Raw genomic sequence first — 144,179 nt, 5'->3', positions numbered from 1 at the left:
CAAAAGATGAAAGCTAAATATTTTTAGTCTTATGTGTTTCATCCATTACTCTTTGGAATTGATATTGAAGTGAACCTACTAGACATTTTGGTTTGTTCTTTTATGCCTGAATCACATTATATTCCTCTACATACTTGACATGCTTGCATTCATCTTTTGATTTTTGCATAACTAATGATTGTTCCTTTTCATCAAATAATTGTTTCTTATATACTTTTTTGACATGTTTTTTAATTGTATCTAATTTCAATTACAATTTTACATTCTTTTCAAGTTTCCATGAACAAATTGTGCACTTGCACTCAACTAGAGCTTTGTCTGCATCTGGATTTGGCATTAAAATTATGAACGTGTACTTTGATACCCAATTCAACTGAAATGACCTTGTTAAGTCCCACTTACAACCCATCTTTGATTTTTTTTTCTTTCCACTCCTTCGTGCATTTCTAGCAATATCTGTGGGATTTTGAGCAACATGGTCACTGATACTCATAGTTGCACTAGCATCTACAACTTTATCATTAATAACATCTTTGGTATTTACACCAGCATCTATAGAATTCTCAAAAACACTAGCATCTATGGCTTTGTCAACAACATCTCTATAATTTACACCAAAATATGTGGTATTCTCAGCAATGACATCACTATCATTATAAGCAATTTTGGCTTTAGGTTTTCCATTTATCCTCCCATTCTATGCATTACCAATAGCAGCATTGTTGACCTTTTCTGTTGTAGCAGCATCACCATTTATGCCAACACCACTAGAACTGACATCAACAATATCAGTATCAATGGCATTGTCAAAAGAAGAAACTTCACCAATGGAGTGTATTGTTTTAGTCTGGCTACATTAGGTTCTAATCGAAATAGTCTATATGATAGAGGCATATTTTAAAACAGGTGTTGAGCAACACATTGTAGGTTTCTCTTCATGGCCCTAGAAGTATGACTGTAATTTTTCTCCCTTTGGATGGCTTTTTCATTTAGAGGGGACTCTCAGGAATCTAGGCACTCTCAAGGGTCTTGTTACTAGACTTTTTTTACTAAAACAAACTACAAACAAGAATATGATGCATATAAAATAAGAAACATATAAAAAAATTGCAAACAAGAATATGATACCTACAAAATAAAGAAACATATAAAATGAGAGAAGATCATGGATGAATATTTTTTATAACAATGCATGACAATATACAAAAATATCAGAGTAAAATGGAATAATAAACTAAGTGATCAAAGGTATCAAATCAAAATGATTTTGTCCTATCAGCTGAAATGGAAAACAATAATAAAACTCAATGATTTGATATTTGATGTTCTATCTAGATGTGTGTGGGCACATGGCAAAAATTTGCTAATTCGTTGCATAAAAAATTGTTAGAATATAAATTTCTTTGTCGCAAGTGACATAAATACAAATTTTCAGCAACCATGAGGCCTGACATAAAACATGGAAACCATTCACACACTCGCAATGTGATATACCTAAACTATCTTGAGCTTGCATGGTAGTGACAAGGCAATGGTTTGACTGATAACCATCTACTCATTGGCTAGTGGCTTATGCATATTAATAAAAAAAAAACTCATGACCTATTAATAACTATAAATAATAACTCAAATGAATTACATAGTTAAAAGGACAAAATACCTTTACAAAGCACTCGCGAGATCGCTAGACAAATGACTCAACATTTTTTTGACTTGTGATCTTGCACCCAGACATAAAATAATGCTCGCTAACTTGCAAGCTTGAGAAACAAACATTAAATATACACCTTGGATTCAATCAAGAATTCCTTTTGACATCATTTCAAAAATGGAAAATAATAAAAATCATTTGTAATCTATTGTCAATAGACATGGTCACCTACCATAAAGTTTTCACATTTAAAGGGTTTTTCAATGACTCAATGCCTAAAGATTTCCTTGATGACTTCTATCTAGAGACTCTCAAAGTAAACTGAACATGGACTAAACTTGTAAAATCTCTAACAAATAAAATTAGAAAGAAATGACTAAGAATATCCTTTGTCACTTACCCTTAGGTTTTCACAGTGACGGATCTATCAGCCAAGATGTTATCTAAAAAACTACAACAATTTGTGTCAATAGCCTTTGTAAGTAAAAGAAAACACTACAAACCTAACAATAAATAAAAATCCAAAACACACACTAACATCAATCTTATATTATTTCTATATCTCACTTGCTTTTAAGCTTTTACAGTAATGCCCCTCAATAGATTTGAACAAGTTGTAACTACAAAATTGGTGAATTGCAATACATCACCTTAGTTATTATATATATATATATATATATATATATATATATATATATATATATATATATATATATATATATATATATATATATATATATATATATATATTTATATATTTGGCAAATTGAGCATCATTCCACAATTGGGAGATTGAAATTTGGTGAATAGGATGGGACAAGGGTGATGGTGTGTCTGTTTTGAAATAGAAATAACATTCAATAGTGGTGGGAAGTGATTTTCATCTTGTGGCCATGATCTAAAAAACAAAGAAATTGAATGTTCTTCTTGGATGTGCCAAAAAGAAGTGTGTTGCTATTGACGAATGTAATTTGTGTCACATAGTGATTTCTTGCATTCATCCAAAAAATATGGGACAAATTACTCCTTATAGAAATAAAAACTAATGTTGAGCTATTAGAAAAACAAAAGGTGAGGTGATCATTTCCAATTAAAAAGTGGCAAAAAAATGATGAAAAATGTCAAAAAAAAATATTTACAGGATGAACCAACAATACCACCTAATATAACTATTTGCCAATTTATTGATCTAGCCAATATCCATGATTCGCAAATTGACAAAAAGTTGCCACTAAAAATATTGTTGTTGCCCATGTATGGTTGAAGGGCATTTTGGTTGTAATGGAAATGAGAATGTAGATTATATGTAGGCGTGTAGTCTACAAAATATGTTGGTTTTTCAATCATTTGTTCATTGTAATTGAAAGTCATTATGTAAATGGAATAATTAATAGGATGTTTCAGGGAAGATTATTTACAATGGGAGTGGTTTATTAGTTCAGTTGGTCTCTTGGTGCCAACCCTTGGGCTGTTATGTAACTATCTTTTTTAATTAATAAAATTAAATATTATTATCAATAAAAAAGAAATATTTAGCATACGATGGAAAATTAAATATTATTATCAATAAAAAAGAAATATTTAGCATATGATGAGAAATGACATAGATAATAAATATTAATATATAATAAAAAATTATTTTTTGTTGAAATGTAAGCATTTAATTTTATTAGTAAGTTAACAAACTTACGCTCAATTTTATTGCAAAAATTAATTTAAAATAAGTCTAAATTGATTTGTGTTAAATTCTAGGAAATTCATTTTATTAGCTAAACTAATAAACTCTGACTTCATTGTAAGAAGGAAAATGTATACAAACATTAATCCAAAATTGTTGCATCCAAAGAAGAAGAGGAAAACGGCTCTGTGTACGTGAATTCCCTGGGAGGGAAATATTTTGATGAATTTAAGAAATTGACACAAAGAACATGGATGGATTGACAACCTCACAATGAAAGCGCCTATGAAAGGATAAAAAATAATACAAGATGGATAACAGTCTAAAACAAGAAGAAGCTCAGAAGGTTTAAACAAAAAGGACACAACCATACTCAGGTAAATCACCATCACACACAAATATTTTGGCCTTCGAACAGAGATTCTTGGAGAAATAAGGATTTTAGGGTAAAATAAAAAACCCTCTGGCCAAACCAATTTTTGACCTCCACAAAAACCCTAGCAATATGAAAGTTGAAAGAACAAGAGCACCCTGTCAATATTCCTGCAACAACCACAAACCCCTGACCCTTGTTAATTTCTCAAACTAGTAGGATCCTCCTAGGCCTAATCACCAGCACCAGTATTCCCATTAAACCTAGCCCTATTACTTCAAATCAACATGTTACATCACTAAATAGGAATGTTTCATTAAACAAAAGCCATATTTTGACGTTTAACCACAACCCAAGAAAATAGTGGAATCATCAAAACGCAATCATCATCAACAATTGTTATAGTGAAAATCGTTGGTCGGAATGCTAAAAAAATTGGAGTTTATGTCTGTTGGAATGGAGTAGAGGCCAGAAATGCAAAATTAGCTAATTGGTTATATGACTTCTGTGGGGATCATTTAAGTATGCTCTCCCTCTCAAATAATTTAATTTATCTACACTAGAAAAGAATAGCAATTAAAAATAGTCTCTTGTCTGATTCTCTATATTTTTTCAAAGGTCATATAATGAATTTCTTTAAATGAATGCCTAGTTATGATGAAAGTGTTGAGATTAAAGATAGAGTAATTGAGAGGGGAGGTGAATCAGTTACTAACAAAAATTAATCCACAAATCCCTTAGATGTCTTAAAGATCTAGTTACTGCTGATACTCTGTAAAAAAATGTTGTAACTTGGTAAATTAAACTATTACTTATCTTAAAGCATTCATGCATGTAACTGAAAACAAAAATGAACACAAGAGACACCAAATTTAACATGAAAACCCAATATGGGAAAAACCACCAAGTAACTAGTCACCAATTTTTCACTCTTCTGAAGTGAGCCCTATTAGGAGCCAACCCTATTAAAATTTACAATACACACTGTTAGGTGTGACCCTATTAGAGGATTTAATCACCCTATTAGGAGTGGCCTTGCTAGAGGTCTTTAAAACAATTCAACTGAACTAACACCTTGTTAGAGGATTTACAAAATGGCTTTTAAACCAACTCTGTTAAGAGATTTGAAATCACTACTACAATGGTTAGAAAGAAACAATGAATTGACCTGAATAAGATGCAACTAAATTTGCTAGCTACAGGTCTCTGTTCAGCATCATTAGATCTTCCTTGATCAAATATAGCTTTTCTGCTCCTCAATGATCTCTAATCATCTTTCAAATTTTCTTCCACAATAATTAGTCCTCATATCACATTAATTCCACACACACTTCCACTCCCACTTAGAATTCGCAACTTGACCTCTTAATTATACCATTCAGATTGTCAAGTTAGCCCATTTACATGTTACATTTACCAATAAACCATACATCAGTTGGCTACAAATATTACTCTAAAAAAATAAACATTATTTCATAAAACAGTGAAATCCTTTACTGGCCAACCCTGCTCAGTAAATACTTCTTCTAGAAATTTTCTAAGTTAACCTTCTTGACTCAGCTAACATTGCAATATCCTTAAAATCCTTTGGCTACCGAGTTTACTCGGTAAGAACTATTTTTGCCACATTTCTTTTGATGACCGAGTGAGCTCGGTAAGAATGGTTTTTGCCACATTTCCTTTTATGACCAAGTGAGCTCGGTAAGAACTGTTTCTGCTACATTTCCTTTGATGATCGAGTGAGCTTGATAAGAACTATTTACTCGGTAGATACTGCAAGTTTTCTTTACTAACATTCTAGGTTCGGTAGATTCTGTCCTTTTGCCTCGCTAACCATCTGAGCTTGGTAGACTCTGTACTTTTCTTTGTTGACCTTCTGAGCTCGGTAGACTCTATCCTTTGTCTTGCTGACCTTCTAAGCTTGGTAGACACTATCCTTTTCCTTGCTGACCTTCTCAGCTTGGTAGACTCTATCTGATGATTGATATGACATTTGTGTGACATCAAAGACAACACACAATTGAACAATTGTATCCAACAATCTCCCTCTTTGGCATTGATGGCAACACGACATGTCATAGCAGAATGAAATTTGAAAACAAGTCTTTTACTGATAGAATACTTCACTTTCTTCTTCAAATACAGCAAACTCCCTCTTTCATAATAATCTCTCCCTTTTACACAAACTCTTATTATTTTGCAAATTTCAGAAAGATATGACAGTATACTCTCCCTCTTTGACAACACACAAAGATAACTCAAAAAAAGTAAATAGCATTGTACTTGATGTATTGATTCATATGCAATGTCTTCATTGGTTTGCTGCATCAACTGATAGATCTTCAATTCTGTTCCTGTTGATGCATCACTAGAACTAGATTGTAGTGAGCTTCAAATAGGGGAATGACCCCTAACTTACCTCTTAGATACAAGAATGCATCCTTAGGTAAAGGATTTGTGAATATGTCAGCAATTTGTTCCTTTGTATGGACATATTCCAATCTTATTTCCTTTTCTTGCACCAATTCTCTAACAAAGTGATACTTTATGGCAATATGCTTGGTTTTTGAATGCATTACTGGATTCTTGGAGATGTTAATTGCACTTGTGTTATCACAAAACATAACAAAAAGTTCTTTGATTTCTTGCTTCATACCTTCCAATAATTGTTTGAACCACACAATGTTTGAGCAGTTTACTACTGCTGCAATATATTCAGCCTCTATTGTGGATTGAGATGTACACTTCTACTTTTTGCTTGTCCAAGAAACCAACCTTTTTCCAAGAAAGAAAGCTCCTCCACTTGTGCTCTTTCTATCATCAATATTTCCTTCCCAATCTGCATCAGTGAACACCTTTAAATTCATATTTCCTCCAAGTTTATACCATAATCCATAATCTTCAGTTCCTTTTAAGTATCTCATGATCTTTTTGATTGTCATCATGTGATTTTCTTTGGTTTTATTGAGAATCTTGCTACAATTTCTACTACAAGGGCAATGTTTGGTCTTGTGTGCACTATATATTGCAACTTTCCAATCATAGATCTATACAATGTCTGATCCACTTCCTTTGATTCATCATCATTCGTCAGTTTTAATCCAGTACACATAGGAGTCTCAACTGGTTTGCAGTCTTCCATACCAAAAAAATTTAGTATCTCCTTGATGTATTTAGATTGAGTGATGTAGATTCCATTCTTACTCTGTTGAATTTGAAGACTAACAAAGAATTTGATTTCACCAAAAATTGACATTTCAAATTCCTTGTTCATTTGTTCTAAAAATTCTTTGCAAAGATCATCATTTCCTGTGAAAAAAGTATCATCTATAAATATTTCTGCCAAAACAATCTTATTATCTTGTCCTTCTTTTATGTACAAACTATTGTTGTCATTTGTTCTTTGAAAACCAATCTGAATAATGTAGTTATGCAATCTTTCATACCATGCTCTAGGGGCTTGTTTCAAACCATATAATGCTTTATGCAATTTGCAAACCATGTCCTTCTTATCTGGATCAACAAAACCTTTAGGTTGTTCAATGTAAACCTCTTCATCCAATATGCCATTGAGAAATGTTGACTTGACATCCATCTGATAAACTTTGAATCCTTTGAATGCAACATATGCAAGTAAGGTTCTGACACCTTCCAATCTTGCAACAGGAGCAAAAGTCTCTCCATAGTCTATACCTTCTTCTTGAGAGTATCATTTGCATATCAGTCTAACTTTGTTCCTTGATACCTTACCATCTTCATTTAGTTTGTTTTTGAATACCCACTTTGTTCCAATCACATTTTTTTCTTTGGTTCTTGGTACAAGAGTCCATGTTTTGTTTTTCTCTATTTGTTCTATCTCTTCATTTATAGCTTCAATCCAAATTTCATTGTCTAGTGCATTTTTGACATTTCTAGGTTCAAAATCAGCAAGTAAACAAGTACCTTTCAACTTACTTCTTGTCATTGTTCCTTCTGATTTATCTCCAATGATTTGATTTAGTGCATGGTTCTTTCTTACATACTTGGCTAACACAAGCTCCTTGCCTTTTGAATGACTTGCATTGTTATCCTTTTGTGTCTCAACTTCTAGTTCTGATTCAGGTTGTTCGGGCTCAATAGATGCTAACTCAGTAGCTTCTATTTGCAACTCGAGTTCTTGCAGTTCGGTAGGTACTAACTTGGTTTGAACTTCTTGTGACTCGATTAATGAAGACTCTGGAGTTGAGGATTCCTGATTAATGGTATACTTGGCATTGTATCAGGTTCCATGTAAACAAATCTTATGTAGTCTTCAGGTTCCTTTTTTCTTTCTTATTATGTTATTTCTGCCAACTCATCAACTTTCACATGTGCACTTTCTATGACTTAGTGAGTAGATAAGTTCAAACATCTATATGCTTTGCTTTTGCAAGAGTATCCCAAAAATATTCCTTCATCACTTTTTACATCAAATTTACCTTTTCTAGATTCTTTCAAAATGTAACATCTGCTTCCAAATACTTTTAGATAACTTACATTGGGTTTGTAGCCATACCACAACTCATAGGGTGTTTTGAATTAGTCTTTTTTTAGCTGTACTCGATTCAAGGTATGAACTGCAGTGCTAATAGCTTCCTTCTAGTATTTGATAGCAATGTCTTTCTCAATTATTAAAGTTCTTGCACAATCCATGATAGATATGTTCCTTCTTTCTTCTATTTCATTTTGTTTAGAAGTTCCAAGTGTTGAAACCTATCTTTTGATTCCCCTTTCAATGCAAAAGTTATTGAACTCATGTGAAATGAATTCACCACCTCTATTAGACCTTAAGCATTTCAGTCTTTTGCCTATTTCCTTTTCTAATCTGGCCAAATACCATTTGAACTTTTCAAATGCTTCTGATTTCTCTCTTAGGTACATGAAAATCATCATTCTTGAATAATCATCAACAAATAGAATGAAGAATTTTTCACCAGTATAACTTTCAATGCCAATAGGTCCACACAAATTAGTATGCACAATTTTTAGAACTTCTTCAGTCTGATAGTTCTTGCTTTTAAAACTAGTATTTCCCATTTTACCAACTTGACAATTCTTTCATAGACCAACCTCAGGTTTCTTTATGTTAGGAATACCTCTTACTTTCCTAAATTTATTGATCTTTATCAAGTTGTCAAAGTTTACATGACATAACCTCGTATGCCATAACTAACTTTCTTCAATTTGAGCAATGAAACATGAACATTCACCAAGTTCAAGATAAAATAAGTTACCTTTTGTTTGAGTGCCTGAGCCAATTAGCTTTCCTTTGCCATCCAACAATCTTGCTTGTCCATGCATAAATTCTACTTCAAATCCATTATTGAGTAGTTGTGCCACACTCAACAAATTATGCTTTAGTCCTTCTACCCAATATGCATTATCACATACAAGTTCCTTGGTTAGTGAGATTCTTAATTTTTCTCTTATACAACAAGGTTCATTGTTACCAAATCTTACACTGCCACCATCATAGTCTTCAAAATATTCAAACTTAGTTTTATTACCAGTCATGTGATGAGAACAACCACTATCTATTATCCATGTATCATTTCTGCTCATATGAGAAATGAGTGTCATTTCTTCATCATTATCAGACTCATATTTTACAGCAATATAGAAAATTTCATCTTCTTCTTCATCATTAGAATCGTTAGAATCTTTAGCCATGAAACATTTTTTCTTACCTTTATCCTTGAATGATTTGAAGTCTTTCTTCCCATTGTACCTGGGACCTTTCTTTTCATCCTTGTTTTGCTTATTTGGGTACCTAGCAGCAATATGTCCAATTTCTTCACAAGAAAAGCAGATTAGAGGAACCTTACCTTTGTATTTCCCTTTGCCTCTTGAATATTTTCTTGCTAGTAGAGCTTCAACCACCTCAAGATCACTATTTGAACTTTTTTCTAATTCTTCATCACTGTCTGATTGTGGATTCTTCATCTTTTTCCCTTTTTCTTTGAGTGAAAGCTTGGCTTCAAATGTTGATTCAATGTTCTTGGAAGCTGGAACATAATTGTCATAGTTGTCTAGCTCAAATGCAGTTAATCTTCCAACTATGGCCTCTAAATTTATTTTACGATTTTCCTCACATCTTCTTTCTTGAATTGCAGAGACTCTGATTGCATAAATGGGAAGTAGAGTTCAAAGAACTTTACTTATAACTATCTCATCATTGATATCTCCTCCAGATGCTTTGATTGCACTAATACATGCTTTAACTCTTTCAACATACTTTGCAATGTTTTCATCCTCTCTTATCCTCATTTGATCAAATTGTCCTCTCAAACTTTCTGCTTTGGCTCTTCTCACATTATCATCTCCTCCATAGATCTCTTTCAACTTGTTCCACATTTCAAAGGCAGTTTTGCAATCCTTGATGTCATCAAATTCTTCATAACTCAGAGAAGATGTTATATCTATCATCATGTTGTTGTGAGTCTTCTTTTCAGCAATATCATTGACAAATAATGTACCAGAAGGTTCTTCATATTTTTCATCGAGGTACTTTAGCCCTGTATCACCAATAGAAGCTAGATGAAGCCTTATCAATCCTTGCCATGCTGAGAAGTTGTCCCTATTAAGTCTTGGAATTTCCCTTTTGTAAGACATCCTAATCTTTAGCTTAGATCCTTGAAATCTTTTCTTGTAAGCACCAAAAGCTCTAATACCAATTGTTGGGATTAAAGATAGAGTAACTGAGAGGGGGGGTGAATCAGTTACTAACAAAAATTAATCCACAAATCCCTTAGATGTCTTAAAGATCTAGTTACTACTGATACTCGGTAAAAAAATATTTTAACTCAGTAAATTAAACTATTATTTATCTTCAAGCATTCATGCATGTAACTAAAAACAAAAAATGAACACAAGAGACACCAGATTTAACGTGGAAACCCAATATGAGAAAAACCACCAAGTAACTAGTCACCAATTTTTCACTCTTCTGAAGTGAGCCCTATTAGGAGCCAACCCTGTTAAAGGTTACAATACACACTATTAGGTGTGACCCTGTTAGAGGATTTAATCACCCTATTAGGAGTGGCCTTGCTAGAGGTCTTTAGAACAATTCAACTAAACTATCACCTTGTTAGAGGATTTACAAAATGGTTGTTAAACCAACTATGTTAAGAGATTTGAAAGCACTGCTACAATGGTTAAAAAGCAACAATGAATTAACCTAAACAAGATGCAACTAAATTTGTTGGCTATAGGTCTCTATTCAGCATCATTAGATCCTCCTTGATCAAATATAGCTTTGTTGCTCCTCAATGATCTCTAATCATCTTTCAAATTTGTTTCCACAATAATCAATCCTCATATCACATTAATTCCACACACACTTCCACTCCCACTTAGAATTCACAACTTGACCTCTTAATTATACCATTCAGATTGTCAAGTCAACCCATTTACATGTTACATTTACCAATAAACCATACATCAATCAGCTACAAATATTACTCTAAACAAATAAATATTATTTCATAAAATAATGAAATCCTTTACTGGCCGACCCTGCTCGGTAAATACTACTTCCAAAAATTTCCTAAGTTAACTTTCTTGACTCGGTTGACATTGCAATATCCTTAAAATCCTTTGGCTGCCGAGTTTACTCTGTAAGAACTGTTTCTGCCACATTTCGTTTGATGACCAAGTGAGCTCGGTAAGAACTGTTTCGGTCACATTTCCTTTGATGACCAAGTGAACTCGGTAAGAACTATTTTTGCCACTTTTCCTTTGATGATCGAGTGAGCTCGATAAGAATTGTTTACTCGGTAGATACTGCAAGTTTTCTTTACTAACCTTCTGGGTTCGATATATTCTGCCCTTTTGCCTCGCTGACCATCTGAGCTCGATAGACTTTCTCCTTTTCCATGCTAACCTTCTAAGCTCAGTAGACTCTATCCTTTGCCTTGTTGACCTTCTGAGCTTGGTAGACATTGTCCTTTGCCTTGCTGACTTTCTAAAATTGGTAGACTCTATCTGATGACTAATATGACATTTTTGTGACATCAAAGACAACACACAATTGAACAATTGTATCCAACAAAAAGGTTAATTAAATATTTGTTAATTCCAACTTGGATAGAGCTTCATGAAACCCCAGTGGAACTCATGAGATTCCATATTGTCCATAAGATAGGCTCAATCATAGGTAAATTCATAGGAATAGAAGCTAACTATAAATCCTCAAATAGAATAAAAATCATAATCAACGTAATACCTAATCAATTAGAATTGAGAAGATTAAAATAATAAATAACTAATCAATTTATAACCTAAAATATCATAAATGTGAAAAAAAAATAGAGAACATTCTTATGGAACATCACAATGCATGTTAGTGAACAAAACTTTAGATCTAGGTAGCATATTCCCAATATTAAGAATATGGAAGGAAAATAGGGTAGAAGATCAAATAAAGGTAGTATCTTAGTTATATAAGACCACCAAGTTAAAATTTGAAATAAGCACCATCCACTCGCAAATAGAAGCCACAAATTATGAGATTTAGGAAGCAGAGATCATAGAATCGGAAGAGAATAGAAATGGAAATCTAAGTGGCAGCCCTTTACACTACTCAAAATCCAAGGAGAAAACACAAAACATAGAAAAAGAAGTTCTCTTCATCAAGGAAGTTGAAAAGAAAACACTTAGACCGCAGGAGTGCACACAATGTAGAGAGAAAATTTCATATAAAAAAGAGCTAAAGGAGAATATCACAAGAATCAAACAATTAACTTGTGAACAAATGTTACTAGAAAGTGATGTAGAAGATCAATTGTAGTTATGGGAAGAGGCACACAATGGACATCAAATCTTGAAGAAATGAGAAGCAAATACTCCAAATTCAAACTCAAAAGTAAAAGATGAAGCAAAAAACACAAAAGAAACTAGCAATATAGAATCATCATTAAACTCAGCAATAGGTATCTCACCAACTCAAAATTTAGTAAAGAAATGGAAAGAACCAATTAAGAAGATATGCAATAAGGCTAAAAAAAAAGACAGTTTACAAATAGACAATAAAGTATATGATTCACAAATGAAAAATCAAAAAAGTAAGGAAGAAACAAGTCTGCCTAGGAAAGGTAACGACATTGCAAAAAAAAATAAAAAATCTTGTAGTAGATATAGCAAATAACTTGTCAAATATGGAGAAAAGTTTCTCCCCCTCTGCAATTTTAGGAAAAATGAAGTTTATACCAATAAGGAAAAAGGGGAAGGAGAATAAAAGAAAATCATACAAATTTTGGCAAGCACCTCTAAATGGTAAAGATCCATTCACCAGCAATGACATTGGACAAGAGGAGGTGATAAACCAAAATCACTTTCCCCTTGAAGTTGATAAATTCATGAATGAAATTTGGAAAGTAAATAATGAAAAACCAGAAAGGAGCAGAAACCATGGACAAAGGAGTAACATCAACAAATAATTTTTGGGAAATTTTTGAAGTTTTAGACTTAATGGAAAAAAACTAGGTCCCAAGCAAAGAGAATGGTATTAAACATCTTGAAACAACAAGTCCACTACCTGGGATGGAAAACACAGATATCAATTCACGCATACTACAAGAGATAAGACAAGAGCGGGATGATCTAAAGGATGATATTGTAGCAAAAAAAGCATAGAGAGTGAATGAATATGTCACTAAACTAGGACTCCATCAAAATCTCCAAGGTATTGAAGCCCCAAAATGTGGGAAACAACAAGAAATAAAAAGGGGTAGGAGATCACTTTCTGAGTTAAGAGAAGCTACTAGAAAAGTAGTCGATCAAAAAATATTCAAGATATCCTTAAAGCTAGAAGGGGAAGGTCTTTCCTAATGAGAAATGAGGCTAACTGCATGGAATGTTAAGGGTTTGAATTCCCCTTACAAGAAGCACTTTCTCAAGTGCAACTTGACCCTTACTAAGTCAGAACTCATATTGATTCAGGAAACTAAACTAAATAGATTTGAAAGCAATAATCTATGTAGAAAATTAGGATTCTGGAAGATTGGTATAATTGAATTTGAAGGGGCATCTAGTGGCATTGGTATAATCTAGGACCCAAGGAAAATAAATTTTGGAAAATTAGCATCAAACAACAATTGGATAGGGGGAAGAATTAGATGCTTCATATCTAACATCCAATTTATTTTAATTAATGTATATGGAGTTGTAATGATAGTAGATAATAAAACATTATGGAGAGATTTAATTACATTTATGGCTTCCCACTAGGTAGAAATTTTTTGGATTGATGGAGACTTCAATGCTATCCTAGAATTGGAGGAGACAAGTGGAGGGTCACAAACAGTAACCCAAATGATGATAGATTTCAAAGATTGGTTCCTTCAAGACAACTTAATCGGTATTCCACCCACAAATGGTTTATATATGTGGTTCAATAGAATGAAGGATTTTTGTCAAATTGCAAAAAGGTTAGACATATTTATCTTTAAAGGAGATTTAAAAACTTTCGACTATTTGGTTTAGTCATCTATACTACCTAATGCAGGCTCAGATCATTTTCTGGTTAGCCTAGCAATAGTCGAGAAACTTAAGCCACCTAGGAATCCCTTTAAATGTGAAAAGATGTGGTTCCAAGATAAAAACTTTATAGGAAATATAAAATAGTGGTGGCAAGAAGGCTCCTTTGAAGGATCAAGAATGTTATGCTTCATATCTAAGCTCAAACTACTTAAAGAAAACATATTAATATAGAAATGAATCATTTCAATAACATGTTCAAAGAAAAACTAGAAATAGAAGAAGATTTGAAAAAAAAAATTAATGAAGAAGTAACAAGATTAGGAATGGATAACAATAGATATGAAAGATAAAAAGGAATTACTATCAAAGAAAGAAACCTTCTTAGCAAAAGAAGAAATATTCTAGAGATAAAAATCACATAAAACATGACTTTCAAAGGGTGATCGTGACATTAAGTTTTTCCACATCGACACTCTTAACAATAGAAACATAAATAGAATAGCAAAAATCAAGAATAGTGATGAAATCATGGTAGAAAGATCGACTCAAATAGCATAAGTTTTTCTAAGCTATTATAGAGATATTCTTAACAATTATAAATTCTCAGATTTAACAAAACAAAATGATATGCTAAGGATATTACCCAAGCTAATAAAAAATGAAGCCAACAAATTCTTAAACAAACCATTTACGATAGAAGAAATAAAAGAAACCCTTTTTAGTATGAACCCAAACAAATCCATGGGTTTGAATGGGTTCTAGGATTTTTCCTTCCAAAAATGCTTGGGACATACTTGACCTAGATTTATGGAAGGCCTTAGAAGCAACCAGAAACTTTGGTTCACTATTAGTAGAAATAAACCACACCTTCCTAGCCCTTATCCCCAAAAAAGTTAATCAAGAAGACCCTGGTAGCTTCCCTCCAATAGCATTATGTAATATCATATATAAAATATTAATGAAAGTGCTAGAAAATAGGCTAAAAAGGTTTCTTCCAAAATTAATCTTAGAAGAACAAATAGGCTTTGTACCTAACTAGTCGATACTAGATGGTATTATTATCATATAGGAATTAATTCACTCAACCCAAACCAAAAAAGAGTCATTATGCTAATGAAACTTGAAAAAAAGCATATGATAAGGTGGACAAGAGATTTTTATGTCAATATTTAGAAGCATTTGGTTTCTCCCACCAATGGCTAAAGCTCATTTTTAGCTACATATCAACACTAAAAATATATCTCCTCATAAATGGAACATTTAAATATTTCTTCAAAATAACCAGAGGCATTCGATAAGGAGATCCACTCTCCCCTTTCTTATTCATCATCATGGCGGAATCCTTCAGTGGAGAAATAAAAAGGGCCGAAGTAGACAATAAAATTAAAGGGGCATTAGTAACAAAGGAGGTTTCCAACATAACCCACCAACAATTTGCAGACAATACCATCCTCCCAGTAAAAGGCTCCCTGGAAAAAGCACATAATTACAAATAGATTATCAACACTTATATGAAATCCTCAGGACAAAAGGTCAACATGAGTTGGAAATCTTCTTTCTCAACATGAAACTAGAAACAGAGAGAAATATATGTCAATTGATGGGATACAGGAAAGGCACGTTTTCGTGAAAACCCTTTGGTATTCAACTAGATAAAGGTATTAGAGATAACAAAATATGGAACCCAATCATAGAAAAAATGGAAAACAAAATTGGAAGTTGGAAAAGTAAATATTTAACCAAAGCAGGTAGGGTCACCAAGATATAATCAGTATTATCAGCTATACCGACATACCAATTCTTATCTTCCCTTACCTAAAGGAGTCATGCATAGGATAGATAGGAAACTCAAGGACTTCTTTTGGAAAGGAAAGTAGGAAAAGGAAAATCTTGCACGAATAAAATGGAACAACATCTATAGAGAAAGACAAGTCAACAATGAGGAGTGACATGACAAATTAATATGGAGGGGCTTCTAAAAGTGGAGACTTAACGTCAAAAGAGGTTATGAATTAATCATAATCTAATAACATTGGGATCAAATTGACATTCCCCTAGCACTATGTTGGGGTTCAGTTTGCTTACCAAAGCTGGTATCTTTTTATGGGCAGCAAAGGATTCTCATGGGAGACAAATTTACCAAAACTAGCTTTGAAGGCCCGTCAAGATGCCTCGTTTGTAAAAAAAGCTCTAAGACAACATATCACTTGTTGTTCCAATGTGACTTTTCCAAGGCGTGTTGGCAATGACTATGCCAAAAACTAAGCTGGTATACAACACTCTCAAACAATCTCTCAAACCATCTGAAGAGTTGGCTAAAGAATGAGTTGCCAAAGATATATAATGAATTTTGGAAAATTCCACCCTCCATCCTAGTATGGTAAATTTGGAAAGAAAGAAATAGAAGAATCTTCAAAAATAAAGAGATGTCAAGCCACTTTCTTCTAAACAAAATAGAAGAAAGTATTACTAAAGTTGTCAATAGAAAACTTAGAATCATAGCAAAAGAAGAAGGAACCTTCTTAGACTGGGATGCAAAGATGAAGAAAAAATGGACCAACCTTATTAACCATCCCTTACTATATCCTAAGGCTAATAAACAGGCTAGAGAAAAATGTAAATAGGAATCCCCACCTTTTAAATGGTCAAAATTAAACTTCGACAAGGCATCCTAGGATAATCTTGGCTCAGTGGGACTAGGTTGCTTCATCACTTCGAATCTGAGATCCTGGCTGGATAAAAGAGATAAATTCCTAAGTTCAATCTCAAACAATTTATCGAAAATGGAATCCCTTATAGAAGGCTTGAAACTTATCTTAGATTGAGGTGTTGGGAAATTGATTATAAAAGGTGATTCTCAGATATTTTTGAACGCTCTCAAGAAAAGAAACAATCCTAATTGGAGAGTCAACTCCAAATTAGAAAATGCTTTATTCTTGATATTTTTGAATGCTCTCAGAAAAAGAAACAATCCTAATTGGAGAGTCAACTCCAAACTAGAAAATGCTTTATTCTTAGTCGATAAATTCAAAAGACCATAATACAACATATCTATCAAGAAGGAAACAAAGAAGTCGATAGGCTAGAAAACCTAGGAGTTGATGGGGAAGAGTTTACCCTAAATAATATTCAGTTTAGGATCTTCCTATTTAAAAGACTGATCATCAAGGAACTTGACTTAGTTCTTGAAAATATTGATGGAAATCACTATATTCCCAAGACGAGAAATCACAGGGTCACAGACACAGCACTATTGGTCTACCCAATCTTAAAGATAAAAAATAATTGGAAATTTGCAAAATGGAGGGAGGAAATCACACAGGACTAGATTTTCCCTCTGGTGGCTAGAAAAAACCACATTTCTATGGAATGGAGAGGTATGGGGTGTTGCTTGGAAGAGGACGATCTCCACTAGTTTTATAATTTTAAAATTGTTGTATTTTTGGTTTGATATTCTCAACTTCGTTAGGTGCCCCTGTTCTTATTCTGTAAGATGTCTTGGCAAGGTCACTAGTATCGTCTATCTACACTAGGGTTTGAATCCACATTGGTTTTGGGTAGTCTTCTAAGGATGGGTTTGTCCCAATGACTAGTTGTTCTCATTAGGTCCATCTTTTGGTTTCGTTGCTCGACATTATAGGATTAGTTCTTCTTCTTATAGGTCCCTATACAGATTGCCTTCTCTATGTGGCCATTTTTTTCCATTTTAGTAATGCAAATACTAAAATACTAATGTGAATAGATAAAAATACAGTTATACTTAAATTGGTATCATATTGGCTCTGTCTTAATTTTTCAATATTTGCATTGTTTCTTCTCAAAAAATTATGTCTCAATTTTATTTCCTCTGACTATACTATTATGTGCGATCAGTGGATACCCCAAATCTCACTTGGTCTATCAATGTTATAAAGTATTAACAATAAAAGCATATATAGTAATTGGCATATACAACAAATGTATACACAACTAATGACATGTATCAACAGAGAATGGCATATAAATTGTGGACATAATGTTACTAAAAATAGATTACTACATTAGGTTCAGGATTAAGGGTGACAGTCAAATTTCTTTCCTATTTCATTAAAGATCCAATAGAATCACCAACAAACCCTTTCAAAATTGCATACAAATAGTCTCAATATAGACCTGTTTAAAATATATTAACTTCACGCAGCATTGTAAAATAATGAGGGAAACAAGCCACTTTGTTTCACATTAATATCTGAATGTATGATACAAGAAACATAAAATAATTATTATTTAATAAATTCATCAAATAGCAAGGCTAGAAGTTTGAACTAAATTTTAAACACAGGTAGGGTTTAGAACTAATTAATCAATATGAAATTATGGTAAGTTTAGTCATCCATGGAAATGATGAAACATAATAGGAGGTACAACTGGTTATAGATTAATTTAATCTCTAACTTAATTTATCGTCTTAAAAAATGGGTTTGACAAATCTTTAAGTTTAAAATTAACATATTAAACATACAAACATATTTAACAAACACACACACACACACACATATCTTAGCATAGAATGAAAGGAAAGATCGAGAGATGAGATTTTTTTAAATTACTTTTGTGTTAACCTTAATATGAGTTGAAAACTGCTCTTAAAGATACAACAAAATATGAAGGCCCAGAGGATGGATCATCATCTAAGTTCAATCTCTAGTCACAAAATAAGGGTTGGAAAATCTAGATACCCAAGGCATCTTAAAACTAATCTACGGAAGGGGCCTCCAATGAAAAAGGAGGATAGCTACCCAAATTCCCAATATGTTAAGGGATATTAGCTAAAGGTTCAATTATTCAATTATCAGGTCTCATTTGAGAGGTATAACCCTCATTATATTTTATAAACTGGGGTATGCCCCTTTTAACTAATGTAATAATATAGGACTTTGGTCCTGGGAAAGACTAGAGATTTTCTTCTCTGTTCTTTCCTACCAATGTTTGTTTGATGGAGATTTTGTATTTTATATCATATATATATATATATATATATATATATATATATATATATATATATATATATATATATATATATATATATAATAGGGACTTGACCTTTTACCAATCAAAAAGCAATTATTGTATCCACTTTAAGGATGGATCATTATAAACAATTATTCTATTTACCCTAATTTTTTTATTATGAAATAAAGAAAGACAAAAAAATGTAACCATTTTACACAAACAAATATGAAAATCATTAAACTAATACAAAGAAGTTGCATCTAAACTTCTACAACCCTCTCGAAGCTTTTAGTTATAATACTACAAAAATGGTGAAACCTCATTTGCTTCTTCACAACACTATATGACAAGGAGACAATTATTTATCCTCTTCATTTAATAAATATTAGATTCTAATCATTTTACTCTCCTTTTCTCTTAGAAAACTGTAAAAAAAAAGATCTAAAAGTGATTTTCTTCGATTTCTTACTTTATTGTTGTAAGACTATCCTTTTGTCTTTCAAGAAAAATATCTTACTCTATTCTTGGAGGTGTGCCAATTCCATCCATCAAAAACATCTAACTTTTAACTATCATTTTCTCTTTACCTAACTTTTTACTATCCTTTTGTCTTTGAAAAAGATTTTAAGTGTGGTTTTTCTTTAGTTCATTACTTTATATTTGGAGATAACTCAGTAAATTTTCTTTAGTTGATTACTTTATATTTGGAAGATAAGTCAATTGCATCCATCAAAACAACTAGATGTTACTATCATTTTATCTTTATCTAGTTTTTTTTTGTAGTCCATTTGTCTTTAAACAAGCTTAAAGAAAAAGATCTAACAATGATTTTTCTTAAGTATCTTATTCTATTATTGAAAGATGAGTCATTCTCATAGTCTCCCATCATCATGGTGGTGTTGTTATAACATTTCATGTGGATTTTCTCCCATTCCTTTCCGATTCTTGGCTCAAGAATAATCATCTAACTAAAAAACAAGGTTTCGACCATTATTTGTCCATTTTCATTGATTTTCATTCATTCCTACCTAAAGTTTAACCATCATATATTGACCCTACAATGAATTGCCCCATGCCATTTTGAGGTCTCTATGTTAAGTAGCCAAAATGATTTACTTTGCTCTCATATTTTTCTAAATATGTGCCCCACTTCTAATCATTTCCACCACATGTATTGTATGATGTTACATTGCTTTTGAATACTTTCAATTAAAATAGACATTTCGTTCTAAATTTTCTCAACAAATCCCTAAGCCCAATAGCATTGACAAGTGAATTTTAACTAAAATAACATTGAAAATATCATTGTATCTCAAAAAAATGGCATTAAAATCATCATTGGCTCTTCACTACTCTTCTTCTCCTAGGTATCAGATACAAAACATGTTTAAAAGACAAGGCCTAAAATGTAAATGTTGCCTTTCAACCATTTCCTATTTTTCCTACATTTTATCATTATCTCCTTTGCATTCAATCCTACTTGACATAGTTGTCTATTTTTTAACTCGGTACTAATAAAAATTAGTGATTTAGATTAAAATTTTATTTTTCTTGTGACTTTTTTATATGTATTCAATTGTGTAATTTTTTAGTCAAACTTATTTAACTCTTGTTTAATGAGTAATGGTTCACAAGAATTTAGAGTTCATGGATATGAATGGAACTAGAATAGTTAAAATTCATTGTATCTAGGCGATGCTCACAACGGTGAAGAAATGAGCCTTCTTAGGAGGTCACCCATCCTATTACTACTCCAACTCAAATACACTTAACCATAAAGATTCATCCAAGTTTTAACTCCCTTATCTTACTAACTCATTTGTAAAGCCTTCAACAACTAATGTGTCTTCTAAACCATTCATTATAAATCCTATTTAGCTCATCAATGGGTACAAGTAGGATACATTTTGCACAATTACAAAAATTATGATATTACTATTGTTATCAAAATTCTTTTTCTTTTTTTAGATAAACTCATTAACTTGCTGCCTGACCTAAGGGTACAAATCAAGTGTATTTCACTTTGGCATTTCATCCAAGGTAAATCCCATTTAACTTACTACTTGATTCCCAAAACCTTTAGACAAGTGATAATGCTTTGTAAACCATTCAGTGTAGAGCTCATTTAGCTCATCAATTGATGATTGGTAGATATTTTAGTGATTTCAGAGGAAAATAAGCATAATTCCAAAGAAATCAACCAATGAAAATAAATCATGTTGTAGCATACATATATAAGGTCATTGTAAAATAATTTTTTATCCAAAAAATTGTTATAATGATTTAGAGTAACTGAGAGGGGGTTGAATCAATTATCCTCAGGTCCAGATGTACCAATTCAACTTTTAAATACTTCAAACAAGTTAAACAAACTCATACACCCACTTGGTCTCTATAGCATATCATCAACAAATTAACATTTCATGTAATATCACAACTCTCTGTCACTATATGTGTCAACTTCTAGTAAATAAAATATTGTAAAATCTAGCATGCAAAGCATTAATGTCCACAAATGATAATAACACTTTGACACTAGCATTTAACGTGGAAACCCAATTTGATCAAAACTACCAAGTAACATGCTACCTATTCTTCACTCTTCTAAAATGAGCTCGGTTAAGAGTCAACCTTGTTAAAGGTTACACAACACATTTTTAAATGTGACCCTGTTAAAGGATTTAAACACCCTATTAGGAGTGGCCTTGTTAGAGTACTTTAGAACATTCCATTAGAATGTCACTTTGATTAAAGGATTTACAAAATGATTGTTAGGTCAACCTTGATTAAAGGATTTTAGATTTATACAATGCTTAGAATGTAACATCAGGTTTGATATGTAAAGTACAACTCACTTTGAAAATTCAGATCTCCATTTGCTCATCTGCTGGTTCATTGATTGGCTTGTATTCACATTTCCATCTCCAATTTATTTGACACCTCCTCAAGAAGTTACACTTCACAAAATATTCACACTTCACCTTTGTTGTTCACCTTTTTATAGCTTCTCCTTAAGATCGCCAATTAGCCATGAACCAAACTTAAAATTTATTACTTGTGTCTCATTAAATAGGTAATTTCAATCTTTTTCTATTTAAACATCACCATTGATCGTAGGGTTAGGTTGGATTCATTGAATCCTTCCATCTTCTTGTTCTCCTTCTAGAAACTTCCAGATGATCAAATCATTTTCTTTGATCACATAACAAAATCTCCTTGTGCATTAAATCTGCCAACTCATCAATCCTTATCTTCCATACACTTTGACTAATTCAAAATTCCAACCATGTCAGTGTAAAATTAAATCTTTCTCAAAGTGTAACTTGTGTTGTCACTCAGCAATCACTATGTTCTTCAACTTGGTTGTCACTGTGTAACTCAAGACACACTATAGTTTCTCACTCTACATCAACATGCTTGCTCGGCCATAACTATGCTCAGCTGCAACTACACTTCTTCATATATTTTCTCAGCAATAAGTAACTACTCGGCTTGAACCATTTTTCTCGGCTTCTACTAAGTTCCTTAATCTTTTTCTTTAGTTCCTTCATTAACCTAGCAATACAAATACTCAGTCAAGCTTATTCTTTTGACTTGTTTCAACTCTTAGCTTCATCCAACTATCTTCTTTATTTTATGTATTTATTGAACAACAGATTATCTTGTCAATGACTAATTGATCAAGTGCCCATTGTATTTCTGTGATACATAACACATCTCAACTCAACCTTTCACTACGTCAACTTATAATCTATTCTTTTCAAATCCTCTTCATCAATCAAATGATATAGCACTCTAAATTATTAGTAAATGTCTCTCCAGTAGGTTTGACACTTTGTCTTACCAATAGGTTTGATATCAATGACAAAATAGAAATTGCTTCAATTGTAGTTTCCAACAATCTCCCTATTTGGCATTGATGGCAACACCACTCAAACTTAACTAGTTACCATACAATCCAAAAACTTCATCATTGTACTATTTTCTCCCTCTTTCTTAATTTCATTATGATTCTCATTCAATCAAGCTAAGTATGCTCCCTCTATCAATTTAGTACATACTCTTCTTACTACAAAATGATCAGGCATTATTTCTCTTTATATCCATCCTTCTATGGTAACATAATCATACTCTCCCTTTTTGATAAGATCATACATTCTCTCCCTCTTTGAAATCAATGTAAAAGACATAGACTTTTGTGTATGATTAATATATATATGTCATCCCAACATCAACTCCTTGTAACTACATCTACTCATAGTTCAATGTCTTCCATTTCATTTTCATAGCTTTAGGAAGCTCCTAAAGTGTGACCTCCTACATAAATATTCATGATATTTTGATTCTTACAAATTGATGCAATGCAACATCTAGATGCTCAGTTTGCTTTAGGTAGTGGGATGAACCTTAACTTCTCTTAGATAAAAACATCCTTAGGTAGTGTCTTAGTGAATATGTCAGCCAACTATTCATTTGTCTTTACATATCCCAAGCTCACTTCTTTCTCTTGTACCAGTTATCTCAAATAATGATACTTGATCTCAATATTCTTAGTCTTTGTATGCATCACAGGGTTCTTTAATATGTTTATAGCATGTGTGTTATCATGATAAATCACAACATGTTCAATGATTTATTCCTTCATACCTTTCAATAATTACTTGATCCATACAATGTTTGAATAATTCAATGTTGCAACAACATATTTAGCTTTTGTTGTAGAATGTGAAATATAGTTTTGCTTCTTACTTGTCCATGAAATCAATCTTCTACCCAAAAAGAAAGATCCTCCACTTGTACTCTTTATATCATCAACATTTCTTTCCCAATCAGTGTTTGCGTAAACTTATAGTTCAAATTTGTCACTTCTTTTGTACCAAAGACCATGGTCTTTTGTTCCTTTCAGGTATCTCAGTATTCTCTTTACCACCATCATATAATTTTCTTTATGATTAGTTGAGAATCTAGAAACAATTCAAATAGCTAATACAATGTTAGGTATGTTATGTACAACATATTGTAGTTTCTCAATCATAGACATGTACAATGTTTGATTCACCTAAGAAAAATCATCATTCTTTGACAATTTGTGTCCAGTCACTATTGGTTTTCCAACTAGTCTTGAGTCTTCCATACCAAAGATCTTCAAGATTTCTTTTATATACTTCATTTGTGTGATGAAAATATCTTTTTTCATTGGATAAACTTGCAAACCAACAAAGAATTCAATTTCTCCAAACATTGACATTTCAAACTCCTTTTTCATTTGATCAGCAATTGACTTGCTCAATGAATTCTTTACTCCAAATATGATTTTATCAACAAAAATTTCAGCTAGCAAAATCTTATTTTCAGCTTCACTTTGTAGATACAAATTTATATCGTCATTAGTTTTAACAAAACCAATCTTTACCAAATAATTTTGTAACCTTTCATACCATGCTCTAGGGGCTTGCTTCAATCCATATAAAGCTTTGTGTAACTTACATACCATATTCCTTTTTTTTGGATGAACAAATCCTTCATATTGTTCAATGTAGACTTCTTCCTCCAGAATTCCATTAAAAACTGTAGATTGTATATCCACTTACTACACTTTGAATCCTTTGTAAGAATAATATGCACGAAAATTCATCACTCCTAACCTTGCAATTGGGGAAAAATTTTCTCCATAGTCAACCCCTTCCTCTTGTGCATATCCTGTACAAACCAGTCTTGTCTTATTCCTTGTGACGTCACCTTTTTCATTCACCTTTTTTCTGAATACCAACTTATTAGAAATCACATTTTTATCTTTAGGTCTGGGTACCAATGTCCGTGTTTTTTTCTTCTCAATCTACTCAATTTCTTCATGCATACTCTTGATCTAATCTTCATTCTACAATGCATCTTTGACAAATTTAGCTTCAAATTCATATAATAAACATGTGTCATTCTTCAGTCTTCTTATCATAACTCTTGAATCTTTTGTCTTTAATGATTTATTCTAGTGCATGATGTCTTCTCACATACTTTTCCAATTAATGTTCATATTTGGGTTCCTCTTATTGGTTATTCATTGGATTCTACATGTTCAATCTCTTCTATTATCTTTGACTGCAACTTGGTTTCCTTTATCTATTGTTCAAATAAGGTGCTAGGTCCACCTTCATAGCTATAGACAAAATTCTATAATCTTCATATTTTTCTTGCATTCTTCTTCATTTTTCTCGACAAACTCATCAAATCTAACATTTGCACTTTTCACAATTTTGTTAGTGCTAGAATTCAAACACATATAAAATGTGTTCTTAGTAGAATAACCTAGAAATATGTCTTCATCACTCTTAGCATCAAGTTTATCTTTTCTTGCATCTTTCAATATATAAAATTTTCTTTCAAAGACTTTTAAAAAATTCACATTTCATGCATATCCATACCAAAGTTCAAAAGGTGTTTTGTTTGTTCCTTTCTTCACTTGAACTTGGTTTAGAGTATAGACTGTAGTACTTACAACCTATCTCCAATATTTCTATGAAACATCCTTCTTCATCATCAATGTTCTTGTGCAATCCATAATTGATCTATTCCTTCTCGTTGGTATACCATTCTATGGTGGTGTCCTTGGTGCACTCAATTTCCTCTTGATTCTTTTTTATTGCATAATATGTTGAACTCTTCTTAAATGAATTCACGACCTCTGTCTGATCTCAAACATTTCATAACCTTACCTATTTCTTTCTCAACTCTAGCAAGATACCACTTAAACATTTGAAATGTGTCAGATTTTTCCTTACAAAACATCACAGTCATCATTCTTGAAAAATTATCAACGAACATAATAAAGTATTTATCACCATAACAGCTGTGTATTCCATTAGGACCACATAAGTCAGTATGAACAAACTCTAAAATATAAACTAGACTTTGTCATTTTACCCATTTGACATTGTTTGTACATCACTTTATTAGGTTTTCTTAGTCTTTGTAACCCTCTAACTCTTTTCATTTTACTAATTATTACTAAGTTATCAAAGTTCACATGACATAGCCTCTTATGCCATAACTAAACATCTTCACATTGTGAAAATATACAAGTATCTTCATATAGGTCTAGATAGAATTAGTTACCTCTTATTTTCTCTCCACTTCCAACTAGCTCACCAATAGCATCATAGATCTTTGCCTTCTTGTTCTAGAAGTCAACTCTATAACCTGGGTTTAGCAATTGTGCTACAAGTTATACTTCAAACTATCAACCCAATATGCATTGTCACACTTGATCTTTTTATTTAGTTTAATTTATCATTTACCTTTCACATAACATGATGACATTACCAAACTTAACACTACTTCCATTATAATTCTCTAGCTTATCAAACTTACTTGTATCACTAGTCATATAATGTGAGCAATCACTATCAATTATTCATCTATCATTTTTTCTCACATCTAAGAATAATGCAATTTTCTCATCTTCATTAGAATCATCTTTCATTGCAACATAAACAATAATTACTGTCAGAACCATCTTCTTTAGCAATATAGCAAGATTTCTTACCTTTGTCTCTTTTGTCTATGTTGCTTCTATCATCTTTTCTTCCTTTATACTGGAAATCTTTCCTTTCATCTTTGCCATCTTTGTGAGGAAATCTAGCTACAATAAGATGAACTTTGTTACATGCAAAACATATAATAGGAAGTTTACCTTTGTGTTTTTCTTTTTCTAGAGGAAGTCTTCTTGACAACAATACTTCAAGTTCATCAAGGTCATCATCAGATCCACTATCATCTGCTATATACTTTCTTTTCTTCTTTTCAATAGATTCATAAAGGGTTAGTTGAGCTTTGAATGCAGATTCAACACTAGCAGGGGAGTAATTATCAAAATTTGATAATTCAAATGCAATAAGTTTACCAATCAAACTATCCAAGGTCATATCATTACCAGGTATACATCTCATTTCTTGAATAGCAGATACTCTGATTCCATAGATAGAAAGTAAAGTCCTCAATACCTTACTTATCACAGTCTCATCTGTTATATGTCCTTCATATCCTTTAATAGCATTTACCACTTCTTTGATTTAGCTACAATAGTGTGTAATATTCTCACCTTCCTGCATTCTCATGTCATCAAACTTTTCTCTCAAGATTTTTTTCTTAGATCTTAACACATTCTTGTGACACAAGGAAGGACGAGGAAAACTAGGGCCAATGGCACACCTAGCTCTGTAAACCACCTTGCAGAGTTAACACAATGGAAGTAAATACAAAGAACAACAACCAAAGGAGGAGGAAGAGTGAAATACTTTTATTGATTCATCAGAATATCTTCATACATGCCTAGCTATAAGGCCTTATGGGTTATGGTCAAATACAAATACATTCACATTCAAAGATCCAACAACAAATTCCCACTTTCCAATTATGCTCTACAATCCTCTTCAAAACTGCCTAAAAACTACTTAGCTCTAAGCCTAAACACTCTATTTATACTAGCCAAAATGGCTTATAGATCATTCTAAAACATGGAGAAGCCACAAGTTAGCTCTCAGCAAATATTAAATAAAAATAAACCAAAATTAAATACACAAGTCGGCCTACATCTATAATTAATTGTCCTAAAATTGATGTCTGAGAAAAATCACGATCTCCTAGCTCTGATTGAGTTAGAACTCGTGCTTTGAACTATAGGTAGATATCTAGGTCCTTTACAATCCTTTAAGTGTGCAAGATCTAATTCATTAAGGAAAAGTGCACATCCATTTTGATTACTTTGTCCTATCCTCAACTTCACTTCCTTATGTAAAGACTCCATATAATCAGCAAATTCTTCTCTTGTAGCACTTCTATTTTCTTCACCAGCAATATCTCTCAAATCTAATACCTCTCTAGGCTTCATTCCAATAACAATCTCAAAAGGTGTCTTTCCTATATTCCTATTCACAGAATTATTATATGAAAATTCAACTTGTGCCATTACCATCTCCCAATTACTTGGCTTATTCTGATGCAGGAGCATCCAGTGGTGTAAGGGCAATCCTATATCACCCAAAAATATGCTTAGAGATAGTTTCTGTTTAATGTGTTTTTATTTCTAGATACTCATTTAGGTCAAATAAAGGTTCCAACTCTCATAGTTCCACTATTAGTTTTTTGGGTTAGAGTTTTTAAAGACCTTGGGATACGTGTAAATGAAGAAAATGGGCTATTTTGTAATAGAGTCAAAATTATGATGATTTAGTGGGTGTAATTTGGAGGGATAATTATACTTGTAATTTAAAGCACTCCAGAAAAGGAATCAAGTCAAAAGACTTTACAGTTAGAAAGTTATTGCAGTTTTAAGTTTCCTAGAGACCTCCTAAGAGCATTTCAAAGTCAAGTTTGATGCACTAAATGGCCTTGTATGGGCCCAAAAAATGGGGGACAAGCAAATCTGGTCCATAAGGTTGTAAAGTGCTTCAAGAGCTTTCCAAAAATGTAAATGGTTCGTCAATCGAAGTCTTGGTCAAAAGTTATGCCTTCTGGAAGTTGGACTACCATTTCTGGATTCTTCTAATTTTACAACGACTTCTAAGATGACTTCTAGAACCTTCTATTTTGGTGGTGGATGCCACCTAACATATTCTAGAATGTATTCCTAACCCTCAATGAATTGGGGTCTATTTCAGAACATTTCTAGCATTGTAAAAGCAGTTCTTAGTGGAGTTAGAGAGAAGGTACTATGTGGAGGATTTATTTCTCCAGAATCATACTATTGTAAGCCCATAGGGCATTTTTCATTGATAATAATATTTCTCTTTTCCTGTGTGTTCATTCTAGTCTTTGGTTGTGTTTCCATCAAGTGGTATGAGAGTCTAGTTTTCCTGAGTGTGTAGAAAGAGCGCCGACTATGAGGTAGTTTGCACCAGGACTATGTGGTTGTGGGTTTTAGACAAGAAGATGCCTCCACAAAGGGAATGTGGTGGAAGGGCCAGAGTTGTTACTCCTGAGGTTAGAGCCCTCCAGAGACAAGTTCAAGCATTGCAGGAGGAGATCTATCGAGGACTAAATTTTGCCACAGGCAACGAAAGTGAGGAAGAAAATGAAGAAGAAGAAAATATTGGACAGGAAGGGGCAGGTGAAGAGGATGTCCTAAATCAGGCAGAGGAGAGGCTTTTTAGGGCCATTTCTAAGCTTGGAAAAAGACCCAAAATTGATGTGGGTATATTTTCGGGAACCCTGAACCTGGATGAGTTGATCAATTGGATCATTGAACTAGAGGAGTATTTTGAGTATGAGGATATCAAGGACCTAGAGAGGGTTAAGTTTGCGAAGGCTAAAATGAAAGACCATGTCAAAATTTGGTGGCAAGAGAATCAGCTAGAAAGGAATAGAAGAGGAAAGGAGAAAATCACAAGGTGGGATCGCATGGTGGACAAACTAAAGAAGTAGTTCATTCTTATTGATTGCGAGCTTGATTTGTTCAAGAAAATGCAAGGGTTAAAGTAAGCAGGAAAATCTGTCCAGGAATATACAGAGGAATTTTATCAACTTCTTATTAGGGTAGGGCACTCAGAAGCTAATAAGGAGAAGGTTGCATGTTACCTCAGTGGGTTACGACCTAGCATTCAAGAGGAGTTAAGTCTAGATAGAATGACTAGCATTGAAGAAGCATACCATTTTTTCCTGCAAGTTGAAGAGAAGCTAAACAAAAGGTTTAACAAAAGGCAAAGAGGGCGTGGTTAAGGAGGAAGGGGCAGTGGTAGATCACTTGGAGGCTGAAAAGAGACCCAGAAGAAAAATGAAGATGTGGGTACTAGCAGGAACCAAAGGAACGAGGGTTTCAACTGCTCCCATGATCAAAACTTTGAAGATCAGGGAGGAAGAGGCAGAGGACATGGACAAGGTTTAGGAAGAGGAGGCTTCTATGGTACCTATTTTCATTGCAATGAAGAAGGTCATCATGCATTTGAATGCCCTCAACGACAAAGACAAATAAGAGAGTTGATGGTCAAGCAAGGGTTGCTCAAGTGGATGAAGATGCACAGTCATCACATTCTGAGGATGTAGAAAGAGGAGAGGTTCTCATAAATGAAAGGGTCTTACTAAGCGGTGAGACTCAACATGGTCAAAGGAGGATTTTTTTTTGTACCAGGTGCAAGAGCGAGGATAAGTGTTGTGATGTAAGTGTTGATGGTGGCAGCACTGACAACTTGATGTCTGAGGAGATGGTCTCTAAGCTAAAGCTCAAGAGGGAGAAACACCCCTAACCCTATTGGATTGCTTGGGTGAAGGATGATCATAAGGTCTTGGTCAGTGAACAGTGTTTGGTGAAGTTCAAGATTGGAAGTTACCATGATGAAGTTCTCTATGACATTATTCTAATGGATGTCTTCCATTTATTGTTGGGAAGACCATGGCAATTTGATAGACATGGTGTACGTGATGGTCATGCAAATACATACTCTCTAACAAAGGATGGAGTTTTCCACAAACTGAATCCCTTGATAAAGGAAGGTGAAAAGGTATGCAACAATGCTAGGATATGTCTTGTTGATGGAAGAAATTTTTTGGATGGTATGAAACATTAGCATATGTGTTATGCTTTGATTCCTAGAAGAGATAAGGAAGGTAGTAGTGAAATTCCACCTAAAGTTTCAGGCCTATTAAGTGATTATGGAGATGTCATCTCTAATAATGTTCCAGAAGGGTTGCCACTAGTAAGGAAAATTAGTCATTAGATAGATTTAATCCCTGGAGCTAGTTTTCCTAATAAGACTACACATAGGATGACTCCTACTGAAACTGAGGAGCTAAATAGAAAAGTTCAAGAGCTATTGAGGAAAGATTTGATTCGAGAGAAACTGAGTCCATGTGCAGTACCTGCAGTACTGGCACCAAAGAAGGATGGAGAGTGGAGAATGTGCATAGACTCTCGTGCTATAAATAGAATAACCATCAAGTATCAATTTCCTTTGCCAAGAATGGATGATCTTATGGACTGCTTGAGTGGAGCTCAGTACTTCACAAAGATACATCTCAAGAGTGGCTATCACCAGATACAGTTATGAGAGGGAGATGAGTGGAAGACCGCATTCAAGACCAAAGAGGGTCTATATGAGTGGTTAGTCATGCCCTTTGGACTGACCAACGTGCCAAGCACCTTCATGCAGCTTATAAATGAGGTACTAAATAAATTCTTAGGAGAATTTTTTACTATCTATTTGGATGATATTTTAATTTTCAGTAAGACTTTGGATGAACATTTATTGCACATTTGTAGTGTCCTTGAAAGGTTGAGAGAAAAGAAAATGTTGATTAATTTGAAGAAATGTAGCTTTGTAAAAAAGAGTTAGTCTACTTGGGGTTTGTTGTATCATTTGAAGGTCTCAAAATGGATCCAAAGAAGGTAAAGGCCATCTTGGAATGGCCTAATCCAAGGTTTTCTACTGAGGTGATATCATTTCATGGTTTGGTTAGTTTTTACAGGAAGTTCATTAATAATTTCAGTGGCATATGTGCACCCTTGACTGAAACAATAAGAGGGGATAGGAAAGAGTTCAAGTGGACTATAGCAGCTACAAGGAGTTTTGAACTATTGAAGAAGAAGGTGATAGAATAACCTTTGCTGGCACTTCCTAATTTTAGTAAAGTGTTCCAAGTAGATTTTGATGCTAATGCTAGTGCTATTAGGGTTGTATTGAGCCAAGAAGGTAAGCCTATTGCATATTTTAGTGAAAAATTGAATGATGCAAAGAAGAAGTATTATGTTTATGATCAAGAGTTCTATGCAATCATTTAGGCCTTAAAGAAATGGAGGCATTATTTATTGCCAAAGAAATTTATCTTGTATACTGATCACCAGGCATTGCAGTACCTAAATAGCCAAGGTAAATTGAACCAGAGACATATGAAGTGGGTAGAGTTCATGCAGAGCTATACATTCATGTTGAAACATAGAAGTGGAAGGTCTAATAGGGTTGCAAATGCATTGAGTAGGAGACAATTGTTTCTTACAGTAATGCAGGTTGAAGTGGTTGGGTTTGATGAACTCAAGAATCTATACCCAGAGGATCCTAATTTTGTTGAAGTGTGGAAGGCTTGTAAAGAACTTGTTACTATAGACAGAACCAGGTGGCTAGATTATTTGATTCAGGATGGTATGCTATTCAAGGGCAGTCAATTATGCATTCTAAGGAGTTCCATGAGGGAAAACTTGATCAAAGAGAAACACAGTGGGGGAATGGCAAGACACTTTGGTTGAGATAAGATCATTTTCATTCTTAGAGAACATTATTTTTGGCCTCAAATGTCACAAGATGTGAAGAAATTTGTGCAAAGTTGTCAAGTATGTCAAGCAGCCAAAGGATTTAGTCACAATGCTAGACTTTATCAACCATTGCCTATTCCATCAAAGCCTTCGGAGGACATAAGTATGGATTGTTGAGGACACAAAGGAGTAATGACTCAGTATTTGTGGTGGTTGGTAGGTTCTCCAAGATGGCACATTTCATCCCATGCCACAAGAGTCATGATGTTATCCATATTGTAGATTTTTTTTTCAGAGAGGTGGTGAGACTACATGGTCTCCCAAAGAGTATTGTTTCTGACAGAGATACTAAATTTATGGGGTATTTCTAGAGCAATTTATGGAAGAAGTCGCAGACAAAATTGAGGTTCAGTTCTACACATCATCTACAGTTTGATGGACAGACATAAGTGGTAAATAGAAGTCTGGGCAATTTGTTGAGGTGTTAAGTGGGAGATAAGCCCAAGGGATGTGATTTGATTCTATCACAAGTAGAATTTTCTTACAATAATCATGTAAATAGAAGTAATAGTAGATCACCATTCCAAATTGTGTATGGAAGTAGCCCAAAGATTGCACCAGAATTACAAAAAATGGAGCAAGGGGAGAGGATAAGTGTCGAGGCAAAAGAATTTTCTGAACATATCAAGAGCCTACATGAGGAGGTCCATGCACACATCACCAAGATGAGTCAACAGTATAAAGCCAAGGAAGATCAAAGGAGGAGACATAAGGACTTCCAATTAGGGGATCTGGTTATGGTACACTTACGAAAGGAACGATTTCTAGTGGGTACTTACAACAAGCTGAAGATGAAGAAATTTGGCCGTTGTAAAATTTTGAAAAAACATGACTCGGGAAATGCATATGAGGTGGAGTTACCTAATGGGATTCACATTTCTCCTATCTTCAACATTACAGACTTAACATAATATCATGATGATGGTGCAGATGAGGGGTTGATGTTGGAGCCATGTCCAATTCCTACTTCTAAGAAGGAGGAGATAAAAGAGATTTTGGATAGTCATGTGGAGAAGAGTACCAAAAATAGGCAGTATGAAGAGTACCTAGTGAAGTGGAAAGGATTATCAATAGAGGACTCAACTTGGATATCAGCAGCGGAGGTTGCCCATTTGGGCTTTTGTCTACCATAAAGTGACAGGGCCACTTTTCAATCTACCCTGGGTGTCTGATGCAAGAGCATCTAGTGGTGTAAGGGCAATCCTGTATCACCCAAAAATATGCTTAGAGATTGTTTCTATTTAATGTGTTTTTATTTATGGATACCCATTTGGGTCAAATAAAGGTTCCAACTCTCATTGTTCCACTATTAGTTTTCTAGGTTAGAGTTTTTAAGCACCTTGGGGTGTAAATGTAGAAAATAATTTTTTTTGTAATAGAGTCAAAATTATGATGAGTTAGCGGGTGTAAATTAGAGGGATGATTATACTTGTAATTTAAAGCACTCCAGAAAAAGAATCAGGTCAAAAGACTTTATGGTTAGAAAGTTATTGCAATTTTAAGTTTCTTGGAGACCTAAGAGCGCTTCAAAGTCAAGTTTGAGGCACTAAATGGTCTCATATGGGGCCAAAAATGGGGGACAAGAAAAGCTGGTCCATAGGGTTGTAGAGCACTTTGAGAGCTTTCTGGAAATGTAAACAGTTCATCAATCGGAGTCCCATTTCAAAAGTTGTCTTTCGAAAGTTGGACTACCATTTCTGGATTCTTCTAATTTTACACCGACTTCTAATGTGACTTCTGGAACCTTCTATTTTGGTGGTGGATGCCACATAGTATATTCTAGAATGTATTCCTAACCCTCAATGTATTGGGGTCTATTTAAGAACATTTCTAGCATTATAAAGGCAGTTCTTAGTGGAGTTAGAGAGAAGGTACTGTGTGGAAGATTTCTCTCTACAAAATCATACTATTGTAAGCCCATAGGGCATTTTTCATTGATAATAATATTTTCCTTTTCCTGTGTCTTCATTCTAGTCTTTGGTTGTGTTTCTATCATATTCCCAACTAAACATTTTAACAAATTACCCAAGCTTCTATTCACAACTATTGTCTGTCCATCTATTTGTGGATGGAATGTAGAACTAAACTTCAATTCAGTACCCATCTTCTTCCACAAAGTCTTCCAAAATTAACCAACAAACTTTCTGTCTCTATCAGAAATAATACTTCTTTGTAATCCATGCAATCTCACAATCTCTTTGAAGAAAAGTTCAACAACATGCTCAGCATCTGATGTCTTCTTACATGGTATAAAATGAGTCATCTTAGAAAATCTGTCCACCACAACAAATATGGAATCATACCCTTTCATTGTCTCAGGTAATCCAAGAACAAAATCCATACTAATGTCACTCCATGGTTTCTCAAGAACAATAATAGGTGTATACAAACTAGTATTTTGACTCACACATTTTGCAACTTGACAAACTCCACAACTCTTTACAAATTTATGAACATCCTTATACATTTGTGGCCAACAATACTTCTCTTTCAGCAAACACAATGTCTTATCAATTCCAAAATGTTCAGCTAAACCACCACTATGTTTTTCCTTAATCAGATTCAACCTCATAGAACTTCTAAGAATACACAATTGAATACCTTTGAACAACATACCTTCTTGAATGAAATACTCATCATACTTATGTGATTGGTTAGATTTGGTGCTCTGCACTCTCTCCACACCTCAGAAAAATCAGGATCAACATCATACAACTCTTTCATTTCATCAAAACCAAGAACTTCAACCTTCATTTCAGTCAACAAAGAACGTCTTCTACTCAATGCATCAGCAACTCTATTAGTAACTCCACTCTTATGCTTAATTACAAATGTAAAATTCTACAAATACTCAACCCACTTCATATGTCTTTGATTCAATTTATATTGACTCCCCAAGTATTATACAACTTTATGATCAGTATACAACACAAACTCCTTAGGAATCAAATAATGTCTCCACTTCTTCAATGCTTGAGTAATAGCATAAAACTCTTGATCATACACAAAATACTTTCTTTTAGCATCATTCAACTTTTCATTAAAGAAAGCAACAAGCTTACCTTCTTGACTTAATATAGCTCCTATTGCATTACCACTTGCATCACATTCAACTTAAAAAAATTTATTGAAATTAGGCAAAGCCAATACAAGTAATTCAACAACCTTTTGTTTCAAAGTCTCAAAAATCTTATCAGCTCCATGTGTCCACTTGAATTCCTTTTTATCCCCTTTTATTGTCTCAATCATAGCATTATAAACAGAACTTAAATTCTTTATAAACTTTCTATAAAAACTAGCCAAACCATGAAATGATCTTACCTCACCCACATTCACAGGTGTAGGCCATTTCAATATTGCTTTAACCTTCTCAGGATCCATCTTCAATCCATCAACTAAAATAACAAATCCCAAATACATAATCTCCTCTTGCATAAAAGAACACTTTTTCAGATTAATCAGCAACTTTTCCTCTTTTAACCTTTGCAATACTTGTCTAATATGCTCAAGATGTGCTTCCTTAGTCTTACTAAATATCAAAATCTCATCCAAATAAACAATCACAATACCCAAGAATCTTTTTTAGAACTTCATTCATCAACCTCATGAAAGTATTAGGTGCATTAATCAAACCAAAAGCATAACCAACTATTCATACAAACCATCTTTTGTCTTGAAAGTAGTCTTCCATTCATCACCTTCTTTGATTCTGATATAATGATAGCCACTCTTCAAATCAATCTTGGTAAAGTACTATGCTCTACTCAAGCAATCCATTATGTCATCCATTCTCAACATAGGAAACCTATATTTTATTGTGATTTTTTTAATAGCTCCGGAATCAATACACATTCTCCATTCTCCATTCTTTTTAAGTGCTAATACAATAGGTACAGCACATAGACTCAAACTTTTTCTGATCAAACCTTTCTGCAACAACTCATGCACTTGTCTATTAAGTTCTTCATTTTCTGTAAGTGTCAATCTATATGGTGCTTTGTTTAACAAACTAGCTCCAGAAATCATATCCATACAAAGACTTATACTTCTTACTAGAGGTAAACCATTAGGAATATCATCAACAACAATATCTTTATATTCATTCAGCAATTTAGCAATTTCTGTTGTCATACCAACTTTTGTTGCTTGGTCATTACTACCAACACTCGGTCCTCTATGAACTATAGCAAAACAAACTTGATTCTTCCTTACTTCCTTTTCAAATTGCTTTCCATTAGCCATGCAAACTTTTATTGTAGTACAATTAACCTCATCTAGACTTTCAATCAAAGACAACAATGTTTGTTTCTTCCCATTAACCCAAAGAGTATATTGATTCAATATTTCATCATGTACAGCATATCTATCATATTTCCAAGATCTACCCAATAAAATATGACAACAATCCATGGGCATAATATCACACAACACTTCATCAAAGTAATATCCAATTTTGAACTTCACAAGGCATTGTTCACTTACCAATATCTTATGCTCATCTTTGATCCATGAAACATGATAGGGTTTGGGATGTTTCAACCTCTGCAGCTACAACTTTGTAACCATCTCTTCTGATGCCAAATTTGTAAAACTTCCACTATCAATGATCACTTTGTAACATTTTTCATCCATCTTACATCTGGTCTTGAAAAGACTTCTTCTAAGGACAGGTTCCTCATCGCTTTCCTTATTACATAAGGTTCTTCTCACAATCAAATTTTCTCCAGCTTCAGGTCCACTTGGTGAACCCTCATCATCTCCTTGAACCACAGCATTTTTGTTACCTTGCCCACTTTCAAAGGATCTACATTCAAAAGATCTATGCCCTTCTTTACCACATCTGAAACAATTACCATGGAAACCACCTCTAGGGTAAGAATTACCTCTTCCTCAGTAAGATCCAGTACCTCCTCGATATGAACTACCACCTTTCCACTCGGTCTTGTCTTTTTCATCATTCTTCCATTCAAATTTTTCATTATCTTGCATAGAACTGTCAGATCTACCACCTTCACCATATGCTCTACCTCTACCTCTCTAGAATCTACCACCTCAACCTCTTTGTCTTTGTTCATGCTTCTTTGCTAAGATCTCAACTTTCAAGGCATATTGATATGCTTCTTCAACACTTTCCAACTTCAAAAAACTTATTTCATCTTGAATTCCATATGTCAATCCATTTATGTACCTTGCAATTTTCTCAACATCATCATCCACATGTCCAGATCTGATGTCCAATCTATAGAATTCCTCGGTATACTCTTTCACAGTCATGTCCTTTTGTTTCAAATTTTGCATCTTTCTCAATAGGCTAACTTGGTAATCAGCAAGAAGGAATTTGTTCTTTACCTTGTTCACCATCTTTGACCAAGTTCTGATCTTCTCCTTTTCTCTCCTTTTTCTATCAGTTTGTAAATGCTCCCACCACAATGAAACATGACCTTTTAGCCTAGTAACTCCAATCTTCACCTACTTATTATCAAGAGTGTTTTCATACTAAAAAAATTTCTCTATATCTGAGATCCAATCTAACACAGCATTGGTATCCAATTTTCCATCATAAGGAACAACTTCTACAATAGGCTTTGAACTTGCCCTAGACAACACTCGCAACAATCTTTCCTCATCTTGATCTTCTTCAAGTTCTGGATTATGGTTTGGTGTTGTTGCTTCATCATCACTTACATCATCAAGATGTGCTCCTCTCCTCTAGGCTGTCTCCACAACATCTAATCTAGCTACAATTTGTCTCAACTGATCGAATATAGCATTATCAACATTTCCTCTACCACGAACCATCTTTACAAATTAGGTTCCTGCAAGATCGTAACCCTCTGGAAGTTATAGGTCAAATCCACAAACCTACAATCCTACAACCAAATCCGAATCAGGGTTCTACACGATCCACTCTCCACAAGGATGAAACTCAAGTACTGATACCACCTAATGCAAGGAAGGACAGAGAAAACTAGGGCCAATGGCACACCCAACTCTCTGAACCACCTTGCAAAGTTAACACAACAGAAGAAAACACAAAGAACAACAACCAAAGGAGGAAGAAGAGTGAAATGCTTTTATTGATTCATCAAAATATCTTCATACATGCCCACTTGTAAGGCCTTCTAGGTTATAGCCAAATAAAAATATATTCACATTCAAAGATCCAACAACAAATTCGCACTTTCCAGTTTTGCTATGCAATCCTCTTCAAAACTGCCTAAAAACTACTTAGCTCTAAGCCTAAACACTCTATTTATACTAGCCAAAATGGCTTATAGATCATTCTAGAACATGGAAAAGCCACAAGTCAACTCTTAGCAAATATTAAATGAAAATAAATCAAAATTAAATACACAAGTTGGCCTGAATCAGCAATTAACTATCCTAAAATCGATGTTCAAGAAAAATTGCGATATCTCCTAGCTTTGATTGAGTTAAAACTCGTGCTTTGAATAGTGGGTAGATATCTAGGTCCTCTACAACCCCTTAAGTGTGCAAGGTCTGATTCATTAAGGAAAAGTATACATCAATTTTGAAAGTTAAGCACAGGAAACTGTCGCACAGAACTACCAGAAATCGATGTTCCAAAATAATTGTCATATCTCCCAGACTATAAGGAGTTAGGACTCGTGCTCTGGAACATAGATAGTAAGTTCTCTGGAACATAGATAGTAAGTACTCTAGGCCCTCTTCAATCCTTGAAGTGCATAGCCCTTCATTCATTATGGAAAATTAGTTACACGGTCTGCAACAAGCACCTAGAAACTAGAAAATACAACTTTAGCAAAACCTAGTTTCAGCAGCAAGATAAAAACTAAAAACATGCAGGATAGAAGTGCAACCCAAGATGCTCCTACATTAACTTGTCTCCACCATGGATTTTTTCCAACTTGTCTCACATTTTCTTAGCAGTAGTGCATGCCTTCATATCATCAAATACTACATAGTTGAGGGTTGTTGAAAGTTCAATCATCATTTGGTTGTGCTCTTGCTTCTCTTTCATTTGTTTAATTGTCATAGATCTAGGCACCTCAATGTAGTCATTGTCTAGGTAGTAAGATGTGGAGTCTCCAATTCTGGATAAGTGCAATCTCATCAATCTTTGTCATACTAGAAGTTCTCCTTGTTCAACTTAGGTAGCTCTCGCTTATACATCTTGATCCTTGAGTTGAGTCCTTTCAAACTTTCCTAACAAGCACCAATGCTCTGATACCAATTGTTATAATGATTTAAAATAACTGAGAGGGGAAGTGAATCAGTTATCCTTAGATCTAGACGTACCAATTCAACTTTTAAATACTTCGAACAACTTAAACAAACTTGGATACCCACTTGATATCTATAGCATATCATCAACAAATTAAAATTTCATGTAATATCACAACTCTTTGTCACTATATGTGTTGACTACCAGTAAATAAACTATTGTAAAATATAGCATGCAAAATAATATCGACACATGACAATAACACTTTGACACCAGAATTTGATGTGGAAATCTAATTTGGAAAAACAATCAAGTAACATGCTACCAACTTTTCACTATTCTAAAGTGAGCTCAGTCAAGAGTCAACCCTATTAAAGGTTATACAACACACTGTTAAATGTGACTGTTAAATGATTTAATCGCCCTATTAAGAGTGATCTTGTTAGAGGACTTTACAACATTCCATTAGAATGTCACCTTGATTCAAGGATTTACAAAATGATTGTTAGGTCAACCTTGATTAAAAGATTTTGGATTGATACAATGATTAGAATGTAATACTAGGTTTGATCTATAAAGTACAACTCACTTTGCAAATCCAAATCTTCATTTGCTCATCTAGTGGTTCATTGACTAACATGCATTCATATCACTATCTCTTATCTGCTTGGCACCTTCTCAAGCAATCATATTCCCACCTCTGTTGTTCACCTTTTCACAGCTTCTCCTTAAGATTGCCAATTAACCATGAACCAATCTTAAAAGTCATTTCTTATGCCTCCTTATACAGGTAATTTCAATCTTTTGCTGCTTATATATAACATCACCATTGATCTTAGGGTTAGGTTAGATTCACTGAATACTTCAATCTTCTTGTTCTCCATCTTCTAGAAACTTCTGATCAAATCCTTGCCTTTGATCTCATAACAAACACACCTTGTGCATTAAATATGTCAACTCATCAATCTTTATCTTCCATGCACTTTGACTAATTCAAAACTCCAACTATGTTGACCTAAAATTAAATCTTTTTGAAACTATAACTTTTTTGGTCCTTCGGCAATCATTTTTTGCTTCAGCTTGGTCGTCGTTGTGTAACTCAACACAAACTATACTCTCTCACTCGACATCAACATGTTCACTCGGCCATTACCATACTCAATCGCAACTACACTTCTTCATACCTTTGCTTGGCAATAACTAATTGCTCGACTTGAACTATTTTTCTTGACTTCCACTAAGTTCCTTAATCTTTTGCTTCAGTTCCTTCATTGACCAGGCAATACAGATACTCGATCAAGCTTATGATTTTGACTTGTTTCAATTCTTAGCTTCATCCAATGGTCTTCTTTACTTTATATATTGATTGAACAACGCAGTATCTTGTCAATAACTAATTGATCAAGTTGTTACATTCCAACTTTTGACCTAATTTAAAATATAGCTATTGTGGTTCACATGAAGTCAGTTGACAGTTAAATTTGTTTTAATTCTGCGAAATGGTAAGATGGTTAGTCATCATAATTTCATGTGAAGATAACATGGTAGTTGATTATTTATCATGAATTCATGGAATTGAATAGGCGGTTAGCCGTTATGATTATTTATGATTATATATGATTTAACTACAAAGAATTTCCTTGTAGGAAGCACGTCGAAGGGGTGGAAGCATTGTTAGAAAAGATTAAGCACAGGAGCATCATCATCATTGGGCAAATGGGTTCAGGACCTAGCGACTTGAACATCAGGGTATAATCGATGGAACTGCATGAGCTATTAAATAAACAATTTAAAATATAAAATAAATTAATTAAAATATAATACATACCTTAAAAGTTTGATTGATCTTTCTCAATATTATTTTAATATATACCTATGTACATACACAGAGATAAATATAAAGTGACACCATAATATTATCTTCTTCATAATGTAATAATGCCACCTCACAAATAAATCTGTATACGTAGATAAATATAAAGAATAATAATTTCGATTTTAAACCTTCAAACTTTCTTCCAGCCTTTATTCTTTCTTTTTTCCTTATTTGAAACCGACTGAACACTTGGCATTTTATATTGACAAATATTCTTAAGTTATGGAAGCCAAAGAGTCTCCTTAGACCTTTTTATATCTTGAGTCAGGTGAGACAAGAACACAAGAACTCTCATTCCCAATTTCTTTTAAAACCATAACCGTTCCTTGCTTATGACGGCTCCCTTCTTAATTGATACTTGCTACACATATATCATATACCTGCAAGACTATTGAACTCTTTTCCCATTCATAAACAACACCATTTTAATACTCTACCATATAAGTTTTGTTCATACGGAGGATTAAGTATTTTTATTTCATGGCACCCAACTTATATTTTTCATGGCACCCATCTTCTATTTCTCTGGCACCCGATTTCCATTCGCAAGCACCTGACTTCTTCATTACTGACCATGTTTATCATGGCAACGGATAGCTTTGTAATTAATAATCTTTGCATTGTCTTTTTCAACCACGATTTCCAATTATTCAAAAGATCTGCAGAAATCATGAGCACTCTTATGTTGTGACTGCGCTTGATATTTTGCAAGTAAAGGTGTGGCAAGAAGTTGAGTGTCCAACAAGACATCATTTCTAAACTAATCCAGGTTATGTGGAATACTCAAATCCAATATTTCAATTCAATTTTCTTGAATCAAATGGTGCAATGACATCGAATTACATAACAGTAAACTACAATATTTATCATGATAATATCTTTTTTGATATTACAGAATTGATCCACTTCAAAGTAGATTTGATCATGGCAAGTGAAAGCCAAGTAACCATAATATGAATCCATGAATCATTATGCCAATGGAGATAGAGTTAAACAATAATTTCTACAATCTTTAAGAATATTTTTCTCAAATCACAGATTGTGATAAGTTGGAATATATGTAGATATCAATCATGAATTAGTTGAGAATCAACAACTAGATTCAATTGCTCTGAGATCCGAGCACCTAGGATTCACCAACTATATAGCCATGGAAAAGGTGAAGAGGTAAGTTGAATTCTGCAATGATATAGAAATAAAAGTCAAATATGATACATTAAAATTGGAATAATATCATTTAATAGCTCATGCATGATTCATGTTTATTGTATTCTTCTACTATCAAGTTAAGTGATGTGATTAGATACCAGGATGCTCAATGGATGACAAGATGTTCCATATCTATTCCAGGTAGGGAGAGTCTTTCTTGTTAGAAATTGTGTGGGGATAAGTTATGGTCTGAGGTTGAGTGGTTAAGCCCCTGACAATATTTCACCTCTCCACAAGTTGTTAGACGTGCAACAAACAAAAATAAGCTATGCATTCAAACATTTGTTAGAAACAGGTGTTTTTACTTTTGTGAGGCATATTCAAGCAGAAGGTAAGATTAATTGAATTGTATCATCGTTATAGTTATTTCTTTAAAAGAAAGCAACTCTTAATATCAATGTAATTGGCAACTAGTTAGATCAATTGATTATCTAACTAAACGTGAAATATATTTATTTGCAAGAGATAGATTTATCTTATGGATTATTATTTTAGTCTTTCATTTATAAGAATAATGATTATGAGCATATCTTCTAATCTTATGTTATTGCCACAGTTAAGCAGTCGAAAGGAAAGCAATGATATAGTGGTATCTAAAGCCCTAATTGAAATAATGGCATATGAAACCCTAATTGATATAGTGGTATCTAATGCCCTAAATGATCCAATAGTAACTGATGTCCTAATTGATACAGTGGTATCTGATGCCCTAAATGATCCAATGGTAATTGATGCCCTAATTGATACAGTGGTATCTAATGCCCTAATTGATACAGTGGTATTTAACAGTAATCGTCATTTGATTTTGATATAATAGTATTTGATGGTAATCATCAATTTATCCTAAGTGATATTTGTGGACTAATCTGGGTGATTGCAGAAGCATCCTTACAATGATTTCTTGGTTCAAATTCCATGGTATGTAGATTTTATTTTCCATAGTAAATTTATTGATGGTGTTTTCAGATGTTAGTCATGAGTTTTCAATTTAAGTAACTGTAATTGTGAATCTCGTTCACATAAACATAACTGCTTTAACTGTCTTCTTATGAAATTTAAATAGTAATTGTATTTCTTTGAATACGTTAGTTGTTAATTAAGACCCAAATAAAGTGGTTGTTACACAAGTGCCCATTGTATTTCCAAGATATTTAATAAATCTCAACTCAACTTTTCACTTGGTCATCTCATAATCTCTTCTTTTCAAATCATCTTCATCAATCAAATGATATGACACTCTACACTGTTAATAAATGTCTCTCCAATAGGTTTGACATTGTCTTACCAATAGGTTTCACATCAATGGAAAAATAACAATTGCTCCACTTGTAGTTTCCAACAAAAACAAGAACATTTGTACCTCATTTAGGAAATGAGGTAATCTGCAACTAAGGAATGTAAACTGCAACGGAGGGATGATTGACTTTAAGATTGTATCCTTTAGTTTGCTAGGATTATGTCTCCATCCTAAACTGTATCTTATGCTCAAGTATTTTGTAGTTGATACAAAATCCTTTTCAAATGTTTTGTTTTGAATGAATCCAATTTATTATTCAGATTTGATATTTATTATGGGTTTCTTCACAAATCCCTAGTGTGTTTGCCAAGTTCAAGCCACGATGTCATCCCAAATAAAGATAGAAGGCGAATGATTGGGCATTCACACTTACACTAAAACTTAGGATCGAAGTAGCCGCACAAGATTAACGAGATCAATTTGAAGACAACATTATGTGCCTTCAATAGGCAGACAGGCAGATCCCAGGTACGCCTTTTCCCTTTTTCTTGCATCTGATTTTGCACCTGTTCAGGCTTCCTTTGTTTCTTCTCCTGGCATTGGTAAATTTACAATAGTAAAACACCATTAAAAACATATAAACAAGGCACCAGTGGGAATGATATGGTCTTCATGGACAGAACAAATGGGGAAATCACAAATACATCTGCAGAGAGGATACTTGTAAAAGTATCATTAACTGATCAACCTAAGATAAGAGAGGAACAGTCAGAACTTGATGGGTCCACCTTACATAACACAGGATCTGATAGTAACAGGGTGGCAAAGAATCAGATAGTCAGGGCACCCGTAACAGCAAAACAGCAAACTAGTCTGGAAGAAGCTACGAAACACGACATCTCTAGCAATAGTGGCTTGGTCCTGACATACGGGGATAGTTTAATGCACAGCAGCATCATCAAGTGGAATCAAGGGAGCTTCCTCGTTATTCCAGAACCCTCAGCCGGACACACGAGTTCATTCAATCTTGGAGGGACAAATGGTAATTTATCCACAAACACTTTGAGCTTATCACAAGCCAGCGGACCACTCACATGAGGCAACTACATCTATGTGAATGCCAAACAATATAAAAGAATAATTAGGCGGAGAAAGATATGAAAGTTTAAAAATGCAAAAAGAGGGAAGTTAGCAGCTTTACTTCCGAAACCGATTCCACAAACCCCAGACAGCACAAGGGAGGGAGAACAAAGTCTGAGGCCGACTGAAATCTCTAAAACAATTAAGCAGTTTGATAATATCAGAGATATTAACGGTAAAAGGAAGCCAGATAATTCTCAGGTGGTAGACACAGTGGAGGATGGGCTACCGAATAATTACAGCCCCACAAGGACACCTATGACGTGGTATCTAGACATTTTTGTGAATGATTTAGTAGCTATGAAGGAAAGGGTGTGGGCACTTGAAGAGAGGAGCCAAATAGAAAGTATCACAATGAAAAGAGTTACTGGAGATAACTGGAAGCTAGCAGCGGAGGTCAAGTCACTTAGAGAACAAATTTAAAAATTGCAATTTAATATGGAAAAAGGAGAGTATGAATTAATATTGTTAAAGAAAGAAGTAGGGGAAAAGAGGACAGCAGCAAGTACTACGGGAGAAGGAGAGGCTACAGAAGCAGACAAAAACTCACAAATGAAAAATATACAAGATGCCGTGGCCAATATGAAAATAAAAGAGAATCAACTCAGAGAACAGATTGAAGAAGTTAGATCATGGGCCAACATAGTAAAGGGGTCAGCAAACACTCCTATTGACAACATAAAAAAACAAGTTCGAAGACAGATTAGAGAGGAAAAAGAAAGAAATGAGAAAGCAACAAATATCGTTGTCAAAGGGCTACGAGACTATGGAGAACAGGAGAAAACAACGGATTTAGTTAAAGACTTCTTTAAAGACCAATTAGACTGGCATGGAACAACCATACAAGCTCAAAGAATCGGAAAATGGATTAGAGGAGGCAAAGATAGACATGTTAGAGTGACAATGAAGAATATAGTAGATAAAAATAACATTTTCAGCAAGAGGAAGTTTCTTAGAGGCACACACATATATGTTGATGATGACCTCACCGTAACTCAGCAAGAAGAAAGGAGGAATGAATGGGAAAAAGTGAAAATAGCAAGAGGAAAAGGCAAGTGGGCGTGGCTACAAGATGGCAAAGCCCAAATCAGCGACAAAATCACACGCAATAAATAGGAACTCGGGCCGACCCAGGAACATTTAACTATAGTTAGCTGGAACTGTAGAGGTTATCCTTGGAGAAGAGGACCTGGGTTAGGGCCGTTAGCTAAAGATAATGACATCATTATGCTTACCGAGACTCATGAACATGATGGATGTAGAGTTTCAAATTTTGAAGGGTATAAGAAGGTATCACTGTGGAATGAAAAGATAGATAATGGTAAGGGGCATGGAGGCATCACCGTTCTAATAAAAGAAACTTGGAGCAGATTTGTAAACTTAGAGAAAGAAGATGTAAACAAGCAGTATATTTGGATAAAAATAACAGAGAATCAGATTTCTACAAGGGTGGCTATATGTTACTTCGCTCCAAAAAGCTCAAAAATATATAAAAAACATAGATTGGATCGAGAAGATCCATTCGTTGCGCTAAAAAAAGACATAGCAACCTTTAGCTCTTTAGGGGAAATAATATTAATAGGGGATTTTAATGCTAGAACAACAAACAACCAAACTCTCAATCTTAAGGAGAGTTACAATGAAAGCAGAGATCCAGTTTGGCTCAAAGAAGAAGGGACACAAAAATGGGAAAGATCTTCACAGGATAGCATGGGAAAGATTAATCATTTTGGTGTTGAATTACTAGGGTTATGCTGCCTATACAACATGGTTATATGCAATGGTATGGAAAAGTGACCTAAATCAGGAGGCATCACATGCAAAAGACACAATGGACAAAGTGTTGTTGATTATGTTATATGCTCGCAAGACTATGTCGCAAAGATAATTAACTTTGAGATAGAAGATTGCCCCATAGAGTTAAAATCTGATCATAACCCCATCTTGATAAGGGTGACTACTCACTTTAAAGATCAACATATTGTTCCAAAACTTTTACAGAAGAGGAAGATGATTCCGACTGACAAAGTTTTAATGACACAAGAAAACCATGATACTTTTCAAGACTCTCTTTTGCGGCTGTCTAGGGTTCCAGGAAACCATCTAGAGTCTGAAAAATAGCATTTCATGGACAAGGATAATCTTGTTCTTACTATCATTAAAGCATTGGAGGAGTGTAAAAGATCTAGGGCCACAAAAGAAGCCAAGAACACTTTTCTGACCAATCCTTGGTTTGATGAGAAGTGCAAAATGGCAAAAAGGAATTGGAAAAAGAACATGAACAAAGAAAGTAGAAAAGAATATGATCAACTGATTAAAAAGAAGAAAGAAGAGTATGTGAACAAGAGAAAAATAGAGTTGATTAATCTTGGTAAAAACAACCCCAGAAAATTTTGGAAAGAGCTTCAGCAGAGAAAAACTCAGATAGTGAATAACATAACAGGAACCAAATAGCTAGAATATGCCAAGACTCTCTACGAATGTGATCTAAGAGAGCATAGTACCATGGAAACAGAGACTACAGGGGAGTTATTCAGTGAAAATGATATTATTCAAGGCATTAGGAGGTTAGCTGCTGGTAAAGCGCAAGATATAGATGGGCTACAAGCGGAATACTTAAAATGGGGTGCTGAAATCCTCACACCACACATCACTAAGATTTTCAACAGTGTCAATAGAGAAGGTTTCCCTGTAAAATGAACTACAAGTGTGGTGATCCCACTCCACAAAAGTGGAGATATAAACAATCCTTCTAATTACTGAACCATCATGATCAATCCACTATTTGGCAAGTTATTTGGTAGTTTGGTAGAACAAAATATCAACAACTGGGCTGAAACAGAAGGCAAACGTGCAAAAGGGCAAGCAGGCTTTAGACCGAAACACTCTACTATAGATCACGGCATCACTCTCAGGCATTTGATGGAAAAAGTTTGGGACACTTCGGTGAACGAGGCTTTTTGTTGTTTCGTGGACTTTAAAAAAGCTTTCGACACAGTGCCACGTAATAAACTATGGGATAGAATGGTAGAGTTGAATGTCCTTAAAGAACTTAGGTCAGCGGTTTACAGATTATATGAGCAGGTCAAAGCTAAAATCAGAATGACAAAAGGGATATCAGAAGATTTTGACAGCAACATCGAGGTTAAGCAAGGGTGTCCGCTTTCTCCAACACTATTCGGGCTCTATATTGACAAGTTAGAAGAGTGGATAAACAAGACCAATGGTGAGGGGGTGCAGCTGGCCCACTTCGTAATAAGATTGCTCTTATATGCAGATGATCTCATAATTCTTGCTAGAACAGCTAAAGGTTTGAAAGAGCACTTGAAAGCACTAAATTTTTTTTGTCATGATGTAGGAATGCAAGTTAACACTAGCAAAACCAAAATTATGATCTTCTCACTAAAGAAGAATAGGGGCATACAAGACAAGTTTCTGTTTGAAAATAGCCCCCTTGAGATTGTGGAAGAGTACAAATACTTGGGCATCGATTTTCATAACAAACTCAACTGGGATACTTGTAGATCTAAAAGGATCCAAGGGGGCTGGAAGGCGTTATACTCTTTACAAAACAAGTGCAGGAACGCAGAATTATGGGATTGGACGACCATGAAAACTCTGTTTGGTTTGCTGGTCACTCCGGTTATTCTATACGGATGTGAAGTGTGGGGCGGGAGTATGTCCAAACAGAAATGGCGGCAAGTAGAAAGAATTCAAAAACACTTTATCACATGCAATCTTAAAGTCAAGACCACAGTTCCGTATGAAATCTTTTTGGCGGAGGTGGGTTCCTTTCCATTAGAAGCCGTCTCATTGATCCGAATGCTAAGCTATTTAAAGAAAACCCAAAGTCTAGAAACACATCGTTGGCCCAAGTTGGTAATAGAGGAAAAACTTGTGAGGCGGAAAAGCACATGGATGAAAAAAATGACAAATGGATGCAAAAATGGGATATCAACATCCAAGCTTGCACGGATAACATTAAAGAAATAAAAAAATTTGTCAATGAAAAATTTCGCAATATTCTGTGGACAAGACACATAGGGAGGAAAAAATCTTATTACATTAAAGAATTTAATCCCACTTCTAGTCATGATGAAAAGGCCTATATAAGTGCACCTATTAATTGGAAAGCAAAAATGTTGATGGCACAAATTAGAACTAGTTCACATCAGCTGCGATGTGACACTGGTAGATGGCAAGTTCCAAAGGAAGAGTGGGCAGACAGAACATGTTTATTCTGCAATATGGGAACAGTGGAGACAGAGCAACACTTTGTCATGGAATGCTTGGCTTACAACGACATCAGATCTGATTATACAAAAATTCTGCAGAACAAGGACTTCAACTATTTATTTGAGGAAGATCAAGTGAAGAGAACAGCGGATTTGATTATCAAAATTCAGAGAAGAAGAGACAAGTTAACCAAAACTTTGCAACTGACTAGTTTGGCTCTTGACTCGGGAGGGCGATTGCATGGGTCCCATAGACTACTTTAGTCTCGTGGACGTCATTAAAATCTATCATATCATATCATATCATATCAATGGCAGTGGGCAAAGAAGATATGTGGATTCGTTACATGAAAACTACCAAAAGGTATAATAATGTAGCAAAATACAATCCTATTAAACATAAATAGTAAATAAGTTCACAAAAACAAAAAACCAAAAATTGATATTAAGACAACAGTCATATCACTAACAGAAGAGACCGTTCATTGCAAGAAAAAGAATCGGGATAGCCTTGGTGGATGTGATAAGTTGCATTAATCTAAAATGTTAAAGAGAAACCAAACATTAATAAATACTAACAAAGCTAGGGGGTTCTCAAATAGTCGAGACAATTTCTCACTTATAATTACATCCACGTCTTTGTAATTGTGCCAAGATCTTGTACTTGAGGAACATTTTTTTTTCATATTTGACTTATTAAAACTTATATATTTGTGGCAAGCATATAAGAAAAATTACAATTGCAATGCCGTTGTTTAGATATAAATAACATTAGACAATGAGCAGAAACTAACACAACTTTCTAATAAGCATTCTTAAAGTGTTGTGAGCTATTAGGCCAAGACCACTCTGCTCGGTTTTAATCTGCATAGTTTATAAGATCAATACTGGCATGCCTGATCATTGACTCCAGATGATGGACTCTCTTGACAGCTATAAACATTTAACAAACATCAACGAGTGAGCTGAAACTTGTGCTTCTAAGATGTTCCCATAACAGATTTTGATTATATTGCCAGTGCAGAAGACCTCTGATCGAAACATACTACTGTGTGTAAGAAATGTAAATAGAGACCTTAACCGCACATCAAAAGAAGAGAAACCTGTCGTATAGGACCTCTGTAGTCTTTATGATAAGCAGCATTACTACAGCCTCCACTGAACACAAAATTAGCTTCCCCATTGTGAGATCTGGTAACAAATATTGTTTCAAATATTTAGTTCAAAACAGCTATGTTCAGTAAAGAAAGATTGGATAACCTATATTCTTAACATTGATTATGATCTCACAGATACTGTACCACAGAGGGTCCAAACACACAAGTTTGTGAGTCTATGATTCCAAGTTGCCAACATCGTTGCAATAAGTAGAGGTTTATATCAGGAAACACAAAGAAGATACCTAAAATGTTAGGCACATAATGGGAACAGTATTTTTCTTTAGAGTTATTTATTCAATCTCAACTATTTCCATGCTTAGTTCCCCACAATATTTACAGTAAAGAGTATTTCCAATCTTAATAGGCTATTTACCAATTTACACAATACAATAAGATTTTCAATCAAGACATTTTGAGAAATTAATCCGGTGTACTCTTAACAAATTAAAATCTTATGAATCCTCATCACCATCATGCTCTGTGCAATAGGTGATTGATTCACAAGACATGCTCGTTGCCGCGAGGACATGCCATAGAAAAATTTAATTTGTGCACATTCAATCACTGAATTGAACAGGATGTGCCATAGAAATTTAATCTTTGAAGAGGATTGTATGGATCATACTGAAACATAGATTGCTATCCCATTGCATGATCTACGTCCACCACAAATGTAAGAAGCTTTGACAAGATCTTTGACCTGTATCAAATAAGAAAGTTTAGTAAACAGCTATTTCTGAAGTGTTAGTTCCTTGCACCTATCAATTCCCACTTTATGGTGTAAACAGTATGGAGAATTACAATATTTGTACAAAATCCTCCGAACAAAGAACTTCCATTGACACAAGCATGTAATGTTAAACATTAAACTCCTACATCATATTTATTCTTTCTTCATTTATTTTTCAAGGAGAATCAATTTAATAAATGCCTTGGACTGAATTAGAGGCAGAAGTTCTGTATTTCATTTGGGCTACTGTGTAATTACCTAGAAAAATTATTTTAGAGTTAATAAATTTCTGGCTTAGATATTTGAGTTATTAACCCGAGAATAGCCAAAATATCAGAATTTACCCTTTTGCCTTTACACAACAATGTGAAACCCTAATCTAAATAATCAGTTTCTCCTTTGCTATAACTTATCTTTGAATTCATTAATACCCTAATCAACTTAGTTTACAATTGTGTAAAATAAGATGCAGAGAATCCACCGTATAAATCACCCAGTTATAATTAACCCAGAATGGTCGTTTCCATAGTTGGAAAACTCGCGAAGGCCTGAAAAATAAAGTCCGAGAAAACTCGGCCAATTTTCGGCAAAAACTCGGGAACTGAAATTTTGCTTATATTTAATCAGAAAAACATTTTTTTTGCAAAATTCAATGTTAAGATGCATCCAATGAGTCAATAAATGAGAAAACAAAAGAACCAAGCTTACTCTAGATATATTTAAAGACGAAGTGGGTACAAAATCACGTTCTCTTGAGGAAAACTGATGGCTGGAAGCATAATAGCAAATAATTTATGTAAAACTAGAAGTAAATACACCATGCTAATTACATCTTCCCCTTCCCAGATCTAGTAATAACTAAGGGAGAGATAGAACTATAGGATCTAGTCCTAGAAGTCTGCACTGGGCATGATTGTGCCTCCTCACTCAGGATGTCTGACTAGGTCTATGGCTCGTCCTCCATCTTGGATGTAGCTCTGCCTCTATAGCTTCTCCTGGCACTAGCAATGACTACTCATCCAACTCAATGCCATCCAATGTGAAATCCGCTTCAAGTCTGCCTTAAATCAGCTTCAAATCAATACAAATCAGTTTGCAAGTGTTTGGAAGACTATCTTTCCCCTAACAGAAAAATACAAGTGAAGAAATGAGAAATGTAATTAGCTTGGGTCATTTTTTGCCTTTAGTTCTGTCACAAAATTACTGACCGAGTTTCTAACAAAAACTTGTGGCAAGTACTCTCAGTTTTTACCAAAAATTTGGCAAATTTTGGGCGCCAGTAAAAGTTGTAAAAACTCACCAGGCCAAAAAACTCGGCCAGTTTTTTAACAAAAACTTGCAGCAAGTACTTAGTGAGTTTTTGCCAAAAATTCAGCAAGTTTTGGCCGCCAGTAAAAGTTGTAAAAACTCGGTCAGTTTTCACAACTCAGAGAGTACTCTGCCAGTACTACATCTATGGTCCTTTTAATTTACACCTACATACAAATCACCTAGATTGTCGAACAGGTCCACAGTGATGGCCTTTACTTGCAAAGCCTTTTCGACTTCTTTTAATGTTTGAAATACATTGAACATGCTGTCGTAACAACAGGAACAACTGTTGGAACTGCCATAACAACAAACTGGAAAGCACAGTTCCAAATCCTGAACACAATCTGCCTAGTCTTAACCAAAATGGTTCTAGCATACCCAACAACCATTGCTATAGAAAAACAACCATTGCCTGTAAATACAATGCTTAGTGCCCTGTATCAAATAAACCTTCACCTATTACAACCCGCTACTACAGCAGCAATCTATATGGAAATATAATGCACTAAACCAACACAAAATGGGTTGCAAACAAATTACAGAGCTCTGCAATAACAGCAGAAATATCATGCACAGTACCCTCAAAAGAAGCGGCAAATACAGCAGTCACAAAGCATATACTTTCCTACTTAATCCATTGGCAAACAGCAGACTGGGGAAGTCAATGCAACTACAATTCACATTGCTCGGAGCCTCCAATGAAATCATGTGATTGGCAAATTGTACATTCTACAGCTTCTCAAACCAAAAGGGTTTCCATCTCTGGCTTCTATGAAACTGAATGTTTTTGTACTCAAAAATTATTATTGAAACACGATGCACAGAATGATGATTAGTAGGCTTTCAGATTGATGAATAGTCAATAATGCTACTGATGAACAGTTAATAATGCTACCAGAACAAGGGCTAATGAGATATCCTGCCAAAAAATCCAAATCTATGCATGGAATGCAAGTAGCCATAGATACAACTACCACATTAATGGTGGCCAAGAAGCAAGTGACAACTTGTGGTGTTCCAACAAACAGGTCCCCTTTTCCTGCTTCCATTTGAATTGGTTTGGTTTGTCGACATGCTTATAATCACATGTGAATATAGACCCTTGAAAGCTAATCCTTGTTTCTAGGTAGAAAAATACCTTCTAGTGTGGTTCTTTAATCTTAAAACTCACTTTGCACCCAGTCATGAAAGGGTAGATAAGAAGAACAACTCTTTGACAAGGAAAGGAAAAGCAGGCATCCAAGAAAGGGATGCCAGGAATGGGAAGTCCGATACTCAACAGCCTACAGTCTTAGAAACTTTTCAGGAGCTTGGAAAATTTCTAGCCTAATAGGCACACAGGGAAGTGGAAGAATAGTTCTTACATCTGCACTCTTTGAACATGGTCGACACGTTGGTGATGGGCTTTTGGTCCATAAACATAAAGCTATTGAAAAGGGGACATTACTTGCTGACATCACAAAAGTCCACTGTGGCAACCACAACTTTTGTTGCCTGCCCTTTTCTGTCCTGTTAACTATAATTTAACTTCACAATAGTAAGAATTCACTCACATCTCAGGAGTAGGACAGTGATCTTGATGGACTGGGCTCAGAGCACATGAATTGTAATTATAAATGTTAACAGTTGTGTATACATCGGCAGCTTTGGGCCTTTAAGAGATCAATAAAGAGATATAGGAGGGGCAAATTATAGGATAGGGACAGACAAAGAATGAAATGAAAGAGCAAAGCAGAAATGAGTAGAAGAAAATCTGTCTTGGTAAGAGAGCAGTGGAGATTGCAAAGAGAAATCCTGCAAAGGCCAGATACTTTGAATAAGCATTTCAAAAGCATGGAATCAAAATATACATTCAATTACTCTAACTCTAGATTGAAATAGTTAGAATGCCACAGTTAAGAAGTATTCCTTTTATAAGATGATTACTTTCCATTAATCAAGACTAAACCCATAAAATTTTGTAATTTATATACATTTTCAATTGTGATCACAACATGCAATATAAGGTCTGCAACCATACAGGATTCAATTTCACAAACAATGAACATTTTCCTCCTTTTGGTTGGAACCTTCATAATTTATGCTGGAAAACATAGCACCATGCTATACTTAGCGACTGCCATAGGAACTTACTAGTACCTTTGTGCTTCAGTCTACAAAGTTTCAGCAACAACTGAAACTAAAACATAGCACATAAAGTTAGCGAGTCTCTAATACATTTAAGAACATTAATAAGCCACGTATTCTTAACCTTCCATGACCAGCCATGTTCGAAGGTCCAAATTTTCATTTTAAAATTTAAATCTTCTCTCGTTCCACAGGGTAAACTTAAGTTTCTTTCTCCAGATCCCCAAGTCCAACCTCCTCCTAGAGATCAATGTTCACATTCTAAAAATCCTTCTTGGAGGATCAATACTAATAACAAAATAACTTCCCTAGAAAAATATGATGCCTGTTCCCCACCTACAAGCCTCTTTCTAGAGACTAATCTGCACAATCCTAAAATCCTTTGAGGAACAATAATAATAACAAAACAACTTCCATGGAAAAGATTGCTGGTAAAAAACTACATAAATTTTGTATCATTTAATTTTGATAACTGGATAAAATCAACCATCTAATACTTTGTTTTACCCCTACTGTCTATTATTCTCAAAAGTAATGCCCTAGATTCTTTACTCTCTAACTGAAATATGCTGATTTTTTAACACTTCAGGTTTTATTCAACACCAAGAGCTTCTAAAACATTGAGAAATGATAATGGCAGAAACGACGAAGCTAACAAACTGCCATTTCATGAGGAGAAAAATTGCAGGGGGGAGTACAGTTGAAGCAATGTCGAAATGGAGATCAAGTCTACAGAGCTCGGCAAGTGAAGCATCACATTTTACTTTTGAGCAATTGATGGGATGAGGCAGATGCTGAAATCCAATGGACAAAATCAGGGTTAGAGCAGTCAAGGAGATGTAGTGACTAAAGCAACCATGGAAAAGACTGGGAAACCTGACAATGCCAAGCAAGATCCCATTACGGCATAAGCAACCAAATAGGAATTACCAGATGCAGAGATCAGAGTAATGGAGAAATGACAGAGATTGATTTGGTTCTTCTCACCAAAAATCCACTTGGGCACAAAATCAAATGGGGAACCCCTATCCTTCCAATCCCAAATAAAATCAAGGGTCTGATTGGTGGAAGGCAACTCATTTCAATCAAGAGGGACCATTTGAGCAAGGGTATGGACAGTTTTGGCAAGAACAAGAAAGCAGGCCAGACACTTCCAAAAATTGGTGATCAAAGAGACCAATCAAATTGGAGGCCAATAAAGGGAAATTGAACAAGCATGCAATGGAAGGGCAAGGATAAACTTTATCCTGAAGGAGATTCTCAGCCAATGAACAATTCTCAAGGTACGTTCTGAGGCCCTGCTGTCTTTCAGGATAAAAATAAATGGAATGCTTGGTAGCCAGATTAAAAGAAGTAGGGATGTTCATCAGATGGGGGGAGATTGATAGGCTTTTGGCAAACTAAGGATCTGGTGTGATAAAAATTGAGGAAAGAATGTCATCCTTAGGTCTCTCCAGAACGGATATTTCAAAGTTAAATTTCCATCCAATCGGGGCAGCAGATGGATTGTAAATCATGGTCCCTATCTCATGGATGGAACTTGGATCGTAAGAATGGAGTCCAAATTTTGATCCATGTAAGAAGGAGACTGAAGTTGAGTCTGTATGGCTATGCTTATATAATCTACCCTGAGTACTGAAATGAGGGCATACTAGCAGAGATCGCACAGAAACTAAGTCCATTCATTTAGCTGGATAAAAAATTGGAAGCTGGAAGCTTTGGCACTTGCATTAGGATATGCCAAAATCTGATGCCATATCCAACCCTGCTACAAGAAATTGAAATTAGCACCCAATGTGGTATATGGAGACAGAAGATGGAGAGGGAAGATCAGATGACCCTATGCCGTAAGGGCCCGTTTGGCTGCAAGAATTGTCAAATGGGGTATTCCTCTATGATAGAATAAGCTCTCTTCTAGTATTTGTGTATTTTTAAAATAATTTCTGGAATATCATTTGGACTTGTTTGGTTGACCTAAAAGAGGAGTTGATATATGTATATTCTATGTTTGGTTCCAACAATTGAAGTAGGAATTGGAATAAGTTATGTTTTAAAATTTTAATAATTAAATTATTATGTTTTGTTTTGTAATATTTTAAACAAACAATATTTTTATTTATAAAAAACTTGTTTCTTTTTTTTTTCTTTTTTTTAAAGTCAAATTATTTTAATTAGACTTTATTTTATTTTTTAAATTGACTTTATAAGTGAAAAATATATCACAACCTTTGAAATTCATCAAAATTCAAATGACATATTATATTGTATATTATAAATTTAATTCTAAATTAAATCAAATTATTTTAATAAGATCAAAACTAAAATCATTTTATTTTTAAATATATTAAAGAAAATAAAAATAACAAATAAGTCAAGATCATTAATATGATATTTAAATGATCTTTCAACATAGTTTTAATAAACATAAGATTTATTTGTAAAGATAATTTTATGAAAGTTTAAAAAAGATATCAAATCTGATATTAGTCTTTTTTGTCATTTAAAAAAACAAATATAAAACGTTAAAATGTTGACCTAGTTTATATCTTATTATGGATGAAGAAAATGGTCCAATAATGCATTTGAGTGGCAAAATACAACCAAACGCCAAAGTCACAGACCCGACAACCCATCAAATCGGGTTTATTAAAAACTGGAATAAGAATAAGCTATTCTTATTCCATCTTTTTTCAGGAATTCCATTATGCTCATTTTGGGGTCAAATTAGGATAGGCGAATTCTAATTCCAATTTTGTATTTTGCAAACAAATGTCAAATTGGCGAATGCAAAGTATTTAAATTTTCCTATTTCTGCCCGATTCTTGCAACCAAACGGGGCCTTAGTGGAAATATAAAGGTCATGGACAACTGGAATGCTGATCAGCATTCAAGATGAACAATCCACTTCGTAGAGCAAAATGTAGAAAGGAGAAGAAGGCAAACTATCCATTGGGGAGCCCTCCAAGCAGTTTGAGCATCCTCCAGAATCATTAATCAATGATAAGAATTGCATAGAGCAAGCAAAAAGCCAAATGGATGGCCAAGCGATCATTGATGCACAGAAAATAATTTGAGATCCTCCAATGGAAAGCTGCACTCAGAACCTCTTATTGGGGCAATATCAAATGACCCCCTAGCTAGAGGAATGCAGAGATGTGCAAGCCACCAATGCTAAAGAGGATAAGATCAGGGAAGTTGGAAAAACCACAAGCATTAATGAGAAGGTTTAGCATATTTCAGACCCTCCCGTGGAGAACTGTGAACAGGTTCCCTTACTGGGACAAGACAATATAACCCCTTAGCAGGAGGAAAGCAGTGATATCCAAATCATCAATTATACAAAGAATAAGAATAAGGAAGAGGGAGAAACTACAGTAGTAAATGGGGAGATGGTTGAATCTATGGAGATGCAGAATACAGAAAGCCTTGCAGAAGAGGAAGACTATCCTTCACAATGCACCCTTGAGGATGAAGCAAACCAAGAATATGTCAATGAACTCGATGATGATTCAAAAACGGAGTAGATGTTAGTTTTGAGGAAGAGGGAGTGTGTTTGGCAGAAAGGGGCATTGACCAAATCAAGTCTAGTTTGATACAACCAAACATCAAAGCAAAAGGAAAGAGAGGAGCAAAGTCTACCAAGGTGAAAATGGAAATTGCTGCAAAGGAAAAGGTACAGAGAAAACTAAGTCTTAGATGAAGTGCCAAAAAGAACAAAGCAAGGTAGATTTCCGTTCGTTGAAATCGACAAAGTGGAGTAAGGATGAGAGTTTGAAAAGAACGAAACTTGGAGGCAATGGTGTATTTGTTGAGTCAAGAGGTGCGGCTGGAGGGTTGGGAGTCATATGGAACCCTTTTAACTATTTCATGCACTCTGGAGGAGGAAAATCAAAATTGGATGACTGTCAGATATAGTGCAAAATAATGCCAGCTTCTCCCTAATTAATGTATATGGACCGATCTCCACCGCTGACAAAAGGAATGTATGGCACCAAATCGCTAACAAACTGAGTAAATGGGATTGATCATCAGACCAAAGGACTTCCCTGTTGGCAATCCAATTAAATTCAAGAACATGTGGCTTTGTGACCCAGGCCTTTATGATTTGGTCTAAGTTATCGGTTCGGGCTTAGTTCCAAGTTTGAAGTTTGAGAACCAGTTCACAAGTTCGTCAAAATTTTGGAAAGGGGTTTGGGTTTGTTTGGGTTCGTTAGTACAAAACATATAAAAATTATTTTAAAAATATGTATATATACATATTTATGAAGTATAAGTTAAAATAAGAATGTAGCATAGTAGCATAAATACATTTAAATAACAAAAACACCATACACTATTAATCATAGTGATCTTACCATCATATAGTCATAGTGCTCATACCATCATATAGTTCAACATCAAAGATACAAAACATTAAAAATAAATTGTAGCATCGAGTTTAAGTGTTTCACATTCATTGTTCAACTAATGGAATAAAACTCTATTAATATTCTAAGTTCTTCAATCTTTATCTTCTTCATTTTCTTCTTCTCTGGCATTAGTTGACTCAGCAATAGAGCTAAGGCCAATGGGATCAGCAGCAACAACAATGTTGTTGACATCAAATTCTTTAAAAAATGACAATGAGGCCACGAAATATAACAATGAGAGGCCATCAAAAGCATTTCGTAACAACCTTTTAGGGTTGTGGATGCCAACAACTTAATGAATTTTGCAAAAAAAAACACTTATTTGCCATCCACGGGGCCCAGAAAGCATGTGGTTCGAACTTGGTTCAATTTTTTTGGCCTGGTTCACCCAGGTTCAAACTTGGTTCAAACCAGATCAAACCAGCAAGTATAAAATGGAACCCTAGTTGAACCAAGTTCGAACCGGACCCGAACTTCGAACCAGTTCGAACTTCTGCAGGTCTGGGGGGGTGGGGGAGGTACCCGTGCAACTTAGGCTTTGATCAAATTTTGGTGGAGCAAAATCAATCTTCGAAGCCATTCCAAGATTTTTCAATTACCGAAAAGGCTAATCAACCATATCAAGCACAAACTCGAGATTTGGAATAAGGAGCACTTCAAAGACATATTCCAAGAAAGATTGAAGTGAAGAAAGAATTGGACGCCCTAAATGAATCAGCAATTGACAAGGGGATGAGTGTGGATGATTATGAAGTAGAAAAGAGCTTAAAGCAAGAGTTGGCTAAGCTAACAACAAGGGAAGAATGCTACAAGTGGCAAAAATTGAGAGAGATTTGGCTTAAAGAAGGCAATATTATTTCATAGAACAGAAAAGACCAATAGAAACAAAAAAAAGTACAATGGAGATTAAAAAAGGAGATGGGACCATGATGCAATCTCTTGAAGTCAATCAAGAGGTGGTCAACTATTTTAGAGAAATTTTGAATAGGGAAACACAAGACTATGGTAGAGAAAGGACCAACATCATAGACAGTATCCCTGCATTAATCTTAGAGGAAGACAATGAAATGTTCGACAAAGAAATTACTGAGGAAGTCAAAAAAGCCACATTTCAACTAAATCCAGATGAGGGCTCAAGGCCGGATGGCTTCCCAGCCAAATCCCTTCCAACACTTTGGGCATATTGCTAGGGCTGATCTGATCAAGGCTATTGAAGAATCAAAAAGGAAAACTACTATGCTTGGGGAACTAAACCGCACTTTCTTAGCCTTGATACCTAAAAAAGGAAACCCAATCCATGAGTGACTTCAGACCAATTGCTCTTTGCAACACTATGTATAAAACAACTCCCAAAATCATTCCTAATAGTTTAAAAGAAGTTCTTAAGAGTATAATATAAGAGGAACAAAGTGGATTCTCACATAGTCATTGTAGAGGGAATCATTATTGCACATGAGGCAATTCACTCTACAAGGACATCAAGATCAACATGTATGATTACAAAACAAGATATCCTAAAGGCATATCATCTAGTTGACAGGAATTCAGTCACGAATGTATCAACTGGATAGGAAGCTGTTACACGCCAAAGTTTTAGTTCTACTGAATGAAGCCACACAAGGTTTTTATATTTTTTTCTTATGACAAGAGGTGTAAGGCAGGGTGATCCTTTGTCACCTTTACACTTTCCAATCATGGCTAAGGTGCTAGGTAGAAGCATTCACCTTCTCAATGTGGAAGGTGGATAGAGTGGACTCTAGTTACTCATCAACAATTTTCTAATGACACCATGTTGTTCAAGATGGTTAGCAGGTCCAAAGAGAGGACAATCTACTCCTTACTAGATAGGTCATAGATGGAAAAATCGCCCAATACTCGACAAGTTTTAAACACTAGCCAAGTTTTTCAGCTCTGCGAGTTTTTTTTCCACTTGAATCGCCAAAACAAAAACTCGGCCGGAAAAATTTAATCGCCGATTACTTGGTGAGTTTTTATAAAAAACTCGCAGTTTTCCTAGCCCGTGGCCTGTGACGGCTTAAAAGGGCAAAAAGTCATTTTTTCCTTATTCTTTGTTGCATTTGTGTTCTTTAGAGCCTTGAGGTGTGGAGAGAAGAAGGTTTGGAGGCATTCTTAGCTGATTGCAAGTGATTCAAGGCGAATTTGAGTGGATTTTAAAAGATTCTAACCGGTTTTACAAGACAAATTTTTTTCCAAGTATGTTCATTTTATCATAGTTTGAAAACTTTTTATAGTTTTAACAAATGTTCTATTGTTTTTGTTGTTGTTTGCAAAATGATTTCAAATCATTTAAAAGCATTTTAGCTCTATGTTTGAATCATTTGAAAGCCATTCAGCTCTATGTTTCACAATTTTTTTTGAGTAATATGTAAGATTTTCTAAAAACAAACCCTAGTTGTTCTAACTTTGTTTATTCATTTTTCTATAAATTTATGTGTAGGGCAGCGGTCAAGCATTAAAAAAAATGACAAACCCGCAAGAAGAGTGGCCACAAACACCATGCCCATCTGGATATATAAGCACTTGGCCTAAAAATGCAAAAAATAAGGCATGGCGGTATGCCTATGAAGCTCCAAATAATGTTGGAAAGGTGATGCATTCCATGTGAGAGACTTATTTTTGGAGGCATAAACCGCTTCAAATACCACCTTGCAGGCATAAAGAAACATGATTCAAATCCTTGTCTCGAGGTAAGTGAATAAGGAAAAAGATTCATCAATGCCCTACTTGCAGTTGCTAAAGAGGAAAAATTGAATAGGGAGAGGGCGAAATTAGCTATGAGGGAAGCCATAGCTGAATCTCAAGGAGCTCCTTTTGATATGCAAGAAGAAGAAGAAGCACTTGAGAACATACCAGGATCTCTTCATGGTCCACAGATCCACAAACAAAATGTCTCTTTTGCCGGTTCCACTTCTTCTGCAAGTCCTAGTTCTTCATCACCATCCACATCAAGGATAGGGAGTTATTTTGTGCCCAGGAACACAGCTGGATCACAGCCATCATTAGAGGGCACTAGATGGTCAAGGAGGTGCATGAGCAAACTGATATTGCAGTAGCTGATTTTTGGTTTTTCAACAATATCTCAATGAATGCGGCTGATAGTGTCCCTATTGGGTCAATATGGTGAATGCAATTTCAATATCGGGCAAAGGGTACAAGCAGCCTAATCGCAAAGATATGAGTGGAAGGTTAGTAACTTAGTATTTTACTATTTAGTAATTGTAAATAATTGTGATTCACTTCAGTTCATTGTTATATTTTAAATCTTAATTGTTATTTCCTATTTTTTACTAACACTTTGTTACACAAATTTTGTAGGTTGCTTGACAATGCGGTTGGTAGGGCAAGAGTATTGATAGAAGACCAAAAGAAATAGTGGAAGAAATATGGCTGCACCATTTTATCTGATGGGTGGACAAATGGAAGAAGTAGAACCATTATTAATTTTTTGGTTACTTGCAAAAATGATGTGGTCTTTTGAAAATTTGTTGACGCCTCCAACAAAGTGAAAAATGCACACACATTGGCTTTAATGTTGGAGAATGTTGTCATGGAGGTGGGAGTAGAGAATGTGGTGCAAATAATCACAGATAATGTAGCAACATATGTGGCAGCAGGTAAATTTAATTTTTTATGTTCAATATGAATCATGAATGTAATGCTATAGTATTATTCAATTTAGATTTGATGTAAATAATAACACTAAATATAGAAAGTTTGTAACTAATTATTGATTTTTTACTAATCTTTTAGGTAGAATCCTCCAAGAGAGGCATCCCACACTTTTTTGGTCAACTTGTGCAGCACATGTCGTTGACCTTCTTTTGGAGGACATAGGAAAACTTGATTGGGTGAATCTGGTTGTGGAAGACGCTAGGCGAGTCACCAAATATATCTATAATCACCCATGGGTTCTCAGTTTGATGAGAAAGACCACTAAAGGCAAAGATTTGGTGAGACTTGCTATGACAAGGTTTGCAACGATGTTCTTGACATTACAAAGTATTCTCAACCACATATTGGCTCTGAAACAAATGTTTGTGTGTACTGATTGGGTTCCTTCATCTTACTCAAAGAAGCCCGAAGGAGAGGCTGTGGCACGGATAATCTTTAATGATAGTTTTTTTGGAAAGGCTAAGGAGATTGTGGAGGTAACTTCAAGAATTAGAACATTATATTGTTAGTTGATTCAAGTTTCATTATTAATTCATAACTTACTATGTTATTAACTAATTTGTATTTTTCAAATTTCAAATGTAGATGTCTATGCCCCTAGTTAGACTCTTGTAGATATGTGATGGGTAGCAATCCCCAATGGGAGGTCTTTATGAGGCCATGGATATGGCTAAAGAGGCTATTAGAAATTACTATCATGGGGACAAACTCAAATTTGAGCCCATTTGGGAAATAATTGATAGGAGGTGGAACAATATGCTCCACTAACCCATTCATGCAGCAGGCTACTTCCTCAACCCCATATTCAGGTATTATGATTGTCCTTGAAGTTGAGATTTTACTAAGACTTTATTTTACTTTACTTTTTAAGTTGTGTAGTAAGATTTGATATCATTTTCTATTTATTTTAGGGCTGATGATTCCTACTCAAATCCTAATGGAGAGGTCATGGAAGGTCTCTCTAAATGCATTGAGAGAATGATATCCAATGAAGCGGAGAGAGATCTTATCGTGACTGAACAACAAGTCTATGTGGAATCGAGGGGTAATTTGTTCTCTTCTATGCTACCAAAGAGAGCAAGATCTACTCAAGCACCAGGTAAAGCGTCAAACTTTAAAACTTTTGCAAATTGATAAGTTGTGTTTTTTATTATTTTTTCATTACCTTATAACTTTTTATATCTTGTTTTGTAGATTGTTGGTGGGCAAGTTGGGGTGGCAATACCCCCAATTTAAATAATTTTGCTCTCAGAGTCCTACGTCAACCTTGTAGCTCATCCCATTGTGAGTGCAATTGGAGCTTATGAGTCCATCCACACAAAGAAAAGAAACATAATGACTCAAAAACAACTTAATGACCTTGTTTATGTGCACTATAATCTTAAGTTGCACACAAAAAAGGCACAGAGTTCCACTTGATCTAGAGGAGATAGATCCTTATTTTGATTAGACAGCACAGGAGTCAGGTCCATTGTTTACACCAAATGAGATTGCTGATTTGGAGAGGCAGGCCATGGAGGGGGATGTTGGAACTGATTTTCATTTCACAATGGATGACATTGAGGACGAGGATGAGGACGATGATGATTCAGGCTCAGAGGATGAGGCATTACCAATGCCACATATAGGAGGAGATACATCCACTTCCAGGACACTGAGCCAGTCAGTAGGGATGTCGAGCAAGGAGGCACAACCACAGAGTTCACAATCACGCAGCTCATGGCCTATCCCAATGCGGGTCACTTCTTCGGGGACTAGACCCCTCGCTTTCCTGCTAGTGCAACTAGAAAGAGGAAGATGTGATTGTATTGATGTATTTAGACTTTTAGTATTTACTTCTAGTTTGACAGATTGAAACTATTTACTATTTTGCTTCCTACCATGAGCATTCCGCATGAGAATGCAATTTTGTATGCACTATGCATTTATATATATCTAAACTCTGCTTGTTTTGTTTTGTATTCTCTTTAATTAACTTATTAGATGCATCTTCTCATTAAATTTTGCAAAATAAATGTATTTTTAATTAAATTCCAGCGGTTTTTTTAGGTTCCCGAGTTTTTTTTTTAAATCACCGAGTTTTTCCCAATTAAACTTTTGGGGGGCTTGGCGAGTTTTGCCTTTGGCGAGTTTTCCAACTATGAGATAGGTCTTGCAAGGCTCAATACAAATTGATACCCAAGTGATCACAGATACATAGAAAACTATCGACCCTCTGCTGGAAAGTTGCGCCCAAAACCTCTTATTGGGACAAGATCAAATAACCCTCTAGCTAGAGGGATGCAGAGATGTGCAAGCCACGAATGCTAAAGAGGATAAGATCAGGGAAGTTGGAGTATCCACAAAGGGTAAATGAGGAGAAGATTGAGCAAGTTTTAGACCACCACCACCCCCCCATAGAGAGCTCAGAAGTTTTCTTCCTAACATCTAGCCAGGCCTATAAATTGAGATACTGGGAAACTTGGATTTAAAATTGGCTAGCTTTCCAAATTGATTTTTGGGAATGTGTTTATTTAGGGGAGTTTATAAGAAGAGTTATTGGGAAAATCTCATCAATAGATGTAAAAACAAATGGAAGCTTGTAAGGGGAAATGGCTTACTTCAATGGTGAAGACTCTGTTAATATTGATGAGGTCAAGATTACTGAGATTACACTTCTACAACAATGATTTCTTACAAAAGTCAATCATAGAGTCCATTACACATTAGTGAAATACATAAGCAGTTAGTCATTTGTTGACTTCTCCAATGCGTGTCAAAATTCTTTCGAAATCCATTCACTTCGATCATTGCAGTAATCAAGAATAACCAAAGATCATCCAACCACATCATCATGACTACTAGGAATCACAAACATCAACTACAACCAATCAAATCACGACTGCTCATCGATCTGGTATGACCTGTTCATACTTGCTCAAACATTATATTGTTCTTCACTCATCAATCCTTAATAATAAAAACATACATGTGCCAGTAGGCCAATCCTTGACCGATCATGGAATATCATAGAAAATCGAGTCAAGATACACATACTACGCCAACATCACTCAAGTCAACAAGGATTTGATCATCCAATCAAATCATTCACTGGCTATCGTTGTGTGTTGTTCAATTTGCTTCTAGTCTGTCATGTTGTACTTAAATCAATCATAACTCAATCCAACTATCCCATAAATGTCATGTCCCCTCTCTAGTCTGACTAGCAGAGTCATGAGACTTGGCCTATTATTGGAGTCTCGTAGGCTAGCAATGGTGGATAGAGACTCATACTAGATAGTCAATGACCAAAGTTGGTTCTTCAGTCAATTGAGAATCAATCGGGGAAATTCCTTAATTTTAGGGATTTTCCTAGAATTTGGTTGTGGCAGGGATCAGATTTGAGACTCCTCGGGACCAGTATACGGTTTCAATTATAGGGTATATTCCCTAGTTTCTAGGAGCATCCCTAATTTTAGGGATGGACTTTATAGTTGAATAAAAGTTTTAATATTTCCTAAGTTTGCATTTAAATATATTAAAATAAAGCTATTTATATAGCTAATTGGAGTAATAAGGGGATTTTGGCTTCATCTAGTCAAGCAGGCCTACGTGCTATAGCTCATTGGAAATGTCTTGAATTATTATAACTTATTTTCATCATCCGAAGACCTTCGGACACCTAGAGTTATGTTATTTGAGGAAAGGGTTTTTTTTCCTATACATAAAAGCCTTTTAATTGAGAAGATGTCATTTTATAATAAAGGGAAAGGCATATTCTCCCTTTAGGGTTCAATTGGCTTTGAGAGGGAGATAAAAGGAGATGTTGGCTCATTCTTTCATTATCTTTTACATCTTCATTTTTGGTATTTGTGATTTTTCTCTGAGGAGAGATTCTAGATTGAGACGCAAACCCCAATAGATGGTTTCAGCATCATTCTATAGTATTGTTTCAGCAGTTGACAAAGATTGTTAAGTTCAACATTTGAGGGTGCTTGTGCATTGCACATTGAGGGTCTTGTTTGGCACATTGGGAGCTTCTTGCCGCCTTGGCATGACTATAGCAGCCGTACGACTGACTTTCAGCTAGCACATGATTTGTTGGTTGGCTTACGTCAACCATCTCTACCCTTTTGGTACGTGGCTGGTCCATTCTTGCAGCTAGCGTTTTCATTCCTTGTTTCTAAACACCTTTTCTTGCATGCTGATTACATATCTTGCCTGGTACGATTTGTAGCTATTTTGGTTGACTGAATATTATATTATTTGCTGCTGTTGTTAATTATTGTTTTACTTATATCTGGAAAATACAAAAAGAAAACAATCTTTCTGCAACTTCTATCTAATTCTCTAAGACCACAAGGAAAGCACAAGAAAATCTAATATTTTAATTAAAATTTACAGAAGTTTAGTGAAAGGGTCCTTTGGGATCTTTCAGTGGTATTAGAGCTTGAATCCTGCCAGCTTGTAGGATTTCAATGAAATTATCACAATAGGTTACAGAAAAGGATCTGATAATTCATTTCAGCATTTGGCATCTATTTTTATCTATCTTCTATGCATCCTAGTGGAGAAATACACAAGTTATTACAAGCGTAGGAGAAACCAGTGGCAAGCAGAGGTCGCCAGAAACGCAGAGACACTAGATATGGGTGAGGCACAGGGTGTTGCTAGTGACGGCATGCCTACAGAGGCAGAGGAGAGAGAGTTCATGAGAACTCTGATTATTTCACAACCCACGATAGTCCAGACACTAGATAGATTACAGAATACCCTGGGGTGGATGGAATTGGATAGGCGTGGAGGTAGACAGGAAAGACAAGGAGCAAGTTGGTTTCCATTGCGGGAAGCCAGTGCAATCATCGAGCCCATGTCTCAGCAGAGAGCTCCCCCCATTCCCATAGGCAGGAACGTCCCTGTATTCACTCTAGATAAATCATTGTTGCCTCAATTTGGGCAAGATGAGCAATCGGCACAAGTGGAGCCACCTAAGGTTGGATTCTAGGATTCAATCATGGCAGCTACAGTTGAGTGGAAAGCCCTACCCCAGAGGTTACGGATGTTAGTGCAGGGATAACACCAGGTTCAAAGGAGATAGGGGCTACAGACCATAGCCGAACAACATTCTCATTAGAGCCACTGGGAAGATCACACTGGCTACCTATGATGGCATGAGTGATACGAGTGCACGAGCTTGGGTGCACAAGTTGGATATCTATTTATCATTGGGACCTATGCCTGAGAAAGAGGCTATACAGTTTGCAGTTTTGCATTTAGATGGGGTTGCCTATGATTGGTGGCACCATGGATTGGTCACCTAAGATCATGCCATGGTTCACTCCTATGCTGAATTCACTGAGCAGCTCATTGCTAGGTTTGATCATAAAGACATAGAGCTTTACTACCTAGAGTTGGCACATATTAGGCAAACAGGGAACGTGGAGTCTTTTGTGAATGAGTTCTAGCGTATTACAGTCATGGTTTCGAACATGTCTCATAGTCGTTGTGTGATGTTGTTCATAGAGGGTTTGCAGGATAGGCTGAAGGGACTGGTACAAGCATTCAAGCCAACCACCCTCAAGGAGGCCATTAATGTTACATTTAGATAGGACACCCCTCCTATTCCTTATCAGGCAAATAAGAAACCTTTTAGGGATTCTCCGACTCCCCAAAAGGCCAACACTTCCCAGGGCAAAAGGGGACCACACAGGATGGACCAAGAGACGAGGAATGAGCTAAGGAGGAAGAAACTATGCTTCTCCTCTAAAGAGCCATGGGAGCTTGGACATCATTGCCTCGATAAAGGCAAGGTTCATTTGATAGAGGTGACATCTAAGATAGGCGATGAGGAGATACCTAATACTGATACTGATACTGAGGATAGTCTGGAGGACGTTGAGCAGGAACACCCCCAGTTAGAGCTAGACATTCCGGAGCCTTTGGCATCAACTAAAGTGACTATGGCTACTCTCTCCAATTATCTCAAATTTCATGCCTTTTGTTTGAAAGGTACATCGAGAAGCCAGTGGGTTATGAGCTTAGTAGACACAAGTGCCATGCACAACTTTATTGACTAGAAGCTAGTTAACAGGCACGGGTTCTTGTCCAAGGAGTTTGTTGGTTTTGGAATGAAGGTTGCAGATGGTGCCATTTTGAGTTGTAATCGGAGGATTCCTCAACTTAACATCCAGATGGGGGACTATACTCAGACAGGTGATTTTTATGTGCTACCACTGGAAGTGGTTACAGGGTATTGGGTGATACATCATTGACCACCACCGCATGCAGATGGAGTTTCTTTCTAGAAGGAAGAAGACTATCTTGAGGGCAGCTTCAGACGGTGCTCCTAAGGAAGTAACTTCTCGCAGGATGGGGACTATCATTCGTCATGATGACATACTTTGGGCTACCCCTTGTTTTGCGAATTCCAGAATACCTACTCCTCAGGATGGCAAGGCCTTTCATGTAGACATTCAGTCATTGATGGACCAGCATGGTCGTATCTTTGGTAACGTACCTTCTGGTGTACCTCCTGAAAGAGGTTTCGAGCATGGAATAGAGATGGAGGATGGAGCTAAGCCCGTGATTACTACCCCATATCATCATCCTAGAGCATACAAAGATGAGATTAAGAGGACCATCATGGGATTCATTCACCCTAACTCTAGCCCTTTTGTTTCTTTTGTGGTGCTTGTTAAGAAGGATGGGACTTTGCGGATGTGTATTGATTATAAAGCCTTGAACAAAAAGACAATCAAGAATAGATACCCCATTCCACACATTGATGAGTTATTAGATGAGCTATATGGAGCTATCTACTTCTCGAAGATTGATCTTCATTCAAGCTATCATCTGATTCGTGTGGGATGAGGACGTGCAGAAGACTGCTTTCTGTTGTCACTATGGGCACTATGAGTTTCTAGTGATACTTTTGGCCTCACTAATGCACCTGCCACCTTCCAATCTTGTATGAACCACATCTTCAACAAGCAGTTAAGGAAATCGGTTCTAGTATTTTTTGATGACATATTGATTTACAGCGAGACATGGGAGGATCTTAAACACATTGAGGAGGTGCTTAGCATCATGGAGAGTCAATCTCCATTGGCTAAGTTGTCCAAATGTGAATTTGGACTCAGAGAGATTTTATACTTGGGTCACGTGATCAATGTAGAGGGAGTGAAAGTGCATGAGGAGAAGATTCAAGTGATTCGCAATTGGCCCTCCCAGGAACATTATCGAGTTGCGTGGGTTCTTTGGTTTATGTGCCTATTATAAGAGGTTCATGAGGGGATTCTCTCAGTTAGCAGCACCTTTAATAGATCTCACGAAAAAGGGAGCCTTCAAATGCACAGAAACGGCACAAGGAGTCTTTGAGAGACTCAAGGAGGTTATGAGCACTTGTCCAGTTTTGGCACTCCCTAATTTCTCTCCGCCATTTGTACTTGAGTGTGATGCTTCAGGTGAAGACATAGGAGGACTATATTTATGATGTGGTGGACAAATTGACTAAGTAGGCCCACTTCTTTCCTATTGCAGCGAACTTCACAGCTTCATAGGTAGCCAAGTTGTTTTTCAGAGAAATGTTTAGACTCCATGGTCTCCCCAAGACCATATTGAGTGACAAGGATAGCAAGTTCATGAGTTCCTTTTGGCAAGAACTTTTCAAGCTAGCAAGCACGAAGTTGACCCCAGCACTAGCTATCAACCTCAAATGGATGGACAGATTGAGGTAGTTAATAAGTGGGCGGAGAGGTATCTGCGCAGCTATGTGTCAGGGCAGCAGAAGGCATGGGTGGGTTGGCTGTATTTGGGCTAATATTGTTATAATACTACGCACCAAATGTCCATTGACATGCCTCCCTTCAGAGCTCTTTATGGCTATGAGGCATTATCTTTTGTTAATTTGGCTTTCACTGACAGTAGAGTTCCCTTGGCACAAGATTGGTTGTAGAAGAACCAAGATATCATGAGATCTCTTGTGGAGAATTTACAGCATACTCAGAATCAACAGAAGATGTACACTGATTGGCACACGACGGAGAGAGCATTTGAGGTGGGTGACATAATTTTCCTTCGTCTACAGCCTTACAGACAGAACACCCTTAAACAGAGAGGAGCTGAAAAAGTCAAGCCTTATTTTTATGGACCTTACAAAGTACTCAGGCAAGTTGGAGAGGTGGCCTATGAGATCGAGTTACCACCTGCTAGTAGGGTTCATAATGTGTTCCACGTGTCATGCTGGAAGAAGGCACTCGAGCAACATATTACAGCATCACGCGATTTACCTCCTTTGGATGAAGAGGGTAAATTGACTTTGGTCCTTGAGGAGATTCTAAAGGTCAGGGAGAGACGATTGAGGAGTAGGGTGATTCGGGAGTACTTGGTGAGTTGGAGAGGTCTACTCATAGAGGATGCCACATAGGAGGGTGAGTCCATTTTGCAGCATCCAGCATGGCAATTGCTTGTGGGCAAGCATCTACAAAAGGAGAGGACTGTCATGTCCCCTCTCTAGTTTGACTAGCAAAGTCATGAGAGTTTGTCTATTATTGGAGTCTCGTAGGCTAGCAGTGGTGGATAGAGACTCATATTGGATACTCAGTGACCAAAGTTGTTTCTACAGTCAATTTGAGAGCTAGTCGAGATAGCTTCTTAATTTTAGGGATTTTCCTAAAATTTAGAAGGTTGTGGCAGTGATCAAATTTGAGGCTCCTCGGGACTAGTATACAGTTTCAGTTTCAAAGTGACAAGGTATATTCTCTAGTTTCTAGGAGCATCCCTAGTTTATAGGGATGGGACTGCCAGTTGGCCCACATTGCCTAACATCAGTCACACGGAGGTGACAAAACCCATTCACTGATTATTTGGTTGGTTTGGCTTTCCAGTTGAATAAAAGGAAATATTATTTCCTAAGTTTGTGTTAAATAAATTAAAATAAAGATATTTATATAGCTAATTGGAGTAATACGGGGATTTTGGCTTTATCTGGTCAGGCAAGCCTATGTGTTATAGCTTGTTGGAAAGTTCTTGAATTATTATAACTTATTTTCATCATCCGGAGACGTTCGGGCACCTAGAGTTATGTTATTTGAGGAAAGGGGTGTTTTTCCTATACATAAAGGCCTTTTAATTGAGAAGATGTCATTTTATAATAAAGGGAAAGGCATATTCTCCTTTTAGGGTTCGATTGGCTTTGAGAGGGAGATAAAAGGAGATGTTGGTTCATTCTTTCATTATCTTTTACATCTTCATTTTTGGTATTTGCGATTTTTCTCTGAGGAGCGATTCTAGAGGACCGGGATGCAAACCCTAGAGCCTAGCTATTGGGACGCAAACCCCAATAGAAGGTTTCAGCAGCATTCTACAGTATTGTTTCAGTAGTTGACAAAGATTGTTAAGTTCAGCGTTTGGGGGTGCTTGTGCATTGCACATTGAGGGTCTTGTCTGGTAAGTTGGGAGCTTCTTGCTGCCCTGGCGTGACTATAGCAGTCGTACGGCTGCCTTTCAGCTGGCATGTGATTTGTTGGTTGGCTTACATCAACCATCTCTACCCTTTTGGTGCGTGGCTGGTCCATTCTTCCAGCTGGCATCTTCATTCCTTGTTTGTAAACACCTTTGCTGGCATACTGAGTACATATCTTCCTTGGTACGATTTGTAGCTATTCTGGTTGACTGAATATTATATTACTTCTTCTTGTTGTTAATTATTGTTTTACTTATATCTAGAAAAAAAATTTAAAAAGAAACAATCTTTCTACAACTTCTGTCTAATTCTCTAAAGACCACAAAGAAAGCACAAGAAAATCTATTATTTTAATTAAAGTTTACAGAAGTTCAGTAAAAGGATCCTTTGGGATCTTTCAATAAAATGTGCAATCATACAGAACACCACTATAGACATCCTTATATCAAACTATATCACACAAACAAATCCATATTGTAAATAGACGACAACATTTTATACTACCAAGCAGTATGTCAAGAACACAATCAACAAGCAAATAATAAGTTGACATCAATGACAACACAATAATTGATCACCCTATCATCAACACTATACCAAACCTTAGTCATCATCACTGCATCAGTTATGCCAACAATCTCACGCTTTGGCATTGATGGCAACACCAAAATAACTGATAGCATCTTTGATCTGAACTACTCTCCCTTAACCGGTACATCCTTGTTCTCTCTCTTATCATTTAATGATTCTCTCCCCCTAGAGTAATGCTTGTCTACTTATTCTCTCCCCTTTGATAACAATGTCAAACGTGTTGCAAAAACATTATTTTTTCTATAAACATCTCTTCTAGAATTCCCCCCCAAGGAGTAGTCCCCGTAACATCAACCCAATTAGTAAGATATGCATTAAGCTCATTAGATCGATGCCATCAACAACGTCTCAGTAATAATCAAGTAGGGGAATGATCCATAACCTACCTCACATATACTCAAAGGTATCCTTAGATGATGGCTTTGTGAAGATATTTGCAAGTTGCTCCTTGGTTGGTATGCATTCCAAATTTACCTCCTCGTGCACTTACTCTCTCAAGAAATGATACTTGATTGAGAATGTTTGGTCTTTGAATGCATAACAGGATTTTTAGAAATATTTATTGCATTAGTATTGTCACACTAAATAGTTATCGGTTTAGTTAACCGTTTCCTTAATACCTTCCATGATTTGCTTCATCCAAGCAATCTATATGCAATTGTTGTCACTGCCACATATTTTGCTTCTGTTGTAGATTGTGATATGTGATTTTGCTTCCTGCTTGTCCAAGAAACCAATCTTTCACCAAGAAAGCACCTCCACTTGTGCTCTTTTTGTCATCAACATTTCTTGGCCAATTTGCATCAATAAACACTCTCAAAGAGAAATCATCATTTTGAGCATACCATAAACCATAATTTGCAGCCCCTTTTAGATATCTCACTATCCTTTTCACCGCTACCATATGAGACTCTTTGGGATTAGACTGAAATCTTACAACTATCCCAACTGTTTGTCCAATATCCGGTCTACTGTGTACTACATAATGCAACTTACCATCATTAATGTGTAAAGAGTCACATCTACTGCATTTGACTCATCATTCTTAGACAACTTATATCCTATTACCAACTAGTTTTGAATCCTCCATTCCAAAGTTCTTCAATATCTCCTTGCAGTACTTTGACTGACTCATAAAGATACCATCTCTTAACTGTGAAATCTACAACTCCACAAAGAATTTGATCTCTCCTATCATGGACATCTCAAACTCTTTCTTCATTTCCTCTGCAAAAGCTAAACTCGTACTATTATTGCCTCCAAAAATGATATCATCTACAAACACTTCAGCATTGAATACCTTTTCTCTACTTTCACGTAGATAGTACTATCCTCACTTGTTCTAATGAAATCGATTTTATTTATGTAAGAATGTAACCTTTCACACCACATTCTAGGTGCTTGCTTCAAACCATTTAGAGCTATATGAAGTTTACATACCATGTCCTTGTTTTTAGTCAATGCAAAACCATCATGTTGTTTTGTGTAGACTTCTTCCTCAACTATTCCATTTTAAAAAGTTGACTTGAAATCCATTTGATTAACCTTGAATCTCTTATAAGTTGCATAACTAGGATTCTTGCCCCTTCAAGTCTTGCAACAGGTGCAAAAGTCTCTCCATAATCTAGTCCTTCCTTGTAATGTCCCCATTTTTAGCAGGGTCCTGCAATTGGCTAGGTCAGTTCACCATCGCAACCCCCGTGAGCTAACAATAGGATTTGAGGGTCTTAGTTGTGTGGTTATAGGTTTTCCAACAGCCTATGGTGTGTTTTGGCTTCATTTGAGAGACTTAATATTTATAGTAAGTCAATCTATTGGTTCCAATGAGCTCAGTTAAGTCAGAGGAGTTGGAGGATGCTCTCAGTTTTTATTTCGGGCTTCCAGTTTAGGCTCCAAGAATCTTGGAGGGAGCATCTATTTATAGTAAGTCACCCTGTCGGGTTCATTCATCGTCTTTCATCATCAAGATTGGTGTTATCAGATTTCGATTTTAATGCTTCTTCAGTTGTTTTCGCAAGACAGGTGAATTATTATTATCATTATTATTCATCTAAATACATTGAGGTGGGTTTTTTTTTTTGTGTTGTTAGTTGGTCACCTCAGTATCATAGCTCGTTGGAACCGGGACGAAACATTTTAAATCATGGGAACAAGAAACAGTGGCCTTACGTGTCAGAATTTGAAGTTATGGTGGAAAAGGTCATTTTCAGAGCCAAAAGCAATTAATAAATTAGTTTATAATGGCACTTTATTATGTTTTAATATTGTGTGTGGGAAGCTTCTCAAATGAAGTTCATTTGGTAAACTTTGTGTCATTTGGAGATTATAAATATGAGCCCATTTGATGGGTAAAGCATATGATTATTGTTTATCTCTTGCTTTTGCTACCTTTGTGGCTTTTCTGAGTTTCTAATTTTGTGCCCTTGCTAAAGTATAAGGATTTCTGAATTTTTGAGAAGATCTAAGATTCGAATTCGAGGTTGTGATAGGCAATTGTGCTGAAGTATACAATTGTCTGATTCTCCTACTATATTTACTGTGCCTTGGAGACCGAATTTCTGAAGGTAATCATTGAGAAGTTATTCAATGTTCAGGATTGTGAATTTAATTGCTAGAGGCCACGATTTCTATGCTACAGGCTGCCAATTCAATGTTTGAGGCAGCAACACCATTATTATAGATGCCAGGTGGTAAACTTCGATTCCAATTTGCATTAGGAGACTGGGCGGCATAATTACAGGATTTGCGATTTACAATTCTGATAATTGGTAACAAATTATGAGTTGTGCGAGTATTGGAAGAGGGCTGCGTCTATTCATTTATGATCTGCGATTTATATTTGGGCCTGTGGTTTCATTGTAGAGACCACTGTATTCCATTAAGGGCTTGTGTTTTGGGTGTACTGGGCTGCGTTCAGCAATAAGACAGCCAACTGGCATTATCCAACAGTCACTTCCAGTCATTGGATGTATTTGGGCATTATTTCTTAGAGCACTACTATCAAGAAGTGGCTTACAGCGCCAATATTGGATGCAATAAATTATATCAAGTTCCAATTTGGTATTTTATAAAATCAGTAGCATTTCATATATATTTCAGTGAATTGTTGTTCAAATTAATCTGAAAAAACAGTAGCTGAAGGGTCATTGTTATTATCTTAATCAATTTGAAATTAGAATGACAAAGTTGTTACTGTTATATTGTTGCTGCAATTCTCCATTCTCTTCATAACAAAATTTCAAAGAACATTAAAAAAATATTTGTTTTTTCAATCACACTGTTGGAGAGTTCTTTGCCAACTGTTTGACAAAATGTCAAACTTTTGATTTGATAAGGAAATAAATGTGTTAAAACTAATTGTTGAACTATAACCAGCTGAGGGTTATTACATTCCTCTTGTATATAACCTTTGCATACTAACCTTGCCTTGTTGCAAACCACTTCTTTGTTGAATTTGTTCCTAAAGACCCACTTAGTACCAATCACATTCTTGTTTGTCAGTCTGGGAACAAGCGTCCAAGTGTCAATCTTCTGTGTCAATCTTGTCAATTTGATCCAATTCTTCTTTCATGGCTTTTATCCAATCATCATTCTTCAATGTCTCTTTCAATGTTTTAGGTTCAAGCTTTAAAATCAAATAGGTATTCTCTCTAATCTTCCTTGTTTATACTCGTGGATTCTTATCACCAATAATCTGATCAATAGACTGGTTTAACTTCACATACCTTGGTATCAATGTCTCAGAGCTTGATTCATTTTGTTATTGTCCTTTTTGCTCATCTTGTGGCACAACTGGTTGTACAACCAATTCTAAAGATTCCACTTTATTGCTTAGTTCAATTGTCACATGCTCCTATGGTTGAACATAGATGATTTCGTACACATTATCAATCTCCTTGCATCATACATCAGATTTTTCAGGATAACATCAACTTTCATATTGGCACTTTCAATCATCTTATTGGTCCTTTTATTAAAATACTTACATGCCTTAATTTTAGTAGAATAATCCAAGAAGATGCCTTCAGCACTTTTTGCATCAAGCGTTCCAGTAAAATCATCTCTTGATATAGCATCTACTTCCAACAGTTTTGAAATAATTGACATTAGGTCTACATCCATACCATAGTTCATAAGGTCTCTTACCGGTTTCCTTCTTTACTTGTACCCGGTTCAGTGCGTAAACTGCAGTACATATTGCTTCTCTCCAATAAGATCTAGGAACATCTCCTTGAATCATCATGAAACTACTCATCCTAATACATTTGATTATGCAGATCTAACTTACTGCACACTTACTTGGGGGAATTCATGTATGAAGCTCTCCCTAAACATATGATGGCTTAGTTAGATGATGAATTCTTTACACCAGGGGGTGATGCAAATGCTTCTGAGTTTTTCTCTTCCTTCTTCACCCAAGTCTACTTCATTTGATTCCTTGTTTCTTCAACTGTTTCTATTTGCTTTCCTTTTTTGTCACTATTCTAATTTACCAGTTGCTTGCCATTGTTCCTTGACAGACATAATTAGCAAGGTGTCCAACCTTATGACAAAGAAAACATGCAATTCTGATGGTACTCCAAGGTCCAACATTTCCCCCATTTGTCCTTAATCTACAATTGATTGTCATATGTCCGTAGTTGTGACAATGTGAACAAGTAACATTCCATCTATTTTCATTTTGATATGGACTCGTCCAGTTAATAGGTGCTCTAGGGTTGTTCAATTTGCTCCTGCACCAATTAGCTCTATAACCAAACTTGTTGCAATTGTAACAATGACTATAAAACATGTTTGGCATATGTAAAGTTTCGTTCCCTACGGCTTCACTGGAAACAATCTTTCTCTGACAGATACTGAAAATGGCACTCAAGTTTCGTTCCCTACGGCTTCACTGGAAACAATCTTTCTCTGACAGATACTGAAAATGGCACTCAAGTGAAGCTACTATGGGGGCAGTACGGTATTACTGGAGCAGTACAGCTAGGTGGGGATGTTGTATGGACACCAATTGAGGAGGTACGAACAAGGAAGAGGCCATATGGTATAGACCGTACAATGGGAGGATGTACAGCAGATGGTTGTACAGTATCAGGCCGTACAGTGAGAGCATGAGCAGCGAATGATGGTCATACGGTATGCAAGCATACAGTGAGTCTGTACAGTGTCAGGCAATAGGCACACAAGATGGTCGTACGGTGGCTAGAGCAGTCTATACAGTAGGTGGAACAGGAAGATTGTCGTAAGGTGGAGACAAGGAGATGGTCGTACGGTAGGCCAAGATGGTTGTACGGAGTGGTGATGGGCAAGTGTATGGTGATGGATGGTGTGTGGACAAAAAGGCAATGTTGAGTCCTGTAACCCAAACACTTAGAGATCTGAATTTATATCCCCAACCAAGAATAAAGATCAAACACATATAATCCTGAAGATCTTTCACTTCCGAAATGGCGAACAACAGAGAATCCCAACTGAAATTCGCAGTACAAAAAAATAATTCAAATTGCATACCTACGACTACCTACAAGTCATGCTTAAATACCCGTCAAGGAAAACTTTCCAAAGGTGTACAAAGATAGCTAACAGCTACACAAAAACTATGAAAACAAAACAAAAATGGGGCCGAGATATATTAAATCAATTGGCCCATTAACAATAGTTTGATTAATAATTTATTTTATAACAGGAACATCACAGTCCTCCCATCCCAAATTTTGCTTATCCTCAAGCAAATGCAATATCGGATGCTATCGAATGTGCTCGCCCTCCCACGTTGCATCGTCCAACAGCAAGTGTTTCCAACATACCAAATATTCCTTCACCATGCGGTTCCGCAGGGTCTTCTCACATACTTCGATGATCTTGGCCAGTTCCAATATAAGTTTTCCTTCTTCATTGAGTGGTGGAAGGTCTGCACCTACCATGACATTATGTCCTACAACTTTCTTAAGACAAGAAACATGAAAAACGTTATGAATACGACTCCCCTCTGGAAGTTCCAACTCATAGGCAACTTCACTGATGCGGCAAACTACCCAATAAGGGTCATAAAATCGTGGCTTTAGTTTTTCTTTCCCCTTTTCCTTCAATGAGGATTGCTAGTATGGTTGAAGTCTATGATAGACCAAGTCTCCCACTTCAAAACTTCTCTCAATTCAGTGTTTGTCGGTGTACATGTTTTCTTGATTCTGTGCCCATTGTAAGTTTTCTTTTAAGCATCTCAGGATGTCATGTTCCTCCTGAAGCCAATCTCTCGCCCTTGGTGCACAACTGTCACCCAAAATTGTGTCGATGAAGGAAAGGGATTCGTTCCCGTATAGTGCTTTGAAAGGTGTCATCGCGATGGACATGTGGTAAGTGGTATTGAAGCAATATTCCCCTAGGTGCATCCATTTGACCCACACCCATTGTTGTGCCAAAACGTAGTTCTAAAGGCAGCCTTCAAGCCACTTGTTTACAATCTCTGTTTGTCCGTCTGTCTGAGGGTGATAACTGGTACTAGGCGTCAATTTTGTTCCTGCCAGCCGAAATAGTTCTATCCAAAATATACTAATGAATCGCTCATCCCGATCACTGACAATGTTTCAAGGTAACCCGTGCAGACGAAAGACTTCTCTAAATAACAAATCGGCTACCTATGCGGCCTAATAATTTGAGGGAATGGTGAAGAAATGTGCGTACTTCGTCAATCTGTCAACCACCACGAAGATACAATCCTTTCCGTTCAACTTGGAAAGTCCAGTAATGAAATCCATCAAGATACTTTCCCACTTCTGTTCTGGAATTGTCAAAGGTTGTAGTAACCCAGCGGGAAGAGTATCTTCAAATTTGTTCTGCTGGCAGACCGCACACTCTCTTACATACTGCAATACGTCTCCTTTAAGAACTTTTCATGAAAACCTCTCCCTAAGACGTCTGTAAGTTTTGAGGCAGCCCGGGTGTCCTACCAAGAGTGAGTCGTGTACCTCCTTCAAGATTTGTTGCTTCAATTTGGACTCCGACACTAAATATATTTGATTCTTATAGTAAATGATGTCATCCAACACTTTGTACCAATCATCCTGAGTGTTGCCATCCATTAGCTCACAGGTAAATGTGTTTTTGGAATATTCTACCAACATATGTGCTTTCCAGTCCGTTGAAATCGAGGTCAATAACCAAATGGCGAGTTTCCTGGACAAAGCATCTACAACCACATTGTTCTTTCCTTTCACATATTCAATGTCAAAATCAAAAGCCTGAAACTTGCTTACCCATTTTTGTTGCCTCTTGTTCAAGTGTCGTTGCTCCAAAAAAATCTCAAACTATTGTGATCCATACGAACGACAAACTTGGCACCCACCAGATACTGTCCAAACTTGGTTAAAGCATGATGGCCAACATCTCTTTGTCATAAATGGAATATAAGCATTTTGTTTGCGTAAGCTTCCTGCTCTTATAGGCTATAGGGTGTCTATCTTGAATCAATATCACGCCAATGCCTTGTCTAGATGCGTCGTACTCTAGAATGAACGGTCAAGTGAAATCAGGTAATGCAAGTATGGGACAAATGCTCATTGCTTTTTTTAGCTTATCAAAAGTGAGTTGTGCCATTTCATTCCACTGGAAGGAACCCTTCCTTGTCAAATCTGTTAAGGGTACACTAAGCTAAGAAAATCCTTTAACGAACCTCCTGTAATAACTGCACAGTCCGAAAAATCATCGCAATTCCGTGAGTGATTTTGGGAGAGGCCAATCAAGGATAGCTTGAATCTTCTCCTGATGAACTTGAACTCCATATTTATTGACAACATGCCCCAGGTACAATATTTTCTATCATACCAAATTCACAATTGGATTGCTTGGTGAACAAGGACTAATGCTTAGGACTTCATCTAGATGCTTCAGGTGCTCTTCCCATGTCCTACCATAAATAAGAATATCATCAAAAAATACCACTAAGTACTTACGCAATTGTTTGTTGAAGATGTGATTCATGCATGATTGGAATGTAGCAGGTGCATTCGTCAATCTGAACAGCATGACCAAGAACTCGTAATGCCTGTAGTGACAACGAAAAGCTGTCTTTTCCGCATCTTCTTCCCTCATGCGGATCTGATGATATCTAGAACGGAGATCTATTTTCGAAAAATAGACTGCACCATGTACTTCATCCAGCAACTCATCTATCCTTGGAATGGGGTATCTATTTTTTATTTTTTTTTTGTTCAACGCACAATAGTCCACACAAATGCGCATCGTCTCATCCTTTTTGACCAATGCCACTAATGACATGAAAGGGCTAAAACTAGGGTGGATCCATCCTTTCTCTAGCAGTTCCTAAATCATATTTTCAATCTCATCTTTGAATTTCTCAAGATGGCGGTAGGGAGTGGTTATGACAGGCTTAGCTCCTGCTTCCAACTCGATAGTATGTTCAAACCCTCGATGAGGAGGTATGCCAGGAGGAATATCTATAAAAACTTTATCATGATCACTTGATATATTCTTGAGATCAACATCCTGGGAAGGTGTCTGTTGCCCTTTTATAGGTTTTGTCGAGACAAAACAGTGTGCAACCCAAGCAATATCATCACGCCAAAAAATTGCCTCCATCCGATGTGCAAAAACTTCCTTTGGACCCTCATTTGCCATTCCGCAAAGAACCTCCTTTGCATCGACAACAAAAGTGAAATCCATCCGTTTGAAGCTCTGAGTGTACTCATCAAGTGTATCCATCTACTCTATGCCCAGAATAACCTCCATATCATCGGGGTCCACTATGAAGAAATTCTCGATCACTATGTGATTCGCCATTGTGATACTTAGCTAAGGAACAAGGTGTGTGTAGGGCAAAAGAGTCCCTCTGGCAACCTTGACCTAGAATCTCACGTGCATCTCTGTAGGTAGGCCCCTTCGTTTCACTAGAGATGAGTTTATGAAGTCTAGCGTGGCTCCGCTATCGAGCATCACCATAACCCTTTGTCCTTGGAGGATTCCCCGTACACGAAACACCGTACACCTCGAGCTACTGGCTAGGGCAATGTTTCCTCCACGCTGTACCTATGCTTCAATTCTTTCTGTACGGTTCAAACTAACCATTTTGGTGTCCTCGTGAGGTTAGTTGTCTTCGAAGGGCATATCTTCTTGTTCGTCCTCATCATCGGACATGACCTCAATGTAGTGGATTTTTCCTTTCCCCAGGCATCTATGCCCAGGTTCCCATGGTCCCTTGCAGTTGAAACATAGTTTCTTCCTTTGAAGCTTCTATCAGGTAGCTTTGTCCAACGACAGCTTTCTCGACGGAGGTTTATTATCTTTGTCCCTTGGAAACACCGACTATTTGGAATGTGAGTAACTTTGTGAAAATGACACCGATGATGATGCCATACTCCATGCCTTCTTCATGGCCTCCGATAGGGTGGCAGGATTGAACCCCTTTACCCAACCTTTTAGTGGTTCTGTCAGTCCATCCATGAAGAGCACTATCCGTCTTCTTTCAAAAATGTTCGTGACCAAAACAGAGAGTTTTGAAATTCCACAATGTACTAGTCAACCAATCCAGTTTGCCTCAGTTGTGCCAAATCTTTGAAATTGAGTTTACCGTCAAATCAATCTATCAATCTCTCAGTGAATTCCACAGGTATTTATTTGATCATGCCCCAGTGTGATGGTGTCGTGATGCCATCATGCACAACTCCCTCCAAGTGTAATGCCACAAATTTAATTGCTTCTTCTTTTGGCATTGGATTAAGCTAGAAGTATCGGCCTTCATTACCCACGCTTGCGCAGATATGGATCCAGATCCATCAAATGGAGACAAATTTACTTCACTCAACTTCCTTCTAAGATCATTGTAAAAATATCCTCGGTTTCCGCCTCCCAAATATCTCATCCTCAGATCTGCTTAATCTTTGTACAATATATCTTCCTCCAAATTCCCATTCCTCCAATTTTCTCTCAGTTGTTCTTGCATTTCTTCAAAGGTCTATTGCTTCCCTCCGTGTGGTGCCTCCATTCGTTGGGGAAAAGACAACATGGAAGGTCGAGAGCGTGTTGGATGAGGGTTTTCTATACTCGACACCAAGTCCACATTATGACCATTTTGTTCACCAGATATTTTATTGTCTGCTAACTTCTTGAGTGTTTCTTCCATGAGACACTAAGGATCATTGATCTGTGCTTGATTCCTCGCAAGTTCTCTCAATAGTGCCACGAGTTTGTTAGCCGACTGGATGGTTCCGGCGGTATCTTGTATTCTGTAGCCGACGGTCCGGCGGTGTTTCTGTAGCCGACGGTCCGGCGATGTTCTGTAGCCGATGGTCCGGCGGTGTTTCTGTAGCCGACGGTCCGGCGGTAAATAGTTTGTAACGGATAAAATAATTGTGGCCGACGGACCCCTTCGGGAAGGTTCGGCAGTAGTATTTATATCCCGTCTGGGATCATTGTAAATCATCATTCACTTACTATTGCAAATATTATGCTACTATTCTGTTGTTATTTTCTGTATGCGTTCATTTACTTTACCTGTACGGTAAACATTTGGCGCCGTTGCCTTATGAATCTGGAAGGTGGGAGGAATGAAGATTAATGCCAAATCAGCTTAACAAGGATCGAAATAAGGTGAAGGGAAAAGATGGAATCCGTATTGCGCAAGAGAATTTAATTCTAGCACAGCAAGCCGAACGCCGACGAAGATTTCAGAGGATTGTCGACGGAAACCGAAGTGCGGAGGAATTGTTGGAGGAGACTCGACAACGGGTGGAATTGGTGGAAGAAGCACGGGAGGAGTTCTTGAATTTGTGTTCGCCGAGGGAAGAAAATTCAGACGGGAGAGCATCAACTCGCACGGCTCGCGGTGCCGACGGAGCACGAGCGTGGAGTGACCTCTTCGTCCAGGATAGATTTCCGCGGGAAACAATTTCGGAGGATCCTTCGTCTTCACCAAGGTTTGCAGCTGTCGACACCTCCGGTGTGGGAGACCAGTCTGTCCGTGTGAGAGTTCAGACTGACGGTTTGGGAGTGCCAACTGACGGTTTGGGAGTGCCAACTGCCGGTGTGGGAGTGTCGACTGCCGGTGTGGGAGTGCCGACCTCCAGAATTATGGCGGGACCCAAAGAAAAATTACCAAAATTTGAAGGCGATGGTACAGCTGACCCCCTCCGACATTGTAAGACATGTGAGACGATCTGGCGGGCAAATGGAATCACAGATGCCAACGAATGGGCCAGGCAATTTCCGGCAACCCTACGGGGTGTCGCGATTGATTGGTTTTCGGATATGGATCCGCAGAAGCTGGATACATGGGATAACATTAAAAAGGAGTTCTTGGCGGAATTTAAACTCTTGCGGGATGATAATGAAATCGTCACAGAAATTTTCAATACCAAGCAAGGGAAGCACGAAACGGTCCGCGTCTATGCCAGGAGATTAAAAGACTTAGTAAACAAAATGGAAAGCAAGCCAGCGGACGGATTGCAGAAAAGGTGGTTTGTGGACGGCCTACGCTCGAAACTACGGAGGAAAATGAAAATTGTGCCACCGTCATCATATGCCGATGCTTACAACAGAGCCCTCGACCTTGAAAGTGCACAGAAGACAAAGAAGAAGAAAACCAGCTCCTCTGACTCTGATGATGATGAATCCGCTCAGGATGATAGCAGCGATGATGAAGGTAGTAACAAAAAGGTTCGTGCCTTACAGAAAGATATGGTTCGAATGATGAAGGAGTTTAAAAATATGCAGAAGGAGCCAAAAAGTAGTGAACTGTGGTGCACGAAATGTAAGACCGACGGTCATACTAAGGGATCGTGCCCGAAGAACCAATTCTGTGACATCTGTCAGATCATGGGCCATTCGACAAAGGACTGTCCTTTTAACATGAAGACAAGAGGATCTCCGCAGGTGCTTCTTACGCAGCAGGCTTCCTCGTCGGGCAATAACAGAAATGCAAACATTGATGGTGCCACATCCGGAGGGTATAGGAATAATAGCAGAGGGCAAAATAACAATGCAAATAATAACAATAATAATGGAGGCCGAAGTCGAACCCAATATGATGCAAACGGACGGCCGATCATTCAATGTCGAGCGTGTAATTTGTGGGGTCATTTTGCACGAGATTGTACATCGGCAAACACACCGAAATTATTATGTAGATGGTGTGGACCCGGCAATCACGAAGATTCTAAGTGTCCAAAGGCTGGAGTAAACTTGATCACTGTTGGCACGGATATAGAGGAGGTTCTGGCAATTACACAGAGGCAAACAGAGGAAAAGAAAAAAGTGGGGGAAGCGCAGGCGGAAATTGCAAAGGCATCGTCGGCGGGGACATCTCAGTTGAAGGATATTACCGGCACCTTGGCAAGGAACCTTGCAGAACAAAACATTGTACGACAGATCCTACAAACGGAGATACCGGTCAAGATAAGTGACCTCCTTCTCACAATGCCCCAGTTACGGACGGCCATTCTGAATCATACACCGTTTTCGAAAGCAACGGACGACACAGGAAGGGACAGTAGGGAAGCGACGGCAACAGACCCAATGCTGTTGGCACTCACCTCCGGACGGCATCCAGCGGTCGTCGAGATGGGGATTTTGGGAAATGTTTTGACAGAGACAATTGTTGACGGAGGGTCCGGCATGAATGTCTTACCGGAGGATACTTGGAAGAAGTTGGGAAAACCGACGTGGCCACCTGCATTTCAGTTGCTCACGGCAGACCAACATGGAATCAAACCGTTGGGAATTCTGAAAGCGCAATCGGTAACAATTGGTACGCAACCATTTTTATTGGATTTTGTAGTAATTCCATTAAAAAGAAAAGGCTATGATGCTATTCTGGGACGGGATTGGTTGGTGCAAGCAAAAGTAAAACATGATTGGAAACGCAATACCCTATCAATGGAGCGCGGAGGCAAAAGATTCATAATTGACCTGCACACGCAAATGGTTGGCGAGGAGGCAGCATTGTCAGATTCTGACAGTGAAGGCGAGAGTGATGATGAAGGAAAAAGGAGAATGGAACCGGATGAAGAAGGAGTATTGAGACTTGACGGAGGATCGAATGACGACGACCTGGACTCAGTGAATGGCCTTTACCACTGGCAGATAGAAGACTACGAACTCTTTCCGAGTTGCAATATGCTAAGGGTTGACGAAGATGAGAAAAAGGAGGAAAATGAATGTCCGCAGGAATGCAAGGAAGTGGAAGAAGGAAAAGCTACTATGGCTGAAGCTGAGGGGAAGAACACACAGTTTGAACACAAAAAAATGAAAGATTCCACTGTCCGGTACATGGTGAATAGACCGCGCAGAAAGAAAAGGTCACACTGCAGCATAAAATTAGTGGAAGGGCACCGACAGCAAAGAAATAATCTAGTTGCGCGACGACCGCAGGCACCGTGGGCGACGGGGGTGACACAGAACAAACGTAAGCCGTACGACGGTCAGAATGAAATCAAAGTGGAAAAGTTTAAGGGCAGATGGGGTGGACCATATCAGATTTGGAAGGTCGGCGACAATGAAGCAATCAAACTGGCGACCTGGGACGAACAGGAGATGGCTCAGTCAGTTAACGAATCCAAGTTAAAACCATATCGTGCAAGGAAGTTCTCGCCGTCATTGCATCCTCCCTCGTCGTCAGTACAACACTCTTTGGCGGCGGCGGCGTCCAAAGGTGCCCCAGGTACCCCTGTTATTTGAAAAAAAATAAAATAAAATAAAATAAAATAAAAAATTTGCCCGCGGGCAGAGTCTGTCCGCGGGTGAAAACAGCCCCGCGGGCAGTCTGTGCGCGGGTAAGAAGAAGCCCCGCGGGCAGAGTCTGTCCGCGGGTAAGAAGAAGCCCGCGGGCAGAGTCTGTCCGCGGGTGGAAAAAAATCCTCGCGGGCAAAGTCTGTCCGCGGGTAAGAAAAAGTCCCGTGGACAGAAAACAAACAAATCCTGTGCACTTGAACCTCCGAATCAGTAGCCGCGGAGTTTAAACTTTTTTTTTCTTTTCCTTTCGTTGTTGATGATTTTTATGCAGTCCGCGGGTGATTGTCCTGTCCGCAAAAGCAGTCCGCGGAAGCAGTCTGCGGGGTTGAAAAAAAACTCTCCGCGGGTGATTGTCCTGTCCGCGGGGTTGTAAAACAAAAGCTCATTGCGTGTTTTGTAACCTTCCTCCAGTATATCTGCCATGGATGGAACAGAATTCGCTGCCAGCTAACTTCGCAGGGAAGACATTTGAATAGCGCAGGGGAAAGACTCCGACTGGCCTTCTAGTGTTTGATTATTTTCATTGCTGAAAGACTTATTGAGCTTCTCATTGCCGGAATGTTTCAACCAAAGATTGTTGGAGTGAGGAGAGATTGTTGAGTTTGTGTAGAAGATGGGTCTGAGGGGTTTTTCTATCAGTCGTGGGATTCTGACCAGTTGAGAAGAGTTGAAGTTGCTGCAAGCATGGACTTTCTGTGTACCAGAGGCAGTGGGAGCAGGTGTTGGCTGTGAGGCTGTCTTGGTGGAGGCGTAGAGAGCTCGGGAGGAGCTGATCATCCGGTTGGAGGCAGTGCAGCGACACTTGGCTTAGGGTACCGAGGAATTGAAAACAGAGAAAGCAGCACAGGTGGCTATCAAGGTCAGCTTGAGGAGACAGTATTGTGTTAGCAGAGGCTACAGATGTAACGGGATGAATGTGGAAGTGATATGACAGAAGCAGATTTCTCTTGTTGTAGTCACTCTATTAATGTATTTTGTTGTTAATTTGTCTCAGATATTTTGTCAGTCGTCAGGAGACGACTTTTCTTTTTGGGGGGGATGGTGTTAGCCGACTGGATGGTTCCGGCGGTATCTTGTATTCTGTAGCCGACGGTCCGGCGGTGTTTCTGTAGCCGACGGTCCGGCAGTAAATAGTTTGTAACGGATAAAATAATTGTGGCCGACGGACCCCTTCGGGAAGGTTCGGCAGTAGTATTTATATCCCGTCTGGGATCATTGTAAATCATCATTCACTTACTATTGCGAATATTATGCTACTATTCTGCTGTTATTTTCTGTATGCGTTCATTTACTTTACCTGTACGGTAAACAGAGTTCAGCAACTTTGGGTTCCAGTTCCGCAAACATTCTATCAACCGAATGGGTTCTTCTTTTCCGGCTATACACACTCATTTACTATCCACAGGCTGGCAGGATCAAAGCTCTGATACCATTGTAAAATTTCGTTCCTTACAGCTTCACTGGAAACAATCTTTCTCTAACAAATATTGAAAATGGCACTCAAGTGAAGCTACTGTGGGGGCAATATGATATTATTAGAGCAATACAGCTAGGTGGGGATGTTGTACGGACACCAATTGAGGAGGTATGGACAAGGAAGAGGTCATACGGTACAGGCCGTATGATGGGAGGATGTGCAGCAGATGGTCATACGGTATCAAGTCGTACGATGAGAGCATGAGTAGCAGATGATGGTCATACAATATGCAAGCATACAGTGAGTATATGGTATCAGGCACTAGGCACACAAAGTGGTCGTACAGTCAGTGGAGTGGGTCGTACAATGGCTAGTGCAGTTCATACAGTAGGTGTTGCAAGAAGATTATCGTATGGTGTAGACAAGGAGATGGTCGTACGGTAGGCCCAAATGGCCGTACGGAGTGGTGATGGGCAAGTGTATGGTGATGGATGGTGTGCGGACAAAAAGGAAATGCTAAGTCCTATAACCCAAACGCTTAGAGATCTGAATTTCTAAATCCAAACAAGAATGAAGATCGAACACATATAATCCTTCAATTAATATTTGCCAAAAGATGGTGCTCCGATTTGTCAAATCCGAGCGAAGTAATGAAGGCGATGGAATAGAGTGAGGGTTGAATCTAACCGAAACCAGAATAGCCAAGTAAAGAAGATCTTTCACTTCCGAAATAGCGAACAACAGAGAATCCCAACTGGAATTCACAGTACAAAGAAATAATCCAAATTGCATACCTATGACTACCTACAAAACGTGCTTAAATCCCTGTCAAGAGAAATTTTTCGAGGGTGTACAAAGATAGCTTATGGCTTCACAAAAACTACAGAAACAAAACAAAAATGGGTTCAAGATAGATTAAATCAATCAGCCCATTAACAATAGTGTGATTAATAATTGATTTTATAACGATAACATCACAGATTATTCCTGCAGACTCTAGCAGTATGGTCTGAATCATGACATATTGAATATGTAGGGGTAATAAGTCCAAACTTGCATTCTCTTACAACATGTCCAACCTTATCGCAATTATAGCAGACAAGTTTGTAAACTTTCTAACCAGGACTTGAATTGTTCACCTTAGGTGGAGATTTGTTTTCTTCCTTTGACTTCTGAGATCCAGATGATTCTTCACCTTCATGACTGTTATACCCAAGACCATGAGCCTCGCCATGTCTTCTTTGGTTCCTTAGTTGTGATAAAGCCTTGATTTCACAAAAAAATTGTGGCCTTCCATTTGACCACCTTGTTCTAATCTTCTTACTATTTCTATATTTATAGAAGTATTGTAACATTGGAAAGCTATGTATTATTGCCTCTGATTGATTATGTTGCATATAAAGAAGTTTGTGACCGCATTACACATGAATCAGGAGATCATTTGAAAGTAAACAGAAGTAGAGTACATTGATCATTCAATACAGAAACACTGATTTTTTCCAGACTTCTGAAATTTGGAAATCATTCTACCGTGCAAGGTTATATGCTAAAACATGCTATATCTTGATCAAATTGATAAAACAAAGTCACAGCCATGATGGATATACTCAACAGTGACAACAGAACTTTCATATGGCTCAAGACTTTGCCTTGCTGCTGCCGTCAATTTCACATAGTGCCTGCCTTCAGTTCTCTATCACGACTTCCACCAACTCATATGCCTCCATTACAGTTAACGCTATGTCGAAAGAAATGCAAGAATAGTCAGTTATCCTGGTCTTTTCATATTCTCGTGCTAGTGCTGACTCTCAAGTAGTGCATATTTTGGATATTCAATTTTGGTCTTTTGTGTACTCATTTTGCCTTGAACAGAGACGCAAATATGAATTTTGATGTTAAGTATATAGCATCGGGAGAAGTGTTATATATATATATGACTCTCTTATATACTCACACACAGATATATATATATATGATTAAGTCTATATTAGGGAAGTCATTCATGTTTGTTTATACACTAATATATATATTTATATATATATATATATATATATATATATATATATATAAAGTCTATATTAGGGAAGTCATTCGTGTTTGTTTATACACTAATATATATATATATATATATATATATATATATATATATTAAAAGTATTATGTCATAAGCAAAAGATAATCAATCTATGAATCGGTTAGATTATAATATGGTTAAGACTTGTTACATACCCATGTAGGGTCATGACCCTACATGGCCATGGGCCACATAGAGTCATGCCCCTATGGGGGCATGTACTCCTCTTCCTATTTATGGCAAGTCCGCCGATGAGCAAAGACACCAATAAAAGCGGCAGTGATCTGAGCAATCATCAGCAGTAACATAAGTGTTCATCAATGGTCAAACACAATGTCAGTCATTGTATCGATTCATTACTACAGTATATACTAACTCGGTCTGATAACTCTATCAGTCATTAAAGATACCATATTCAGTCTGTTAATATTATTGACTATTATATCAGACTTTCAGTCTGCAATTTAATATAATAGATGCTCTGATATTATCTATCAGATTGAAACAGAAAAAGTAATCAGTCTCTCTATCAGAGGTCCTTTACATGTACATGGTATTAGAGCCATCCTGAATCCTGATAGAGAAAACTTGATATCAGAATTATTAATATCAGATTTTAAATATCTTCAATTCAAAATGGTGAATCACATGAGGCTAGAGACCAGACTTGAAGGAGCATCAAATTTTTCATCATGGAAAATTCGAGTTATGATTTTACTTCGAGAGATGCAATTAGAAGAATATATAGAGTCAAATAAACCAATACTAGAAAATGATCCCAATAAAACAACATGGAAGAGGCACAACAACAAAGCCATAAAGATTATTGTAGGTTCAGTGAAGGATCACATTCTCCCCTCTATATCTAGTCTTAAAACAGCTTTTCAGAAGTTTTCTTCAATTAAGAATACTAGCAGATTGCTAACATTGAAGCAAGATCTTCTATATATCAAAATGAACAATGGAAAATCAATTATATCATATTTCTTAAGAATTTCTGAATCGAAAGATCAACTTGCGACTATTGGAAGTCACGTAGATGACATAGAACTTAGCATTATAGCCTTAAAAGGACTACCACTATCTTGGGAAACTTTTATTCATGGTCTAAGCTCTCGACCTGATCTTCCTAAATTTGAACTACTCACAAATGAATGCACTCAAGAAGAGTCAAGATTAGTTTCCAAAGGAATCAGCTTAAATCACAAAGGAGACATTCAAGCTCTTCAGACTAACACCAACAATAAAGAAAAGAAAGGTAAATTCAAACAAAATAGAAAGGAATTCAACAAATCATACAAGAAACAAGATTGGTCAAAAGTGTTTCAAATGTGACAAATTTGGTCACACTCATAACTTCTGTCCACAATGAAAGAAAATTCAAGCGGCTGTAGCAGAAATCAAAGAGGAAAAAGATGAAAAAGAAAAAAACTACGCTTTTATCGAGCACTCTCAAGTGAATTAAACTCCAACAAAAATACTTGGATTATAGACAATGGAGCATCATGTCATATCACAGGCTTTAGAGATAAATATGAAAGCTTCGAAGGATACTCCTCTGAAGAAGTAACCATTGGAGACAACTCTACACACCCGGTTAAAGGTATTGGATCATGTTCAATTCAACTAAATTCAAATATTAATCTCCAACTTGAGAATGTTTTATTTGTACTTGATATAAAAAGAAATTTGGTCTATATCTCTGGTCTTGTTGATCAAGGGTATCATATCACCTTCCAAGAAGATAAAGTTAACCTTCCAAGAAGATAAAGTTCTATCTTGGCCAAAGAATTCAAATATCAAGAAAGCTATATCCATTGGATTTAGAGATGGAAGTTTATATAAACTTTGTAACCAGCAAAATTTAGCTCTAAATCATGAAAAATCAAATACAAATGAAATATGGCATAGAAGACTAGGTCACCTTCATTTCCGTGCTTTATCATCGATAGGAAAAATTGTAACAAGGTTACCTAGCCTCAAACCTGATCATTTAAGCATTTGCAAAGGATGTGCCCGAGGTAAAAACTAGAAAAAAACCTTTTCCCAAAAGTGTACACAAATCAAATTCTGTACTTGAACTTATTCATACTGATCTATGTGGTCCTATATTTGTACCTTGCCTAAATGGATGTCTCTATTATGTGATCTTTACAGATGACTATTCTAGGAGAACTTGGATCTACTTCCTTAAACAAAAGAAATCAATTGAAGTGTTATCTAAATTCAAAGAATTCAAAGCCCTAGTTGAGAATCAGTCTAGTCAAAAAATCAAAACCTTAAGATCAGATAATGGAGGTGAAAACATCTCAAAAATCTTTAAAGATTGTTGCATTACTGTTGGGATTAAATGGGAGTTTTATGTACCATATAATCCTCAACAAAATGGAGTCGCTGAATGAAAAAGTAGATCAATTATTGAATCAGCCATAGCTATGATGCATAACCAAAATCTTCATCTCTTTTTGGGCTAAAGCTTCTAATACTGCAATTTATATTCAAAATAGATGTCCTCACTCAATATTGGAAAATACAACTCCTGAAGAAGTATTTACAAGCATCAAACCAAACTTAACTCACCTAAGAATATTTGAGTGTCATGTTTATATTCATATTCCTAAAGAAAAGAGAACAAAATTAGAACCATCTGGAAAGAAGGGTATATTCATCAAATACAGTGAAACAACCAAAGGTTACAAGATCTATGTCATTGGTCAAAGGACCATCGAAGTCAGTAGAGATGTAAAATTTGAAGAAGACATTGCCTTTAATCTTTCAAAGAACATTGATGAATCACATGTAGAACCTATTACTGAACTAGATGAGGATCTTTCAATAGAGAATGAGAGGAAGAATGACACTCAACACATTACACCTATTATTCCAAATTCAAAGAGCACTGAAAATTCTAACAACAAAAAGAGGCCACTTTGGGCTAGAAAAATGATAGAAGAAAATCACATAGAACCATAAGTAGTCAGAGAAAGCAAAAGAACAAGAAATCAATCATGCTATGTAGCGTTACTCTCTAAACTCATCAAAACAAAACCTTCAAATGTTGAAGAAGCATTATCAAGCAAATCTTGGAAAGATGCAATGATTGAAGAATAGCATTCAATACTAAAAAATAATGTATGGGATGTTGTACCCAGACCGAAGAAGAAATCAATTGTCTCTTCTAAAATCAAGCATGCCACTAACGGCAACATTGAAAAATACAAAGCCAGATTTGTAGCTCACGGATTCTTGATTGAAAAATACACTGTTGATATTTTGACTAAGTTTGGAATGATGGATTGTAAACCAGTTACTACTCCTATGGAAGCTAACTTACATAAACTGAAGAATGACGGGTTCAAATCTGAACCTACTGATCCTACTTACTATAGGCAGATCATCGGGTCACAAATGTACTTGGTGAACACTCGTCTTGATATATGTTACGCAACTAATACATTAAGTCAATTCATGTGTGAACCAAAGAAGATACATCAAATGGCAACTAAGCATATCTAAGAGGTATAGTTGGTATGGGACTCAAATATGATCAAGTTGAAATCAATCTTCATGGATATTCTGATTTTGATTGGGTAGGCAGCTCTATGGAATGTAAGATTACTACAGGATATTGTTTTAGCCTTGGATCTGCTATGATTTCTTAGTTCAGCAAAAAACAATCTTCAGTTGCATTAAGCTCCACCGAAGCAGAATATATAGCCTCCTCCATGGGAGCCAAAGAAGTTGTATGGTTGTGGAAGTTGCTAGTTGGGTTGTTTAAGAAATATTTGAAACCCACTATCATTCACTACGATAATCAAAGTTGTATCAAGCTTTCAGCAAATCCAGTTTTTCACAATCAATCTAAGCATAATGAGATACCTTATCATTACATTAGGGATATGGTAGATCAAGATGTTATCAAACTAGAGTACATAAGTACTAATGAGCAAACAGTAGATGTTCTTACCAAACCTCTTGCCAAGGTTAAATTGGAATATTTCAGAGGAAAACTTGGTATGGTCAAATTGTAATTTTGAATATTGAATTTGAGTTTCAATTTTATATTTGTGTTTATGCTTCTAATTGAATAGTTGCATCAAATATGTAATGAAAGATGACGATCTTTCATAGACATATATATTCAAAAGGTAATCTTTGTAAGGTGACAATCATACAAATGATAGGCTTGTTATCATAACAATTTATGTTATTGTTCCAGATATGCCAAAAAGTCCTTGATAACAAAAGTATTATGATCGCTATAGTTGTTCCAGAATGCCAAAGATCATAATACATGTTATGATAGTGTTCATAACATTGTGATTATAGTTACTTGACAAGTCACTATTTTAGAGTGTTAAAGTCAAATAATTTGTTGTTTTTGATAACTTGTTAAAAGTTCATGAGATCTGATTGATATTTCACTTCTCCCTTGCTAAGAGGGAGTGTTAAGTATATAGCATCAGGAGAAGTGTTAGTTTTATATATATATATATATATATATATATATATATATATATATATATATATATATATATATATATATATATGAATCTCTCTTATATACTCACAAACACACAAATATATATTTATGACTCTCTCTTATATACTCACACAAATATATATATATATATATATATATGATTAAGTCTATATATTAGAGAAGTCATTCATGTTTGTTTATACACTAATATATATATATATATATATAAAGTATTATGTCATAAGCAAAAGATAATCGATCTATGAATCGGTTAGATTATAATATGGTTAAGACTTGTTACATACCCACGTAGGGTCATGACCCTACATGGCCATTGGCCACGTAGAGTCATGCCCCTACGGGGGCATGTACTCCTCTCCCTATTTATGCCAAGTCCACCGACGAGCAAAGACACCAATAAAAGCGGCAGTGATCTGAGCAATCATCGGCAGTAACATAAGTGTTCATCAGTGGTCAAACACAACTTGAGTCATTGTAGCAATTCATTACTACAGTATATACTAACTCGGTCTGATAACAATATCAGTCATTAAAACATATCATATTCAGTCTGTTATTATTATTGACTATTATATCAGACTTTCAGTCTGCAACTTAATATAATAGATACTCTGATATTATCTATCAGATTGAAAGAGAAAAAGTAATTAGAGTCTCTATCAGAGATCCTTTACATTTACAATTGAAGGGTCAAGAGAGAGATTCAGGCACGAGTGAAAGCAAGATGTATCCAAAATGTCCAATCAAAGAGTCCAAAAAGACACGCACAAATAAGACATTGAAACAGTGACCATCGTACAGATGAATGAGTCGAGACAATAGACATCCACATTAACAGTGAGTCAGCTACTCCAGGTTGTTTGTGTGATGGAGTCAAAGGTGGCAAAATACAAAAATTGCAACCCATCGAATGTCAACAAATCATCCCTATATTATGTCGTCGGGAGCTAGAGACCGAGTAATTCATAATAAACAAGACCATACTGTCATCATGGTTGCAGGGAGAACCGATGGTGTGATTAAGTGAGAGTAAATGTTTTAAGAGATACAAATCGCAGATAGATAAGAGTATTGGTAATAAAACATCAAGAAGCAACACTTGATGACACCTCCAATTATCAAAAATTTTGCTTACAGATGAGTCATCAGCATAAGGAAATATGAGCCGATGAAGATAACAATAAAACCAATGCCATGTAGAAATGAAGCCTTTGAGAACCTGTGACGGGAGTTGGTTATGGAGATGAAGTGGTATGTCGTCAATGTTCATTGAATGATAATTTCTCGAAGGTTTGGGTAGAGACAAAACCAAAAGACACGTGATTCCAGCAATTTAACATTAAAAGCTATGATTATGAAATTTATCCAGCGTTTGAATCAAAGGAGTCTCGTGAATTAATATTATCGTAACATAATATTCAAAAGGCTGCAATCATTTGAATATTAAACAAAGGGAGTGATTCCAAATAAAATATTTGTCTTCATTAGTTAAGAAGAGTAATAGCCTATTCTTAAGAGTTGTGACTATTGGTAAAAGGGTTTTGATTTTTGAAAAGGTACTGCAAAATATAAACAAGAAGATCTATTCATTTGCAACAGGAGAACAAGACATATTCGAAGAAAAGTATTCATATTCATTTGAAAGGAATAAGGAACTGAAAGATGACTTTGTAATATAAATTTATTTATTATATTATAATGATGAATAAAAGCCCTTTTTGCTTTTTGTTTATTTAAAAGGCATGGAAATTTTAACTGCAGTTGTTTCATCCTATATAATCATCTTTAAATTCCATAAGCAATTTAAATGTCAGATAAGTGGACTGGGTCATTTATGGCAATTTTAAACTCAATCATCCTAGATATAGTGAAATATCAAATTGTTTCCATATCTAGTTCAATTTGTCTCCCTACCATAGGAGTTAAAGTTCATTCTGGACTAGTTTAAAATTGCGTATATATATTTGATCTATCGCATGTTGATTATTAAATTGTTGACAGCATAAGTGCGTAGAACTTTATAAAGTTGTATGTCAAAATGTTCATTGTAGTTGACTTTGTTGGCTCGAAGAAGCAAAGGCACTAGTCCTTTGAATCATTGAAGTATTATTATTGGATTTATATTTGAAGTCCAAAGATCTATATCTTCATTCTTACAATCATCAAATCCATTATTGACATATATTATACAAAACATTCAACATTCAATTTCATTTTGATCGAGTTTGAAGACCTTGCAACAGAAGAACTCGCAAAGCTTAAATTCGCTATAGAAAAACTTTGGATCAACTGATCACGTTTGGAGTGAAGGGTTACCCGCCTAGGTGTAGCAAAGGCTAAAGCATAGGGGAATCAAGGTGATTATTGTTCATTGGCCAGAATTAATTGTGGAAACCTATTGGAGAATTGGCAAGCTCTAGGCTTTTCAATCTGTGGTTTTGGGAACCAAAAGTTGTTCATCTAATTCAGCAGAACTCTCATTGATTCTCTCTAGTAATTTATTTGCAGCCTCCAGTTCTCCTTGTAGTCTTTCATTTTCCTTTGCCAAATTTTTGTTGCTCATCATTACAAGATTGAGTAGACTTCTAACTTCCACAAGATACTCATTATTTTGATGAAGATGTTCATAATGGGTTCCAATCTCTTGCTTGTCTTTGAAAAGTTCATCTACCTTTACTTGTAAGGTTTCCTCAGCCATCTTCAGTAGCTTTTCTTCCTTCCATCTCTTCACCAATCTTGATAGATAATGCTTCCACTTCTTTTTGAATGTTCTTCTTGTCCTTTTGCAGTCGTTCATTCTCTTTAAACAAGACTTCTCGGGCTTCAACATCATCAAATTCAATGTTCTATAAGCTTCCAGTTGATCACATAATTCTTTCCTCTTCTCCTTGGAATGCATAATATGTTCTTTCAGTCCTTTGATCATTTCATTTGCCTCTATAAGTTGGTCTTCAAGACTTCACATATCTAACAGTCTCCATGTTTCCTTCAAGGATCCTTCCCAAGTTCTTAGGCTTTCTGAAGGGAATGGCTTTGATACCAATTGTTAGTATTAATGAGGTCGAGATTACTGGGGAGGGTAGTAATCTATCAAATCTATAGATTAAAACCAATCTTCACACTTAATTGATATCATTCACGATGAGCATAAACTTGCAAATGAAAGCATCAACAAGAAAACAGCTTAAACAACCATTCACAATAATATCGTAGGGAATAAGGGAAAACCCACAATGGGAGTTGGTACCCACAAATATCCACTTTTTTGAAATGTGTCATGTTAAAGACTTAACCCTATTAGGAGCTTACAACAATGTCTAATCAAGAGAAGACTCTGTTAGGAACCACCGGTTAAGGTACTTACCTTAGCCCCATTAGAAGCTTTGATCTATTTGGATCAACCCTGCAAAGGGATTTAAACCCAAGTTAATGAGTCACCTTGTTAAAGGATTTACAAGAAAGATCTGTTAGATTCTACCCAACTATGGGATTTGCTTGTAAAAATTATTAGGGATCAACAAGTACAATGATATGTGAATAGCATCACTCCTTTGCTTGATTAGATCCAATTTAGCTCAATAATACACTAGTAAACAATCACTTCTACAAATGGACTCGATTGCAACCCTATCACCTATGATCTACACTTTATGATTTTATCCTACATCCCTATTTATATATTTCATTACAAAATAGGGAATAACCACCTTAACTCGTGATTTACAATCGTACTCGCTCATTCAACAAACCATAAAATGTATTACACTTCTAGAACAATTGATGTCATACAAAAGTCGGATATAGATTCCATTGCACATTGATCAAATACATCTTTCTAACCTCTCCAATGCAAGCCAAAAACCTTCAAAATTTCGTTCACCTCGATCATTGTAGTATTCAAGAATCGCCGAAAATCATCCAACCATGTCATCATGACAACTAGGAATCACGAACATCCACTGCAACCAATCAAATCACAATTGCTCATCAATGAGGCATCACTTGTTAATACTTGCTCAAACATTGTGTTGTTCTTCACTCATCGATCTTTAGTGACCAAAACATACATGTTGCAGAAGGCCAAACCCTTCAACGACCATAGAATATCATAGAAAGTCAAGTCAAGACACACACTATGACCACATCACTTGAGTCAACAAGGATTTGATCGCCCAATCAAATCATTCACTAGCTATCACTATATGTTCATTCTTCTTCCAGTTTGTCATTTTGTACTTAAAATCAATCATAACTCAATCCAAGTGTCTCATAAACATGTGCAATCATATAGAACATCACTACAAACATCTTGGTGCCAAACTCTATGACCACACAAACAAATTCATGTTGTAAACAGATTGCAATATCAAATACTACTAAACAGTATATAAAGACAAGAACACAGTCAACAAGCAAATAACCAAGTTGACATCAATGACAACACAATATTGATCTTCCTGTCATCAAACTCGTACCAAACCTTAGTCGTCGTCACTACATGAGTTATGCCAACAGATTCTAATGTTTAAAGCGGTGTCATCTGCCATCCCAGTCTTGCATGCAAATCCCCAAGGTAGTTGAAGATATCCTAAATCAGATTAGAATACATTTCTTATACAGTAGGAGGAACACCAAAAGAGGCCTCTCATCTCATCGGATTAGATATGCAAGCCACAAGAGGCTGGAGGGACCGAAATCAAACAACTAAGCATGATGAATCTAGCTATGGGGGCAAAGATTGTATAGAACTTATATATCAAAGGAGAACAAAAATGGGTGCAAATACACAAATGAGCCCATTTATATTCTCCATTTATATTCTCACCTCATAGGAGGTTCAGCTCTATGGAAATACAATCTTGATTGCAGAAAAATAATTACAAAACGCATCACTTTGGAACTCAAAAACAATAATAGCACATCTTTCTAGAATGGCTCATGGGAAGCGCGTGAACAACCTACAACTATCCCAGCCAAAATGAAATAAGACTAGTAGGTCATGTATATTTGGGGATACGAAGTTAGTAATTGCGGGGAACACATTATGAAAATGGAAGCACTTGTTGGAAGTGGCATTAATCAATGGTTAACATTAAATGCTCCTCAAGATCATAAAATTGCCCTACACTAGATTTTAAACAATACGTGTTTTTGTCCTTCATGCGAGGTAGATATCATTCAATGGAGTGTTATTGGGAAATAATAATAAATGTTGTTAATGTTGGCAATGTAACTGAAGGGTAGACAATTACAAGTTACGAAGGTTCACATCGCATCCCCTCAGATCTATATATGTACTTCACTTGGATGGAAAAATATATCATATAATTAGAGTTGTTATTGTGATGACATATTGTTGTCATACATTGTACACAGTTGATGAATTAATACAAAAGCATTGGGTGTTCTCTACATATCATGTTCTTTCACATTTTATATTGTTATTATATAAATTAAGCCTGTTACCCCATGGAGGCAAACATTTGGCATTGTTGTCGATACAAACTCGTGAAGTGACAAAGTGTTGATGGAAGAGGAAATATAATGGGCCAGCCAATAGATGACGGTGTGAGTAGTAGTCGGGACCAAGAGTATGGATACCAATAGCTTTTTGTAAAGGAACAAACATTGACCTCAGACTTTGTAGCATTGTTGTTGGGGTCGATCTAAACCTAGGGAAGCCACACGAGAAGAGGTGAAAAAAAGTGTTGTGTGGAGTGCCCTCAAAGTGAGTCTTGTTGTGGACCGATTAATGTGTCATCTCCCTCAAGTATTGGCACAAACTTTTCTTGCTCTCCAAAACCATTGTGAAGAGGTCAATCGTGAAAACATATAGCAACAAATTCTCCAAGCTCATGAAGAGAACAAACACCAACCAAACAATCGTAAGGAAGAAGAGGAATGGGATGAAACTAGATGGAGGCAACACAATAATTAATGCCCAACCTCTTGAACACAGATAGAAATAGAACACATAGGCAATTGTCAGGCCATTCAGAGAGCCTTAATACTCCAAAAACAGGCAGAATGTAGGAGAAAGTTGAGGAGACTCGCCAAAGGACTGCTAGAAGGGTTGGCAAAAGAGAATCAAACTGCTATTGCAATGGGTGAAGAAGTTGAAAAAGAACAATATAATAGAGAGGAATACCACCAAAAATACTACAGGGAGGAAAATTGTCAAGAGTATAGTATAGGGAGGAATACCACCAAGAGTGCGGTAGGGAGGACTACTGCCAGAAGTGCAATAGGGAGGAATACCACCAAGAAGGGAACAATGATGATAGAAGAGACCACGAATCGGTTAGGGAACTTAACCCTTAAACTGCATTTAGAGGCAAGGGAAGCTCGAAGGAACAAAGAGGAAGACACCAAGGACAGGAATATTGAAGACACTGATGCAACCAAGAGTGTTGGACGGACATTGAGGCGGTAGTCAGCACAACTCATCACACTCAAAACCACCCAAGGGGACTCAACCATCCAGAGCTAACAAAAATATAACCATGGTGTCACAAAAGCATAAGCTACCAAAATTCACAGGTGATGGGAAGGAGGATCTTGTTAGACACTATCATGCTTGTGAGAGAATTTGATCGACGAAAGGAATAACCGACAAGGATGAATGGGCCCAATAGTTCCCAATAACCCTAAGCGTACTCGTCATTAATTGGTACTCCAATATGGACAAAGGCAAAGATAAATACCTGGGATAATTTGAGAAAAGAATTTCAAAATGAATTTCACTTGCTTTGAGACGAAAATGAAATAGTAGAAGAAATCTATAGTATGTAGCAAGGAAAGAAGTAAACGGTGAAGGTGCATAACCGGAGGCTCAAAGAACTACTGGGGAAGATGGACAACTAGCCAGCGAGGGTCTAAGGAAGAAATGGTTTGTTGAAGGACTGAAGCATTCCTTGAGGAAAAAGATGAAAATAGTAACCCCCATGTCATACTCTGACACCTATGACAGGGACATGCACCTGGAGAGACAAGAAAAAGCCTCCAAGAAGAAGTGGGACAAGTCGTCTTCTGATAGCAACGACTCTTCCAAGGAGAGCAACAGCAACGAGGAGTCAAGTAAGAAGGTACAAGCCCTCCAAAGAAGTATGGAGCAAATGAGGAAGGAGTTTAAGGCGATTAAGGGGGGTTCAAGAAGGACTGACAAAGGAGAGTTGTAGCACATCAATCGCAAGGAGAAGGGGCGCAGAAAGGGGTCTTGTCCGAAAACCGCATTTTCCGACATTTGCCAAGTTATGGGTGATTCCAACAAGGAATGTCCATATAATATGAAAATGAGGATCATGCCTATTTGTTTGTCCACTCCTCTCAAACAATCTCCATGACACTATACTACTCTCAATGTAGATCTAGTGCCAAGATTCAATCAACAGAGAGTGTCTGTCACCATGACAACACCATGTGTGGGTATGCCACAGGAAGTTGCACCACCAATGGAGTCGTCAATGGAATTGGCAATAGGACCTCCAGCAACAAATGAGGTGGTAGAGGCTAGAGCAGAGTCCATGGTCGAGGAGTTCTCCAGTGTTAAGATGTCTATGGGAGAGGTGATGGAGTCACAAATGGAGATAGTTGGGACAGGGCCTAAGAGTGTACAGGCTTAGAGAGTAGAGCATGAGAAGTAGAGCATGAGGGAGTAGAGTTGATTGATGAGTCATCACGAGGGACACCAATATTGGAGAGTAGTGCCATGTTGGAGGCTAAGACAACAGTAGTGAATTCCTGGCTCAGCAAGTATAAGATGTCATTGATGGCACCAAGTAAGATGACTCTTACCTCCACACACTGAGTGTTACCTACTCACGAGATAGTGGATCTGGATGGGGAGAACTCACTTGTAAGGCAATTAGAGTTAGAGTTGGAGCAAGAGCATTAACCTGTCATAGAGATAGAGTTAGAATAGTAGCATTCACTAGAGAGAGACACCTCGCCCATTGGACAATTAATAGGAATTCTTGAGCACAACCATATACAGGAACCTCTGAGGGAGATTTGTGGTAGTGACTTCAAGCAGTATTGGAGGAGATGGTCGCAAGAGCAAGGAGGGTCATGGGCTCTTCTCAGTCACAAGTTTAGGAGGGAGTTGTCCAGGAGTTGGAATGCTTATTGGCCTTTGTATGCGGAGGTTGTGCTCAGGCATTTGCAATGTGTTATGAGTCTCACGGATGGCCGACTACAGAGAGGGATCTCTAAAAGAGGGTGGAGGAGAGTCAAGTGGATGCTCTAATATGTGAGATTGAACAAGCTTTCCGAGAAGGTTACTATACTCTTTGGTAGATGGAGCACATTTCCTCTACACATGAGGCCAAACAGGTGGCACTTGTGTCGTCTTGGAAGGAGTTGGCTACCCAATTAGAAGCGGTTGGCTCACCTCAAGATGGATATGGTTCGTGAACAGGAGGCATGAACAGCAGAGAGGATGGCCATGAAGACTCAACTGGAGGTAGGATAGACTAAGGGCGATGCATTAATAGCTCAGTTAAAGGATGCCAGCACCAAGAAGGATATGCTCGAGCCTTGTCTAGCTATCTCTATGGAGACCATGTATGTAAAAGAAAAGAAGCTCTTAGAGGCATCCATGATGTTAAAGCACACCATGGAGCAGAAGATAGTGGTCGGTCAGGATTTGCAACTGTGGACACAGCAGGTGTATAAGTTGTGGGGCTCGCCTATCGCCATTCCTACATTGTTAGGGAGGCATATTTTACCTCCTTCGTCTTGTTTTTCTTATCTTGTCTTGTATAGTTGAGGGTTGACATGATTCTCATTTTGTTGCCCATCATTGGAGACTTCTTTTTGTTACTCCTAGGTACATTCATGTTGTCATTAGTGTCAAACATTTAGTTGATGAGAGCAGGAGGTTTTGGTTGGTGAACACTTTTACCAAGCCATAATATATTGCCCAAGCTAAGATAATGCAGAAGTGAAAGTATGGAACAATTCTATACACACCGAGCACAGACGTCACCGAGCAATCCAAGCTTAACCAAGTCAGAAGGATACCGAGTGACAGCATAACCACCAAGCATGAACAGAGTACACACTGAGTTATGCAGGAAGCACATAAATGTTTGAAATAGCATAGATGTGTAATAATTCTACCGAGTGGGAAACTATGTTTACACATATTGAGGAAAGGATTTGGTAAGATTCATTGGTAAATGTAATTTGATTGTTTACGATTCCAAGGCAGAATGGAGACCAATGAAATCATAGAAAGGAAAAGAATGAAACATGAAGAGTTAAGGATAATTCTAGATCGTTGATTTCGATCTATGACATATTCTGGATGATTCCTAAACCCTAATTAGGTAAAGGATTGAAAGAGTCAAAAGATACCTATTTAAGGACCTACAAGGAACAATTTAATGTTGCTGCTACTGCTGATGTTGTTGATGAAGTTGTTGCTGCTATTGTGAAGCTATGAGAGGGATGCACTAGAGGATTGAGAAGGTAGTTCTACTGCAGATCAGAGTTTCAAGCAGCATAAGAAAGGATTTGATACAACAGTCACTGGAGGTGATAAATCATTGAATAGAAAAGAGATCTGAAAAGCAAAGTAAGTTGCAAATACATAGATCAATCTCACTGCTATTTTCTTATTATTGTAGCAGTTAAATCTTCTAACAAGGTGGACTTAACAGTCTGGTTGTAAATCTCTTGACAGAGTACATACATTGTAATTGTGTTGTAAAATCCTTGAGAAAGGTAGATCTTTACAGATTCGATTGTATTACGCCTAACTGAGTAAGTCACTAGAAGTGACAAACATTATAGCCTTGACAAGGCAACATCTTAATGTAGTAATGAAGAATTTGTGGGTACCATCCTCATTGCAGTTTTCCCTACAACCAAGGGTTTCTGCGACACCAAATCATTGTGTCATGTGTCATGGAGTTATGCTTTATGTTTACGTGCATATGTTGAAGTACAGTACTTACATTTACTTTCATTTTAGTATTGAACTAATGTATGTGCATGTTTACGAAGTCGATAAAATTACAAAGGGCTAGTCAGATTTGAAAGGGTATAAAAGTTTCAGAGGATACTAATACACTCCCCCCCCCTAAGCATCCTACCTTTCCTAAATATTCCAACAACTGGTATAAGAGCTAGTTCTCTTGTTAAGGGGTTTTACCACCTTAGAGCAAAGATCCCAGATATGGAAAGGTATAGGCTTGACAAGACTATAAAGAATCAAAAGTTGGAAATGAAGTTGGCCCAAAATCAAATCAATGAGATCAAAGAAAAACTTAAGCAATCACTGAATAGAATGAAGGAAATTGCTCAACAAATGAATGAAACAACATATCAGGAGAAGTGATTGAGGAACTATCTGATGGAAACATGTCTAACTGATCTGTTGTTGTCATAGCAGATTTGATGGAGAAAAACCATAACCTTGCCAAACAGATGAAATCACTGAAGAGAGAGCAAGAAGTCCAATCTACAAGGATGTGTGACATACTAGAACAAAAGGGACAAGCTCAGGATGAGAAAAGAATGACTGAAGATGATAAGAGACAGATCACTACAAGATTGGATGCTAAGGATGACGAAATCATGAAGTTGACTCAGAACCGCTATGATATGGTAAACCAGCTACTCAATGCAAACTATGAGATTGGCAGAAAGATGGAGGAAATTGTTGAGCTAAGAACTAAAACTGAAAAGTTGAACAATGAACTGACATCAGAGAAAGACATCAATGAAAGACTCAAAAGATCGGAGGAAAGTATAAGAAAACTAGATGACCAATTAAGAGGAAAGAGGCGATCGAGAGATCCTTCAGGATTAGGCTATACCAGCATTCTACTACCAAGCATTAATGAAAAGTTAAAGAGTGAACTAACATCAAAGACAGACATCAATGAAAGACTCAAAAGATCAAAGGAAAGTATAAGAAAACTAGATGAACAATTAAGAGGACAAAGGCGACTGAGAGATACTTTAGGATTAGGCTATACTGAGCAAGGAGAATCATCTAAGCAAGTTGAACAAAGAAATGTCTATACAAATCCCAAGCCAAAGAAGCCTAAATGCTACCATTGTGGCAAACCTAGACACACAGCTAATGTTTACAGGAGCAAAACTGGTAAGATCAATGTTATTCCTAAATTTGATGGTTATTGTTACAACTGCAACAAGTATGGTCATCAAGCATAAGAATGCAGGTCCAAGTTAATTCAATCTCCTAGGCAATATGAATTCAATGGGTAGTGTTATATATGTAATAAGTTTGGACAAGACACAAAATTGCAGATCTCAAAAGAAGTCTAATTTGGTACCTCACAAGCAAGGTAATACTATTAACTAAGATTACAACGCAAACATTACCTGCACTGCATGTGGAAGGTATAGTCACATTGCTGCTAACTGTATGAGACTTCATTTTGGAGGAAGACCTCGCAATTGGAGGAATACTAGAATGGCATGTCATCATTGTCATAAGGTTGGTCATTTAAGCAAAGATTGTAGGTACCAAGCATCAGCACCTAAGGATGAAGATACCAAAGGAAAGGGTAAAGTTAATGTTGATGAGATTCGTAATCATATGGTAAAGACTTGGAAAAAGAAGACAAAAGAAAGTGGATCATCAAATGCTATAGTTAATGGCACCTCATCCAATGGATCAAGTGAAACCTCTACTACCAACTGAATCATGCATAGAGGTATGGAACTGCATTAGTATTGTCATATCTTAAATTAGTTCCTTAAATTAATGAAATGAAGTCCATATCAGCGATTGGACAACTCATATGATGTTAGAAATTACTACAGTCAGTGAATCACACCAAACAAAGCAATCAGTGGAAGTGAGTGTTAACCGAACAAGTGAAGTGAACATTATGTTTACTATGTTAACCAAGATGGTAATGGAAAGTGTAGCTTAACCAAATATCCCATGGCAACCAAGTAAAGATTGAGAAAGTATGTTAACTGAGGTCGTGGTATGGAACAGTTAGCCTTGACTAACATTAAAGGCAATTTTATTGTATATTGGGGATTGTACTATTCATTTGTTCACCCTATGCTTACAATTTTGCAAAGCTATTTGAGCAAATCTAAGCAATTTGTGTGAAGTGTTGAAATTTGGAGCTTGAGATTGTGGACTTGATCGAGGATTTCTGTAAAGAGGTGAATTTGGTGTAAAGGAAGAACAAACCAAACAAGTTTAAAGGTATTCACCGAAACCCTAGTTTTTGAAATGGTGTCAAGTTCTGCACCAGTGAAATAAAGCAAGGTTAGTAAGGTTAAGTTGATTTGAAACAAAGATTGTGAAGAGCCCAAATACCACTTACATCTTGAGGTTGCTACACAAATTGACAAGACTAGAGCACTATCATCAATTCCCCCAAGGATTTTATTAGTCTGTAATGTTTGTGTGTTCTACCATTGCAAAATTGGTGAGGTAAGTGATTATGAGTTGCAAGACTTACAAGCAATTGTATGTTGATGGACATTTGAAGGACAAACACAAGCACTTCGAAATGAAAGGGAACAAACATGTTTTGCATTTCCCTATATTTTTCAAAGCAGAATGGATACACATTGTTTTAAGCAGGGTTCATAACATGAGAATGTGGCTGGACAAGCCAGTAAAAATCACTAGAGATGTTATTCACATGGTGACTGGATATTCCATCGCTGAAAAAGTCAAAAACAATAAGGGTTGTGTCAAAGAAAGAAATTGAAGATAACACTAAAGCATAATGGAATGGAAGAGGTTTGAAAGTCTCTGCAATCACTAATCTGGAGACGAGATTTGGCACATACATTGTTGCTTACAAGATTTATATATCCAGCAAGCCAAACAATGCACCATGTGGAGCCGTGGATTTAGCATACAAGATTGTTAAGAAAAGATTCAAGCTTGACCTCACTGAGCTGCAACTGAAGCAATTGTCAGAAAACATGAAGACTATCCGAGTTGCATAGAATTTGGTTCATTGTTGGTATGTACATTTTTCTATATAGAAAACTATTTCCCCACAATTGGTAACATAAATTGGGATGTGAAAAGACAAGTTATTTACCAGATAAATGAATATATTAAGAGATTAGGAGATAACTTTGAAAGTGTAATGTCTACTTATTTCAATGAATTTAAAGAAAGAATGCATGAGAGTACAGGATTCCACCTCATTGGTTGAAAATATCATGATGATATATGTTTTCTTGTTGACATTGATACTACATTGTGCAAGCTGTAGAGCCAAGGGTTGCTTGGCTAGAACCTATGCAATATGATGTTAACATTGATCAAGCTACAGAGGCAATTGAGGCAGTATTGAAGGAACCAGTACGCCGAGTAGCCAAACCTTTTGGCACCTACAAACATCGAAACAAAGAATAAAGCTTGATATTACAACCCCCAAGATAGAGAGGAAACCAAAGAATATGATTGATACTCTGGAGCGTGCACTCGGTGAAAGGAAAGAGAAGCAAGTACTAATGATTATCGAGGGCAAAGGCGAGGACGTTGAGGAAGAAGTGGATAAAGGAATAGCACCTGTTGTGGCAGAACCCTTGGAGAAGAAGGGAACAAAAAGACAACTTGCTATACCTCAAAGTCCCAAAGCTACAAGGTCTGGGGCCAAAGCTGCAACAGAGGTTACACCACCTTTGAAGAAAGGAGTTGTTAGAGTTATTTAACCTGCACAATTACAAGTCAAGACTTATCAGAAAAGGAAGGATGTTCCTGCATCCTCAAGCCAACCAACTCGAAAGGAGAAGAAAGTTGATTATTAAAGAAGAGGATAGAGAGAAGACTGAATCTAATGATGTTTGTCATTATAGAAATGTTGTAAATAAGAGACCTAAAATTGTTGATGAAATGGTAGATTCTCTAAGGGAACATGGAGGTTTGTCTACTTTTCAATACGTTAAGTATCATACAATGAATGAGGAAGTCAAGCAAAAGATTGTAGATGCTTCGATTGATATGATTGAAAATTCAAGAATACACCTATTGAGATTGGGAACATGATCCCACAAGAGTTCTACAGAAAGATTGATGACAAATGGCAATATGCCTTGAATACTGAAGAACAAATGAGAGAGAGCCCTAGCAAATGTAATGCCAGAACTGCATCTTACAGAAATTCGTGAAGCAATGGAGAGATACAAGCAAAGATTTGTACCTAAATAGAGGGCATTGAAGATCTTAACTGGTAAATTGAGAAATGTTGACATTGATGGGCAAAGGATATGGAAACAGATTTACAAGATCAAAGACCCTGAGGAAATCACACAAGTAGCAGATACCAAGTCAGATCAGCATATTGAACTAAATAATCAATAAGATGACTTTGCTCAAAATTTAGCAGATGAAGTACACAATATGGTCAAAGATATTACTGACAGAGAAGATAATGTTACCATAGAAGATGTTACTAAAGAGGACCCAGGAGATCAAGTGAAGAATGATGAAGATGTTATGGCTGACACCGAGCCTAATACAGGTCAAACACTAACCGATTCAGCACATGCACATATTTTGGGCTACACACCTATCATTGTACAAATCAAGGAATACAAGAAGCCTGAAACACAGAATGAGTCTCAAAGTGTAGATGCTAATCTTTTCATTACAATCATTCCAGCTGATACAAATGCAAAGCAAATCAAGCAACAGGCTCAAACAACTCGAGGGAGAGATACAAATACCGAACAGCAGTCTGAAAATGTTGATGATGGAAACACACAAACAGGAGGAGATACAACAGAGAATAAAGCAGATGATTCTACTACTGGCAACAGGCCATAGGCCCTGGGACCTCCTGGTGAGGGAATGAAAGCGCAAGGACAGACTGCTCAACCCAAGCAAAGTTCACTAAGTGAACAAAACAAGGATGCATTGAAACAATCAGAAGTAAAGCCTCATGTGCCACAGATACAATCAGTTCCACAGACAACAATTGATCAAGGAAAGAGGGAGGAAGAGAAAAAGCAAGAGAATGAGCCTAGCAAGACAAACCAGGAGCAGAAGGCTCCTTTGCGAGTACCAACACAGTTAGTTCTAAAGGTAAGAAGCAAAAGAACAAAAAGACAACAACAGTTAGTTCCAACCAGTTGCTCTTGATGACGTAATTATCATACTAAAAATTGGAACCCAAACACATTAGATCCATATGCTCTAGCTGAATATAGTGAATTATGTAGTTAGAAAGCAAAGAAAGATCGATTAAAGAAGAAGCACGAGCAGAAACAAGATCTATATGATATCTAGGACATCTTACTAGATGTTGTTCATGATGCTATTCTTGATGAGAAGACCCCCATACAGGAAAAACTTGTGCAGATAGTTGAAAAGTTGAATGAGCCTGATGTGGATGCACAGGCAAAGTTGATGGAAAGATCTGAAAAGAAATTTGAAAATAAAGTGTTCATAAAATTTGCACAAACAATTGCCTTGCAGCAAGTGGAACTGTCCACTTTGGTCACCATATTGGAAACTATTGTTCAAAATGTTATTTCATTATTTAAGAAACTATGTGATATTCCCCAACTTACATAGGACATCAAAGGTAAGTTGTATAAAATTGGAGAAGACATCAAGTCATGTGCAGATAGGTTAAACACTGACCTAGGATCTTATATGGTTCCTTATTCAAAAGTGAAATTTTACACAGGGGTACAGCATGAATTATTAGTTGAAGAAGCTAGAACAAGAGAAAAAATAAATGAGATGCAAGCTCTATTGCTACCTCATCTCATGGTCATGCAACGTCAGGTCATGCAACGTCATATTCAGAAGGCCAAAGACCTAATTGCTGCACCAAGGTTATCAATTGCAGATCATATGATTGATCTTGCAGCAAAGGTGAAAGTGGAGAAGCAAACTCTAAAGAAATTGAAGATAATTGGGATACCACTATGACCGTCATGATGAAGAACCACCAAGTATTTCTTGATCACTTGGGCATACGTGATAGGTAACTATTTCAAAATTTTGAAGTTGGAAAGAAATAATGCATATAGATCTGTAAAAGAATGTATATATCAATGATGAAAGGGGGAGTATGTTATATATGTTCTAAGTCTACGTAATGATGGAGTCATAAGGATTGAAACTGTACACAGAAAGAGTTTTAAAAAAAAAATTGCAAAACCCGTGTTCTACTGAGAGTGAGTTTGTGAAGAGAAGGAAGTATGTATATAGGGGGGTTCTACAATTTTTGCTAAGTCACTTTTGAGCTATCATGCATAATGTTTTTGCCACTAATGCCAAAGGGGGAGAATGTTACTCCTAGACACATTCATGTTGTCATTAGTGTCAAACAATTAGTTGATGAGAGCAGGAGGTATTGGTTGGTGAACACTATTACTGAGCCATAATATATTGCTTGAGCTAAGATGAGACAGATGTGTAAGTATGGAAAAGTTCTATAAACACCAAGCACAGACGTCACCAAGCAATCCAAGTTTAACCAAGTCAGAACGACACCGAGTGACAGCATAACCACTGAGCATGAACAGAGTATACATTGAGTTATGCAGGAAGCACATAAATGTTTGGAATGACACAGAATCTTATGTGTAATGATTCCACTAAGCGGGAAACTATGTTTACACGGATTGAGGAAAGGATTTCGTAAGATTCATTGGTAAATGTAACCTTAGAACCTTAGACATTTATTTGGTAAGATTCATTCCTAAGAACCTTAGATTCATTTGGTAAGATTCATTCCTAAGAACCTTAGACAGTTATTTTGTATCCCATATATACCATATATCTAACATGTTTTCTGACTCCAACAAGACTGTGAGAATTAACCAGGAGATAAGGTGGCAGGATGGCATGGCTATTCCTATAGAGGTCATGTCGTGTATTAATTATGACATAATACATAGAAAGGAGTTATTTTAAGTGATGATGATGGTACTTTGAAGAGATGAATTTACAATTACAAGGAGTCGAGAGGATTGTAAGGACAAATATGGCAATTATGTCACCTTTATCCCACACACTTTGTGGGTATTTTTGGAGGCCCTAGCTTTCATTCTTTTTCTTACCTAGTTCTTTCACGGCAAGTCTGTCTCTGGCGATTGTTCTATGGTGTCCTAACAACATGGGAGGCCAACGAAGGAGAAGAGAGACGCCAAATTGTGACAAATGGCAAAGGAGACCTCAAGTAGGGGAAATTCTGAAGAATGGGGGTTTAACTCCTTTCATGGAGAGATTGCACAATGGAAAGCATGGGATTACCAGGTTGTTTTTTAAGCGCTGGAATGAGGGGACGCTAGAAATTTCCACGCGGACCTTCACCATAACTAAAGAGCTCATTTGCCAGGTGACCGGAATCCCAATTGTTGGGAAAAAAATTTACAAAGGCAAGAACGTGTTGCCCTAGTCAAGAGAGGTGAAACCTATAATCACCCTAGGTGTATTAAGAAGTTTTGGAGATTTGTTCTAAGAGCTAGTGTATTACATTATGCTTGAGAGTAGATTTTCTCGAGCTTGCACCAGGGCATTCTAAACGACTTTAGAATGCCATCAAGAGTTCTATTCCATGTTATCTCTACGCTTCTATGAATTCTAGCATTAATGGAGGGCAAAAAGTTGTTACTAACCCCCCTCTACATGATAGCTTAATGCTCTTAATTTATGAGCCTATTGTGCCTCACTCTATGAGTAAGTCCATTGATGATGACGGAGACCTAGAGGCAAAGTCAGAGGAGTCTGATTCTCAACAGGATTGGTCGAATATTGAAGACAGTGATGATATACATTTAGAGGAGATTGAGATCTCAACCTACAAAAGGAAAGGAAAAGAGTCGAAGAGCCCCATGAAGAAGGTGAAGAAAGAATTTATAGGCTTTGGAAAAGGTCAATAGAATGGTCATCTCCTTAGATGGGGAGTATAATGATGATGATGATGACATGGAGACAAACACTGAGGAATTAGAGAGCAACAAGAAGAAAAATGGCTCTTTCTCTACAGGTGGCAAGAAATAGGGAAAATTTGTTACTAAGCCCACAAGCAGAGAAGGAAAGAAACGTGGCTTAGATTCCCCAATCTAAGAGTCAGTACGAGTCTACTAGGGAGTTTTTAGAGTCTAGTAGATAAGGTAAAAGGATGGTTGTTGACTCCCCTGGTATTTCGATTCAGGATCCTCTAACTGATTTGCCTATTAAATCCTCAACGAGGGATACACCTACTAAGGAGAGAAGGGTTGTGTGGAAAAACTTCAACATGGATTCGGTGCACCTGGGTATTACTAGGGAGAAGATTGAGATGAAGGTTAAAAGGGATGAAGGGGATGAGGTGGATCTTAGGGAGCTCATTGACCCTTCTATGCTGATTTTGAGTGATTCTAGCAAAGAGCCGACCTTGGACGTCCTCAACAATGCTAGAAACAACCTCCTCGAAAATTTTAGGTCTATCAAGTGGCTTTACCATGAAGTCATTGATATGAAGAATAGGATGAACAACCTAGAAGGCAAGGGAAATACTAAAAAGAGCGTTGATGTTGAGGTTGGGGATGGGGTTAACACGGGGTCTCTTATGAACATGGTTGCCTTTTACAGATTGCAAGCAAAGGTTTTTGAGCTAGATAACAGGACTTCTAGACTGGAGAACACGATGAAGAAAATTGTTGACCACATCTACAAAATTCTGAAGGCCTCCAATGAACACATCAAGATCATGATCGGCAATATGGAGGGTTTTGTACGTGAGAAGGCCATTGTGAAGATTGTTGAAGATCGGAAGGACCCTAGAGATAGTCAGGGCGGCCCAAGGAAAAGAACTGGGTCCAGTACCAGGAAGTAAGTTGGTGTAGCCAACGAGGTGGTAAAGAATATCAAAAAGGCCGCTAAAGATATGGATCAGCTGGAGTTGCAAGCCAGGAGCTTCTTAAGAGCATGGCCCAAGTGGTCTTATGTTGTGTGGTTTCTAGTCCTTTTTTGTTTCTATTCTATGTTGTCTTTTGGTTGTTGTCTCTTGTTGGCTGGCTTTGTGTCTTGTTGCTAGCCTGTTATGTTTTGTCTGGTTTTCTCTATGTGGGCTTAATGGTATAAATCTTGAACTATATGTACAGGGATCAAAAACTTATTATGTTTCCACAACAGAATTCACGTTGAGAGAGTCCGTGATGAAAGCTGATTTTTTGCAGGTTTGTCATGTTGAGAGAATTCATGACAGCATCATGATGAGTGATTCCATGAAAATTAACAATGAATTCTCTTAGTTTCATGTTAAGAGATTCCATGATAAAGTCTATGATGAAAGTTGGTTGTGCTTCTTGTAGGGGTTTCATGTTGACTGATTCCATGAATTTTATAGGATCTATGTGATTAGATTTTATAGCTATGATAGAAATCTTTATCTCTGGGAGTTAATTCTATTATGATCACCTTCGGCTGAAAAAGACATTTATGATAAATTGTAATATTAAATATAAAGACATGTGTCATTCAACATGTGTTAAGGCATGGAAATACTAAGAGTTGTATTTGTAATAAAAAGTTGTGTTTTGGAAATTAAAGAGACCTTCAGTTGAAATGTGAAGGGTCTCTCCTTAGGTTATATATATCATTTCGGGTGAAAGGCATTATACACTTGAATTTCATTATCAATAAAATGATCTTTTGTTGTGTGTAGTTGGGTTTTCCTTTCATTCTTGAAGGGTTTTCCCAGGATACTTTTGTGTGTCTCTTCCATCTTTTCTAGTTATTTGTTATTTTTGTTTATCTGATTTCTGGGCTAAAACCCAACATGGTATCAGAGCAAGGTTTTATAATAGCAATAATGGAGAGCGTCTTAGGCAATATGTGGTTATTATTGTTTATGATAGTTGTGAGTATTTCCATGCATATGTTTGCTTCTACTTGTGATTGCTCTCATTCTCATAGGTCATTGTTTGGATTGCTTTGGCTCTGTCCCACCATCACCTACTAATGAATCAACAATGAATGTTTGCTTCTCTTTACTCAATTATGGTCAAAGTTGAGCTTTATTGCTGATGGTATGATAAAGCGGCCCTTGTTTGAATTAAGAGAGTTTTTCTCATTTCTTTATCGTGAATTCTTCTCAAAACAGCAAACAAGTGGAGGTTCGAATCCATGTTGATATTGTACTTTAATTTCATGCCTATGTTCTCTATTTTTTTTCGTTTTTCTTTTGGTTCATTCAAAGGTATCGTTTCTATAGAGAATTTGGCATCCTCTCGTGTTCTATCTATCTATTTGGGTTTCCTCATTGTGGTTCGTTTTTGTAACTATCGTTTTATTCTTCTCCTTGCAAGTCTTTGTAATCGCTGCTTTATTCTTAAGTTTTCTATCAACTTTCATCCTAGTCATAATAATATTGTGGCAAGTTTTAGCATTTATTTCCAATTATTTTATTGTTACCGTGACTTTTGCCTATGTAACGACATGGCAAGATTTTTATCCGTGACTCGCTAATTCTCTTTTCATTATTTTAGCGATGTTAATAAGAACCTTATATGGGTGCATTTGCGTTAGTTAATTTTATTAAACGGTTTTTTTTTGATGCAACGAATGATATCGTTCCTTTGATTCCAAGCTCCTTTTACTTTTGTGTTTCTATATATCATGAGAAATCACCATGGCTACTAGACAAATTACAAAACACCTGCTTGGCGATGTAATGCAAAATAATCTTGTCTTGAAAATCGGACAACAGCATAATAAAGCCAGCCCAAAAGCTGCCTCATTCTTGGCCAACATAGATTCCATTATAGGTATTCAAGGATAAAGATCATATGTAAGTTATCACTTGTCATTTAGAATGCTCTACAAAAAAAAATATTCAAACTAAATAGTTTGATTGGTTAGTACTAGGGGTTATTTTGGGCTAGAAGCAAAAATTAGCTTACTATAGGCCAAAATAACACTAGGAACTTTTTAATGTCAACACCTACATGCCTAGAGATATTTTTGCTTTCGTCTTTGTGACAAAAGTTAGGTATAGATAAAAAATGTTATAAAGGTCTCAACATAGCCAAAATGCCAAATTGGCATATGAAACCCCTCTTGTAAGAACAAGGATACATATTCACTTACCTCATATGTTGTCCAAATGCACATTATGTACATATGTACATCTTGGAATTCAACCTCATGACCAAGTCCCACCTGACCAATCTATTACAAGCTACAGTTGATGTTGCACCAAAAGATCGACCTATCAATGCCCAATACAACCACTAGACTTTAGAACAAAGGAGGCAGTTAAGCCATGTCACAAATCCTGAAGGGAAATGTTGACGGTTAGTCCAACAATCCCTCCCTCAACGTTACCCGAGGCGATTCGAACCTATGACCAAGCTCTAATACCTTTTATTACAAGCTAGGGTTACTGTTGCACCAAAAGAATGACCTATTAATATCCAATACAACCAATAGACTTACAGATGACAAGAGGCAGTTAAGCCATGTCACGAATCCCAAAGGGGAACAATGGCAGTTAGTCCAACACAATCTATAAATTAGTAGTTCATCAGACTTCATCTTATGTTTTAAACTAAGATGATTATCTAACAACGGGCATCCAAATGAAGCTCCCAACTACAAAGGAAATCTTCCAATAACCCTCCACCTACAACTATACATACCACTCAACCGAATCAGGTCACGGAGGCAAATAGGGTTCCATTAAGCGATAATGGTAGAATAAATTCAGTTAACAAACATTTGAGGTATCTAAAAAAAATTATGTCAACACCGACAGGCCAAGAGATATTTTCGCTTTCGTCTTTGTGATAAAGGTAAAAATGTTACAAAGGTCTCAACATAGCCAAAATGCCAAATTGACATATGAAACCCCTCTTGTAAGAATAAGGATACATTTTCACTTTACCTTATATGTTGTGCAATTGCACATAATGTATATCTTGGAATTCAACCTTGTGACCAAGTCCCACTTGACCAATCTATTACAAGCTAGAGTTACCGTTGCACTAAAAGATCAACCTATCACTGCTCGATAAAACCACTAGACTTATAGAACACAAGCGGCAGTTAAGTCATGTCACAAATCCTGAAGGGAGTTGGTGGTTAGTCCAACAATCCCCCTTGGCATTACCAAGGAGATTTGAACCTATGACCAAGTTCTGATACCTTTTGTTACAAGCTAGGGTTACCGTTGCACTAAAAGAACCACCTGTCAATGCCCAATACAACCACTAGACTTATAGAACACAAGAGGCAGTTAAGCCACATCACAAATCCCAAAGGGGAATTTTGGCAGATAGTCCAACACAATCTATAAACTAGTAGTTCATCAAACTTCATCTTGTGTTTTTAATTATCAAAACAATGTATGAGAAAGGCCATCCAAATGATTTGAGGTGTCCATTCCAATGTTTTTTTCACTAAAGTACGTGATCATTTTAAAAACTGTACTATCTCACTTATAAGCTAGGTGCATTATCACCATCAATTGACTCCTATGTTTCAATTTGGGTGCTTTACGCTGGGTCTCTCCATGCAAATTACAAGAGCAAAGCAAGAATGTAGATAAGAATTTGAGACCAGGTTCAGTCTACCACAACCAGTCTATCCCAGCTCATGAATAGAATAAAATTTTCATGGGGCCAATTCACAAGACAACAAACCTAACTAGATTCATCTGTTGAAACATACACATTGACAACAGCCTCCATAGGGAAAAAATCAAGTATGAAGCAGCCAGATATAGAAAACATATACGAGTGAGTGGGAAGTAAATTTCACTCAAAGCTGTAATGACTTAGATTTCTACCCATTTCATGTCCACTACTTTTTCCAACTAGGACTATCGTCAAAAATCTGCTGAGACTTTACCCCAGATCAACAGACTGTTATAAAAAATCTTGAATTTTGAATATAAGCCATAAAATTATTTTCTTAAGATTGTGCATTTGAAGAAACAAACAACCGAAATGATTTCCTCAATAGCTAATCCAATAGTTTTTTCTGAATGGGACTATCATTGAAATTCTACTTGAATTTGTACCGGTTGGACATAATAGCTATAGGTGTAAAAACCTAGTAGAATATGAATTACGGTCTGCTGCAAATCGTATGGTCTATTTATGAGTTGTCCAAATTACATTTCGACAAAAATCAAGATATCCAATACTTTTAAAGAATACGCTGTCACGCACATTTTCTAACCCGGTGAAAAAGGAGACTTAAATAAAACCCACAGACACCAAATAGAATTTTGATTGCAGTCTACCTGCAATCCTTTTAATTTTTTTAATTAAATTGTTCGACTGGAAGTGCATAAAATCAATAATTTAAAAAAAAAAATTGACTAGCATATTAGATTATTCTTATGCTCTGGGACTCCTATCAAAATTCTACTTGACTGTTCTCCCGGTTAGACAACTGACTTCATTCAGAGTAAAAACTTGATAACAGCCTATAAGCAATCCTTGAAAAATATTTATCATAATTTCACATGGGTATCCATAAAATCGACAAGTATTTATCAAACAATCCATTAATCAAAGATTCAGAAGTACAAAATTGACTGATATCCATGAAAGCACACATACCTTGGCATTTATAAGCATGTAGTCCTATTATCCAACATGTAAGGGCCCAATGTCGCCTGCATGGAAAGCCCGTGCTATCTCGATGGCCACTGACACGCACCTTGCTATCCAGTCCCTCAGAATAAACCATACAGTCCCTACAATTTTAAATGTCGCTACTAACCCAATACCCATTTCAATTTCTCCTCCTGCAACAGCAAAATTTCCCAAAAGAGAATGCTGTGTTTTCTTGAGTATATTGATTGCGACACGCCCTGATCAAAAATTTGGTTTGCATTTACTTTACTTCGCTACTGGTATATAGCTTGGAAAAGTGTGGAGGCAATGTAAACAGGAATCTTGCACTCCAACCAAGTTTTAGCAAAATGAGAAGACAGGTTGAAGTTTCGTGTAATTTTGTCAGTACCTGGCATAAAGTCATGCGACGTGTCTACAAAAAAACTTTTCTCTTTTACGGCCTAATAATTTCTTGCTGCTTCCCTTTCATAAAAAGGCAATTGTGAGTGTTTATCACCAATTTGTTTGCGGGGATCTCGAATTTTGAGAATTGATTTCACGAACAGCGTGGTCCCACGGTTTTGGGCTACCCTTGTCTTTCGGACACAATGGTAGTTAAAATTCAATTATGCGTTTTCGTGCTACCTTTCTCTCTCGGAAGTCCGATTCTGGGTTTCTGGAAGTTTTGACTGCAAGTATGATACAGCTGTGGCGGTTGGTTATCGCTTGTGGTAGTAATCACTTTTAGAACGCAAAATTTGAAGGATGGACAGAGACGGTTGAAATTTCGTAGTCAAATATTTATAAATTTTCGTTTAGATTATATGCCTAGTAGTTGTTGTTATTATTATTATTATTATTATTAATTTGACATTAACACTAACCAATCAAATTAAAGAATTTAAAAGATTATATTAGATTTCAAATGTTTATATTTTTTTCTAATTTTTTATTATTTAATAAATTACATTTTTCATCCATTCTATTGGTCAATACTATTTTTGGTGGGGGAGAAAATTTTTTTTTTTCCATAACAAGAGCTCTAATGAGCTTTAGTCCTACCTTATGCAAAAAGATAGAAGGCAAAGATTTTAAGGTGAAATAGTTTCAAATTTAATAGTTATATATATTATTGTTGAAGATTGTATCAAATTTATTAAATTGTAATATAGTATAACTTATGAGTAACAAAATAAAATTTTATGTGACAAAAAGATAAGTTTAATAGGACATGAGTGAATCAATTCCAAAAATACCTCTGAACGACTAACATTAAAACACATGTATCTAGTTAAAAACTAGTTAATTTGTACCTTTCAAATTTGACTTTAAAAAATGACCGCTCAAAATAGATTCCACATTTGTCATTCCATTTTATTATAAATAATTTTAATAAGTTAAAAAGCAATATAATAAATTCCTAATGAACACATAAATTACATATTATCTCATCGGATTAATCCATATATTCAAATCTTTGTAGAAAAAAAAGCAAAAGCTACTATGTTTAAATTTGACATTTATCATTATATTTTTTTAATGTAAGTAACTATTTATTGAAATTTAAAATATAATATGATTGATACATGTTGAAATCTTATATTTCATATTTCTCATCCTATTCCACTACATATTCAAATCTTTTAAATTGAAAAATTAGATAATATTTCAAAATTAGACATAGAAAATTGAAATAGACGAGTCTATGAAAAGAAATAAACCCCACCAACAAAATCATAGAGAAAAACACTAAATTATCTTAAATCCACCCAAAAACAAAAAATAATACCATTAAATTAGCTTTGGATTATAAAAAGCTAAATGAAAGTTTGGGAGGACCAACTGAACAATCAAACTTCTGCACAATAATTCCAAAAAGTAACCAAAAAATTCAAACCCCATCTTCCCAATGACTAACAATCCCCATAAATTTGTTCAGCAATAAGCTAGGCTAGCAGAATTACGCCGAATAAGCTGAATTGAAATACAGTTCAAATGGACACGCTTCCTAATATCAGTGACAGGTCTCTTGTATTATGTGCAGCAAAAGGCTAATAAGCGTATAGAGGGAAAAAATATAAAAATTTTGAATGTACAAAATAATAAAAACCCCAGAAAAAATAGCAAGAGTCAGTAAGAAAAGAGAAATATTCATTCAATAATTCAAAATAAAAATAAAGGCACCGTGAACATTATAGAAACTATGAAAAATAATTTTAAGTTGCACTGTTTTCAAAAGAAATTAATGGTAAAAGCATTGTGAAAACAATAGTTTCCACCTATAGATAGGCGGGACTAAAAAATACAAATATTTTCTAACAACATTAATGAATGTATTAATTACAATTTTATCTTTTCCACATTTGTGACAAGTTGATAAGATTTTATTTTTTCAATCATTTTATCTTCCACCTCACACAACATGTCTAATCAATATTAATTATCACAATCTATTAAATATTTTTAATTTCTTATTTTAAATATATTTATTATTAGTTTTACATTGATGTTTATTTTTGACTATTTGATATAACTTGTTCTGGAAACTTCATGTAATGCTTAAGTTCAAATTATACTTCTATATATATATAACTAATAAATATGTTTTTTTAATATAATTTCAATATGTTATATCTTTGTATTCGAATTTCTAATTTTTTAAAAAAAAAATTTAAATAAAAGTTGTTAAATTAATACTATTATTTTACTTTTATAAAAACAAATCAAACAATATTATTTTTTAATTATATTTTATAATAGTGTTTGTAATATGTATAATTGATAAATGTTACAATTTATAAATTATATCATTTTTTATTATTAATATTTTTTACTTAAACAATTTATCATTTAATTTAAATACATTTAAAACTTAAATATATATTTGAATATTAAATTAATAATTATATTTTATATCAAAAAAATACTAAAGAAATAACCACAAAAAAGAAATAATTCAATTCTAAAAGATATATAAATTTTTATTATGTTTTTATAAGCTATGTATTAAAATTAAATTATTTTATTTTATTTCTTATTTATTAGATCATATTTATTCATCAACATCAAATTTATATGTATTATATCTATTTATCATTTACAAACATACGTATTAAATTATATAGATATTATTTAATAATTAAAAATTACTTAATTTTATGAAAATTTTAGAAATACAAAACATTAAATAGTAAATCTTCTCTAATTGTGTAAAATTAAACAATTAGTTTCACTTATAAAATATTTTTATATTTCAATACATTTCATTTTTTCTTATAGAAATGTGAGTTTTAATATAAAAATTTAATTCTTAGTTTCATTAATTAAAATATAATATATTTTAATTTTTTATTATAACCATGATTTTATTTTGACTATTTGTTTTATTAAGAAAAATAATTATATTTAATTCTCTCCCCCACACACACACAACTTATATTGTTATCACTCTATCTTACTAGGTTATCTCTCTTCCTCTTCCTCCTCTATATTATCTATCCTTTTTTTCCTCTACATATATGTTTATGTTGTTATTGTTGTATACTGCTATTTATCTCTATCTATATCTCTATCCTAGTTTTTCTCTAGTGCTAATGATTAAAAATAGTGTGAGTTCCATTTGATAATCAAGATGAGAATAATACATAGTTGGGGGAGTTATTCCAACTACTTATGGTTCTCTAGCAGCATGCATGGTATGCTTAAACATATAATGTGATATTCCAAATGCTGCATCACTTCTTCAAGTTCTATAATTTAAATATTGGTATGGATATCTTTCCTCATTGCACATAATTTAAGTTGTCAATGTAGAAGGTGCAAATTTGTCCAAAACATATGTATTAATTGTAGTATGATATTAAGTACTTAGTGCTATATTGGGGACTTTGGCCTCTTATTCTTGGGCTTAAATGCCCAAAGATATAATAATATAACACGAGAACTTAACAACAAAATATGAGCCATCCTATCAAATCACAAGCGCATTTCTAGGATGAGAATTTAACAACAAAATATGAGCAATCCTATCAGATCATAAGTGCATTTCTAGGCAAAAATTAATGCATTCACAATGTTAATTTATATTCTCACTCATCTACACTTCTACAACCATTATGCATTAGGCAGGAACTATGACACATTGCGTCTCTTGTTATTATTAGTCCCTGCCTCTATGGTGAGGACTAAAGTTTTCAACTCTTCCTTTCGAATTAATCTCTCATTTTCAAATTGTGCAATTTGTAAAAACTCTTGCTTAAGCTATGGTTGTTGTAAATTGATTCATTAAATGAAATTTTATAATCTATTTTTTGATTGGACGTGCCTACTTTTTCTGGTAATCTAACCAATTTTGTGTTTAAAAAATTTGGAAAAAATTGATAGGAGTGTGGCACATTGCAGGGCATCCAATTGGCATATAACGGGCCAAGGCATGTGGTATTCACCTCCCCCCACGTGTTTCATGCATGCACCCAGGCTGCATATCAAAGCGTGGGTGTTTTAATTATTTGATTACTACTAGAGTATTCTGCTTCAACTTCTCCTAGGGTATTCTGTTATTCACGTTACCATTTGCCTTATGCTAAAAATTGGATTCTAGGATTTGACTGCAATGTAAGTCCATTTTTATCACACAGAGATAATTTTGTGTTTATTTGGTAGTTCCAAATTTTTACTTATTTTCAATTAAGAAAATTACAATTTTAATTTTGTGTTAGAAGTCACGCTTTCTCTAAAAACCCTAAAAATACAATTGTTATATTATCAACTTTAATTCCTCTTAGGTACAAATCTATAAAGGCAAGCCCCACACTGAAAGCAAGGCGTTTTGGTTGTAGAAAGAAAAATAGAAAAGAAAAGGAATGGCTTCTTTTTATACTTTTAATAGAAATAATCAATGCTAAAATTAGAGAGTAAAATGTTATTCTTGAATGCCCCATTTATGTTCCATACCCTGGTATTTAGATGGATGATGCATCACAGATGAAGAAATTGTACAATGAATTGAATTTAGATAAAATATAAGTTAAGAACATGAGTGTGATTTGGAACAATTCATGTAAACACCACAATAATTGAGTATGATCAATGATAAGAAGCTTCATCTGTAATAGTGTAATAAAAATAAAGAACATTTTTTTTATGCTTTTACTATTCAGAGTCTGATTTGTAAATATATATCTTTGCTTAAGTCATGTATGGATTTGGCTCAAAAAATTTGAATCTAGGCTACACATTTTTTGGGATAAGTAACTCCCAAGTTGCTAAACCAAATTCCTATTTTGCAAGAGAAATTTATGAAACCTTATCATAGCGGAAGTGATTGTATTATATGGTGTGCAGAGGTTTTCATTTAGCATTAGATTTTCATTTGTATATTGTAGCCCTAAAATATTGCCCTAATATTTTGCCTATCATGTGACTTATATGTTTGTAAAGCTAATTGTTTCACTATGACTCTTTAGATTCCGCAAAATTCATTAAATTACAATTTATTTATGGCTTGGATTTTGACAATAACATTGTGGTTTTTGTGTTATCTGAGTTATCATTTCCATTTGGGTTTAAATTTTTACATTCATTATATTTTAAAATTAGCATTTAAATTTTGTAAACTAACACAAGAAAATAAATAATTTTATATTTAATATAAAATGGTAAGAATTTTAATTAGTAGATTTTTATATTTTAAAAATATTGAACCATATATAAATATTACAGTTCTAAGATATTGATTCATGAGAGTAAACCTTTGTGCTTGATTTATATCATTCTTATTACTTTTCTTGCTTCATGATTTGTATTGTAATTTTTGTTGTACCATTTCTTTTTTCATATTGATTATTTGTACCATTATTTTTTTCACCAATGACTCACTGTTATAACAATCTTCTTCTCTCTTTCATTCAGTATCAGAGTAAATATCAATTCTATTTTAAAGCATGTATTTTATTTTTGGGTGATAGATTTGTTTTGCACAAATATAATTTATCCAAAATCCACTTGTATTTAAAATGCAAACCAAATTAGTGGCTCAATATTTTATGTGACTCCAAAGGAATCTTAAGCCACTTAGAGTGCTTGGAGTTGCTAATTTATATTTCCAAATAGGTGGTAGCTCCTTAACCCTCTTATAATATCTTTCCAACCTATGGACTCTTCTCTCCACTAAAATCAAGCAGATGTTAGAATCTGTATCCTTCTGATTCATCTCAAGATGCTTTCTTACTACAACCATCTTCTTATTAGCGGATATAGATCCTCTAGTATTTCTGGTCCAAGGCTGTGTACTTCCAGAATTCACAAGATGTTACTGCCTGTCAAACTCTTGACCTGAGCAATCCTATGGGAGACATCAAGAATGACATAAATTTGTGACAAGAGTCCTCTTGTATGGAAATTCTAAAGAGGAATACCTTTACCTCTACTACAAATACTCCCCATGATGAACAAATCGATTATCTATCTCCCTACTATCTCGCCCGTCCCTTCTCATCCTTTTTCAAAGCCTTGATTCAAATAATTTGTAAACATATATTGCTTCATCTTCATTATATCAATATATTTATATATAGCTTCCCATTTAGTATATAATTATTTATGCTCGTCAATGGAAACCTTGTCTTTGTTCTTATGAAAGCAATAAAAAAAAATTTGGTATCTTTGACTGCATTCTTTTGGTTTTCATAAACTTGTATTGATTAGTATATATCATTTGTCCTCACACATATGCCACTAATTCTCACAAAATTCACCACTCTACCACTCTTGTCACACATTTAATGACTCCACATCTTAGTATAATTATTGTCATTACCTTATCTAAATTTAAACTCTGGTAACAATACCATCAACAATTTTATTTGAACAATTCATTTTCATGAGGGTTAGTTCATGAGATCTTTTCTTGGGTGGATACTACTATCATGCACTATTTTAAAATTGCATATCAACATTTCATTGTGAATCATCATGGCTCTTATGAATATCACTTTTTTATGATAGGGTTTTTTGATGCAACTCTATTCTTTCCCTTATCGGATCACTACTTTTGAAAGTCATTCTTATAGATAGACTATGCACTATACCGACTCTCCTCTACAAGCTACTCTTCTCACTATCGTTCTTAACCCTCGACACTTTCATATTTGACTTGTCAATGCACAATACAACCTAAGTCCACTCCATTATTTTTTTTTAATATCTTTAATCAATTTAGAGGTCACACCATTATTTTTGAATATCTTCAATGAATTGGTGTTTTTTAGTATCTTTAAACACTTTAGAGGTCACGCCATTATTTTTCAATATCTCCAATGAACAGTCTTGGAATGAACAGTATAGTCTATGGTCACGCCATTGTTTTTTAATACCTTTAATCACTTTATAGGTCACACTCTGATGTAACAACACTAAAATTTCTTTCTTCCTAAACTCTGAAACTACCCTGCTATCATTTCCTTATGTCATACATTCGTCCCCCACCCCACCAAAGGCAGCGACTCGAGCTACTCACACAACACTTGTTATTATTATAATATAATGCTTTGATTCAATTTGTTGGTGTAAATACATATTTACTATTTACACTTTACTTAAGTTTACTTAGGTTAATGCATTATTTTATTATTTATTTTGTGAGACACTTAAGAGTTTGTGTACTTTCATGAGTTGTCATGTTGACAACACAGAAGTAAGCAACTCTAATTCAGCACATGTTGTCTACAACATTGGAGTTTGCATCATTAACTGAGTTGTCATGTAGACAACACAGTTATTCACACTCCTGATTTAGCACATGGTGTCTACAACATAAATTTGCATGCTACACCTTTGTAGGCTTATCCTCTCACCATCACACTTACTCCTATGCTTAATGGAGGATAACCCATATCTGGTGGACATGTGCCCGATTGTATGGCTTATCATGTTGTTGATTCCTATGCATTTTAGAAGCATTCTAGAGGCCTTTATATACAAGCACTCTTAGTGTACTTTCACATAGAATCGAATACATATCAATATTCTAATCATACTCTTTTTGGTCTACTATTGTGCTTGTGTTTGAGTTCTTTAATCTTGGGTGAATTTTTCCCTAAGGAAAATTCTTACATGGTATAAGAGCTTGGAGAATCTCTCTTCACATAATCATTCAAGACCATCATTACTTTAGCACCTCAACCCAGATTTGGAAAACCACTGTCATTAGGAGCTTCTAGAGCCAGAACAAACCTCACCATTGCGTTCAAAACGTCGATTTGGTGAAAATCGACTATAAATTTGCCTACCTTAGGCCAAAGTCTATTTTGAGGCAATTTTTTTTTGCAAATCAACACCTGAAGGCCCCGATTTGCAAAAATGAGTATGATCTATTAGATCTACAACTTAATTTAATTCAGATCTACATTTTAATTTTCTCTATATTTTTTTTGCAATTTTTGCAATTTTTGGAAGCATTTTTGGAAGAAAAAAAATTGCCCTTCGGGTAGTAGAGAAAATTATTTTTGGTGCAGGTACCGGGCAGTCACATCCTAGCCCTATACCTTGTGCAGGAATATTTCTCCTGATTCAAAGAATATTCTATATTGTTCGACTGTTTACACATAGCGGTTGTACCTCTAAATTTTTCGGCGATCACTTTTGCAGACAGGCCTACACACAAAGTTTGGCGACCTTGCCTAAGACCCGATAGACCAAGCCCAAACTTCGGTGGCCCATTTTGTTTGCATTCTACAGCAATCAATATTTATACATCTTTTTCTACGTAATTCCCATGCATGTGGGATTAATCATCGAAAACCCAATGTTGAGATTATTATTTCCGGTGTCGCTAAAATTTTGCCGACCCCCAGAACCTACTTTTTGCTGGCAAAATTCTTTCTAAGGACCACATGCATTTGCTGATGCTGTGAACAACAATTTCATCATTGGCGAAGGAAAGTCTCCACTTCCCAGCTACGCCCTTCCACGTGGACAACACAGTCAGCAGGTATCCACCTGCCATGTCCTTCTTGCTCACCACATTGGATCCTCTTGCCACACGGCCACCCATACACGGGTAGTTGTACCTTTGTCGAGTTAGCACCATATGCAACACATGTCACCTTTTTTGTACATTTGTATAATACAATATGCCCAATCATCCTGCCACGTCAGCAAGGAGCTATTTTTTTGCTGATGTCAACCAGACATTGTGTTAAATTTGATGACCGTATGACCATCATTCCTAGGCATTTTATAACTACTATGATGACCATTTGACCATCAAATTTAAGCTCATAGTTTTCTGCCCAAACCCCTCTCTAGATCTAGTTTTGATTTGGTAGCCTAACTTTGGGAGGCCATAACTCAGTCATCCGGACTCCAAATCAGGTGCAATTTTTTATATTTTGGGTAGAATTTCCTAAACTTTTTAGTGGTGGTGTTCTTTTCTAGTTTTGGTGCAAGGATTTGTTAGAAATTACATTTTTTGGTGACTATACCTATTCAATCCTACATTTTACAACTTGAAATGCTCCATACGAGCTCATCTAGACACATTTTCAAGTTCTATTTTTTTGAAAGTGCATTATTTTTTGTCTACTTTCCAGATCTGCATTCAGATTATAGGGTTGTGTGGATAAAAATCTCACTTTTAGACTTAGGGCCTTTTCTACATTGTATTGCTTTGATTACTTTCCAAAATTGTTATACATCTGAGCTATAGTGCTTAGTGACAGATTTGAGCCTCAAAAGGCAGTTGTAAACAACAAAGTTAGAAGTCCACTTTGTACATTTTGACAAGTGGCCTATTGTACACGCACTACATATCAAGTGCCAAAAGCATCTTTTTTGTGGGGGTCTTTTGATTGAGTGAAAAGGGGGGGGGCGGGGGGGGGGGGGGTGTGTGTATTGTGTTTTCGTGTCTCTCTTTTGTGCTCTTTTACTTTTCTACATCATGGGTTCACCTAAATGTCCACTTCTAACTTCACGCAATTATTCTACATGGAAAGATATTGCATGGAATAGATTAATGGAAAAAGGTCTAAGTCTTTATGTTGATGGTACTATTCCCAAACCCATTGATGCTACAACACTTGTTGATTGGCAAAAACAAGACCAACAAGCTTTAGGAATTATTAGGAATTGTGTACATAGAGATCTCTTCTTCCACATTTCCAGTTTCAAGGAATCCAAACCTGCATGGGATAAACTTGAATCATTGTATGGTAAGGTGGATGAGGAAACGGGTTTTCAGATTGAGGATGATCTACTTCTCTTGGATCCTAAGAACTTTGACACAATTCAAGATTACATCAACAAAGCCAATGAGTTTAGAGTACTACTTAAAGATTATGGAAATCCCATGAAGGATGAAAAGTTGATTCATCACATCCTGAAGAGGCTACCTTTAGAGTATGCTTCCTTTATTTCAAGTTATAACACTCACAGGTTGAACATGGGAAGTGCTTTCCAAAAGCCTACATTTGATGCTTTTGTAGAGATATTGATTCTTGAACTATCTCACTTGATAGATTTGGGACTTCTCATGACATCAAAGACCAAAGCATTGGTGGCTAGTGATGAGAACCAATCAAGTCAAAGAGGAAAAAGTTCTAACAATAGAAATAAGAAGCAATGGAAGTAGAAATCACAATCTGAGACACAACAATCCTCCTCACAATAAGGCAATTCTTCTTCCAACAAGAAGGGAAGTAATGAAAAGAAGGATAAAAAATTTTGTGCATATTGCAAGAAACTGAATCACGATGAGCATCATTGCAAGACTAAGAGAATCGATGAGTTGGAAAACCTACTCAAGAAGAACAAAATTCAAGTGTTAGGTACTTCCAAGGATTCAACTCCACCCACTTCAAAGGGAAAAGGGAAAGCACTTATGGAAAATACAAGTTCTTCATCAGAATGGATTCTTGACTCAGGTGCCTCTTATCATATGGCTTCTTCAAAGGGAGACTTTTCTTCATACCGCACATCTTTGTAGAAAATGATACTAAAATGGAAGTTGAAGGGAAAGGACATGTGAAAATGGAAAATGGGAAATTCAAAGATGCTCTCTATGTCCCTAACCTAAGCTCTAATCTCCTCTCAATTTACCAAATCACTTACCTTGGAGATGGCAACAAAGTTGAGTTCCTTCCAGATTCAGTGATGGTGCAAAGTCTAAAAGATGATTCATTGGTTGCAGTGGGGAAACTCAATCATGACAAGAGGCTTTATTCCTTCTCCCACTTTGTGCCTAAGTATCCTTCACATGCCTTGATAACTCAATCTAATTTACAAATCAAACTATGGCATGAGCGGTTTGGTCATCTTGCCTTCCGCTATCTTCAGCAACTTTACTCAAAACACATGGTCAAAGGTCTACCTAACATCAACTTTTCTAAGGGTGAGTGTTCATCATGTTTAGTGGATATGCACCTAGAGGAGAAGTTTGATAAAGGGAAGTCTTCAAGAGCACTAGTTTTTCTTCAATTGGTTCACATGGTTTTAGTAGGTTCTTTTGCAGTGACATCAGTCAGCGAAGTTCGCTACATCCTTACTTTCATTGATGACTTTTCACATTACACATGGGTCTATTTTCTTCATCATAAGAATGAAGTGGTTAATAAGCTTCAAGCCTTCAAGAATCATGTTGAACAAAAATCAAGGAAAGCCATTAAGGTTCTTTAGATGGACAATGAAAGCAGATATGTGGACAGAAGACTAAAAGACTTTTGCAAACTTAAGGGAATTGATCTTCAGAATCCACCAGCATTCAATTTGCATAAGAAAAATGTTGCAATACTGAGGATTAGAACTCTTAAGTCCATGGCAAGTTGCATGATTAAAGCCAAGTCTCTTGATCCTACACTTGAAGTCGAAGCTATTAGCAGTGCCACTCACATACTTAACAGGTCTCCTCATAATGCCTTAGACAGGAAGACTCCTTTTGAGGCATGGTGCAGTAGAAAATTAGTTGTGAGTCATTTCAGAGTCTTCAATTGTCTAGCATGGGCAAACATATCTTCCAGAGGATGCAAGGCACCACCACCTAAGCCTTGTACTTTCATTGGATATGAAGATAGTGTTAAGGCACATAGACTTATAGATCCTGAGACTCATGAGATTTTTGCGAAGAAGGATGTACACTTTGATGAAAGTTCACCCAGCTTATCCTCTAATCATCTCCACACTTCATATACTATGGAAATTGACAGTGACACTAGCAATAGTGCTTCAACAAATTTAGATACGTGGGGTTCTATCGACAGTTGCACTGAGAGGTCATGGCATTAGTATAGTCCACATGCATACATTGCCATAATGATAGGTCCAACACAACAGGGTACATCTTGTCTTCCAGCTCCAACAATAGGGGATGACTGCATAGCAGACATTTCAAATTTGTTTGTGGAGTCATACATTGTAGACTTGGGAGACATCCTTGATGATTTACATCTTCTCTTTAATGAAGACGATCCTTCTACAGTTGTTGTGAGGGCTCATTTTGACCCTCATGTCCGTTCTCTACATTATTGATCTTTACAGGTTGATGTGATTATGGATCCTTATGTACAATAGTTGTAGGAGGTCTCTTTATCATTTGAGGAGACAGAAGGTTCCTTGGAACAGGTTCTACATCCATCCTTGCTAGATCTGCATTTGTTCTTTTCAATAGTGTTGGAAGGGGCAATTATTAGCATCGACATAGGGACATTTGAGTAGGTTTCAGGGCCACCATACATCTTTGGGATTGTACCTTTGCCTTTGTTTCTTCCAAAGGGGAGGAACATCATTCAACACTCATGGACCAACTTCTTCCTTGAAGCAGCAATCATTGGTCAACATTCTCCATTGTGGGGGGGAGGGGGACTACCTTGTCTCTCTTCCTCTTCTTTCTTATGGGGGGGGGACTTTTTCCTCTTATGAGGTTTTGTTCTTCTCATTCTTCACTATTGTATATACTTAATGTATGTTGTAATAGGGGGGTCTTGATTACTCCATCCATCCATGCATCTTGTCTTTTCATCTCTCTTTTTGGGGGAGGGTTTTTCCTATGAGGTTTTCCCTCTTTCTCTAATTTATGAGAGATTGCATTCATTATGTACATGGGTACCTAACATGGCCTAGTAGTCGAGACCCATCTTGCATTTCATCATAGTTTTCGTAAGCTTAAGGGCATTCCCCTAAGTTGCACTTAAGGTGGGGTGTTGGTATAAATACATATTTACTATTTAGACTTTACTTAAGTTTACTTAGGTTAATTTATTATTTTATTATTTATTTTGTGAGACACTTAGGAGTTTGCATACTTTCATGAGTGTCATATTGATAACACAAAAGTAAGAAACTCTAATTCAACACATGGTGTCTACAACACTGGAGTTTGCATCATTAACTGAGTTCTCATGTAGACAACATAATTATTTGCACTTCTAATTTAGTACATGGTGTATACAACATAAATTTTCATGCTACACCTTTGTAGGCTTATCCTTTCATCATCGCACTTACTCCTGTGCTTAATGGAGGATAACCCATATCTAGTGGACATGTGCTTGGTTGTATGGCTTATCATGTTGTTGATTCCTATGCATTCTAGAAGCATTCCAAAGGCCTTTATATACAGGCACTCATAATGTACTTTCACATAGAATCGAATACATATTGATATTCTGATCATACTCTTTTTGGTCTACTGTTGTACTTGTGTTTGAGTTCTTTAATCTTGGGTGAACTTTTCCCTATGGAAAATTCTTACACAATTCAATTTTTCAATTTAATTGATCAATTGATTCATAGAATTTAAAAAGATTAAAAGAAATTTCAAATGTTTATATCTTTTTCTATTCTTTCATTATTTTATAAATCACATTTTTCATTCATTCTATTGGACCATACTATTTTTGGTAGGGAGAAAATTCAATTTTCTTAAACAAAAATACAAAAATTTTCTAACAAGTCTATCATGCATTAATGAATGCATTAATTGCAACTTTATCTTTTTCACATTTGTGACAAGTTGATTAGAGTAAGTGCTTTTTATTTTTTATTTTAAATATATTTTTTATTAGATTTACATTGATGTTTATTTTTGACAATTATAAAATATTATTTTTTAACTTTACACTATGTTTTACTAGCTACTATTTTACAATTTTGCTCTAATTTTTTTAATACTATTTTACAAATTGTAAAACTAATACTACCCCTCAAACTTACTAGATATTTTGATAGTTTGAATTAAGTAATCAACAATTTATTTTTTTAAATTAAATATTTCAACTTATAATTAAATTGGTAGAAATGAATAATTCATTCATATAATATAATTTTTATTGTTATTTATATATTTATTAAAATAATATAATTATTAATATTTTTTTAATTCCCTTCAACCCTCTCTATCATTCTACCTTTATTTGTCCTTATAATAACATGTCATTCTATCTTTTAGCTTTCTCTTTATATCCTTCATTTTTATCTATAAATCTATATTTTCCTTTTTTCCAGTTATTGGCAGGAATTTTGATGCATTGCGTCTCTTGTTGAATATATCTTCCCTTCAAAAATTATGATAACATTTTTAATTATAAATTATAATCCAAGAATTATAATTCCTAATTTCTTAAAATATCAAATAAAATTTAATGATATGATATTATTTTTAATTACTTTTATTACAATATTATTAGTCTTTTTTGCCTATAGGCGGGGACTAAAGTTTTCACCTACCTTTGGTATTAAATCATGTCTCGGCAGTCACGTAAATGACAAGACAATCCCATCAAATATAGCCTTGTTTGTCCATTTTGATTTACCATCATTTTCACTCTGAATTTCCTAGCATTTTCATTAGATGGGGTACATTTTTTCGATAGTCTTTTATTTTTAGTTGACATAAAATTAAATCTCAAAACAAGGTTGCAGTGCACCTGTGTACAGCCTACACTATGTGCCTCTTGCACATCTACTATGATGAGAGTCTAGCACTTTGTAGAGCTAGGAAGTGTGTCATCCTTAGGTGGGTTATTATAGCATTATGCATGAACATTTTGTCTATTCCTCCTATTGTTCTATTCAAACACGTGTTTCATTCCTTTTCAGTTTGTCTTCTCACAGATGAATGTGCCCTTGCTATCAGTGAAATATCATCAAATCACTTGCACTTTGGTATTGTACCATTACAAATATCCTCTCAAGTCTAGATGCTCACACCTCTTCACTGCCACAACATTCTGATAGGTATGTATTTTTTTCTATTTTATGGTTTTGGTTATTTTATATTTTTCTCTACATTCTTTCTCTTATGGCATGGCCCTGTGTTTTCAAATATTCAAAGCTTATCCCTCATTATTTCTGATTATGACTAAAATTCTTCCTTCAATTCACACCATTCACATGGTTATGTGTCATTTCACCTAAAATGTGGAGTACTCATTTGTATTGTACATGCATTTGATGAATTTGCTTTGAGAAAGCAAAATTTTCCTTCCTCTTGTGTGTTAACATTGGACTTCAGTTCAGTAATGGTGGTTATGATAATGCAATCGATTTTCATGTTGTTTATAACGGTGATTGTTTTCTCACAATTTCACTTGCCTCCTCTGCATCTATATGCCTAACTAATGATGATTTATAACAACTCATGCATCTCCCTAAGTATTAGTTATCATCCACTTCATCGTAGCTTATAAGGTGATAATATAATTTCTTTGCTCATGAAAACTATTTTTGATTCACAAATCTTGTTTAATACAAAAATTTATGAGGATACATTTTTTTGGATTATCCAAGCATGACAAATCCATACGAGTTTGTATTGATTTTAGAGATCTCAATAAAGCATGCCCCAAGGATGATTTTCCACTACCAAACATCGATATGATAGTGGACATGACTGCGGGTTATGAGATGTACTCGCTCATGGATGGATTTTCTGGGTACAACCAAATAAAGATAGCTCCAGCAGACCAAGAAAAGACAGTTTTTACATGTGCATGGGGTACCTTTTGCTGGAATGTCATGCCTTTTGGGCTTAAAAATGCTGGCACTACATATCAAAGAGCAATGACAACCATATTTCATGATATGATGCATAAAAACATGGAAGACTATGTTGATGACACATTGACAAAATCAAAGAAACGAGACACACATCTCAAAGACCTTAGTTTGATATTGGACCGTATGGAACAATTCCAACTTAGGTTGAATCCAAAAAAATGCACCTTTGGTGTCACTTCTAGAAAATTGCTAGGTTATATCATTTCAGAGGTTGACCCTGAAAAGGTCCAAGCTATCATGGATATGCCTCTACCAAAGACTATCAATCAACTTAGAGGTCTGCAAGGACGGGTACAATCCATAAGAAGATTTATCTCTCAATTAGCTGATAAGGCTCAACCTTTCAATAAAAATCTGCATAAAGGATCTACCCATATTTGGAACAGTGACTGTCAACAAAGCTTAGATCAAATCAAAGGCCACTTGGCAAAACCGCCAGTTTTGATGCCACCCATTCTGGGAAAACCTTTGATTCTGTACATTTCAGCTACAGATTCTTCTCTAGGAGCACTCTTAGCCCAAAGTGATGACAAGGGTAAAGAAAGAGCCATATACTATATCAGTCGAACTTTGGTGGCTTATGAACTAAATTATACAAGTATAGAGAAGGCATGCCTTGCTGTAGTTTTTGCCTCCCAAAAACTCCAGCATTATATGTTTACCCATACAGCTCACTTGATTGCCAAGATAGACCCTTTGAAATATCTATTAAGTAAAGCTGCACTTACTGGTCACCTTGCTAAATGGATGATGATTCTTTTCGAATTTGACATTCAGTATGTTGAACGTAAGGCAATCAAAGGACAGGCCATAGCTGACCAATTGGCTGACTTCCCACTTGAAGATGTAGCACCTATGCAAATTGAGTTTCCAGATACCTCGATCATGTACATTACTGATAGAACATGGAAGATGTTCTACACACAGAATGGAGCTGGAGCAGGGATTTTGTTTGTTTCCCCTCATGGTTATACAATTCCAAAGTCCTACAAACTATTGTTCCCATGTACAAACAACATTGCAGAGTATGAAGCATTAACAAATGGGATCAAAATGGCCCTTGAATGGTGAATAACTGAGCTACACATCTATGGAGATTCTCAACTGGTTGTGAACCAAGTGAATAATGAATATCAAACAAAGGATGACAAGTTGATCCCTTATAAAAAGTTGATAGACGCTCTAAGGAATTATTTTACCTTTGTAACATTCCAACAGATTCCTAGAGCAGAAAACAAGGCTGCTGATGCTATGGCCACCTTAGCATCTATCCTCCAATTACAAGAACATGAATCATGATTTGAGTTCCTAGTGGAAGAATTGCGTCATCTAGCCTATGATTCCTCAGATAACTAGGTGATCTACACTGTTGTGGGTCATGATTCCTCTCGCTATGCGGTTATTTTCTCCTACCTACGTGATCGGGTTATTCCTGAAACCCTCACGCACAACCAAAAATGCCAACTCCTTCGTAATGCCTCACACTACACTTTGGTCTCTGGTGACTTGTATAGGAAAGGTCTAGACGAAATGTTGCATAGATGTTTAGAGCTAGAAGAGTCCAAGAAGGCACTTGACGAAGTCCACAATGGCATTTGTGGGGCACATTCTAATGGCCTTGCACTTGCCTGAAAACTGCTTAGGACGGGTTATTACTAGCCCACCATGCAAGCTGATGCTATGCGCTATGCAAAGTCCTGTCAAAAATGTCAGCTCCATGGCAACTTGATACATGCTCTCGGGCGAGAGTTAATTCCTTCTGTGACATATTGGCCATTTCAGCAATGGGCCTTTGACTTGGTAGGAAAGATTCATCCAAGTTCATCCAGCGATCATAAATTCATCATCACGACAACGGAGTATTTCACTAAATGGGTTGAAGTTGTACCATTATCTGCTGCTATAGGCAAATATGTTGCCCTATTTATACTGAATCACATCATTTGCCGATATGGTATCCCATCCTCTATTGTTACGGATAATGGAGGGCAGTTCAAGAATAAGGACTTAAAACAGCTATGCAAAAAGTTTCGAATTAAGCAACACTGGTCCTCTATTTACTATCCCCAAGGGAATGGCCAAGTTGAGGCCTCTAATAAAAAATTGCTAAAAATCCTACACCGCACAGTTCACAAGTCTGGGAAATATTGGCACTTGCAAATAAATCTGGCACTTTGGGCCTATAGAACCTCTATTCATACTCCTACAGGGGCTACACCCTTTTCTCTAGTCTATGGCTCTCAGGCTGTTCTCCCCTTAGAAGTCAAGATACCTTCCTTGCGCATCTCCTTACATGGGTTAATAACCAATGAAGACCATAGAGCTATGCGAGTACAGGAATTAGAGACTCTGGATGAACATCGCAAGGCTGCTTTTGATCACATGAGAGCTTATCAGAAGCACATGTCTACACAATATAACAAGAAGGTTCACCCCCGTGAGTTCAAAGTTGGTGAACTCATGCTTAGAGAGAATCCCAAAAATCAGCAAAATTGGGAACAAAAAGGGAAATTTGAACCTAACTGGTTGGGTCCTTACATTATCACAATAGCATTTGGGTCTGGTGCTTACCAGTTGTCTACTTCAGAGGGAGAAGAACTTGCAGAGCCTATCAACATCCTACACTTGAAGAAGTTCTATACTTAGAGGCTTGTCACTCAGTTGTCTTGTATATATCTATGATCCTAAAAAAATCTTAAAAATTAGAAAATGTCCTGAAAAAAAGATCTTCTTAGTGAAAACCTAGCAATAGGCACTTTGATGTATCACCAAAAAAAATAAAAAAATCTATCTAGTGGTGAAAACTTGGAAACAGGCGCTACTTGAAACCCTCGCACTTATGTCTATCAGTCTCAATCATCCACTTTGCTACACATTTCCTGGCTTGGAATTATTTCTTGTTCTCATCTCGGGGGCATAGCTACTTAGCCTATTGAGGTATTCTTGTACATTAGGGTTTCTTTGACAACTCACAAAATAGTGTTTCTCAACACTACCCCCACCCACTTTGACATCAAGTGTTTTTCAACACTTTACAAATAGTTTACCTATAGTCTTCGATGTTGCAATATTTCTCCCTATCAGAATCAAGTCTTGAAGAAATGGCCGAGTGACTTGCACACACGCACTTTAACACTTGAATGACTGAGCTATGCTGATTTTTATCTACTTTGTGTGTTGTCTATGATGATTTATTTACCATGTGTTCCCTCCCTAATAGTCTTTCAAGGATGTCATTGACTAGAAGACTGGGGGCATGGGACATATTTTCTCGATTTCTGCTTGTGGGTATACTTTTTTTTGTCTATAGTGTTGTAAGCATTTATGCTAGTCCTATTCAACATATTGACTTACAAATGTATCATCCTTGACTGTTTTGCAAGACCGCACTCAGGGTTTATCCTGGCACTTATGCCTTAATACAAGTGTAATCTTGCTAAATTAAACTTAGGGAATCTAATCGCGTAGTTATCTTGACTTACATGTTTATGATGCTTAGATTATATTTCCACATACCTATCTAATATCGATCATATTCATATCCTCATAGTTATACTAGTGATGGTTGTATGATCTCATGATGTCCCTAATAAACGCTCAATGATGAAATTAAGAGTCTAAATGTTATGCGCTTCTTGCTGGTAAACCACTTTGCATATTAGCTTGCATTTTAGGTTCATTTTCTAGCTTAGCCTTGCATTCTTGCATATGGGGAGAGCTCTCTCTTCATCTTTTTGTGGACATATCAGCTAACTCCTTTCATATATTTCTTTACTTTCTTCTTCTTCATGTCTTTTCACCTTCTTAATCTTGCACTTCATCTCTTTTCTATCTTATCATCACATTATATAAAGTTTTGACCTCTTAAATAATTTCAATGTCCTGGATTCATTTTCAAGATCAAAATCCAAATTCAAGTTCATCTTGATGGTCAAAATTGTCTTTTAAAATTCTACTTTCTTTTGAGCAGTTAGTTGACCTTTTGAGGTCTAATCTTTGAATCATTGCTAGGGCATCTTCATTTTTTCATGTCTTCATCATTTCTATGCTTCATATCTACTTCTAGTCACCTTTTCACATCTAAATCATCTTTCTACTAGATTTGACCTAATTTTTATGCTATATCCTTCAAGGTCAACTCTAGTCAAACTGGGACATTTCATTAGTTTCTTATAGTCATTTTTGGGTTCTAATCATTTATCTGTCATATCAGACATTGCTATATCTTGATTTTTCATGTCTAGCTAGTTTCTGCATCCCCTTAACTCATTTCAATTTCGATCCCAAGGGGCCAGAAATACTCTATCACTGCTTAGGAGCATTTGTTTGATCTTCTCACTTGCTCTCACTCTATCTACTTTTTCAGGTGTTAACATTCTTCTTGAATTCTAACATTTTTCTCTTCCTAGTGTTCAGTACTACCACTATCAGGTTGTACATTTAGGACTTGCTATCTTTTTCTACATTTCATTCTTCAAAATCAGATATCTATATCTATCATTGCCTACTTGGCTTTCTATTTTCTTTGACATAATGTGTTCCCAGATTGATCAAGCATTAGTCAAAGAGGGGCAAATGTAATCACCTAAAAATGGTCATCTAGACTATTAGCCCCTTTCTCAGCATTTTGGCTAAATTAATTTAATCATTTACCTAGAACAAATTGCTAATAATCAATTTATTTGATTATAACCTATAGTTTGACTATGCTATCCTAAGTTCATTATTTGATTAAAAGAACATGTCCCCTTTTAATTAAATAAAAGACCCCATTCTTCTAACCCACTTAAAGTGCACACATAAAGTCCTTTTTCTATTTTGCAATTAAAAGAAAAGGCTTTGTGACTTTTGTCTTATATGACAAGTTAACTTATATTCTATTGGTTGACTTGTGTGTGCACATGGATCACTCTTCTTTTCGAATTCCACCATTGATCATCCACCATCTTCATCTTGATCTCTACCGTCCGTACAACTTTAAAAGAGAGAGAGCTTTCGCCCTCAAATCCATCCTCATTTTGAATATTGTTATGCTGCAAGTTTTCTAATAGGTTTCTTTCGAGCTTTGTGGAGAACTTCTATTTCTTGTCTACATTCTCTCATCCATGGCATCATGGAATTCTAGCTTAGCTTAGCTTTCATTTTTACATGTAGCTTAATCTCACATAGCTTAATAATGGTATTGTAACACTCTCATACATGTTTTAGCATAGCTCCACTTTGCATCTCATTCTAGCTTAATTTTCATTTGCATTGCATTCTTGAAGAACTCCTTGGGACATTTGAATTCTTGCATCTTGTCTTTGGAACCTCCCATTGCATGGTTTACTAGCAAGAAAAGTATCTCTAAGGCTCATCTGAGAGCCCTTGAACTTGAAATATACTCTCTTGCACTCCGTGGATAGGGAGCTCTAAGCCGGCATCCAAGCATTCCAAACTCATGGAATCGTTTGGATAGAAGGGTTTAGAGTGTGAGACAAATCAAGTTTACAATAAGGTGATAATATAATTTATTTGCTCATGAAAACTATTTTTGATCCATAAATCTTGTTTAATACAAAAATCTTTCATTGTATAAATAAAACACGCTTCTATGCATATCATGAATGAATTGAATATGAAAGATGTAATTCCATTCAAAGTTGCTCTCTTTTTAATTTTTCCTACACTCTTAGTTTCTTTCTAGGTGGACCTATGATTTAATTGCTTAGAAAAATCTACATGGTATCAAAGCCAAGGCGGCTAGGAAGAGAACATGTTTTTGTTTGCAAGATTTGGAGATTAGAGATTTCAAGAATGGAGTTTTCAGCATTTGTCTTCCTCTTTTCATTTAGTTATTTCGAATGAAAGTCACTGATTCTATGAGGCTCATGAGAAGAGGCTTTCATGAAGATGTCACAACATTAGAGGTTGGACCTAATTCTACATCAAAGATAGGTCAAGATCATGCTCTCTTTGCATGGATCTTGCCTTTCTTTTTTATCTAGTGACATACTACTTGTCATACCTCTTGGTGTGAATTTTTACTTTGCTTTCAAAGTTGATCAGATTTATCGACAATTGACACCTATATTTTCAATTAGCAATTTATTCTTGCATGGTTGAGTAATGTCATTGTTGAGAATTGTGTCTCAACCTTGCAAGCTTTTTCCAAAAAACTCTAGAAATATTTTAGAAAATTCTAGAATTTGTTTGTGGTAGTTTTTCACATGTTTATGAGTTGGAAAAAGGTGTATGAGTTGTTAAAAATGTGTCTTGTAGTGCCCACGTATAATTTTCTTTTCCATTATATTTACCAAACTCTTTTATGCCTATTTCATGGATGTGTTAGTTTCAATGATATTATTTTATAACTTGGACTAAAGATATATCAATGATGATTACTTAGTTGACTATATTTTATGTGTTTAATGATTATGGTTACTGGTGCATTAATGATGCTTTAATGATTTGTAGTTAATAAATGTGATTCCTTTCATAGCAATGTCAAATGATGATTACTTCATATTTGTAACAATGCATTATTTTATCTAAACATTTGATGTTTGACTTATAATTATTATGGTACTTACCCCATACTTGCATGTGTATGATGCATGTGTCTTTTTATCTTTTTGTTTTTCATGTTTGATATAGTTGAGGGAGAGAGTCGTAGTCACTTGTTAGTCGGGATCTACATGATGTACCACTCCCTGCCATTGTTTGTTTAGTTTAGATATATTTATATACATGTACATGCTCGTCTTTTATGTAGAATGTAGGTACTAGGTATTGACTTCCCTAAATTGATAGGATGAGTGTGCATTATCACAATAACTCAATGGTAAGAATGGAGAGATAATACTCAAGTTCAGTCCCAGCCATAGCCTAAATACTTGTCTTGCAGGGAGAACTCATAATTGACTTTCCACCCTTCTTAAAACTCGTGAATTTGTCTTTCTCAATGTTGTTTGATTTTGAGTTTCAATTTTTTTTGGTAATGTTGCTTTTATGTGGATTTCGCTATGTGATTTATTTGGTAAATGATTTAATTATAATATTTGGGTTAATCATATAATTAAATATTATTTGATTAAAAAGATTAAAGTATGAAAATATTTAATTAATTAAAAAAATTAAATATGTGACATTTAATTTAAAAGTCTACGTCTAAATTTAGAAAATTGGTTAAAGAGAAATTAGAATATGATGATATTAAATTAATTAAATATGTACTTCAGTTTAAAAAAATTTATTTAAAAGTTTAATTTAAGAAGTTTGACAAAAAGATAATTAAAAGACAAATATTATTTTATTATAATTATTTATTTAATAATAATTAAATTAGAGTTGCATTTAAATAATGAGCTTTGATTGTTATTATTAATTTAAATAATAAACTGCACTTTAATTAGTGCTTGCACTAGTTAATAAACTAGAGAAAAATAAAATATAAAAGAATGAAATTTAGAGATAAAGTTATAGTTCTAATTGTGGTGTAGTTATATTTATTTAATTTAATGATAATTATTTAGGAGTTTTATTTTAATAATAAACTCTAAATAATGTCATTAATTAAATTAATAAATATTTTATCATTAAAAAATGCTTCAAAAGTTAATTGAAGAGATAAAACTAATTATTGAAATTAAGATATTTTATAATTAAATATCTAAAAGAGTTGTGCATGAAAAAGTAAAAGGTAATAAAATAACAAACATTAATTGATCAATGAGTTCCCTCTTGTGATTGCACAATCAGAGCCCCAATTCAAGGGAGAACTCTTTATTAAAGATCTAGAGCTCATTTTGCAATTAGACATAGGTTTTGGGAGCAAAAATTCGAAATTGGATCAAAAGAATTGTTGAAAGTTTTAGAGGGTTTGGATTTGCATGCATTCACAAATTGTCTCAGATTTTAGCTATGGTTTTGAGGTAGGGTTTGAAAACTCATTATAGAATTTTATTGAAGATCTATCTACTTCGTGTCTTCCTGGGTGTTTGCATATTGCTTATTAATTTACTGTAGTGATTTTTGAATAAGGAATTATGTTATATATTTTGAAAAGGATAAACTTATTAATCAAGAAAACTTGACTGTGGAAAAACTATAGAAAATTATTATGACTGTATTCTTTTAAACCCTTTTTTAATATAGAGAAAATTCGATTACAGAAAATTGGAAAAAAATAATAAATTGAACAGTTAGGGTTTCAAATTTAATTTTGTCATTAGAACTATGTGATTATCATAACTTTTCTAAATATAAATAAATGTTATTATTGTATCTAAAAATAATTTAATTGCAAAATTTATTGAAAAAAAGAAAAAGATTAATTGAGAGGAAAACATGTTGTAACTAAACTTATGCATGCATGTGAAAACAAATATGCTAAAAATAGAAAGCTAAGTATGGTATGGTTACATGCATGTGAAAACAAATATGCTAAAAATAGAAAACTAAGTATAGTATGGTTGCATGCTTTGAGAGATCAAAGACATGCGAAAATACTAATTGCATGTCTATTTTTATTTTATATAATTTGTAGATTTATTTATTTTAAATAATAATAATAATTTATTAATTCCAAAAATTAAACATTATTCATTTAGTTTAAATGGATGTTATCATTATTCATTCTTTTAAGTCCAATTAAACTATTAATTGCATATAAATGATTTTATATTTATTAATGCAAGAAAGAAATTAATAAATAAATATTTATAATTTTATTATATTTTAAGAGTAGTTGTGGTGGAATTCACTTTGTAATCATTTAAATAATAACTATTTGACTTTATGACAGAAATTATAAATAATTAAATTAAATTTATAATTTTATCTCTAGTTGCATTATGAATCAAAGGAAAAGTAAATATTAATATTAGACTTAAATAGAAGTTAAATTAATATTTTAAAAATGAAATTGATATTAGTACGTAGTCTAATAATATACATTTATGTTATTAATTAAATCATTTATGATTTAAAATTATTTAAATTAACAACATGATAATATTGCATGATATTTTATATGCATAAAAAGATTGGATATTTAAATACTTATTGTTTTAAATAAGTATATTATCATAACAATTTATATTAATGTGTATATTTTAACTTTATTTCTAAACACATCCTTATGACCCAAACTAAATAAGAGAAATTGGTGGAATCAAATCATGTGGTTGAAAACTATGTGTTTTCTAATATTCTATTTATAGTCTTGTGATGTTTATTTTCTTGATAGTTTTTTGTTGTGGGTTGTTTAGTTGGCCAAGTTAGGATGTGCACTAGAGGCATTTTTGAGATTTCTTTTATGATTATTTGACTGGATGTCATGATGAACTTTATGATTTGAATTGAAATTTATGTTTTATGAGCTTTATGCTATTGAGTATTTATAAGGACTTGAGTTTTGAGAATCAATATTATTTTCGAGTTGCCTTATAAGGAACCAAATTCAACCAATATTGCTTTTTGTGGTATGAGACACTATTGTAGTTTGTGATTTTCTAAGAAAGTAGTCTAGGTGCATGTCTATGGGAGTGGCTTGCAATGGGGACCGGAGCCCAAAGTGGCTGCTAGGGTAACTCATTGTAAGTTGCGTAACAAGTAATAACATAATAATTAAAATATCTTGCTTAGCTCTTTCTTTGAGATATATTAAAAAGATAAGTTAGAGATTTTTCCTCATCCATGCCTTGAGTGCTTGTACAGACTAAGGATGAGATGAAGATGATACCTTGAGAGGTATGACTAGTTTTCTCATCATCACAAGAGGATATTCTGGTTCCACATAGAGTCACCAGGGGGCCGAGGTCTTAAGAGACTCCTAGGGTAACCTTAGAGTTAGCTCATGTGATAACACTCTATAGTATGTAGCCTGAGTCTCCTTCATAATTTTTTTAAATATATTTGCCTCTAGTGGTGTACTTGTTTGATATTAATTTTGATGATGCATTTATTATGAGTTGTTACTCATTGATTGGATGTCATTTATTTTTGACAATTGACTTTTATTAATGAATAAT

At 35.7% G+C, this 144,179-nt stretch overlaps 1 long non-coding RNA gene across 1 annotated transcript; it reads right to left on the bottom strand.

The window, feature by feature from the left end:
• Positions 1 to 50,811: 50,811 nt before the first annotated feature.
• Positions 50,812 to 118,777, bottom strand: LOC149542279 (uncharacterized). The gene is made up of 2 exons (XR_016355447.1): positions 118,123 to 118,777; positions 50,812 to 51,252 (listed from the first exon to the last, which is right to left on the bottom strand). It is a non-coding gene; the product is annotated as an uncharacterized LOC149542279 (long non-coding RNA).
• Positions 118,778 to 144,179: the final 25,402 nt, after the last annotated feature.

The sequence above is a fragment of the Cupressus sempervirens genome, chromosome 8 (genome assembly GCF_028749045.1).
Source record: "Cupressus sempervirens isolate cs-2001-9-10 chromosome 8, ASM2874904v1, whole genome shotgun sequence".
NCBI lineage: Eukaryota > Viridiplantae > Streptophyta > Pinopsida > Cupressales > Cupressaceae > Cupressus > Cupressus sempervirens.
Note: the sequence above shows the minus strand (reverse complement) of the source record. Positions and strands in the feature narration are given on the sequence as shown.